This window comes from Saccopteryx leptura, chromosome 3, assembly GCF_036850995.1.
Source record: "Saccopteryx leptura isolate mSacLep1 chromosome 3, mSacLep1_pri_phased_curated, whole genome shotgun sequence".
NCBI lineage: Eukaryota > Metazoa > Chordata > Mammalia > Chiroptera > Emballonuridae > Saccopteryx > Saccopteryx leptura.
In genome coordinates, this window is record NC_089505.1 from 182935702 (window position 1) to 183057597 (window position 121896).

The window sequence follows — 121896 nt, forward strand, 5'->3', positions numbered from 1 at the left end:
GAAACGTCCACGAAACCGAGGTTGAGGCACCTGCTCTAGAACAACCAGAGGCATTAGAAGAAACTACTTCCTACCTGAGAGAAGGATGGAGGAAGAGAGCTAACAAAATGGGATGGCTTGTAGAGGAGCCTGAAAGAAAAAGGATGCCTTTAGCATACTATTTGGCATTTAACTTTATTACCTTTATTCTCTCTCACACACACATAGTGACCAGAGACCACATCTATTACATTTATTTATCCTTTTTTTTTACAGTAAAGATATTAAAATATAAAACTGGATCTGGTTAGGAGAGGAACATTTTGTTATAAACTATCAAGGCTTCTTTATTTAGACCAGCACTGTATTCGTCAGAACTTTTTTTTTATATCTTTCTCAACGTTCAGGAAGAATTTGTTCAAACATGAAATCCTTTAAACTTCACAGTGGATGACACTTGGGAAAGTGCTTTATGGGCAACAGATTAAAGTGGGAAAAGGTCAGAAAAGATGCACTAAAATTCCCGGGAGAATTATGACACTCAACCACAGCATCACGTGCTCCCGAAACCCGTTTACAACCAAGCCATCAGCAGAGCAGTTACAGAGGTTCTGTGTCTGCTTGTCTGGGCTCACTCCTGTCATCAGGAGACAAGCTGTGGCACCTGGGGCAAGCTCCTGAACTTGCTTTGTGCTGCTATTTTCTTATCCTAAAAATCACAGGGGTAACAGTAGAATGTATGTGATAGGGTGGTCAGGTGGATTAGCCAGGATAACTAATAAGGTAAAATAGTACAGTGCCAGGGGCATTGCAAGCCCTCTAGGAATGTTAGCTGTTACAGTGGGGATGAAAAAGTGGACCACCGGTATATATATAATATATATATAATATATATATATATAAATATATATATATATTATATATATAAAAGTAAAAGAACAGAATGTTTCCTTTGAAATATAATCAGCTTTTGATTTCTCTGTGACTCAAAATAATCTTTAGGTTGTTTTAAAATTGAACAAAAGGTACTTAATTTTCTTTTCCTCCAGTCCAGAAACCACAAGCCATAATTACAGTAGTACCAAAGAATGCTTACAAAATTAGCAAGGAGGGTTAGTGAAGAAAGAAAATTTGGATCCCTTACTGTGAAAGGAAATGTAAGACCAGGTTTCGTGTTTATGCAAATTTAGGTGTTCTGTAACTGTTTGTTGACAAATGAAACTACTTTCCAGTTGTTTTTTTGGGGGGGAAGACAAGAAGCCACACAATATTAAGAAAAGTTTGAGTAGAAAAGTGGCGGGAAGTCCCGGTAGAGCACGGCTCTGGAGTTGTAGGGCACTCCAGCAAGGGCACTCACAGTGATGTGTATCCAGGCTGCAAACTGGGGCATGTGTTTAGAACTCTAATTCCTAGCGCCACCCAGATTGATTCCATCAGGACCTTGGGGGCTGGAGCCCAGGCATCTGTATTTTTAGAATCCCCATAGGATTCCAACGTGCCAGTTTTGAGAAACAATATGCTGGACTGATGCTTCTCAAACTTGAACTTCATATGAATTGCCTGGGAATTTTATTAGAACTTGAATTCTGACTCAGTAGGTGTGCGTAGGGGGAGGAAGCCAGAGGCCAAAGATACTGCATTTCTAATACATTCCCAGAACATGTCAGTTCTGCAATTCGAGTGATCTCATTTGGAGCTGCAAGTCTCATATGCTTTGAAAATGACTCTGTATAAATAAACATATGATGTCCTTATAATGTGCTACTGCTATTCTTTGAGTGGAAATTCACTTGTTCGATAAACATATAACAACTTACTGTAGCCATATGCTTTTAAAGGAATACAAAGATACAAAGAATACAAAGATGAATAAGTAGACTTCTACCCTCAAGTTGTTTACATTCAATTCATAAGATGGCATTTAGGTTAGGCAGACAACAAAATTTCTTTCTGATGGCAGTGAAATGGGTACTGAAGGGGGACGGGGGGGGGGGGTGTTCCAGGTGGAGGATACTAAGAGAAAGTTTTGTTTCAGGAAAATACTGAACGAAGAATATATCTGTGTGGCCTAACCTATAGTGGCGCAGTGGATAAAGCATCAACCTGGAATGCTGAGGTCGCCGGTTCAAAACCACGGGCTTGCCTGGTCAAGGCACTTATGGGAGTTGATGCTTCCTGCTCCTTCCCCCTTCCTATTCTCTCTATCTCTCTCTTTAAAAAAAAGGTAAAAGAATATCTGTGTGAAGCAACAGAAATGGCTGGAAAATTCAGGAAAGAAATAGAAGAAATGAACAGGAAAAGGAGATTGAACATCAGGGTTTTAAAAAAGGAGTCTATAGATGATGGTGAAGATTTGGAGATTTCTGAGGAATGCGAATCTTTTGGCTGAAGTGAAGAGAACCTAACTCTTGGATTTGAAGGTTTACTGGGGAACCCCTACCGGTCCATCTTATGACTGGATTCGGTTTATGAAACCAAACACATGAGCTCAACACTAGAATTTCTCTCAAAGGTTCACTTATAGAACATTTGCATCTTCTGACTTTCAAACCACACATTATTCACATCTTATGTATAAATGTTGGGGCCAACTCTGTCAAGTGTCAGTATCGAGAGATGTTAGATCCTGAATCTTTCTAAGTATTTTGTCCTCACATCTCCATAAAGTTTGCATCGTCAATCAATGATGGCAATCAGTATAAAGGGTGTTTAATTCATTTTTATGTTGTCAGGGTTGGCAACAAATGGATAGACTTCCTGGTCTTTGGGAACTTCATCTTCCTCGGTCACCTGTCTGATACCAAGTCTACTGAGCCTGGTACCATATCACCATGATTGCAAAATCTCCAACTGCTTGTGAAAGCACAAACAGATCTGCTGAATGTTCAAACTGCAGGACAACCTGCTCCTCCTCGCTTACATGCCAACAGGTGTGGAAGTGCCTCTGACAATAATTCCCCAAACTTGAGCACTGTTAAATTTTTAAAAAGGGGTTCTTTTTATAAATTAAAAACTATTATCTAAATTTATTTTTAAAAATATAAAAAACATAAAACAAAAGAAAATAAAATGCACCATAATCTCACTATCTAAAGATTGACCCTGTTGAGAAAAAAACCCCCATCAATTTGTTGTTCCACTTATTTATGCATTCATTGGTTGACTCTTCTATGTGTCCTGACTGGGGATTGAACTCACAACTTTGGTGTATTGGAACAATACTCTAACCAACTGAGCTACCCAGCAAAGGTGGTTCTGTTAATATTTTGATAAATTTCTTCCTAGCCATATTTGTTATAATGTGGGATTAAGCAGCACAGACAGCTCTGCTATCTTATTTCTTAGCTTAGTATTTTTGTTAAATAATCTTAGGAGGAGAAATTATTTTTCTTTTTTAGTCTACTCAAATCCATTTAGGAATCTTGTATGGTAGGAACTCACATTATAACGTCCACTGTGTTCACCTACTGGGCATAGCATTTTTTTTTTTTTACAGGGACAGAGAGAGTCAGAGAGAGGGACAGATAGGGACAGACAGACAGGAACAAAGAGAGATGAGAAGCTTCAATCATTAGTTTTTCGTTGCAACACCTTAATTGTTCACTGATTGCTTTCTCATATGTGCCTTGACCGCAGGCCTTCAGCAGACCAAGTAACCCCTTACTCGAGGCAGTGGCCTTGGGTCCAAGCTGGTGAGCTTTTTCTTTTTCTGCTTAAGTTGGTGACCTTGGGGTCTCAAACCTGGGTCCTCCGCATCCCAATCCAACGCTCTATCCACTGTGCCACTGCCTGGTCAGGCCTGAGCATAGCATTTTGTAAGAGAATTCTCTTGCTCTCCAGAGGCATGTGCTGAGAATGCTATTACATTCAGTAGAGAGTGATTCTGTCTGTGGTAGGAATTAGTTATGGTAGGTGGAATTTGCTTATTCCTGCTTTTGAAATATCCTTGGGGACAAGGAAATCTCAGGCTTAGAATGGTAGCCTTTAGTACCTAAGAGAGCCACCTGTGCACTTGTAAAAGTATCTGCATACTGCTGTACTATTTGTTTAGCTGACACTATACTCGACCCTGAGGACATTTTCATATTAAATATTTATTATTTCTTACACTTGCCCTTTCCTTCTCACCTGTCCATTTACATAGATTCTCATTGGACAATTCTATCAACCAGCATTTGAACACTGGCAGCACTGGAATGTTAAGAATGGCAATGGTGATGGCCCTGAAAACCTTCCCTAGGAGATAGACAAGATTAGAGCCAGATTAGAGATGAGTGGTTCGGGAGTCCATTAGCAATGGTTCTCATTTTCTGGCCATGGTTGAGTCACCTGGGAAGCTTTTGTGCTGCTGAAGCTACAACCCAGATCAGGTGAATCAGTGTCTCCAAAGATGGAACGCAGGTAGGTAGCTTCTAAGGCTTTCCTCAGTGACTCTGATGTGTACTCAGGGTGGAGATCCTGTGCCACAAAGAAGTGATTTTCATCCACTGGCTGTGCATTAGCATCACCTGGGGAGATTTTTAACAAATCAAAATGCGTGGAATCCACTCCAGAACAAATGAGTCAGAATTTCTGAAAAAGGAGTCTGACAACTATATTTTTTCAAAGCTTCTCAGATGATCTGATAACACAGCAAGTGCTAAGAATCATTGCTGTAGGCAATCCAGTAAATAAAAAAATCTAGATTTAAACCCATTTCTGACAGTTTGGCTTTGCAAGCCATTCACGCCTGTAGAATGATGGGTTACTGCTGTGAGGCCATCTGGGGTAATGGAAATAGCAATGGGTTGAGAAGTTATGAAGGGACCTGAAGGCATGGCTCCAGTTTTGGTTTACTGTTATAATGTTTACTGTGCGATGTAATACAAGTCACGTACCCTCCCTGAGTAAGCAGCCCCTGTCCACCTCCTTACAATTTCTACCACACCTAGTATTTTCAGAATTTCTTTTTTCTTTTTCTTTCTTTCTTTCTTTTTTTTAGAAAGAGAGACAGGAAGGGAGAGAAATGAGAAGTATCAACTCGTAGTTGCATGACTAGTTTTTCATTGATTGCTTCTCAGACTTGCCTCGATTGAGGGGCTCCAACTGAGCCAGTGACCTTGGGCTTCAAGCCAGAGAGGCCTTTGGGCTCAAGCCAGCGACCCTGGGGTCATGTTTATGATCTCGCCCTCAAGCTGTTGACCCCACGCTCAAACTGGTGAGCCTGCACTTAAGCTGAATGAGCCTGTGCTCAAGTCAGTGACTTTGGAGTCAATGGGACCTCAGCGTCCCAGGTTGACAGGTTGACTCTCTATCCACTGCTCCACCACTGGTCAATCAGAGAATTTCTTTCTTTTTTAATTAATGTTTTACTGGTTTTTATTTGGTAATTAGTATGTAAACATGTTGATAAATTTGCATATAATTCTTTTTTTTTTTTTTTTTCATTTTTCTGAAGCTGGAAACAGGGAGAGACAGTTAGACAGACTCCTGCATGCGCCCGACCGGGATCCACCCGGCACGCCCACCAGGGGCGACGCTCTGCCCACCAGGGGGCGATGCTCTGCCCATCCTGGGCGTCACCATGTTGCGACCAGAGCCACTCTAGCGCCTGAGGCAGAGGCCACAGAGCCATGCCCAGCGCCCGGGCCATCTTTGCTCCAATGGAGCCTTGGCTACGGGAGGGGAAGAGAGAGATAGAGAGGAAGGAGAAGGGGAGGGATGGAGAAGCAGATGGGCGCTTCTCCTGTGTGCCCTGGCCAGGAATCGAACCCGGGTCCTCCGCACACTAGGCCGACGCTCTACCGCTGAGCCAACCTGCCAGGGCTGCATATAATTCTTAATGCAAATGCTGAAAATATAAAATGTTGTGTAATTATAACTCTTTTCCAAACAGTTATTCTATTGACTTTCCAGCTTAAAATTTGGAAACAAATTGTTCTTAAAGAGGCTGTCAAAGGACTTTGATGGCATTATGCTAAATGCAATAAGTCAGACAAGGAAAGACAAATATTGTATGCTCCCACTGATATGTGGAATCTGAAAAAGCTGGACTCAGAAACAGAGAGTAGAATAGTTGTGATCAGAGGCTGGGGGTTGGGAGATGTGGGGAGATGTTGTTCAAAGGGTACAAACTTCCAGTTGTAAGTTCTGGAGATCTAATGTACAGCATGGTGACTATGGTTAGCAATACTGTATTATACACTTGAAAGTTGCTAAGAGAGTAGATGTTAAATATTCTCAGCACACACACACACATAAGATAATTATGTGAGGGGGTTGGGAGTTAGTGAAAAAGATGAAAGGATTAAGAAGTACAAATTTGCAGTTACAAGATATAGTCATGGGGATGTAAAGTACAGCATAGAGAATATAGTCAATAATATTGTAATAACTATGTATGGTACCAGGTGGCTGCTAGAATTATTGGGGCAATCACTTTGTAAATTATATAAGTGTGTGACCACCATGTCAACTGTTAGTTGAAAAACGATAAAAGATAATTATGTGACTGATGGAGCTATTAACTAACCCTATGGGGTAATCATTTTGCAATATATATATATATATATATATATATATATATATATATATATATAAAATAACCTTGTTGTACACCTTAAACTTATACAATGTTATATGTCAAGCATATCTCACTAAACTGGGGGGGGGGGGTGAGGTGGTGGTGGTGAAGAAATAGAGGCTCTCAAATACCATTACCTTGTAACTTTGGAAATCTGTTAGGTCTAAAATCCCATACACTCATGATTTAATATCATATATATACACCAGTGGTTTTTTAACCATCACCAACCAGTCCACCAGAAAATTTGTGCCTGTTAGTGGGTTAACTCTCTCAGACCTGCATGAAATTTCTGACGGACCTGTACTGGTCAGCGGACTGTGGTTAAAAAACACTGATACATGCTCAACAATTTCCCTTCTTCACAACACATTAACAAAGTTATTAGGGAAAGTAGAGCTATTTCAAGATGGCACCCACCATGAGGAAAGCGGCTACAGAATATGTCAATGTTACTTTTGAAGATCAACAGCCTGACCTGTGGTGGCACAGTGGATAAAGCATTGACCTGGAGTGCTGAGATCACCAGTTCGAAATCCTGGGCTTGCATGGTCAAGACACATATATGAGTTGATGCTTCCTGCTCCTCCCCCCTTTCTCTCTCTCTTTCTGTCCCCTCCCTAAAAGGAATAAGTAAAAAAATAAAAATTAAAAAAGATCAACAAAAGATAAGCAAATTTGCATAGAATATAAATAGAATCACAAAGCTGAAGGAAGAAATAGATGTAAAAAAGAAACAACTCCAAAATTTAGAATATGCTTACAAGGACATCATGTTTGCAGATAACAACTGCTTAATGATACCTTATCAAATTGGTAATGATTTCACTAGCCATTCTCAAGAAGAAACACAAGAAATGTTAGAAGAAGCAATAAAAAATTTGCAAGAAGAAATGATGCCACAGAATCCAGAGTGGAATCAATTCAGTAAGCATTAGCAGATTTGAAAGTTTAGTTATATGCAAAATTTGAGAGCAACAAAGATTTTGAAGCTGATGAAAATTGAACATTTTATAATACTTGAAAATTTTTGTTTAATAAACTTAAATATTGTTTAAATGGAAATTGCTTTTATTTAATTATCTAGAAAGCAAATTTTATTTAAAATTTTATTTATTTAATGGAAATGCCTATTTTCACGTCTTGCTTATTTAATTTATATTTTTCAAAAAAGACAGTATTTATCTCTGTGTCTTACATAACAATTTTATCAAGTATAGGTGTTTTATGTCATGTTATTAAAATCAGTTAAGCAATCTTTTATCTTTCTATATTATCATTGAGAATATCTGTTGTAATTTTTATCAGAAAATGTAACAGTTGTGTCATGTTGTTTATATATGTCTATTTCAGTTGCTATTGAGGATGGTGAAAAGACTCCAGAAAGATCTAATCCTATATCTATCTATTTTACTCATTCATACCTAAAACTTTGTCATATACTAAAAAAAGTCTGTTTTATTTAAATACATGTATTATATATTGTATCTGTACATATATATATTTCATATATCTCTTACATATATATCAATATCATAGATCTTGAGTCAACAATCGGTTAATGCTGGGATTTGTTGGGCTTCATACAAACACAGAACAGAGCATTCTAGAAACCAAGAGGTGTTTCAAGGTGTTTAAAGGTTTTTTTGTGTGTGGTTTATTTTCTGAAGTTGGAAACGGAGAGGCAATCAGACAGACTCCCGCATGCGCCCGACCGGGATCCACCCGGCATGCCCACTGTTAGGTTCGGGGAGGTGGGCTGTGGCTGCCAGAGTCTAACTCTTGAAGGAGCAGGAATAGGGAAGTGCTGATAGGGTCCCTGTGAGGCTGAGAACAAAGAGATAGCATCCCTGTGAGGCGGAAAACAAAGAGATCAGCACAAAGCTGGGCAAACCCCTTGCATTCTATTGGTTAGAGACCCTTATCAGAAGTTTATGCTTGAAATTCGCCACTAAGCTAAACCCTTCCCCTGTTGCTATGTTGCGTGCGACCCCCCTAGCGAATAGCAAACTGCCACATCTGCTTCTGTATAATGCTTGCTCACTTAGGATATATAAGGACCTAGTTGTAAACGCCAGGAGCGACTCTCGTTTGTAGCCCCCTGTGGGTACGGTGTCTCTGAACACCTTGAGAGTTCGTCCCTGCGTAGGTTAAACTTGGCCAATAAAGTAAGATCTAACCCCTGAAAGTCTCTGACGTTTGTTCTCACTCTTGGTGGATGCAACATTTGGTGCATGGGCCAGGAACCCCCCCCACCCCCGTTCGGAGACCGGATAGGCAGCTCGAGCTGAGTAAGTATTTACTGAGCCGCTTTTGGTTCGGTATTTGGGCTCCAGAGCAAACAACCAGATGCCGCTCTCTGAAATTTGGTTTCGCTAACATTAGAAGTGACTGGTCACGTGAGGGTTTTTATTTGCTTGCGCCGCCTTGTACTGCATTAGTTTTAATTTACATGTTATTCTCGTATGTCCAAAAGTTAGATTGTCTCGTCTGTTTCTTGCTAGTTTGTATTGTTTGTTTTCCCCTTTTATTCCTCCCTGATTTTCTTAGGATGGGCCAGCAGGAATCTGTACTCGGCTCTCCACTTGATTGCCTGTTGAAGAACTTTTCTGATTTCCAGAGGAGGGCCCAGGAATACAGGCCTGACCCTGAATTTCTCTGAATCTTAAGTCAGCTAGAGTGGCCCACCTTTAATGTAGGATGGATCACAGAGGGTACCTTTGACCTTCCGACTTTATTTGCTGTTCGAGCCACCATCTATAGGGTTCCCCACCCGGACCAATATCTGTACATAGATGTCTGGGTAGATATAGCTACCGAACGGCCCGGATACATTAGGAAGTATTTGAAGGGAAACCAGCTAGGCAGACGGGCAGTTTGCCTTGCCGCAGGGGAGAAGAAGGTCAAAGAAAAGGAAAAGGGGGAAGCCCACGCCCAAAACAGCCTCATAGCCAGCCTAGGCTTTACCCTGTCTTGTCCGAAACACCAGAGGACCACCTAGACCCGGTGGCTGCGCCTCCACCTTACCCGCATTGAGAGGAACCAGATTCCTTGAGTCAGGATGCGGGCGGGCTCCCGAGCCCACCCCACACCCAGGGAGGGGTATTCTATGGGGAGGGAGTTTTGCCCACCACCGCTTTGCCTTCGGCGGGAGGCGCCGTCATTTTGCCTCCGGTGGGAGGAGCTGCCATTTTGCCTCTCCGAGAGGCACCCTTGGCACCAAATGCTCCACCACAGGCACCTCCCTGCCTTGTTTGTGTGCCCTTCTCCACCAGTGACTTATATAATTGGAAACATCAGAATCCTCCGTTCTCTGAGAAGCCCCAAGGGCTGATCTCCCTCCTTGATACCATATTCAGAACTCATCAGCCCACCTGGGATGACTGTCAACAGATTCTGCAAACTCTCTTCACTTCTGAAGAGAGAGACAGGATAATGCGGGAGGCCACAAAGGTGGTCCTGGGGGAGGAGTGAGAGACTATGGCCGGGAGAAGGGAAATAGAAGACATACTTCCTTCTCAGCCCCCGGCCTGGGACCCTAATACTACCAGGGGAAGGGACGTGCTCCTCCAGTATCGCTGGGCTCTGCTGAGGGGGCTCAAGGCAGCTGCGAGAAAACCTACAACTTCAGTAAGGTTAGTGAAGTCATCCAGGGAAGAGAGGAGTACCCAGCAACCTTCCTAGAAAGACTCGTGGAGGCTTATAGAGTATATACTCCTCTAGATCCTGAGGCATAAGAGAATAGGAGACTAGTAAATATAGCCTTTGTGACTCAGGCCACTCCAGATATTAGGAAAAAGCTTCAGAAGATAGAAGGATTTGAAAGAGAAAATATTCAATAGAAGCAAGCTATTAGAGATAGCCCAGAAGGTGTACGTCAATAGGGATGATCCGGAGGTTGGCAGGGAGAAAGAAGTTGCCAAAATCCTGATTGCTGCCCAGAAACTTCCTCCCAAGGGGGAAGGGGAACAGCAAAAGGGCCAGGGATGGCGAATAGCCAAAGATCAATGTGCCTATTGTAAGGAGAAAGGGCACTAGAAGAGAGAGTGTCCAAGGTTGAAGGCCGACAGCCAAGGGCCAAAACAGGGCCCAGAGGCCAAACCTTAGATTGACAGGGCCAGGGCTCCATTCCCGTCGGCTCCCAGGAGCCCATGGTCACCTTGACAGTCAAAGGAAAGCCAATAGACTTTCTTTTTTTTTTTTTTTTTAATAATTTTATTTTTTTAATGGGGTGACATCAATAAATCAGGATACATATATTCAAAGATAACAAGTCCAGGTTATCTTGTCGTTCAATTATGTTGCATACCCACCACCCAAAGTCAGATTGTCCTCTGTCACCTTCTATCTTGTTTTCTTTGTGCCCCTCCCCACCCCCTTTCCCTCTCCCATTCCCCCCTCCCCCTCCCCCCCCCCCCCCCGTAACCACCATACTCTTATCAATGTCTCTTAGTTTCACTATTATGTCCCACCTACGTATGGAATAATATAGTTCCTGGTTTTTTCTGATTTACTTATTTCGCTTCGTATCATGTTATCAAGATCCCACCATTTTGCTGTAAATTATCCGATGTCATCATTTCTTATGGCTGAGTAGTATTCCATAGTGTATATGTGCCACATCTTCTTTATCCAGTCATCTATTGATGGGCTTTTTGGTTGTTTCCATGTCCTGGCCACTGTGAACAATGCTGCAATAAACATGGGGCTGCATATGTCTTTACGTATCAATGTTTCTGAGTTTTTGGGATATATACCCAGTAGAGGGATTGCTGGGTCATAAGGTAGTTCTATTTTCAGTTTTTTGAGGAACCACCATATTTTCTTCCATAATGGTTGTACTACTTTACATTCCCACCAACAGTGTATGAGGGTTCCCTTTTCTCCACAGCCTCTCCAAAATTTGCTATTATCTGTCTTGCTAATAACAGCTAATCGAACAGGTGTGAGGTGGTATCTCATTGCAGTTTTGATTTGCATTTCTCTAATAGCTAAAGAAGATGAGCATCTTTTCATATATCTGTTGGCCATTTGTATTTCTTCCTGGGAGAAGTGTCTATTCATATCCTCTTCCCATTTTTTTTATTGGATTGTTTGTTTGTTTGTTGTTGAGTTTTATGAGTTCTTTGTATATTTTGGATATTAGGCCCTTATCTGAGCTGTTGTTTGAAAATATCATTTCCCATTTAGTTGGCTTTCTGTTTATTTTGTTATCAGTTTCTCTTGCTGAGCAAAAACTTCTTAGTCTGATGTAGTCCCATTCATTAATTTTTGCCTTCACTTCTCTTGCCAAGCCAATAGACTTTCTAGTCGACATGGGAACCACCTACTCAGTCCTAAAGCAACCACAAGGGCAAATTCAGAAGGCAACTACCAAAATAGTAGGGGCAATGGGCAAAGCAGAAGCCTATCCATGGGCTACCGCAAGAATTACTAACTTAGGCCGAGGCACCATTACCCACTCCTTCCTAGTCATTCCAGACTGCCCTTACCCACTACTTGGAAGCGACTTATTGCAGAAACTTCAGGCCACCATTACCTTCCGATGGGAGGAGAGCCCTACGAGGGACAAGGAGGTGGAGGTCAGCTTGGAGATAACTGTCCCACTGTCTGAAGAATACTTACTTGCCACTATCCAAGGAGGTAAGGAGGAAGGAGCAGGAGTTCGGGATGCCCTGCGTGCCAGGGTACCTGAAGTTTGGGCAGTGGGTTTGGCAACCCACCAACCGCCTGTCCTAATACAGCTGTTGAGCACTGCCACCCCTGTTAGGGTCAGACAATACCCGGTCCTGGCCCGAGCCAGACAGGGCATTGCACGGCACTTGCAGCACCTGCTGAAAGCAGGCATACTCTGAGAATGCCAATCAGCCTGGAACACCCCGTTACTCCCTGTCCAAAAGCGAGGACCCATGACTACCGCCCGGTGCAGGACCTGCAGGAGGTAAATGCATGGGTAGAGACTATCCATCCCACAGTGCCCAACCCGTATACCTTACTGAGTTCATTGCCCCCAACCCATACCTATTATTCGGTCCTAGATTTGAAGGATGCCTTCTTTTGTATTCCCCTGGCGCCTCAGAGCCAAGAGATCTTTGCCTTTGAATGGAATGACCCAGAAAATGGACTGGTGGGGCAGTTCACTTGGACCAGACTACCACAAGGGTTTAAGAATTCCCCCACCATTTTTAATGAGGCCCTCAGTAAAGCTCTGCAGGCTTTCTGCTCCTCTCATCCGTCGATTGTACTGCTCCAGTATGTGGATGACATCCTCATAGCTGCCAAGGATGAAGGAGAGTGTGAGGAAGCTACCTCAGACCTGGTACAAGATCTCAGGCAAATGGGGTATCGAGTCTCCGCCAAGAAGGCCCAGATTGTGACACAAACTGTAAGTTATTTGAGGTATAACTTGCAGGGAGGGCAAAGGACATTGTCCAGCCAGCAAATCCAGACAGTCTTGCAGATCCCCAAGCCTACCAGCAAGAGGCAGGTGCGAGAATTCCTGGGTGCAGTAGGATACTGCCAACTGTGGATATTGGGCTTTGCAGAACTAGCTAGACCCCTACATGAACTAACCAGGGGAAAGGAAGAGCAATTCATATGAACAGATAAGGAAAAGCAAGCGTTCCAAGCGTTTAAGGAGGCCCTAGTGACTGCCCCAGCTTTGGCCCTGCCGGATATGGCCAAACCCTTTCAGCTATTTATAGCAGAAAAGGGAGGGGTAGCTCTAGGGGTACTGAGTCAGGAGCTTGGGCCGTGGAAGAGGCCCATCATCTGTCTGTCCACTGCACACTCATGTGGATGGGTGATGAACTTAAAAAGATGAGTGCGCTCACAAAATTCTCCAAAGCGCGCTTTGAATGACTGCAGGAGATTAGATGTGAAGCCCTCTAGCTGCTGGAGATCAAGATGTTGAGCAGGGTCACCTGCTGTGCATGCATTTTTTTTTTTTTTTTTTGTATTTTTCTGAAGCTGGAAATGGGGAGAGACAGTCAGATAGACTCCCGCATGCACCCGACTGGGATCCACCCAGCACGCCCACCAGGGGGCGACACTCTGCCCACCAGGGGGCGATGCTCTGCCCCTCTGGAGCGTCGCTCTGTTGCGACCAGAGCCACTCCAGCGCGTGAGGCAGAGGCCAAGGAGCCATCCCCAGTGCCCGGGCCATCTTTGCTCCAATGGAGCCTCGCTGTGGGAGGGGAAGAGAGAGACAGAGAGGAAGGAGAGGGGGAGGGGTGGAGAAGCAGATGGGCGCTTCTTCTGTGTGCCCTGGCCGGGAATCGAACCCGGGACTTCTGCACGCCAGGCCGACGCTCTACCACTGAGCAAACCGGCCAGGGCCTGTGCATGCATCTTTAAACTCTCCCAGTTTTTCAAAGTATAGTAAACGATCTGTTTTAATGTCTGCGATGAAGAGTTCCAGCTTGTTTTCAAATGCAAACACTGCTAGTTGAAGGGATAAGACTGTATTTTTAACGCCTTGCATTTTCACATTGAGCTGGTTCAGATGTTCAGTCATGTCCACAAGATAGTAGAACTTCAGGAGTCACTCAGTGTTAGCTAACTCAGGATGCTCGACGTTTTTCATTTCAAAAAAAGTCCGGGATTTCGCTCAGACAAGCCATGAAATGGCTGAGCACCTTCTCTCTTGACAACCAACGCACATTGCTATGCAGAAGCAGACCAGGATAATTATTCCCAACTTTATTCAGCAGTGTTTTAAACTGGCGATCATTTAAAGCTCAGGCAACAATAAAGTTGACCAGCCAAATGACCAGCGATATCACCTCACCAAGCTGCTCGCCACACATCTGAGCACAAAGTGCCTCCTGATGTAGGATGCAGTGAAAACTTAGGATGGGTCTCTTTTCATGTTCATGAAGAAGCGCTACGAATCCTGTTTTTCCCCACCATGCACGGAGCACCATCAGTACACACTGAAATAAGTTTATCCATCAGTGGATTTTTTTCTTTAGCTAACTCAGTGAAAGACTTGAATAAATCCTCCCCTCTTGTTGTCTCTTTGAAACATCTAGACTTTCCTCACGTAGTGAGTCACCAACAGCATACCTTGCAATCACGCTGAACTGGAATAAATGATTTATGTCTATTGACTCATCCTAAGCAAGAGAAAAGAATGGTGTTGCATTTATGTTCTTCACTTGTGTTGCCTCAATTTGATTTGCCATCATGATGGTACGATCATGAACAGTCCTTGCTGACAGCGGCATGTCTTTTATTCATTTGATTATCTTGTCTTTATCTGAAAAGTCGTCAAAAAGTTCAATGACAACATCAAGAATGAATGTTTTGGTATACTCCCCATCTGTGAATGGCTTTCTGTTTCTCACAATTGCTAAAGCACCAGCAAAGCTAGCTGAATTTAGTCACCATGTTGGGTCCAAACATGGAGTTGCTGCTGACTAGCTTGCACTCTGAATAGTAGCGCTTGACATGCTTTCTTCCTGCTGTCCCCTGCTGGATATTTCGATGTAAATGTAGTATGGCGTGTGTCAAAGTGCCGCTTTATATTTGACTGTTTCATCATGCAATTTTATCATTGCATATTAGACATGTTAGATTCAGGGAGTACTGATATGCTGGGGCTGCCAAGAGTGTAACTATTGAAGGAACAGGGAGTGCTGTTATGGCCCCTGTGGGGCTGAGAACAAAGAAGGTCAGAGACCCTTATCAGAAGTTTATGTTTGAAATTCGCCACTAAGCTAAAACCGGCCCTTGTTGCTATGCTGCGTGCGACCTCCCTAGCCAATAGCTAAACTGCCACATCTGCTTCTGTATTATGCTTACTCACTTAGGTTATATAAGGACCTGACTGTAAGTGCCAGGCGCGGCTTCCGTTTGCAACTCCTTGTGAGCACGGTGTCTCCGGACATCTTGGGAGTTCGCCCCTGCGCAGGTTAAATTGGCCAATAAAGTAACATCTAAACTCCTGAAAGTCTCCAACGTTTGTTCTCGTACCCGGTGGATGCAACAAGACACACTGCAGAACCTGCTCTTTCCTCAAAGGCGAATTCCTCTATCCATTCCTGCTGAAAAGTATAATACTCCTCATCTTTTTTTTTTTAAGCTGTCTTCTTTGTCTAAAGGGTTTCTGCAATTAGCTAGCTGACTACTTGATTAAAAGGAGGGAAGTTTACTTCCTGAACTCACAATGACCCATATACATTACGCATTATCCAATAAAAATTTGGTGTTGTGTCAGAGGACAGCTGTATTTGGCTCCAGATACCTGCAACCATGAACATGAGTGGTAGGAAATGAATGGATTGTAATACATGGAAATGTTTTATATTTTTAACGTTATTATTTTTTTTTATTAAAGATTTGTCTGTAAGCCAGATGCAGCCATCAAAAGAGCCACATCTGGCTCATGAGCCATAGGTTCCTAACCCTTGTCCTACACTGTCCCAAGGAGTAGCACATGGCAATGGCAGTCAGCATTTCCATCTCTGCTCTGGAAAGCATGATGGCCCCACCCCTATGTCCCAAAATCACAGACCTACAAGCGGTGTAGTAGGTACTCTTTGCTGCTGGGCTGTCATCTTCTGGAGACTGTGGATTGCAACTCCAGCCTGATTCTCTTCATCCTCCAAAAAGGAACTGAAAACACTAGCTCCCACCGACAGGCTCGAGCCCCAGGCCGATGCCGCCTTCTGCTCTGCGGGCCTTGCAATTCCAGCTCCGGCCTCAGCCTTGGCCTCCCGCCGCTGCTGGCTCTCCACAATGTCCAGGGCAATCTGCAACTCACGAACCTGTGATTCCTTCTCCAGCGGCTGCTCCATTTTCAGGATCGGCATCTCTTTCTCCCACGTTTGCTCCAGCTCCTTCCACTGCTCGGTTTGCAGGTCCCAGGCAGCCTTTTCCACAGAGCTCTTGGTTTCCTCACGCATGGCTGTAAAAGTCAGTCAGCCTACAGCCCCCAAAAGAACAGCCATGGAGAATCATAACAGCAGCCAGTCCTCTACTCTACCGCTCAAAGGTAGTAGTGGCTCCATACCAATCTGTATCGAATCCTGCCACAGACTATGCCAAATGTAAAGCCAGTAGCCATGGCCACCATCACAGCCGCCTGGCCCATGCAGGTTCACATTTGATTTGGACAGATGGTAATGAAACAACGGAGCCAAGAACTGGTGGGCCATTAGCTTAATCCTAGCTTGCACCCAGCAGATGAGAAATACACACAGTGGGAAAACACTTCCCTTTCCATTCAAGGCTCCCAAAGCCACTGACTTATCTGAGTTTTTTATAATCAAAGTTTTCTACCTCACCAGCCTTATTCACCTCTGTTTCCCATCTCCTTCTTTCTGCACAAACTCCGCACAAACCAGCTTCTCCCTCAGCACTCCACCATCTTGGCTGCTTCTCCTCTCCTCCATGTGGCCCTTCTCCGCTCTTTTCCAGCATGGGCTCCTCTGCCCCATTTTATAGTATAGAAATCAAAACCTTTAATCCAATATACAAACAAGGAAGTCTCTGATACAAAGTCACTTAGAGTGGGAAAAGCTTAGTTTTAAAACTAAGCCTTAGGCTATAACGACCCTGCCTGCTTACAGCCTGTCCCCCACACCCAATGCAAACTATAAGCGAGCAAACCTATATATCATATTTACAAACTTATTTGAACAACACTAATTTACTTCTATATATCTTCCATGTTTCTATATTTCTATATATTTAGTTACTATAATATTATATTACTGTAACAACTTTATTATGCAATGCTACAAAGATTTTTACCTCTGAGTAGGAAAAATGATAAAAATCCGTATTCCTCCCACCCTCCTGAACAGGAATTACCTGTCACTTCTGCAAATTCTAGAGATGGAGAAAACATACCAAAGGGGTGGACACTACCAGTGAAGGCTTTAGGAGTGGATAGCCCTCAGAGATCTGCCTCTAAAATCAGGGGATGAGGGGTCCTGGGTGAAATGCTTTACGGAAAATGGCAGCAGTCAAGTATGAGGGCCTACTAGGTTCAAATGTGGAACCTCTGCATTTTTAGATTGTACAGGGGTCTTCGGGTTACAACACAGTTATGTTTCTATGAAAGAAACATAACCCAAATTTTGGTGTAAGTCAAAACACACCCTAGACTAACACAAATGGAACACCTGCACTTTTAATAGTCCAAAATGATGTAGGTAAGCGTATTGGGGAATGCCAACTACCTCACTCATCCTCCTCGTTTGCTGCATATCCTTCCACTGTGCACAACCAAACAAGTTCGCACACGTAGTCTATAGGTATGATGCTAATGGTGTAAGCCGAACCACTCACATCTCAATTTTTTAAAGTTTTTATGGAGTGAGTGTTATAAACTTGAAATGTAGTATGTTGAGACTGTCAAAACCTGAGGACCCTTTTATCTATCTGTTTCACACGTATGAAGTGGAGAGTGAGAGGTGCATTTCCTTCTGCAAGAAGATGTGGTTGTGATGCAGGTGTGATGATAGAGCTGATCATCTCTGATGATCAATTCAAGTATGAAATAAGAGGAATAGAAACTACTCACTGAGCTGTTCCTATTAGGTGACCCATGACCTTGATTAATGGCCACTAATCTGTAGTTATTGCTTACCAGAAGACTAGTAAGGCCTTTAATGATACCAGGGAAAAAACAATTAGGAAAGTACAGGCTGGATGACCACATGACTTGCAGAGGCCTAGACTTTTGTGTTGCTAATCAGATTGGACTCTATAGTAAGTGTAGTCCATATTGCCTTTATTACATGGGATTTGTTTCTCATTTCCTAGGGAAGCTCAAAACACTTGACACATGAATTATATCTCTTAATTGTTGGGATTCTATCCACCAGCCAGTACACATAGTTTTGAAATTGCTGATTCTTTTCTATAGATTCAATTGCCAGTAAAATATCTTTGCACTTTTTTTTCTTTTTTTTTTCCTCTGTATTCCTCTGAAGCCGGAAACAGGGAGAGACAGTCAGACAGACTCCCGCATGCGCCCGACCGGGATCCACCTGGCATGCCCACCAGGGGGCGACGCTCTGCCCCTCCGGGGTGTCGCTCTTTTGCGACCAGAGCCACTCTAGCGCCTGGGGCAGAGGCCGAGGAACCATCCCCAGCGCCCGGGCCATCTTTGCTCCAGTGGAGCCTTGGCTGCGGGAGGGGAAGAGAGACAGAGAGGAAGGAGAGGGGGAGGGGTGGAGAAGCAGATGGGTGCTTCTCCTGTGTGCCCTGGCCGGGAATCGAACCCGGGACTTCTGCACACCAGTCCGACGCTCTATTTTTTTTTCATTTTTCTGAAGCTGGAAATGGGGAGAGACAATCAGACAGACTCCCGCATGCGCCCAACCGGGATCCACCCGGCACGCCCACCATGGGGCGACGCTCTGCCCACCAGGGGGCGATGCTCTGCCCATCCTGGGCGTCGCCATATTGCGACCAGAGCCACTCTAGCGCCTGGGGCAGAGGCCACAGAGCCATCCCCAGCGCCCGGGCCATCTTTGCTCCAATGGAGCCTTGGCTGCGGGAGGGGAAGAGAGAGACAGAGAGGAAAGTGCGGCGGAGGGGTGGAGAAGCAAATGGGCGCTTCTCCTGTGTGCCCTGGCCGGGAATCGAACCCGGGTCCTCCGCACGCTAGGCCGACGCTCTACCGCTGAGCCAACCGGCCAGGGCCCTCTTTGCACTTTTTATATAGGCATTTTCAATAAACTTTTTGTTGAAAGATCATATACATACATAAATATATACAATGTATGTACTTATAAGAATAAAGTCAATGAATTTTCACCCACATGTATGCATTGTGTCTCCAGATCAAGGAATAGAATGTTACATCACGCTAGAAAGCCCCCTCTTTGATTCCACCAAGTCAGTCCCCACAAAGGTAACTACTACCCTAATTCTAACACCATACGCTAATATTGTCTAGTTTTAAACTTTTCCATTTTAACAGCTGACCAGGTTAAATCTATTCCAATGGACAGAGAGTTTCTTGTTAATATTTTCTACCTCCCGAAATCATAATTTGTGGGAGACAGGCTGCAAACAGTTTCTCACAGTCTAAGAGCTTAACCAAAGGCTAAGCTCTTCCCCACACCCTCTAATTGTTTCTGCTAATTGACTGAGTTGCTAAAGGCAATCTATATTCCCTTCTTCTTACCCTTTGTTTGTAGAGCTGCTGGTTGAGATGTTATGCATGCTGAGGGTTTTTTGTGCTCTTGGGAGAATTCCTGGTATATTTCAGAAATGTGACTTTGTATCAGAGACCTTTTTGTTTTGCAAATGGTTTGCTCTCTGCTCTATAAAATAAAGCTCACTAGGGGTGTAGGGGCCTTTTGGTAGGTTATCAGCCACCAGAATATCTCCATATCCCATTTTTTCTCTCTCTGTGTTTATTTCTTAATCCTGCAACGTTCTTACTCAGGACCTGCACAATTATAAGTCGCACTGGTTTGCGGCAATAATTGTAAAGAATACTATTTATTTTGCTTTTTCCCTATGCCTTGTGAGTTGGACCAGCCTGATATAAAACTGTAGTGGCTTAAAGGCTAAAATGTCTTTCCCACAGATGGGGTCAGTCTCTTTGTTTAATCATTTGGATGCTGAAGAAGGAAGATGTGCTGTGACAATCTCTTTAGTAGCTGGTGCTTTTCACTGTTTATTTGTGGATCAATCTCAAGCCATATTTGTTTGAATTTTTTTTTATGTACTCATAAGCTTGCATGCACATGCACATATACAGAGCTTCCTGTCTTTCCTGCTTCAACTTCTCTTTTTTTCTCTTTCTATCCTCAGTGGACATCCTTTTCTACCCTATGCTACTCTAGCATAAGAACCTTCCTCAACAAATCCTGCTCTCCGGAGCTCCTCAGCTCTGCACACACTACCTTGGACTGATTTTATCATTAATAACACAAAATGCCTGTACAACCTTGGAGGGTCTCTTTTTTTAACTTTGGTTTTGAATGTAAAGAAAGACTATAAGAAATTCAGAACTGGAAAGGGAAAATGAGTAGTGAAACCAACTGTTAGAATGTACTTTTTGATATTAGCCTGAAGTTCAAGCCTGAATTTTTATTGAATGAGGTGTCTGTGTTTCTTTTTCTTTAAAGCTTAGAATTTTTTTTTTTTTAGTTTTTAAGAGTTTATTTGAGCCAAGCTAACAACATATGCTGGGTAGTAAATCTCAAATGCTCCTCAGTGCCTGTGTTTATACAGTTGTTTGCAGAAGCCACAAGCATTTGATTCATTAACTCACTTATTAATTCATTTCTTGAGCCCTATTAGGTGGTAGGCATTGTGGTAGAGGCTGGACTTTCTAAGGGGGAGGTGGGGAAAAAGACTGGGAAGCTCAAATAGAGTATTTATAGATCTGACATTTAGAGTACCAGAAACAGCATGCACATAATAATAGCTCTAAAAGTGTTTTTGGAATGATGATAATAGTATTGTTCAGTTTCTCTATTATAAATCAGTACAAACTCTGAATTGGTTAGGTATAAATGAATCCAGATCATTACTATTCTTTTCTAAACAAACTCAGTGACTTTTATTTAAAATAATGTGATTAAAATCACTCCAGCTTCATTGCCATTAATTACTTCACAATTCAGTGGTACAATTCACAATTACATTTTACTCAATGCCAAACATTTTTCAAACTGGGCTTTCTCCTTTTAATTACAACTAAGCTGATACAAGTGGAATTCAGAGTCATGTAGAACCGCTTACACTTCTGTTAGTATAAACTCACTCAGAGATATAGTTAGATGTCCCATTTTCCCATGGAGGAAGAGTAGGTGACAACTCTTCCTCTATGTATGAATTCTGATGAACTCATTTAAACCCAACACTCAACATGCATAACTGCTAAACACAATGGAGCCCTAAATGGCACATTTGTGGCTTTAAAATGCATCATAACCTATTGTTAATAAGTTACTTCATTAATAATCAACGCTGATCTTAAAAATCTAGGAAGTAGCTTGACTGCTCAAGCTTGGTTAGTTTCTGATAGGTGTTAGCCTCATCAGTTGACAATTGGTACAGATATCTAAAGACTGATTTTTTTTTAACAGGAATCATACATCTGTCAGGTCAGGTCAGGTAAAGAAAGATGGAGATTAAATGGGAAAATATTTTATTAGGTCTTTTGTTTTCAGTGAAAACCAAATCAAGAGCTCATGTCCATGTTTTCATTCAAAATTAAAAGGGTGAATGTACTCAAGCTATTACTGATGAACAAGATTCACTTAATTTTCTTATGTTCATTTGGTAATGAATGTAAGATATCCTCTGTGATGAGGAAGGCTGACTGACACCTGAGGTTTTCATTCATTCAACAAGCATATATTTACTTATTAGATGCTGGCATATTGACATGACAATGACATGATTCTAAATATATGTTGCTCATGTTGGTTTAGCTTCCAATGTTTTACATTACTTGTGTGTTAAACTCTAAAAATTAGTAAACCCATAGTACTAATCAAGTATAAAATTAAAGCAGTGTGTTTACCCAGGACTTTTTTAAAAAAGATTTTATTTATTTATTTATTTATTTATTTATTTATTTATTTATAAAAAGGGGGTGGAGGAGTGGAGTGCATCAACTCCTAGTAGTTACTTCTCATATGTGCCTTGATCAGGCAAGCCCAGGGTTTCAAACCAGCAACCTCAGCATTCCAAGTTGATGTTCTTTCCACTGTGCCACCACAGGTCAGGCTAGTATAGGACTTTGTAATATAGACACTAGACTAGAATAGTGATTTCAGCAGACATGTCTTCCTCTAAATTTACTCATGACCTGTACTGGGTGGACATTTTTTTTCTCTGCTGAGCCTCACTTGAAAGCTGCACAAATTTCTTCTCTCTTTTAATCTGGGTTTTTGTTTGTTTGTTTTGTTGTTTGTTTGTTTTTCAGGAGCTTTCATTCTCCATTCCACAATTGGATGCAGGGGCCCAGGAGGACTCTGAATTCAGATGATTTGGTTGAGGCAATATAAGAAATTTTCACTGATTGCACTACAGCATTCATTAAAATTTTGGCTGCTTAGGTTAGGGACATGATGCCCTTTAAAGCTGACATAATGAGCTCTACCTGGAGGCTCTACCCCAGCTTTAACTTGGCTGCTGATTTTCAGCTGGTGAGAATAAAATGGAATCTGTTCTGGGTAACCCAGAAAGTCTTGTTTAAGTCATGGACCTACACACTGGTTGGCAATCTGCTGAGCAAGGATATCCCTCTTTGATCCTGATTCTGATATCACTTTAGCTGCATAGCTTACATCAGTTGTGTGCTTTAGTGGCCCTTGTCTCCCCCCCCCCCCCCACTCCATCCTCACCAGGATCAAAGATCAGGCACACTCCCCAGCTAGAGTTTTCTCTCCAGCTCATTACTTTTTAAATTAAACCAGTGGTAGCCCTGGCCAGTTGGCTTAGTGGTAGAGCGTCCACCTGGTGAGTGGATGTCCCAGGTTTGATTCCTGCTTAGGGCACACAGGAAAAGTGACCATCTGCTTCTCCACCCCTTCCCCTACCCCTTCTCTCTCTCTCTCTTCCCCTCCTGCAGCCATGGCTCCATTGGTTTGAGCACATTGGCTCTAGAAGCTGAGGCTAGCTCCATGAAGCCTCTGCCTCAGGTGCTAAAAATAACTCTGTTGTGAGCAATAGCCCAAGATGGGCAGATCATTGGCCCCAGATGGGAATTGCCAGGTGGATCCCAGTAGAGACACATGCGGGAGTCTGACTCTCTACTTCCCATCCTCTCATTTGGAAAATAAAAAATAAATTAAACCAGTGGTTTTCAGCCTTTTTATACTTGGGGACTTGTGAAAATAGGAGGATTATTTCAGGGACCACAAAGGCAGAAATAAAAACCGTTATTAGTATTTTAAGCAGTATTTTAAAATTTTATATACTATAAAATGAAAATTCTCTAAAACAACCAGATGAACAATAAAAACATTATTTTTAATAGACTACAACTGAAATTTTTGGAGAGCAATATTTAATTCAAGCAAGGCTAATGTGAATCTGCTGATGCTTCTTTGCAAGAACACTTGATACCCCAGGCTGCAGTTTTATTTCTGAGAGATGAAGTGCCACACTGACTTCCATTTGTTTTCTCAGTCTGGTTTCTATTAGTGATGGGGCCGAGAAAGTCTCCTCATATAAGTAGGTAGTAGAAAATGTGATTTAAAATTTAATAGCTTTGTAACTAAGAGATAGTCTTCTTCCAGTGATATTCAACATTGTAATAATGATTGCGTTTTATGTTTGGGTATCAGAGTGACATCAAAAGATAAATCAATTTTTCTTTTACACAATGAATAAGGGAGCAGGAGTTGATATCTTTCATGAGTGGGTTCTTGATCCAGAGGTTACTTTTATGAGTGTTCTCATTTTCAGGGTAATAGTGGTCAAAGTTTTGAACTAACACTCTTAAATGTTTACTTATCATATTAAATAGGAATTTCTGATTGATATCTGCAGCAATCAAAAAGTCTTGAAAAAGTGGAAACATTTCTACATCTTCTATGAAGCATTCTATGTAGCATCAAATACTATATAAATTTGTCTGAATGCTTTTTGTCTATAGTTAAGGTGACCAATCATCCCCCTTTAGGGAGGACAGTCCTTCTTTTGTAAGTTCCGTCCTCTCTCTAAAAGTGTCCTCCTACATGTCCTCCTTTCTGATATTGGAAGACTAATCTGTAAATGTCCATATTCGATCGATGCAGAGTCGATCCATTGTGTGTGATGTGACATATTTGTATTTGCCATGACGATTCGTCAAGGATCAGTACAGTGCTGAGAGACATGATTATGAGACACATGCGATCCGCACAGGAGACCTTGAGAGAGTGCACAATATACCAAGCATGCAAATTACTCTGTGTACATCTTACTGGAACACGACACAGCACATACAACATTGTAGACTCACGATTATTTCTTTCTCAGTGAATATTCAATCATAGACAGGTAAGCACAATTCACATTTTATTAATTCAATATCTATTTATTAATTTCCAAATATGTATAATTTTATTTACAAGTATTTTCCCGAAATTTGAGTTTTAAAGTGGAAATCTAATCTCAAACCATATCTATTAATAATGCATTTTTATTAAATAGTTGCATAAAACAGATATTTTTTAATTAGAAAATGATACATACACCGGAATAGCAATCCAAATTAGTGGTTTTGTTTGTTATTTAGTTTTGTTAATTTAGCTTCTGGAAAATTCATCTACCATGATGTGATGTTTTCAGTTCTTAATGTGCTTGCATTGTTCATATAACTCTATATTTTATTTTTAATTTAAAATTTCATTTAAGGGATGGAAAATCAAAAAAGAGAAAATGCCATTTCAATGATAAATTGAAAAAGGAATTTCCATTTCTCATATCAAAGAAAGATACCATTGTTTTCTAGAATATTTGCAGCGGAGAATTTTGTATTGCAGTTGGAGGCAGAGCAGAGATAATGAAACACTTGACCACCAACAAACATAAGCAATCATTAGATGCATCAGTTTCCAGTTGTAAAGTAACAGGTTTTTTTAAAAGTTCAAATTATTCTGAAGATGAAAAACAGTTGGCTGCAATGGAGGGAACATTTGCATTTCATACCATAATTTACAAAGTTTTCATAGTATGGATTGTACAATTAAATTATTGAAAAAGTTTCACAATGCAAAATTTTCATGTGCTAGGACAAAATGCGAGGCTATTTTGAAATCAGTATTTAAAAATTACTGTGACAAAACACAGAGGACTTGGAAACTGCAGCATTTGTAAGGATTTTATGTGATGCACCAAATCATAATGAAATTAAATTGTATCCAATAATAGTAAGATATTTTAATGTTACCAAGAGCATTGAAGTAAGAATTTTAAATTTAAATCCATTGAGGGCAAAACTTCTAAATTTTGTCAAACCATCTATACAGAGTAATAAATGAAAACAATCTGAAATCCAAAGTTGTTGCACTAATGGCTGATAATACAAATACAAATTTAGATGGGTGAAGATGCAAAGGGGTGAATAATATGTATATAAAATTACAAGTTACTCCAAAAGAAAATACTAGCAATAGGTTGTAATGTACATATTTTGTCAAATGCAATCAACACAGCATCATGTGCCCTGCCAATTGATGTAGAAGTAATAATAACTACAATTTATTTGCATTTTAGTTGTTTTATTGTTTATTTTGCTACTTTAAAACAATTTTGTGAAGAAGCAAATGTTGAATATAAAAACTTTTAGGATATTCAAAAGTTAGATGGCTTGCTCTAACACCTGCTATACAGTGTGTTCTACAATTATTTAAGCCTCTCCGTTCCATATTTTTTAAGTTTAGACAAATGTCCTAAAATCCTGGAATAGTTTTTCAATAATAAAATATCTGAGATATTAATGTATTTTGTACATAATCAAGCATCTATTTTTCACAAAATGATTCAAAAGATTGAAAGTGAATACAGTTCAGCTACGGAAGTTAGTCTTATTTTGAATGAGTTTATCCTTCAATATAAATCTTGTTTTGAAGAAAAATTTCTTCCTTTAATTATAAAAAAAATTGTCAGACTTAGAGGAGTCAAATCTGAGTATAACAGAAAAGTTTATCAAAGAAGTGCAGAATTTTTACCAAACATGTTTTCAATATATCGAAGGATGGTTTGAAACAAACATCATGGGAAATAACAGTTTTCAATGGTGTTTTTTACTTTATTGCAAGTATATTGGACAGATATTGAACCTTGTCTTGAGTTTTTATCTAAAGAAATGCCAGACATCAAAATAGACAACTGTCTCTTTTAAGAAATTAAAAAGACTGGATGTATATTTAAACTCTAAAAAATTAATGCAATGGGAAAATGAACATATCAAAATTGGTAAAAGATGGGTGGAAATATTCAGCCCTTTCAAAAATGAACATATTCCATGTGAAAATTTATTTATTGTTGTTTAATTTACATTGTGCTGCCCTGGAACTGATACAGCAGGTGAAAGAGTTTTTTCGATTGCTAATGATTTTTGGACAAGTGAGAAATCGAGATTGACTGTTGATACTCTAGCTGCAGCACTTGCCATAAAATTCAATATGAAGAATATTTCTTGTTCAGATATTTCCAATATATTGTTACAAGATGATACATTGACAAAAAATATTCATTCAATGGAAAAGTACTATACTCATTTAGATAATATTATGTAAATGAGTACTTTTTTCTTACAGTTATTATTAAAAATTAATAGGCATGTAAGCATAATTACAATATAAAATATTACAAATGTTTTTATTATGCATTTATTATATTATAGTGTATTATTGTTGCAATGAATAAAATGTTTCTTTTATTTACAATATTGTTTTCTTCAATTTATTTTTGTCTTCTTTTTCATTATAAAAATGTTGGTCATCTTACTATAGTGCATAATTTGTAAATGCTCTGAGTGCTGCAAAATTGTTGTTCAAACGAGCGTACACATTCCAAAGGTATCTAAGGCAACCTCAATAGTATTTTCATCAATGATACAAGCTCACAGTCACTCTGGGCATAAGTGAATCTGACTAAGATCATTGGGTCTATAATCTTCATACAACATCAGGTTGGTTAACTCTTTCGCGGACCAGCACAAAATTTCTGGCGGACCTGCACTGGAGGTTGGACTGGCAGTTGAAAAACACTGAATTAAATCTCTTTGCCAGTTAAGTAAAAACATTTCCTCCTGGGGGCAAGCTTGCTGATAGTTAGGCTGCCCCCTTTCCTTTGAGCTCGTCTACTACCGTGAGAATCAGTCTACATTTGTGTATTGCTTATAGCAGGGGTCCCCAAACTACGGGCTGGGCCGCAGGGCACATGCGGCCCCCTGAGGCCATTTATCCGGCCCCGCTGCACTTCCGGAAGGGGCACCTCTTTCATTGGTGGTCAGTGAGAGGAGCATAGTTCCCATTGAAATACTGGTCAGTTGGTTGATTTAAATTTACTTGTTCTTTATTTTAAATATTGTATTTGTTCCCGTTTTGTTTTTTTTTTACTTTAAAATAAGATCTGTGCAGTGTGCATAGGGATTTGTTCATAGTTTTTTTTATAGTCTGGCCCTCCAGCGGTCTGAGGGACAGTGAACTGGCCCCCTGTGTAAAAAGTTTGGGGACCCCTGGCTTATAGTTTAAAGTCTCATGTCAGAAAGATCTTCAGGGCCTCTTTAAGGAAGCATTTGGTAGATGGAGGAATAGGCATTGAATAACCTTTTCATGTTATGCAATTCCATATTTTGTGCTTCAGGTGATTTCTTATAGGTTCATTCGAAGACACACTAACCAGATAATATAGCCTTGCCTTAGATAAAATACAAAGAAGACTTAAAATAAAAAGTTAAATAGAGGGCATGGTGTGGGGGGGGGAGGGGGAGGTGAAGAATAAGAATCTTTTTTTTTACTGTGGCAAACACTTTATCAGTTGACAGTTTGCACATTTCCAGCTTTGAGTGGACTCAAATCTGCTAACTCAGGCTTCTCTGAGATCTGGGCTATGGAGAGGTAAGAGGCAGGTAAGATGACTTCACTAAATTGTATTTAAATTTGTCCCACCACATCCACTCCTGTAATCCCATTGACACCTGTTGTAATTATGTTGCACAATCAGTGAACTGAGAACCATGCTCACTTTTGTATTCTTGTTGAACTCAGAAGACAGATAAATGTCAGAGCTCTGCCTTAAATTAAGATTCCTCCCCATAAAGGAATTCTGTACTCAGAAGGAAAGAGTTCCCCTTTAGAAGGTGACATTCTGTCCATGCTCGGCTCAGGGTCAACAAACTCATAGGTCAGTGGTTTCTAGTCTATAGAATGTGGAGGCCTGATGAGATGAATTTCTGTAGTGGGTTTGCAAGCATTATCTATAACAGTATAAAAAATGTTTCATCGCCCTGGCCGGTTGGCACAGTGGTAGAGCGTCAGCCTGGCATGTGGATGTCCCAGGTTCAATTCCAGCCAGGGCAAACAGGAGAAGCGTCCATCTGTTTCTCCACCCTTCCCCCTCTCCTTTTTCTCTATTTCTCTCTTCCCCTACCGCAGCCAAGGCTCCATTGGAGCAAAGTTGGCCTGGGTGCTGAAGATGGCTCCTTGACCTCCACACAGGCACTAGAATGATTCCATTTGCAACGGAGCAATGCCCCAGATGGGTAGAGCAACGCCCCCTGGAGACTTGCCAAGTGGATCCCAGTCAGTCACATGCAGGAGTCTCTCTGCCTCCCTGCTTCTCACTTCAGAAAACTACAAAAACAAACAAACAAAAGAATGTTTCAGGCTCTGGCTGGTTGGCTCAGCGGTGGAGCATTGGCCTGGCATGTGAAAGTGCCGGGTTCGATTGCCAGCCAAGGCACACAGAAGAAGCGCCCACCTGCTTCTCCACCTTCTCCACTCTTCCCCCTCTCCTTTCTCTCTATCTCTCTCTTCCCCTCGCAGCCAAGGCTCCACTGGAGCAAAGTTGGCCTGGGCTCTGAGGATGGATCCATGGCCTCCGTCTGCCTCATGTGCTAGAATGGCTCTGGTTACAACGGAGGAACTCCCTAGAGGGGCTAAGCATCGCTCCCTAGTGGATATGCCAGGTGGATCCCAGTCGGGCACATGTGGGGGTCTGTCTGCTCCCACCCCCTCCACTTCTCACTTCGGAAAAATACAAAAAAAGAGAGAATGTTTCACATCTATATGTATGATTTTTCAAAAGTATGATGTGCAATTGTGATTAATAAAACACACATTTGTTTAAAAGCGTTGTTAAATGCATGAAAGTTTGTTATTGTGTATTTCCTCATTTGGTTGCTCTCAGAATCATAACTTTGCTCATGTGCAGATTTGCAATTTTTAGTAAGAAAATGGCCCTTATAATTTAAAAGTTAGAGAGGGTCATTGTTTGAGAGTGTTATAACCTTTGTTTAACTCATGAATGCTCTCTCCCTACCTCCAGAAAATATTGAGCTGTTGAACAATTCAGTACTATCATAACCAGAGCAAATATTCTGTAAAAGTCACATATTCTTTGTGTGTGTGTGTGAGAGAGAGAGAGACAGACAGACAGACAGACAGAGAGAGAGGGACAGATAGAGACAGACAAATAAGAAGGGAGAAGAATGAGAAGCATAAAGTCTTCATTGCAGCTCCTTAGTTGTTCATTGATTGCTTTCTCATATATGCCTTGATGGGGGGGCTACAGCAGAGTGAGTGACCCCCTTGCTCAAGCCAGTGACCTTGGGCTCAAGCCAGTGACCTTGGTCTTCAAGCCAGCAACCTTTGGGCTTAAGCCAGCGACGATGGGGTCATGTTTATGATCCCATGCTCAAGCCAGTGACCCCGCACTCAAGCTGGAGGAGTCCACACTCAAGCCAGCGACCTCAGGGTTTTGAAACTGGGTCCTCTGGGTCCTCTGCATCCCAGTCTGATGCTCTAGCCACTGTGCCTTCACCTGGTCAGGCAGTCACAATATTCTTGACTGCATCCTTTTCAATCTCCTTCTGTCTCTTGTCTTTTACAAATCTTTTTGGGGAAATATGATATAATCAAACAAAAAGTTAAATAATAAGTTAAAAAGTTGCAAAGAGAAAACATATAATACATGACTAATTGCCAAATACTTTGAGCTGAAAGGAAGAGTGGGGGAAGCGAGGGGAAGGGAGAGAGAAGGAGGTGGGCAGTGTGGAAAGAGAGCATGTGCCATCTAGGAGTCTGGACATCAGGGCAGGTTTTATAGATTCTCATTCCTGGCTCTGCAGATTGTCATCTGAGTGACTATGGACAGATAACCTGACATTGCTTAGCCTCTGTTTCATTGTTAATAAAATCAGATTAGAATATCTCCCTGACAGCATTATTGTTAAGATAATTTATAACAAAGTGTTTTGAATGATCTGTATTACACCTGGTATATGGTATGTGCAAACTAAATGGTAGCTATCATTTCTTCCATTAGATTGTCAATCCCGCCAGTTTTGAAAAGGCGACTTATTTATTTTTGTTTTCTCAGAATCTAGCACAATGGATGGCTCATAATAGGTTCTCAAAAAAAAAGTTTGCTGAATGAAAGGATGGAAGGTATAATGAATTGATAGTAGAATGAATAAACGAATGAACCATGGGCTTTGGTGACTTGGGAGGTTGTCACGGAGAAGCCAGACTTGAGGTGAATTCAGTAGAATATGTGGAGAAGGGGGGAGGGCGTGGCAGCGGGGTGAGCATGAATTAAGCACAGAGGCAGGAAAGCACAATATGCGTAGGGAGTAAATTGGGGTACAATTGTGGAGGGCTTTGCACACAAGGCTGTGAAGTGTGTGTCTTCTCTGCTGACAGTGGGTAGTCAGTGCAGATTTTCAGAAGGAGAATGACATGAGGAGAGAACTTCTCAGGTTAGTCTCATGATGGTGTGTAGCATGGAATGGAAAAAGGAATGGTGAAATCCATTCCAAGAAGGACACCGTCAAGTCCCTGAACAGCACTACAACTATGGAAACAAAGAGAGACAAAGAAAAGATGAAGGAAAGGGTAGCAGTTTCTGTATCTTCTCTATTTGCTATAAATTCTTTTTTTAAATTTTTAAATTTTTTATTGACTTAAAGGAGAGAGAGATAGATAGATAGATAGATAGAGAGAGAGAGAGAGAGAGAGAGAGAGAAGAACATCAGCTGTTCCCGTATGTGCTCTGACTGGGGATGGAACCAGCAATCTCTGCACTTTTGGATGATGCTCTAACCAGCTGAGCTATCTGGCTAGGGCACTATGAATTCTTTTCTTTTTTATTTTAGGGAGAGGACGGGAGGCAGAGAGTCAGACTCCAGCATGCTCCTCAACTAGGATCCACCTGGCAAGACCACTAGGGGGTGATGCTCTACCCATCTGGGGCCATTATTCCATTGCTCAGGAACAGAGCCATTTTTTAGCACTTGAGGCAGAGGCCATGGAGCCATTTTCAGTGCTCAAGGCCAACTTTGCTTGAACCAATGAAGCCATGGCTTCAGAAGGGGAAGAGAGAGAGAGAGAAAGAGAGAAAAGGGAGGTGTGGAGAAGCAGATTGTCGCTCTTCCTGTGTGCCTCGATCAGGAATTGAACCCAGGACATCCATATGTCAGGTGGACACTCCACCACTGAGCCAACCTTCCAGGCCATGAATTCTTAATGTAGCCATTTAGACCATTTATCAACATGCATGTGGATGTTTTTGAAATATACACGATGACATTTTTAAAAATCTTTGTAGGTGAATGTTTAGCTAGAAAGAAGTCAAGCTTACACTGGAAGCTTAGATTGATGAGGAGTGTGGAGCATGTGGCATATATTGAATCAAGAAGGAAAGGTGTTTTGAAGACTGGGCCTTTTCTCCCCTTGGAGACTTGGGAACATAAACAGTGGTTAGAGTTAGGATGGGCCATGGAAATGGATTAATCGGTGAAATTGAAAAGTGAAGTAGGGGCCTGACCTGTGGTGGCGCAGTGGATAAAGCGTCGACCTGGAAATGCTGAGGTCGCCTGTTCAAAACCCTGGGCTTGCCTGGTCAAGGCACATATGGGAGTTGATGCTTCCTGCTCCTCCCCCTTCTCTTTCTCTGTCTCTCTCTTCTCTCCCTCTCTCTCTCCTTTCTAAATGAATAAATAAAAAAAAAAGAAAAGTGAAGTAGGGCAGCTAAATTTGCAGCAAGAGACTCACTTGCATGGAGAAAGGTGAATTGGATGTGATAGAATGGGAGTCCCATGGTGTGGGGAGGGATACAGAGATGGACTCTGTATGACTGAGAGGACAGGGAGAGAAGGTGCTGGATGGTTCCCCCAGTGGTGAAGAGCACAGGCAAAACCAGGTGGGCTGAGAGCCAGACTTGGCCAGGCCCACTTCTGTCATCTGAGCTGGCTTTGTGGACTGCCCTTTGCCTCTCCACTCTCACTTGGCTAGGAGGAAGCAGCTGGTGCCTGGGAAGTGCAGCTGGAGCAGGTTGCCTTCTATTGTTGCAGTTCTAGGAAAAAAGTCTGTCTTCCTACGGAGGAGGCTTTATTCTTCCCAAATAAAGGAATCATGTTCTGAAAGAAGTACAGATGAAAAAGAGAGAGGAAGAAAGAAAGAAAGAAAGAAAGAAAGAAAGAAAGAAAGAAAGAGAGAGAGAGAGAGAGAGAGAGAGAAAGGAAGGAAGGAAGGAAGGAAGGAAGGAAGGAAGGAAGGAAGGAAGGAAGGAAGAAAGAAAGAAAGAAAGAAAGAAAGAAAGAAAGAAAGAAAGAAAGAAAGAAAGAAAGAAAGAAAGAAAGATTGATTGGAGGGAAGGAGGGAGGGAAAGAAGGAAAGAAGGAAAGAAGGAAGGAAGGAAAGGAGGTAGGAAGGAAGAAAGGAAAGAAGGAAACAGGGAAGGAAGAAAAGAGGGAAGGAAAGAAAGAGCCCTTTTCTCTCCTGTTCTTAAGGGGAATTCATTCATTCATTTACTATATTTATTAAATTTAAAAATATCTGCTTTCTTCTTCCAACAACTGCCATGTTTACTGACTGCTGACATTTTTGCTGCAGCAACTCTCTGTGATCCATAATATACTATTTTTCTTCTGCATTGGGGACCAAGCAAGAAGGGCATTTAGGTTGCCTCCCCCTCCCACTTTATGTTCTAAAAATGATTAGAGCATACTGATTGCTGAAGGTTTCACAAAAATATACAAAGAAGCAGAGTGGCTTTGGACCTCTCAATAGCACCTCTGTAAAGAGAAGACAATGGAGTAATACTTCCAACAATCTGAGGGAAAATTATTTCCAATATAGTATTCTATACCCAGCCAAATTATCAATCAAGTGTGTGGTGCAATAGGACACTTTCAGGCACACAAATTCTCAAAAGTTTTTCTCCCATGTACTTTTCTCAGTAAAGCTGATGGTAGATGTGTGCCATCAAAATGAGGGAGTAAACCAAGAGAGTGAAAGGCATGGAATCCAGAAAACAGAGGGCCCACCAATCACAGCAGGTAAAGGGAACCCTTAAGGTTGACACAATAAAATATTTTCAGATATTCTAAACTTAATTACAGCAGGCTAGAGGGTGGGAGGAAGAGACTAGGGTGAGTTAAGCAGCCACCTGAGCTGAAACCAAGAGAAGACTGCTCACATTCCTGAATATGTATGTTTAAACTCAGAATCAACTTCCTGGCAGCTATGTTAGCAATTATCTAGAAAAACTAGCCAACCACCAAGTGATACTAATTCCTGCTTATGCATGAACATTTCAGACTGTTGCCCACAACCAATCCAGATGCATCAAGGATTCCTTCCTGACAGACTATTCGTCTATCCAGAACTTTCCCTGCTTCACCATTTCCTGGCCCCCTCATCTATAGACAATGTAAATTCTTTTAAAACAATTTACATCTTCTCCAAACTCATTGTATAAAAGAATCCCTTAAACACCAGAGATGATGTCTTTTCCAGCTACCCCTGCTACTGGTAGTTTACTGTAAGCCTCAGGACTCAGTCCTTTTTCTGGCTAGCATAAGGCTCAATAAACCCTTTCTTTCAGGATAACTTTTGACCTTGCAGGTTTTTGTTTAGCAGGGTGAAGGGAGCTCACAGGTAAACAAAGGAGAAGCAGGTATGGAGAGCAATGACCTCAGATTAGAGCAAGTTAGAATATTACAGGAAGGCTTCCTCTCTCTCCCTCCCTCCCTTTATCTCTCTCTCTTTCTCTCTCTCTCTCCTTTCTTCTCTCTTTCTTTCTCAAATCAATGGGTGTGGAGAAGAACCCTGTAATGTGCTGTACAAATGAATAGAATAATGACTCTTATTCTCATATTGATAAATATCAGATTTTTAAGACTCAAGTGCTATGAATATATATCCCTTTCATTTTCAAAGTCAGGTATGAAAGTCACCTTTTTAGGCCCTGGCCTGTTGGCTCAGCGGTAGAGCGTCGGCCTGGCGTGCGGGGGACCAGGGTTCGATTCCCGGCCAGGGCACATAGGAGAAGCGCCCATTTGCTTCTCCACCCCCTCCCCCTCCTTCCTCTCTGTCTCTCTCTTCCCCTCCCGCAGCCGAGGCTCCATTGGAGCAAAGATGGCCCGGGCGCTGGGGATGGCTCCTTGGCCTCTGCCCCAGGCGCTAGAGTGGCTCTGGTTGCGGCAGAGCGACCCCCCGGAGGGGCAGAGCATCGCCCCTGGTGGGCAGAGCATCGCCCCTGGTGGGCGTGCCGGGTGGATCCCGGTCGGGGCGCATGCGGGAGTCTGTCTGACTGTCTCTCCCCGTTTCCAGCTTCAGGAAAAAAAAAAAAAAGTCACCTTTTTGTTGAAAAATTGCATTCTTTTACCTGAAAGACATATTATTAAAAATGTATGCTGTAACAAATAAATATTTGATACACCCATCTTCCAGCAATGGCCCCTGTGCCTTAAGATCACTTTTAAAACACATGAAAGTATCTTTTTCAACACAAAGTTTTTAATGTAAAAAATCTGACCACATTACATATATGGCTTAATAATTGCTTTAAAAAATAACTTTACAATACATTTTGCCTTCTTTCTCCACCTGTGTATATAAACACAGCCATTTTCTTAATATTTATTTTTAATAACTCTGGGATCAAGATGAATTTCATGTTCATATAGCTCTCTTACAATGACAATTCCCTCTGTAGTTACAAATGAGGTTTAAAAACCTTCCTTTTGTATATTACATTTTTTCTCATGGATACACTAAATAGGAACATTAATTTTGGCTTTAAGAGTATAGTAATTCCAGTTTTGAACCATAAGATTATTTTTTTCTTTATTCAGTAAAGCAAAATAAAAGCTTGTTCAGAGATGATGATAGATAGCATTTCTTCTGAGTACCTTGATGGGAAACAACTCCGAATGCTTTGCTTGATTCCACACTAAACCAGACTACTAAGTAGTTAAAACTAAAGTGATCAGGGAGCAGTCAGACAGGTTTAACGAAAATGAATGTAGCTCTCCACACCCCCCTGTGCAAGGCAGAACTTCTTCAAGGGTTTGTTGAAACTGCTGTGGAACTGTGCTATCACTTTTCCCTAAATCTGAAATGTTTTTGTCTGATGTTCAGTATGGTTTAAATGTTTCAAGTTAAAATTCTGCAAATCAGTATAAAATGCACAAATCAAATCAAATTAGCTTGGTTACAATCAGTTTGACACCATTATCTGTTTCAGCCACTGGCTGTCCTCACCAGGTTGCATTTGTAGATAGTTCTGAGGTTATAAGAATTTTGAAAACAGCTGGTATAAAAGTTTTCTTTTAAAGAGAGAGAAGTATCAAATTATTGTTTCACTTATTTAGTTGTGTACTTATTGATTGCTTCTTATAGTGTCTTGACCACCCCACAACCTCAAGTGTGCCGGGTTGATGCTTTATCCACTAAGCCACCCAGCCAGGGCCTGGTATAAAAGTTCTTCAAACCAGTTTGCAGTTCTGAAATTCTCTTTGAAATATAGATTTTGAAGTCCTTCAATAAAGGCTGAGTAGCTATTCATAATTTTCTTCACATAGATTAATACATTATATATCCATGCAGTGTTTGTTCATAACTGGGTTTACCAGAAATAATTTACATCTTGACTTCAAATTTATAGAAGTTTGAGATTCCCAGTGCCAGTATAACAGTCTGTCACAATCACGATAAGCTTAAAAAACTACTTGGAGACTACATAAAAATGCTAACTTATGTGGCTTCTGTATTATATTTATTGACCATGTGGCTTGCCCACCAAAATTAATGTGTATTGTTTACCTTGGTGTTAAGGGAAGGTCCTTGACCTTGTGTGGCCCCTGTGTGGTCCATAGTTGCACTCACCATCATCTATAACCTTAAGCTCCAACCTCTCCCATCTTGTAAACCTGGGCTCTTAATGAAAAAGAGGATTAGGAAGAAATGTATTGATAAATCCACCATATCCATGCTATCCAATTAAAGGCAGCCAAAGAACAACCCCCCCTCCCACTTTTTTTAAGTGAGAGGAGTGGAGACAGAGAGACAGAATCCTTCATGAGCCCTGAAGAGGATCCACCCAGCAATCCCTGTCTAAGTTTAATGCTCTGCCCATTTGGGGCCAAGAACAAACTCTTAAACCACAAAAATTAGACCATTCTGTTAGCTATTACCTGTGCAGGAACTAAAACAAGAGGCAACAACATAAAAATCTCATCACTGTAGTGACAGGAAATATATTTTAAATGCTTCTCTGTGCTATTTTATTTCTTAAAAGTGAACCATCTTTCCCTGGTAAACATGAAAAACAACTACAAACAGAAAACTTATCCTGTTCCTGGAGGACACCTGAACAAAGGAAAATGAAGATAGTTTCTTTTTCTGAAATGGAATTTATGCGGTTTATCAAGCTGCTCCCTTCAATGAAAACTTTGACTAATTTCACCCTTAACCAGAAGAGAGATCAACTTGATTTTTATGATGGTGAGAACTCAGGTATTATTGGTTCTGGAGCATTCTAGTTTATTCATACAAAAGATAGAGTAAAAAAGAGTAAAAATACATAATTATTAAAAATTAAACTGTTTGCTATTTTAAGTGTTAACCATGTCAACCATTAGGCATTTTCTTTATCTGACATTATGGTTCTAATCCTAGCATCTGTAGTTTTGATCTGTGAAAATTCTACTCCCCTGGGCAGGCAAAACAGCTCTTTTAACTGACAGGCTGTGATGCTTTCTTGCTGCAAAAGGATAGCATTTACCAACAAAGATAGGAGAGCATTCTCATGGGATTTTGAGCAAGTAAATGATTCCTCTTCAGTTCACTGAAGTAAAGGTGCTCTATTTAGTTTTAAAAAAAGACATACCCAGGATATCATTGATGCCTCTTTCCCAACTGCAAGGTCATTTCTAAGGTCAGACGGAAAGAAAGTTACATGTCAGTAATGTGTCTCTGACAGTACAAGGGGAGGTATCTATAAGTGGCAGGGAAAAAATAGCTGACCTTCGTCAGGCCAGCTAGTGACGGCTGTGCCAGACTTTATAGATTATGAACTTTTAAAGTCTAGTTTAAGAAATGGCTACTTTTAAACCTTTCTACTGTGTTCCTGCAATTCTATAACTATGCCTTTCTGATGGCATACCTACCATTATATTGTCATGATTTGTATTCCTGTTGTAGACCAGATATCCCATGGATCAGGAGTCATGCCTTATTCTATCTGTGTGACCAGCATTGAGCCTAATGTATGGCACATCGTAGATGTTTGATAACTGCTTTTGAAATGAATAAATGTTAAACATCTATAAGGGGGAGTCTTACTGATTCACATGTACGATAAGCTGGAAACACTAAAGGTTAAAATTTCACATCTAGAAAAGAGCTTTTTGTTTAATGGGTGGTACCTTGGCTATATATAATGTTTTACAGTTTTCAAGACTGTTGCCATATTTTATCGCATTGATCCTCATTGTAGATCTGGAAAATTGAGCAGTGTAAGTATTATTATTTCCACTTTGTACATGAGGACATCTTGCCCAAGCAAATGGTAGCACTCAGATCAGAACTCTGGCTTTTTTGATTCCCAGCCTTCACTGTGTGCCCTTTCATGAGAGGAGCCTGCTTAGAAGAATGTGTGTGTGTCTGGATTCCATCTGTCATGTCAATTTATTTATTTCATCCTCTCATCTTCCTTTATTATCCTTACACAGAGATAGTTAATGAAAGTCATTTTCTCCCCAGACCTGGACTGTTTGGGTAGCTGGAAATACCTGAAGGAGTGGTGAGGTAGGCTAGGAAGCAATGGCAGCATAGTTGTGTCATTGGTAGGCTGTGCTTTTCATCTCTTCCTGTTTCTGTAAACAGATTAAATAGCTCTTAGTCTGGGTGGTATTTGTGTCTGTGGCTACCCAAGGTGAGCTCTCAAGGGGACCCCTGTGTTGAGTGGAACTTTCCTCATTCCTGGGAGACTCATAGATGTGTGTTGTTTTAAAGGAAAATTCTATTGTGCAATTGCATGATCTTCTTGTTATATATTACTAGAATAAAAGAATCCCTGAATTTTTAAAATTTAAGTTTTAGTATAACATTTTTAAGACAGTGTCTGTGCCTTACTCATTGTCCTATTTTCCAAATTTTAATACTGGCTGTTCCATATAGTAAGTTCTAATTATTTGCTCAACAAAAGAGGTGCATAGAGGGTAAACATCCTAAATCAAATTTTGCATATCATGTATGACACCTCCAATTGGTTTTTCTCTCTTTCAACCAATGAGTATCCTGGGCCATTTGTTCTGGGTTGATTTAGAACCATTGATTCAATTTCAGAAGAACCACTGTTTGTGTCATGATTTGAACACTTCATTTATTACATTTAACTTTATTATAAATGACAGAAAATTGAGACGATGGGAATTACTGGGTGTGCTAACAGTGGTCAACTTTTATTGTATATTTGACTTCTTGGTTTTAAACTGTCAACTCTGTGGTCAATTGTAAAGAAAGAGAATAGGACGCTTTGCCTAAGATTTTTGCCTAAAAAGCAGTGTAATTAGTGGTACTATAATATGGGAATGTTTAGGAAACTCGCCCTACATCCTTTTTTTTTTTTTTTTTTTTTTTTCACTTTTCTGAAGCTGGAAACAGGGAGAGACAGTCAGACAGACTCCCGCATGTGCCCGACCGGGATCCACCCGGCACGCCCACCAGGGGCGACGCTCTGCCCACCAGGGGGCGATGCTCTGCCCATCCTGGGCGTCGCCATGTTGCGACCAGAGCCACTCTAGCGCCTGAGGCAGAGGCCACAGAGCCATGCCCAGCGCCCGGGCCATCTTTGCTCCAATGGAGCCTTGGCTGCAGGAGGGGAAGAGAGAGACAGAGAGGAAAGCGCGGCGGAGGGGTGGAGAAGCAAATGGGCACTTCTCCTGTGTGCCCTGGCCAGGAATCGAACCCGGGCCCTCCGCACGCTAGGCCGACGCTCTACCACTGAGCCAACCGGCCAGGGCGCCCTACATCCTTTATAACTTGTAAATGTAGTTCCATTTTTGTTTTGTTTTTTTAGTTCATAAACACTTCAGAAATATACTGTTTAAGAAGGTAAGCCTGACCAGTGGTGGCGCAGTGGATAGAGTGTTGACCTGGGATGCTGAGGTCCCAGGTTCAAAATCCTGAGATTGTTGGCTTTAGAGTGGGCTCATCCCGCTTGAGCACAGGCTCACCAGCTTAGGGGTGGGGTAACCAGTTTGAGCATGGGACTATCAGCATGATCCCATGGTTTCTGCCTTGAGCCCAAGATCGCCAGATTTAGCAAGGGGTCACTGGCTTGTCTTGAGCCCACTGGTCAAAGCACATATGAGAAGCAATCAATGAACAACTGAAATAATGCAACTATGAGTTGATACTTCTTATTTCTCTCCCTTTTTCCTTTCTTCTCTCTCTCATTAAAAAAAAGTTATGGAGGGGGGGCAAAGGGGGGAAATGGGGGTGTAAAGAGACTTTGCATGGGGCATGGGGGCACTATGCAGTGTATAGAAAGTGTTATATTGAGTGGGACACTTGAAGACATGTCAACACAATAAATTAAAAATAAAAAAGGTTAACGTGGCATTATTAGGGAAGATGACAAATATTCATTATAAAGTTCTTTAAATGTTTATTTAAAGAATAATTTCAGTTTTCCAAATTATATATAAAAACAACTTTTTATGGATGCTGTGACTAGGTCTGTAGCCAGGTCATAGACCCTGTGGTGTCATTCACACTCAGACACTAACTGAGAGGGCCTTGGAGCAAGTCACTGGAATGTTCTGGCTCAGAATTAGTCATCAGTACTAAGTGGATGATCTCTGTCCAGGGTTCTTTGCTTTTCTCTGAGACTGAAGTCCCAGGAAGGCTGAGTTTCTCAAGGGCTAGGTCTGGGGAAGGTGCTCAGGGACATGAGAGACAAGCTTTCTCAAGGTTCTTTTACAAAATATGAAAACTGGGTCTGAGAGTGGACGTCTTTGCAATTTCTAGTTTTAAATGACCACGAACAGACAAGTGCCCTATGATTTCACTTAAATGTGGAATCTAATGAACAAAATAAACTAAGAAACGAAATAGAAACAGAATCATAGATACAGATACCAGAGTGACAGCTGTCAGAGGAAAGGGGGTCAGGGCTGGGTGAAAATGGTGAAGGGATTAAGCAAAGAAAAAACAAACAAACAGACGAAACAACTCCCAGACACAGACAACAGTAAGGTGATCACGGGAGGGTAAGAGGTGTGGGAAAGTATCAATAGAAGGTAAAGGGAGGATAAATGGTGATGAAAGGAGGCTCGACTTGGGGTGGTGAACGCAAAGTGTGACGTTGTAGAGGTAGATGTTCACCAGAAACCTGTGTAGTTTTATTGACCAATGTCACCCTAATAAATTCAATTAAAAAATAAATGATCACGAACAGGCAAAAGAATTGCAATTTATATTTTCATGTTACCCCATAAAAATAGGGTGTAAAATTTTTATCTTCATGCCAAACAAATTATTCATTTATGGTGCATACTTCTCCGGAAAGTAGTTTTCTGCATTACTGAAATAAAATTCTAAAAGCCCCCAAACAAAGCCTCAGCATCTAAGCATTCTCTCCTCAATTAAGTTTCTAGTCAAAGCTTGGTTGGCACTGTTTCCAGCGATGAGCAAAAAGTCAATGTTTAATAGGTACGTGTCCAATTGAATGGTCCTTACTTTTCAGCTCATTTCTGCCTTGGGGACTGTAGAATCGACCAAAGCGGAGCACTGAGTACAGCAGACCCGGTAATCGCACGGCCTTACTTGGGTGGCCGCGCAGGGGGTGTCCGGGTCTCGGGGACCCCGCCCCTCTAGTATTACTCAGGCCTCGCTGGAGCTGGGCGGAGCCTCGGGCGGGCAGGTGGGGAGGGGCGGCCCGAGCGCGGCGGTGACACCCATGGGGGGCGGGGGAGGAGCGGCAGCCGCACCCGTCCGGGAAAGAAACGGCCCAGGTGTGGCTCAGCGCCGGGCGCCAGCGGGGAGGAGACTCGCGCCCCACGACCAACACCGACACCCAGCTGCGGGCCAGCTCCTGTGCGCCCTTGCCGCCCACCGAGCCACAGCTCTTCCTCCTGCTCCAGCTCCCCGCTTGTCGCCGTCGCCAGCCCAACCTCCGACCACCCCGCCGCGCCCGCAGAGGCCGGGACGGCCCAGGGTAAGAGAGGCGTCCTCGCGACATTTCTGCCTCGCTACTCCAGTCTCCGGTTTTTGGAGTTTCCTTTGAAGCCCTCCGCCCTCTCTGAACCCGCAGTCCTTGCTTATGACTTGGCGTCGAGTAGCTCTCTGAGCGCGCGCCAACATGAGCTGCAACGGAGGGTCCCACCCGCGGATCAACACGCTGGGCCGCATGACCCGCGCAGAGTCCGGCCCCGACCTGCGCTACGAGGCTAACGGCGGCGGCGGCGGCAGGATGTATTATTGCCGGCGCTACACGGTCAACGACCAGAACTCTGACGGCTACTGGTGGGTACCGCGCCGGTACCGGAGCGCACGCTGTGCTTGGGGTTCCGGGGTCGGGCTGCGTGGTTTCCACACTCTCCTACCAGAATCGGTCCCAGCTCGTTGGGAAAGAGAGGGACAGCTAGCCCCTGATGCACAAGGCACGCAGGTCAAGAAAGAGGCAAGTCTGTTTGCCCGAGGTCATGAAAGCATTTCCTGTTGGCGCTGGGGCAGGACCCAGGTGGCCTGACGCCGGTTGCGCTCTGCAGTCCGGTGTCGGTGTGTGCGAACAGGACTCCGTTTCGCCTTTGTCTCTTACCGCGAGCGAGGGCGAGAGGCCAAACAGCGAGGGGTCTGGGCAAGGTGTGGCGGGTGGGCAGGCCGGGCCATGGGGATCTCGGCTGCTTCCAGGACTGTACCTTGCACGGCCAGCGCGGGTTGGCATTCCCTTTGTCCCTGCCGGCAGGTGGAGAGGTCAGGCAGGTCAGGCTGCGACAACAAAACTCAACCTTTCTAACTAACCAAAAGTAAAACAACAAAGGAGCGGGGCCAGGGTCGGACTCGGCGCCCCGCGGTGTCTAAAGTCACTCCAAATTCCTGGTCACTACGAGACCACATCGGTAGCCTAAGGGCTTTTGTGTAGAAGTTGCGCTTCTGAGAGACGTGGAGTCCGGTTTCTAGAAGTTACCGCCTCGGCCTCTTCTGCTACTCAAACGAAGCTTCCCGGCAGAGGCGGCCATTTGGCCCTAGGTCGCAGCTCCGGGGAGAGATGCCTGTCTCCCTCGGTCTGCCGCGCAGTAGCCCCTGCCGGCGAGCGCACCTTTGGCCCCGCGCTCGCGTCCTTTATTTGTCTTTTTATAAAGCACCCGAGAAACAATCTCATTGTTTTTGTGGAGGAGCGCGGCGCAGGGTCTTGCACCTTAAGCAGCCGAATGTGGGCAAGGGGTTATGGAGGGGAGGTCGCAGTGTCCCTCCCGTGCCCCGCGGTGATGTTGGAGGCTGGCCTAACCCAGAGAAGCCCATTGGGAAGACAGAGTCTATTTCTAAGGATCATCGAGGAAACAGACTGAGAGAGTCATTTAAATGGGTGTAGGAAGATAATAAACCAGCATTTACCGAGACCCGGGTGCTGGGGTCCGGATACCCGCGTGAGCTGTTAGAATTTGCATTCAGCACCTTCTACAGCTGACCCTGCAAATTCTTGGCCTGAAGCCCTTCCCATAGAAGGCTTTTGGGAAAGACGCCTGCTGTCCAGAACAAATTTTACCCTGCTTTATGGCCCCAGGCTGGGGAGGAGCAACCTGAATACTCTTCAGGGGGTTTTTGTTTGGCCAGCAGTCTCGAAAGCCGGACTCTTCCAGTTGCAGCTTGTTTCCCGCTTAGATTTATATGCTTGTGCGCGCGTGTGTATTTACATATTAATATTTATTTTATAAATATATATTTATTTTCCCAGAGCATCTTGGGAATTTATTTTGCTGACTGTGAGTTATCAAAGAATTATTTCAGTCTTGGGCTCTTTTTTTTCTGAAGAGAATGCACCTGGGATTTCTAGGAAAAAAAGTGCCAAGCGATAGGAAGAATGGGAGAAACTTTCTTTCAGTTTTTACTTTGGTTTTTATGTTTGTTTTAAAATTCGGTCACCGTTGAAATCTGAAACTATTTTTTTCCTCGTAGTCTTCCGGTATTTGGAAAACACATTTTTTAATACTCACAGATTTAAGTCCAAGTCATAATTTGCATAGATTCTGGAGTAGCTCTGTTTTGTATGTGTGTGGCATTTTAGGAACCAAGTTTTTTTTTTTCATTATGTTTCTCTTATCCTAGAGTCCCTGTTTTAAAAATTGGCAATAAACATTACTTAATTGAAATTAAACTCTCTTAGCTTTTTGTTGAAGAAATTTGTAATTAGTATGTTAGTTAATGGACTGCCTGAAGACATGTGTTTTATAAGAATTTTTTGCTGAAACATTAAATTTTTGGGGGGGTCTCTAGTCCTCGTGGTATAGCATCATTTCTTGTGTTTGGTTTTTCCAACCTAAAGGTTGTTTATAAACCTGTCAGGTTTTACATCTCTGAGCAGGGCAAACAGGCTCCATTGAAAAAATGAGCCTCACTTTGAGAAGGGTATTTTTCTGCGTGTTGATCTTGATGGGCCAGAGCCAGGCAGAGTCGGGCTGAGGGCCTGGAGTCAGCATGCGGTTATTCTTCCCGGATCAGGTCATGGAGTTTCCCCAGCTTGAGGGCCTGCCCCGCTGCAGCCGACCCTTGTTGGACTGAGGAATTAACAAAATACAGAATTGCCCGCAAATATTGATTTCTGCGTTGAAACATAACGACTGACTGAAGAGAGACAACGAATGCATTCTGCACGGGTTTTCCTGTAGGCTTTATGGCTTTGAGCCGAGGGATTTGTGCATGCCTGCAGTTGTGGAAGTGGCATGCCAGCTGTGACGAGACTGCCCTCTTGCCAAATCAGTGATGATTATGATGCTGCACTAAGCCAACTAATTGTTGATCTTCTAAATATTTTTTTTTTGTTTTTAAAGCACAAAATGATCACGAAAAACTACCGGTTGATTTAACTAATTTATTTAAAAGAAGAAATTGCTACTCTAATGGCTGAATTAAATTGGTGATTTTTGAAATATTCAGTGTTTGTATTTAGCCCTTCCCTAATAAATAAATTTGAAGGTGTAGAGAGCTCAGTTCTTGTTTTGTTTTGTCTTTTAAAATGTCCTTAAAACATCTTTACATTTATAGCACTTTGCAATTTTTAAGACAGTATGATATCTTACTTATAATTCTCTGTTCTTCCCTAATCTGTCTTTTGCTCTTCTTTATCTTAGGTTGGATGGAATTTGCATCTACTTTATTTAATTTTCTCTGCTCTACTTAGTATTTTAAAGTTTGGTAAATATTATATGCTTGATAACAAAATAGGTATATTTTCAAAAATATGGGCTAGGGATTTTTCTTGTATAGGATATATATATATATATATATATATATATGGGATATATATATATATATTATTATTTTTTGTATTTTTCTGAAGCTGGAAACGGGGAGAGACAGTCAGACAGACTTCCTCATGCACCCGACCCGGATCCACCCGACTCGCCCACCAGGGGGCGACGCTCTGCCCCTCCGGGGCATCGCTCTGCCGCGACCAGAGCCACTCTAGCGCCTGGGGCAGAGGCCAAGAAGCCATCCCCAGCGCCCGGGCCATCTTTGCTCCAATGGAGCCTTGGCTGCGGGAGGGGAAGAGAGAGACAGAGAGGAAGGAGAGGGGGAGGGGTGGAGAAGCAGATGGGCGCTTCTCCTGTATGCCCTGGCCGGGAATCGAACCCGGGACTTCTGCACGCCAGGCCGACGCTCTACCACTGAGCCAACTGGCCAGGGTGTATAGGATATTTTTAATTAAGGCAGAGTTACTTTAGTTTTATTCCTATGGTTCAAAAATATTTACAAATCTGTAGTGAAATCTGGTGGCCAGGTGACAGAGTCCCACAGTTAAATCTTTCACTGATCAAAGAGTGTTTTTTTTTTATAGCATTAAAAGCTGAATCTAGTAATAAGCTTCAGAAATATGTGGTTGTAATGCTATTTTCTCCAGAACTCCTGATTTCAAAGCCAAAATGCATGTGATCACTATTTGATGTATAATTTTAAGTTTACATTAAACTACCTTTTAAAAGAAGCCTGTATCTTTGCATGAAATAGACAGGTCCATTTGTACTGAGTTAGAGTCAAAGGGAATGCTCACTTTTCCACTTTAGAGACAAGGAGGTTAAGACTTGTCCCAAATCCCAGTCCACTCATGACAGAGCTGACACGAGAACCCAACCTCCCAACCCTGCCCCACTGTCATCCTGTATCTTTATAGGGTTACGAGTATATTATACTGGACAGTCATGTACTTAGATGATGAAAGTATCAATTCTATTTCTTCATTCCTTCAACAAATATTTGCTGAACATTTGCTGTGTCTTAGGTGTCAGGGAGTTTAAAGGTGAAAATACAAATGGCTTCTTAAAAGGAGCACATGCTCTTTAAAGGAAAAGAAGTACACAGTGCTATAATAAAAAAGGATAATGGACAAGAAGGGTAGAGATGTCGCAGAGACTTCCTAAGGAGACAAGATAACATTTGTGGCAGGACTTGGACTGGTAAAACTGTAAAGGAGGAGGTGTTGGATTAGATTTTGGCTTATTTATTTCAGCTGGTGAAGGTGGGTGGGCAGAAAGCATTCCAGGGGAGAGAAGAGCATGGGAACAGTTGAAGAGGTGGAAGGTGGAACACCAGGAGCAGATTAAAGGCCTACAAAGTGATTTTTTTTTCCCTGAGAACTCATTGTATGTGGGGAAACAGTAAGACCTAAGGAGGAAGGATTGGTTGGGGCCAGAGCCTGAGAGACCTTGACTTCATGGTGAGGAATTTGACTAGGCAGAGAGGAGCCACTGACGATTTTTATCGAAGTCAGGAAAGGTCTCCTGCATTGGGAGAAATAAGATGGTTATAAGTAAGCTTTTGGACTATTTCTGTGGTTGTAGTGTGCAGGGTGGTATGAAGTGGGAGTTAGCTAAAGGAAGCAATTACTATATGTAAGTGAAGAAGGGAGGTGATAAAAGTCTGTTGAGTTGGCGTTATAGGGTCAGGAAAGCAGATATTGCCCAATCAAGTGGCAGCTTCAGCTAAGAATTGGATGTGAGAGGCAAAGGAACATCTGAGAGTCTGGCTGAGAGGTGGGTGACACATTGAATGGATCTTCTAAATATTTTTTCTGGGAAACTATTGCAAATTAAGATTCATTTTAGCTTCATATGTAGCAGATAACATTTATGTGGTTATTAAGTTTGAGTTAGTTATATATATTTTAAAAATATCAGATCAGTGGTTAGTAATAGTTACCATCTCTTGGCAAACACTTCTATGATGTGCCAGGTATATTGTCATTATCTCAAGCCTAACAACAATATTCCCATTTTACAGGTAGAAAACTGAGGCTAAAGTCATTAAATGACTTGACCTTGGTCATACAGTGATTGAGCTACACTTGAATCCAGTATACCATAATGACTTAAGAAAAAAAATATCAAATTATCAAGCCGTAGTGATTAGAATTTATCTTTTCTACTTGTAAACTCTTCTATCTATGATGAGTTTTTAATTCTCTTTCATTTGTAGCATTCCTGTGAAATATTTATTTCATAACCAGTCTCTTCTTTCACTAATACTCCTGTGGAGTTCCAGTCTCCTTAGAAAAACACATTATGATGCTGCACTAAGCCAACTAATTGTTGGTCAGATCTACAAAACAGCTTTCAACAGCAGTTAATTTTCTTCTCTGAATATGGGCATAATTCATTGTTGTTCAGGTGACTGAAATGTCTTGAGAAAGAAGAAAAACTGCTGATGCCCCTGATGCCTCAATGCTGACTTCTCAGGGTGGAGCAAAGGAGGGTTTGGGTGTGACTTGGAGAGTCTGACTCAGTTCTCTGCTAACCAGTCTTTCCAGAAGAGGAGGTTCTAGAAGAGGGTTTCTTCAGTCTGGAGGCATCAGTGCTTGGAGCACTGCCACACCCTTTGTCTTTCTCTTCCTCCCTTTTACACGCATGGGAAAATAGTCAAGTGTGGTTCTGATGTTGAAGCCACTGGCCCACAGTCCCCAAGACTCAGTGAGCCACTCATTGGAAGCAATATCCTGTAAAATGCTAGTGCAGCCCAGTAATTTACACCTTGGGTTGGAAGGGTCCAGGACCTTCAAAGACCTCATGAATGTGAAATCTACATTTCATGAAAATGGCAACAGGTTAGTGAGAGGTCTAAGATTTTGCCTGGAATTAAACATTTTGATGCACAAACATAATGCCCCTTGCTTCATCTGGAACCTGCAAAAATTAAAAAAAGAAGTGGACTTCTTGATGGATAATCAGATAACTTGTGTATGATTTATTTAGGCTTTAGAATGAATGTTTTCACATAGAGAAGTATTTCAAAATAGAAATCCCTATTTTGACATTGACTTTGTAAGTACCAAATAATCATATATCATCCCTGCTTAATAAAGGTACACATCTTTTTCTGAATTTCTTTATCCCTTCAATAAGTTTCTGTCATGCTCTGAATTGTCTTTATTATTTTCAGGTCTTGTAGGTAATTTTAGGAACATATGCAATGCCTCATGCTTAATATTTAATCCATTTCTTTTTTTCTCCTCTCTTTTTTTTTTTTTCCTTCTCATCCTACCCCCAATTTGCTGCAGTACACCCTTATAATTATGAACTGGAGCAAAAATTACAAAGTGAAAAATCAAAATGTAATCTGAGAACCATGCCCTAAAAGCAGCATCCGCCACCACCAAGAGCTAGCTTGCAGTGAGGATTCAGTTTTTGCTTGAACTTTGCAGACATTTGTGGCTCAAGCATCATGGCAACCACAGGAGGTGGGTGTGCCTCCATGTTGCAGATGCAGAAACTCCAGGCACAGTGAGTCTGACTTGCTCAGTGTCACAGACCGTACAACCGAAGTGGCTGAACAGGGAGTGGATTCCTAGTTTAACCAACTTCAAAGTCTTTTTGAAGTTAATGATATGTGATCAGTCTCTTCACGCCCCCTCCCCCCAATCCACCAAAAATGGTGTGAAAATAATAAACATGGAAAAGAAATAGAGCTTTTATTAGAGTACTGATTCCAAAGCTCCTGGGTCAAGACAAAATGAAGATCAGAAGAGGCTCTCTTTTAAAAATTTATAAGGAAAGTAACACCCCCTTTTTTTTTGTTCACTGTTAGCATGGAAATGGGTGGGAACATGTGCTACTAGATTGAGCTTTGGGAGTTGGGGTAATGAGATGGGTGATAACATCCTCATATCGGTCTTTTATTTGACTTTGTTTTTCTTCTACTTTACTAAACTAAACAAACATGCGTTAAGCACCTTCTGTGTGCTGACTCTGTGTTGTTAGGTGCATTCAGGAGTCGAAGGTGTGGGACTAAAGGAGTAGGGAAGACAGGTGTGTAAATAACCAGCAGAATGAGGGCAGAGGTGTGCGTGTGAAAACTCAACAGAGGAGGCAGCATTTGCTCTGTGACTTCTTGAGGATGGTAGTGTTTAGTGAGTCTTGGAACTAGGGAATTGTCCTTAAATGAAGAAGTGAAAACATGTTTTTACAAACATATTTTTTATTATATTTCAGATTCTTTAAAGAAACTCAGTTCTGTATGTGAAAATGCTTTGAAAATTATAAAGAGCAAAGCAAATTGGCTTTAAGATCAATATTAATACATTACATAAATATTTCCAACAAATATGTATTGAGTTTTTCCAAGGCCATTATTTCATGAACCTGAATACAAAAAGACATAAGACAGAGTTTCTGGCACACGTACAGGACCCATGTTGATGAATGAACAAAAGGAAGACTAGAGATAGAGATAGAGGGAGAGAGAGGGGGACAGACAGAGATATGGAGGAATGGAAGGAAGGAAGGAAAGAAGGAATCTGATGGGAGAGAGAGTATAAAGTACAGACTTAGGTTGTATGGGCCGAAGGTCTAATTAACACAATAGGTTAAATAAAATTACTTTTATAAAACAAGGAGAGTAACTTACTCAAAAATATTTTTACCTTATAATGTTGCATACTTCTCTTCAAAATAATTGTCTTTTTTTCTTTATAATATCCTTGGTAACAAGGGTTCAACTAATGCCTGAAGAGAGCTAATTTTGTAGTCATTCTTTAAGAAAAGAGTGTTACTTAGAGGTGGTAAAATAAAACATCCAGAGCTCTCTAATGTTCACACATATCCATGGGCTCCATCCTTGGATGAAAATCCAGAACGTGTTTTCCTTTTAGCCACTGATGAAGGGATCTTTAGGCAAACTGTTGGAACCATTACTTGTTGAAACAAGTTTTACAAGGAACTTAAAAAAAGTTTGTGCAGATTGGTTCTTTGTAGTATGAATCATTTGTCTTCGTGAGCTTGAAGATAAAACAATTTCAGAAAAGTTAAACCCTTTTAAGAATAAATGTTATATTTTTAAAGGACATCTATTAATTTTAGTTTAGAAGTAAATATTTTTTTATTGCTTTGGCTCAAATAAGTTTTTCTTCCTTTTTTTATTTTTCACATGACATCTTTCATACAACTGAAATGGGATTTAAAAATTGAACTTTGAGCTTATTAATTCAGTTCTAACATGGTTTAAAATCTCTGCACTCCTAACACCTGTATGTAGCAGTATCAAAAATTTCTTTGAGGCTAGGGATTTAAAAAAATCTTTATATATGTGTTAAATAAATAAATTTATTTAAAAGTTATTTTTTCATACATGATAGATTTTTGCATTTTTCCAAAGTGCACTCATTATGTGAATTGAAATGGAAACTTATTACCATTAGACAGAACATAGACTTTTGTATCACTTTCAGAGGAGGAATGAGTTTGGTGGTTTTTATAAAATAGAGTTACAGGAAGCATGAGCTAGAAAAATGTTAGTTACCATTTAGCCTAACAAATGGGAAACTGAGGTCTAGAAAATTTCTGAGATTAAAAAGATAATCTAAAATTGTTATGTGGTCTGTAAAAAAAATAGGATTTGACTTTAAACACTTTTGAATGATACACAAGTTTTATTTATTTTATTTTATTTTTTTAATTTAATTTTATTTTTATTCATTTTTTAGAAAGGAGAGAGAGAGAGAGGAGAGAGAGACAGAGAGAAAGAAGGGGGGGGGGAGGAGCAGGAAGCATCAACTCCCATATGTGCCTTGACCAGGCAAGCCCAGGGTTTCGAACCGGCGACTTCAGCATTTCCAGGTTGACGTTTTATCCACTGCGCCACCACAGGTCAGGCCTGATACACAAGTTTTAAAAATTGCACGTGTTCCTGATGCCAGCTCCTCTGGCTGTCATGCTGAAGGACCTAGCACTGCCCTGTTGAATTGTCTTGACATTCGATGGACTTGATGGGTCAAAATCCTTTCTGCCTGCATGTCTGCCTTGATTTGAGGGCAGCCAGTTCTGTGTGGATTCTTCACTGGGCTAAGACAGCAGACTGAAATTTGAGAGGGAATTCTCTTTCTCCAAGTCATAAAACCTCAGGGGCCTAAGTCTCTCTTCCTCCTCTCATTTTTGGTGGACTGAGCTCTTCAAAAGATTCCCTGTCTCACCTATGTCTGCTTCCTAGGGCTGTCCTTAACCACACTCAGACTGAAGTGAGATTTCTACAAATGAAAGACAGGGGAGGTATAGCTTGCTTTAAGGACTAGAAGAAGTCTTAAAAAGTAATGTACAAGATGACATTCGATTAATCAGATCATACTTTCCTACACACAAATAGCAATTCCAAAGATTCTTCATTACATTGTTCTAGCACTTGAGCTTTTGTTTGTTGACCCTTAAAGGGATTCGATTTTTGTGCCTTCCTCTTTCCTACAAAGTTGTTAATCTATTAACTAAAATGTCAAGCAAACCCACAGGGCTTTAGTGGATATCAAGGGCATGTGTGATAAACATAGGCAAGTCCTTTAGGAAAGCATGAAGATTTCTTTTTGGTATTATTAACAGCATATGAAGTTCCCTTTTATTTAAAGTTAGATGTATGAAGGTGAAGGGAAGCAGATAAGATGATTTATCTTAATATAGAGATGTCAACTCCTCCCTCTAAAAGTAGGAATACCTTCCCAAAAAGTAAGAGGGAACAACAACAACAAAAGAAAACTGTGAAAAGTCCATTATTTTAAGTCAACATTTAATTGCCTCACATTTCTTTTTCCTGGATACAGTTCATTTCTAAGTGTCCTGTAACTAACTGCTCTAGAAGCTGAGTAAAAAGAAGCTTCATATTATGTTGTCAAGTTAATTTAGTCATAAACTGACTTTAAAAAGACTTATATGTACACTTTTGTATAATTCATTCACAGCTGAGTTTCGTCTCCTATTTTGTTTTAAAATACATTTTTATTTTGGAATTATTTTAGGTTTATAGAAAAGCTGTGAAGATACTGGAGAGTTCTCATATAATCCTCACCGTTTCCCCCAATCTACCTCTGCCTAATAGCTCAGTTTCTGGTAGTTTTTACAGTAGCACATATTATTAAATCATTTAAGAAACTCTTGACTTTCCATCGTGCTAAGAGATAGACCTCTCATTTATGTCCTAGGGACTAACATTCTTTGTGGGAATTACTCTCTGAACCAAATAGCTGAAGAGAGTCACTAAATGTATCAGAAGAATGGTGCTCTCATCTCCCTGCAATAAAAGAAAACAAATATAATTACTTCTCCATCTCAGGATTCTAAATGAGGTCTCTGTATTTCTGGATTTTTTTCTCTTGTCTCTTGAATTTCTTTGCTCCATTTTATAATAAGTACATTTTGGGAAGTGTTCCATTCAGTTGGAATTTTGTGCAAGTTTAGACAACTGGTGTAGACCTGTTTATAGCTCAGCAGGAAATAAGTGTGCCAGATTTCCTGTGTGATTCTGAACGAAAGAAAGACAGGCTGTGTTCGAGGGGGGTGTGGTGACCTGGTTTTGACAGGTGGGCAGTGCAGGCGGCACCTCGCCTGGACTTGCCTGTGGGAGCCATGCCTCACCTGGGAGTGGTTCCCAGGGAAAGCTTGGTTCTTCACCCACACAGAGACAGCTAGTGCTGGCTTGTTGGGGAGCCTTGCTTGCAGGGAGGGAACGCAAATAGGTGGCAGAGAGAGAAAGTCAGGGAGCGCTCCCCAATGTGAAATGACACAGAATCAGGCCTGGCGGGAAAAGTTCCCCACGTTCTTGTGATTTTTATCCTGTCTATACATAGTACAGCTGTCTTTCTCAAAACAATTTTTTTTAAACATTGAAATTCTTTCACTAAAACATTTACAGACACACCCACCCACCCCCCACCCCAGACGCAGAGGCATCGCACATAAGAGAAAGTCCAGTACATTAAAGAGGAATCAGTCAGTTTTATCTGCAGGTGGCCCGGGCTGTAAAGTCCCTAAAAGGACTCAGGCTTCTTGTCCCACTCATGAGGACCTTTCCCGATCATTAAACAATAATTTAATATGCTTTAAATCTCTCTTAAACTAAACTATAGTAGGCTGTGCTGTGCCATAATGTATCCTGGAAAAGTAAAAAGTAAGGCTGTACTATTATACCTTGTACTTTTTACTTACATCTACAGCAAGTTAAATTCTTGTAATTTCGTTCTTTGAACTATGGAACATCCACGACATTCTTCTTAACCACTGTTGTCAGGCATCTTCCAGAAAAGTGCTTCATTTGAAATGTAAATAATCTAGGATCATCTAGAAAGGAAAAGTGGCCTGTTTATTTATTTGCAGTAAAGATGTCTAAATTCCCATCACTTTTCTTTACAGTTGTTTTCCTTAACTCTGATTTCAGACAGTATTTCTGTCAAATAAGCCTTTCTCTTGTGTCCTACTGTTTTCCTTAGCTAGACTTGCTAGTAACACCTTTACTTCCGCCAGAGACTTGACATTGAGGACTGATGCAGAGTGAAGGAGGAGGTGGGAGAGCTAACCGGCTAGAAATGTGTTTTTACAACTCAGAGGAGTATTTCCAGATTGAATCTTGGACTTGGAAAGCAAAACTTGTTCTGAAGGTCATTTTGGGCTAAGTAGTAAAATTTGAAAAAGTTCTGTAGAGTAGAAACTAGTATTCAGTCCATTTTAAATGTTCTGTCTTGAGAATTGTACTGTGGTTTTATAATTGTTTTTTATTCTTAGATACATGGTGAAATTTTGGGGGTTAGAGGGACATGTTTATTCTCAAATGGTTCAGGAAAATGTTTAAACGTGTTTACACACAGAGAGGGGGTAAAGGCACCTTGGCAAATGTTAATAATTGGGGAATTTGGGCTAAGGCACTACAGGAGTGTTTTGTCTCGTTTTTGCAACTTTTCTGAAAGTGTAAAATTGTTTCAGAATTGGAAAAAAAAATTCATGCCTGCTTCTTTGTGTTTGTCTCACCAGTCAAACTGGAACGATGTCCAGGCACCAGAACCAGAACACCATCCAGGAACTTCTGCAGAACTGCGCGGATTGCTTGATGCGGGCCGAGCTGATTGTGCAGCCGGTGAGCTTTCCGGTTGTGTTCCCAGGGACTGCACATGCCCAGTTTTGTTCCAGGGTCCCTTAGACTCCCATGGCCCTCACCTGTGTGTCCTGATTTACTGCCCTTCTTCACTCAGTGTTTGGAGATGATCATTTCAAAACAGACTACACAGGAATGTATCTTCTTAACCTACTTATGTTGGTTTAACCGTAGGAACCAGTTTTCACATAGCGTTTTTTTCTTTCCCAACAAATGTTTACACTGCAGATTGCAATAGCCTGTTGAAACTGCAACAACAACCCTTTGCAACCTATTTTGTCGTTACTTTCTTTTCCTAGAAATGCTTTATGTCACTGGATTGTGATGTACACCATCAATTTAATAAGTTCTTTTTCAGGAAAAAAATCACCATGTTGTAAGAACAATTCTACTTGAGAAACAACAACAACAAAAAAACCACAGAAAAATAAGCAATTAAAAATTGAGAGAAATTGGTAACATTGATGAAAGACTCATGATATTTCTTTTTTTTTTTTTTTTTTTTATAATTTTATTTTTTTAATGGGGTGACATCAATAAATCAGGATACATATATTCAAAGATAACAAGTCCAGGTTATCTTGTCGTTCAATTATGTTGCATACCCACCACCCAAAGTCAGATTGTCCTCTGTCACCTTCTATCTTGTTTTCTTTGTGCCCCTCCCCACCCCCTATCCCTCTCCCATTCCCCCCTCCCCCCCGTAACCACCACACTCTTATCAATGTCTCTTAGTTTCACTATTATGTCCCACCTACGTATGGAATAATACAGTTCCTGTTTTTTTCTGATTTACTTATTTCGCTTCGTATCATGTTATCAAGATCCCACCATTTGGCTGTAAATGTTCCGATGTCATCATTTCTTATGGCTGAATAGTATTCCATAGTGTATATGTACCACATCTTCTTTAGACTCATGATATTTCTTGATATTACTGAGAGTGCTTAGGATCTTATTGACACAGGCTTAGAAATGACAGGTTCTGTGATATTTCTTTCTCTGTTTAAGGTTTTTATTTTAAAAGACTGTAGCATTCACATTTGCTTTGATTTTGCTACAGACTGAAAATTGGTGGGACCATAGCCACGTTTTCTGTTCCTCCTGTGATGTATTGTAGCTCTTCAGTTTCCTTGATGCTGATGTTAATGTACAGGTTAAATCCGGAATTGGGCTCATCGCAGAGTACTTTTTTTCAATAAAAAGAGGGATTTTAATCAAATGAATTTATGTGTTCTGTCTGGAGACTATCTAAATGTTCTGATTTCTTAATTTTAAGTATTGTGTAGGTTCTTGTTCTGGCTTATTTTGTCCAGTTTAAAAAAAAACACATCACTTTCATCCATGTGCAAAGATATTTGGGGCTCAGCAAAACCAACTTTATTCTAGTTCTGATTATTTTAAGTCTTGGATCTGAAACACACTACTGTGAGTGTTCACGTGATTTCTTTCTGTAAAGCTAAACAGGAGAGGCATCATGACTTCTCATTGAACACATCCATACTCAGTCTTGGACATTTGCAGTGGCCGTGGATATACTTTACATGTAGTTCCAAAATTTACATGGCACCGTGTTCTCAGTTTATTTTTACTTAGATGCACTGAGGTGCAAAGATGTCAGGGAAATATACCCTGTTTACTGACATTTTTCTTTGGAGAAATAAGGTTCCTTTGGCTGAAGATAAATAAAAGCAGCAATTCTAAAATTCTGGAGAAAGCTCATATACGGCACTGAAGCTTCAGCCTTTTCATGCAAACAGAGGAAGCTTTCTTTTCTTAAAAAAAAAATTTTAGCCCTGGCTGGTTGGCTCAGCGGTAGAGCGTCGGCCTAGCGTGCGGAGGACCCGGGTTCGATTCCCGGCCAGGGCACACAGGAGAAGCGCCCATTTGTTTCTCCACCCCTCTGCCGCGCTTTCCTCTCTGTCTCTCTCTTCCCCTCCCGCAGCCAAGGCTCCATTGGAGCAAAGATGGCCCCGGCGCTGGGCATGGCTCTGTGGCCTCTGCCTCAGGCGCTAGAGTGGCTCTGGTCGCAACATGGCGATGCCCAGGATAGGCAGAGCATCGCCCCCTGGTGGGCAGAGCGTTGCCCCTGGTGGGCGTGCCGGGTGGATCCCGGTCGGGCGCATGCGGGAGTCTGTCTGACTGTCTCTCCCTATTTCCAGCTTCAGAAAAATGAAAAAAAAAAAAATTATATTGAAATAATTATAGATTCACAAGAAGTTGTTAAAATATTACAGAGCAGTCATATAGCTCACCAAGCTTCCTCCTAAGGTGCTGTCTCACATAATGGAGGCATCATCAATCTCAGAAAATCAGTTGTCCCAATATAGTGAATTAGACAGCTTTCTTTTTAAGAACTGAAAAATTATTTTCTCATATGATCCAGGAAAAGTTCAGCTTGTGTGTGAAAGACCTTAGCTAGTATAATGATACAGTGTTCTTACCAAAGTAATATTCCCATTAGAGGAGAGTTCTCAAATGCCAAGATAGGCATTTGAGATGAAGGAGAAAGGGAAAGATCAGCATTCTGTGAATATACTTTTTTTTAAAGTGAAAGAGAGAGAGAAAGAGAGAGGGGGAAGGAGAGGGGAAGGGAAAGGGAGAAGAAAAGGAAGAAGAAGAGGGAGAGAGGGAGAGGGAGAGGGAGGAGGACAAGAGAGGGTGAGACAGGAAGGAAGAGAGAAGCATCATCTTATAGTTGCAGCACTTTAGCTGTTCATTGATTGCTTTCTCATTTGTGCCTTGACTGGAAGGCTCCAGCTGAGCCAATGACCCCTTGCTCAAGCCAGCGACCTTGGGCTTCAAGCCAGTGACCTTTGTGCTCAAGCCAGCAACCATGGGCCTTGTCTATGATCCATGCTTAAGCCAGCGACCCTGTGCTTAAGCCGGGTGAGTTCATGCTCAAGCCAGATGAGTCCACACTCAAGCCGGCGAACTCAGCATCCCAGACTGATGCACCACCACCTGGTCAGGCTGTAAATATACTTTTAAAAACATAGTGAAAATTTAAAATACAGTCTATAAATTTTGGCTAACGAACCTCCCATATTCTTTCTTTTAGGAACTGAAATATGGGGATGGAATACAGCTGGCTCGGAGCAGAGAGCTGGATGAATGTTTTGCTCAGGCCAATGATCAGATGGAAATCACTGATGGCTTGATCAGGGAGATGCGGCAGATGGGCCAGCCTTGTGACGCTTACCAGAAAAGGTATTCCCCAGAGAGCACGGATACAGGAGCATGGCATGCACCCAGTTAAACCCAGTCCCACAGCACAGATACTCATAAGGATAGACTTGCCGGCTTGGTGCAGCTTTATGTCTCTCTAATACAGATGGACTAAAACTAGTATCTTCATCTTTCATGGAATCACAAAGCTGCCATAAGAATTGAACCAACCTTCCCACAAAAGAGTGTGCTTATTTTAAAGAGTTGAGTTTGTTATGAGATGTTAACTGTACTTCCCTTGAGGGGACAACAAAGGCCTTTGGCATAGCATTTGTCTTTTTAGGAGTCTAATATCAAGTCAAGCTCGGTTTAATGAAAACAAAATTGAAAGTCTTAGAGTTGGAAATGCAGTTTAAAGCAGAGAGACAATGCAGTCTGATTTTGCTCTCATGGTACCTGGAATTTTGCTGTCAAAATTCCCAGGGTGAAACTCATGAGAAAGCGAAAGGTATGGTGGCCAGGTTAGGCATGTTCTATGATGTGTCAGGCTTTAAGCATCATAATATCAAGTTTCTATATGGGATCAATATTCACATCATATGCTAAAGGAGAGTATTCTTCAAATAAAACACTTCAGACCTCTGCTGACACAAAGGAGACTCAGGAAAGGGGAAGTGTGCCAGCACGTATTTTCATGGGCTAGTTTCCTGTGCTGGTATCATTGTTTGTTTTATTTTCTTTTCCCTTTCAGACTGCTTCAACTCCAGGAGCAAATGCGAGCCCTGTATAAAGCAATCAGTGTTCCTCGAGTCCGAAGGGCCAGCTCCAAGGGCGGTGGAGGGTACACCTGTCAGAGTAGCTCCGGGTGGGATGAATTCACCAAGCGCATCACCAGTGAATGTCTGGGGTGGATGCGGCAGCAGAGGGTAAGTAAGCAGCTTCTGGAAGGACGGGGGCTGGTTCTCAGATGTTTCAAATCTGTGTAGGCGCAGGGTCTGGAACCTGGCAGGGTAGCCCCAGCGGTTAGGCCACAGAGAGTGTTCTGGACCTCAGCTGGCAGCAACAACTTGCTCTTTTTGGCATTTTCCTCATACACAGTTTGAAAGTAGGCTTCTATTTTGAAATGAATGTCAGTGTTTTTCTCCCTTGCGTGGCCTCATTGCTTTATAGTCATACTTTATCTCACAGGTAATAATATTTAGCAAGGAAATTATAATTGGTAGATTTTGACTAGCTCTGACTGCACAACTGGAAAATGTGTTGTGGGACTTCATGTGCTAAGGAACTTTACTGTTCTACTTGAGTGGTAACTGATCTCATCTGTGTTACTGATAGGGACTTAAAAAAAAGGAATGTTATGGAGGTTCATTTAAAACGTTAACAAATTTGCAGAAGCTGGAAACGTGCTTAAAACTGGCTATTCTGGTTTGGGCTCATTGGTTGCTTACCTTGTATTTTTGAAATGTCAGCTCTTGTGCAATCATTATGTCACTGGAGTAGGAGTGGAGTTAAGTAATGGCAACCGAAATATGTGCTGAGCCTTTCCCTAGAACTGGAGTTCCTACAAAATATTTTTCTATGTTAATTACTGTTTTATTGTTTTATGTAGTAATTATGTGCTATAATGAACAGGTGGTGGTAGAAATATGCCATAATCATGTAGTTGGGAATTTAATAATGAAAACCTGACACTAATGAACCATCCTTCTCTTGAGAAGGTGGATACGTCAGGATGACAAGTGGTGGGGTTATGCACTAGGGGTTGTGGTTGTAAGTAATATTGGTTTTATTTCTTGTTCTTGGGCCAATTTAGCAGTGGTTCTAAAATTTCTTGACAACTTAAACATTTTTATATGTGTACATTTCTAAGTGATGCGGGCTTATGGGACTATTCATTCATTCAGTTAACTTTTTCTCCCACCTATTAGAAGGACTATACATCTTACAGAAGGTAAGGTAAAGGAAGTTATTGATCCCAGATACCTAAATATAAACCTATTTGTATGTTTTCAGATTTCCTTTTAATTTTTTTTCAGTTGAGGGATACTTGACATACAATATTATATGAGTTTCAGATGTACGGCATAGTGATTCAACATTTGTGTACATTATGAAATTACCTTTTTATCTCTGAACATACATTTCTTTAGCATTTTATAGGTATTGGTGCCATGCCAGAAACTGAGGGTTCAAAAATTATGTTCCATGGCCTTGAAAATGAATATTATTGAAGAAAACAAGATGCAAACATCTAAATGCCATATTTCTATGCAGAGTGGAGTGAGATTAAGCACTGTGTTTGAACTATAATTCAATCCTGCTCAGACAGGACTGGGGGAGGGGTGGTGCAGCAGTCCTGAGGAGTGGAGCGGTCAAAGGAAGGCTTCATAGGGCTCCAACTACATCTTAAGAGTCAGTGATGTTAGGTTAAACAACCTTTGAACCAAAGTAGGAAACATCAAATTTTCTAATTTCTTTTTAGTGTGACAGTTATGTAAAAAACAGGATTTGTCATTTTCTGTATTCATATTGGGTGCAGCTTTGTAAGAATTTCTTGGTAGCAAAGACTCAACGTTGAAACATTTTGGAAAATGACATTCTGTGGACATGGCTTTCCGTTTCCATGTTAGGAGCCTTTACTAACAGTTGATGAAACATGCTTTTCAACTCAGGTGGCCCCTGTGGTTTCAAAAGAACTGTGCAGTTCTGTCGCTTACTGCTAGTTTTCTCTGGGATTCTCTTGGGCCCCTTTTCCTCCTAGCCCTTCTTCCCTAAGGCATAGCTTGCATTCTTCCTCTCACTCCCAGGGGACTGTGCAGCAGGGCCCAGCTGATAAGGGAGCTATGTCCCAGCAGCACAATCAGGAAGCAGTCACACATCTCCTGCGCCTGGTTTTTTGTTTTGTTCCCCTGAAATTTGTTCCTGCTGATGGACCAGTCAGATACTATACACCCGAATGGTAATGAGGTGCTTGAGCAGGAGTCTGGTCACCGTGTTAACTTCCCAGTTCACTGACCTGTTTATGTTAGAGCCAAAATGAGCTGTGGGGGAGAAGGGTCCAAGTCCCGGGTACATTTCAGTTGTCTGATTGTGAAATGGCTCCCCTTTCTGGAACTTTGCCAGGTATATGAAAACATAGATGTGGCTTGGAACAATATGTGTTATGTGCTTGCTGTAATACAAGACTGAATGAAATGTTTGCCCTTGGTGTGTCTTGGAGATGACAGAGGTGATTTGGAAATTTACATGACCTCATTCAAAATAAAAGATGAGATAATAGATTTGCCACAGTATGACATTTATGGAAAAATGTATTTGATTCTTATCATGGGGCATTCTTAAATATGAAGTAATGGAGACAAAATAGAAAGTTAGGTTTAGTTTTTAAAAAGCTAAGATGCATTCACAGCCTCAGTGTTGCTGACATGAATTGAAGCTCAGTTCAGGCGTTGTGTATATGTTGTAACTTCTCTTTGAAATGGGCTGTTGTGAGTTTTGCTTCCTGAAAGGTAATAGTGAATGCTGGGTTTAAAGAGTCAACAATTATATTAATCAAAACAATTTAAAGAAAAACAACAAAAAAATACTTTCAGGTTAGCTGTTTAGCTTGGGAAGTAGTATATAATTGCTTTTGATGCCCATTTTAAAGTGACTGACTGTAGGAACTTAGTATTTTATAACATCCTCTATGTTAGGCATAGTACATATATAGGTATGCACAGATACTATACACACACATACATATGCCACTTTCATGTGCACATGTAGATGTTTTTCTTCAGAGGACATGATCGAGGCATCAAGGATGTCATTTCTGAGTCACCTCTTGCCACCTTGAGCTGGGTATCAGACAAGTTGAGGGAAGTATTTGGCAACCCCCCATTAGCTGTTTGGAAATTGCAAGCCTTAAAAAATTCTTTTGTTTTGGTTTTGGTATTGACTGTTTACATGTCCCTTGGTGCTCTGACGCCTGCCTCTGTAGGTAAGGTGTGCCAGGCACACGGGCTCAGAAACAAAGCGCAGTGTTTTCCTTGGCAGACGGAGATGGACACAGTGTCCTGGGGCGTGGACCCGGGTTCCGTGGAGCAGCAGATCGGCAGCCACAGGAGCCTCCACAACGCCATTGGAGACTACCGCTGGCAGCTGGACAAGATTAAAGCTGACCTGGTACTTGCAAATGTTTCGCTTCAGAGTCTCCAAAAAGCATACTGAAGGATTATGTTGTTAGTTGTCCCAGGCAGTTTGGTCTGCAACATTAGTGTATTATTCCTTTCCCAAATGACTGAGAAATTTTTAAAAAGTCCCACTTCATAAATGAGGAAGTGGGACCCAATAGATGTACCTCTATGGCATACCCATTCCAAACAGGCTTTCAAGACGCAACTTCTCCTATTATAGAAGAATTATTACATTTCCACGATCATACTTTAATAATTGTATTCCTTATTAGCTCACTAGTCCTCTATATCATCTCAATCATGTTAACCACTAAACTAACCCACACGAGTACTATAGATGCCCAAGAGGTAGAGACTATCTGAACAATCCTGCCAGCCATTATCCTTATTATAATTGCTCTCCCATCCCTCCGAATTCTTTATATAATAGATGAGATTAATAACCCCTCCATTACCGTTAAAACTATGGGCCATCAATGATATTGAAGCTATGAATACACAGACTATGAAGATTTAAACTTTGATTCCTATATAATCCCCACATCCGACCTCGCACCAGGCCAAATCCGTTTACTAGAAGTAGATAACCGAGTGGTTCTACCCATAGAACTTACCGTCCGTATGTTAATTTCATCAGAAGATGTATTACACTCTTGAGCCGTCCCCTCCTTAGGCTTAAAAACAGACGCTATTCCAGGACGCCTAAATCAAACAACCCTACTATCTACACGACCTGGCCTATATTACGGACAATGTTCCGAAATCTGCGGATCTAACCACAGTTTTATACCCATTGTACTTGAAATAGTCCCACTAAAACATTTTGAAAAATGATCATCATCCATACTGTAAATTCATCAAGAAGCTACTGCAGCGTTAACCTTTTAAGTTGAAGATCGAAAGCCCCACCCTTTCCTTGATGATATGCCTCAGTTAGATACTTCTACATGATTTATCACAATTTTATCAATAATTATCACACTATTTATCTTCATGCAGTTAAAAATCTCCAAACACACATATTATACAAACCCTGAACCTTCTTTAACTAAATCACTAAAACATTCAGCCCCTTGAGAAACAAAATGAACGAAAATCTATTCGCCTCTTTCATTACCCCTACAATAATAGGACTACCTATTGTTGTTCTAATTATTATATTTCCCACTATACTAGAGATTGTGTTAACACTGGGTGGGGAGGCAGTTAACACAAGGTGAAAGACACACAAACACCCATGTTTTGTAAATGAGTGTTTGGGTGGGGGAGTGAGCAGTTCTCTGCAGAATGCAGAGCAGCTCTTCAAATACAGAGGATATGGCCATCATAACATTTCACGTCCTTGGTGAATCCTTTTCTATGTGATAATTAGAATATTCCTCTACTGAAGGAAATTATGTCTCATCCTGATACCTTCCCTTTGCTGAAAGGACTGGCTTGCAGCTGGGTGGAGAATTACAACATAAATTTATTCATCTTTTTTTTTTTTTTTTTTTTTTTTAAAGTGGTTGGGCTTGCTCAACTTTTTTTTTTTTTTTTTTTTTTTTTTTATTTATTTTATTTATTCATTTTAGAGAGGAGAAGGAGAGACAGAGAGAGAGAGAGGAGAGACAGAGAGAGAGAAGTGGGGGAGGAGCTGGAAGCATCAACTCCCATATGTGCCTTGACCAGGCAAGCCCAGGGTTTCGAACCGGCGACCTCAGAAATTTATTCATCTTTTTAAGTGCTTGTTTTCCCCCAGGTTTCTATACTTTTGTTGTTGTTATTATGGCTTTCTTGTTTTGCCTTACTTTTGACCACTCGAATATCTGACCAATTTTCCCTAAGACCCAGGGAATCCTAAATCATATTTTCAGACTTTGACAATTTCCTAAGAAGTGAGTCTTTGAGTGACAGCGATGAGGCCTTTACCCGGGAAGATGGCACCACCAGGCCAGTGAGGGTTTACTGTCAAACCACCCGGGAAAAGGTCTCTGTGGGCGAGAGGTTTCCTAGAGAAAAATTGTCTTTCTGTTGAAGGATGTAAAGTCAGTCTCTGATGAAAAGGAGGTTTAGAGGGGCTGCTCTTTCTCTACAGACCCACAGGGGGAAAATGAGATCATGACTTGCTATATGTTGCCTTCTAGCGCGAGAAATCTGCCATCTACCAGCTGGAGGAAGAGTATGAAAACCTGCTGGTAAGACCGCTTATTTCTGATGTCTCTGTGTTCAGTCCAGCTCCATTAATATGGAGCGCTGCTTTGAGGTAAGGCACCTGCTGGGTGTTAGAGCTAATGGCTAGAGGTGCCTGGAAGTCCACTTGGAGACATGATTTTCATTTCCACTGCTGTCTTTCTTTTAGAACTGAAGTTTAAAAAAATTTTTTTTTCTGAAGACAGTACTGAGTGCTATTCTATTTGCAAGTTAAGTGTCACATCAGTAGCTCTTGTTGAATACGCGCAGGTAAAGCACTAAAGCTTTTCCACTTGTGAACTGCAGTCTTTTTACAAGATGTAAGCAGGAATAAGCTTTGTTTCCTTAGATTGAGGTTTACGAGACCATCATCACTATTTTATGGTAAATGTTGAATCAGTTGCCTGACTCATAGGAAAAAGTATTTCCATTCTTCTGCCTATTTGTGTCAGCTTGTCTTCACTTTTTATTTCCTTATTGGCAGTGTTCCTTTTAAAATAACGTAGCTAATAGTGACGCAACAATTTCCTATCAGGTCTGGGGAGTGATTGATGGCACCTTGAAGTTTGGGGTGTGGGAGAGGACAGAAAAATTTTTATTTTTCTTTTTAAGAATTTAATTTTCCCTTTATAGTCTAAAACTAATTATTGAATCCAAATATCAGTATCTGAATCAAGACCCATCTAAATTAGGCTGTTTCACCAAATCTAAAATTGCTCCTTTGCTGCTCACAAATTCGGATGGGTCACATACCAGGTGGTTGGTGAGTGCAAAAGATTAACATATTACTGATTCTTGTGTATGTGTTTTTTTGTTTGTTTTGTGTTTTGTAAAAGGGACTCTATGGGTATAGCTGTGAAATTTGCAGAGAAAATCATTAGTTTGCATATCGTTATCCTAATGGTGCTTTTTTGTTTTCTTTGTGACAGACAGAGAGAGAGAGTCAGAGAGAGGGACAGACAGACAGGAAGGGAGAGAGATCAGAAGCATCAATTCTTTGTTGCCGCACCTTAGGTGTCATTGATTGCTTTCTCATATGTGCCTTGACCGGGGGGCTACAACAGACCAAGTGACCCCTTGCTCAAGCCAGTGACCTTGGGTTCAAGCTGGTGAGCCTTGCTCAAACCACATGAGCCCGTGCTCAAGCCGGCAACCTCGGGGTTTTGAACCTGGGTCCTTCGCATCCCAGATGCTCTATCCACTGCACCACCACCTGGTCAGGCCCTAATGCTGCTTTTCAATGTCCTATGCAGAAAGCGTCCTTTGAGAGAATGGATCACCTGCGACAGCTGCAGAACATCATCCAGGCCACTTCCAGAGAGATCATGTGGATCAATGACTGTGAGGAAGAGGAGCTACTCTACGACTGGAGTGACAGGAACACCAACATTGCTCAGAAGCAAGAGGCCTTCTCGGTAAGATTGCCCCTGAGGAGCTGTAGATGCTTGCCTTGGGGCTGTCGCCTTAGAGGCCTAGAAGATGGGGGTGAACAGACTCGTATCTTTTAATCCACCAGTTATAAATCGGCCTAGATTAGAATGGTCTTAAAAAACCATTCCTTTCAGTGACTTAAGAGGGACAATGCATGAACATCCCAAAAGATAGTGGGTAATGTAAGAATTAGTTCTTTCTCAAACCCCAGAGTGCATAGTAGCATGGTGGATTAGAACCTAGAATTAGGTTTATTGTAGCTCTGTCACTTTACTTGTGTGAATTTGCACAAGACATGTCACTAGTCTGGCCTCAGCCACATACTGGATGATCTCAAACATCCTTTCCAGTCTTAAAGTGCTAGGAGTCTTGAGGAAAACATAACAGGATTCTCTGACATTGTCCATTTCCCAAAGGCAGTTTTGTATATAGCGTCCTGTGGTGGAAATGCCAGAAGGTCAATCAATGGTGACTTGCCCTGAAGAATTTGTTTTTCATTCACAGATACGCATGAGTCAACTGGAAGTTAAGGAAAGAGAACTCAATAAACTTAAACAAGAAAGTGACCAACTTGTTCTCAATCAACATCCAGCTTCAGACAAAATTGAGGTAGGCGTCATGAGATTTACATTTTTATTAGGAAAAAAGGGAAAACTTTGTAAAGTAAGACTATACGATTGAATGATTCTTACCCCTCGTAAATCCATAGGAAGTTTATTTTATATTTTGGGATCAATTCCCTAGGCCAGGGCTTGACAATCTTATACTAGAAAGGACCAAATGATATTTTAGTTTTGCATGTCATTTGGTCTTTGTTGAAATTATTTAACTCTGCTGTTGTGGTATGAAAACAACAATAGCAATATGTAAGTGAATGAACATGACCCTATTCCAATAAAATTTAATGTATAAAGGCATGCAGGTGGGCCAGGTGGGCCTCTTGGGGCTGTAGGCTGCTGACCTCTAGACTGCTATTTGTCGTCTGTGCTCAAGGCTGACATTAGCTGGCAGCACCAGTATGGTCATATTGGTTGTTAAAAAAATTTAAAATATTTCCATATCTATTAAGAGTCATTGCCTCAGAGCCCCTCAAGCCCTCCACATGGGTGCCTTGATCCTGCCTGTGATCTCGGTGGAGGAGAGGAACCCTGCTCTAGGGCTGTCCCCAGTGTCTGTTCTGACTGGCCAGTGGCTATGCCATTTGGGTGAATATTTTGACTAATTCTCCTAATGCTACTCTTTGTTAAAACTTGGGCTGTAAAATTTAATTTCTACTGTACCTGGAGTTCCCTGCTGGGAAATTCTGTTTTTAATATTTGGAAAAAGTTTGCTTGACTTGGAATGAGGTAGAAAAGATTTCATAGCTTTCATTCAGGGTCATGTATTGATCAAAGAGTAGAACCCTCTGTATGGCTGGGTGGTGGTGAGACTACTGATGTTTCCTTGTTTCAGGCATATATGGACACTCTTCAGACACAGTGGAGCTGGATTCTTCAGATCACCAAATGCATTGATGTTCATCTCAAAGAAAATGCTGCTTACTTTCAGGTTTTAATACATAGTAGTAATTTAATTATCTTTTAGGTCTTAATACCTTATCTTCTGAATGTTTTAAAAGAACTGAAAACAGTCTTCAAAGTATAAATACTACTGATTGGTTTTCAGGTTAGAGGAACATAGATTGGTAAGCTGGTCATCCAATCAGTCAAGTCAGTCTTGCTGTCACACATGAGTTAATATACTTTCTGCTCTAATCTTTTCTTTAGCCCCCACCTCTCAAATGGACTCTTAGGAAAAATAGTGCTTGAAAGAGAAATAGTAGATGAGGTTGCTTATTGAGTTGCTTTTCAGTGACATGGGATCATTCTCATCCTTAATAGTTTTTTGAGGAGGCCCAGTCGACAGAAGCCTACCTGAAGGGCCTTCAGGACTCCATCAGGAAGAAGTACCCCTGTGACAAGAACATGCCTCTGCAGCGCCTGCTGGACCAGATCAAGGAGCTGGAGGTACTTGTCTCAGGTCCAGACCCTCAGCAGCCTTCCACAGGGGAGATAAAATGTCCCTACTTGACGCAGTTCAAGGATTTGCATTATTGTATGGAATGACTTGTGCTGAAAACTCGCACAAGTGTTTTCTTCATCTCTCAAAATAAACTTCTTTACCTGCTCCATTACTGTTGAAAATTACTTTTTCTAAAGTAATCACTATTGCTCAAAATGACAATGGAGAGAATAACATGAAAATTCCTTTGGAAAAGCATACTTCAAGCTTTATCAACATCAGTGCCCTTTTACACAATACTATTCTTTCCTACCAACTTAATTCATGGCTATGCAGCTTCTGAAGTCGCTTATTATGAAAGGTTCTCACTGTCCCTGAAGAGAACAATATCTCATTTGTAATGTCATAGTAGCTGTATTAATGCCATTTGAAGATCTTATCTAAAATTCAGAGTCTGTGTTAAGGTATGATTTTATTTGCAATTGCAGAAAGAACGAGAGAAAATCCTTGAATACAAGCGTCAGGTGCAGAACTTGGTGAACAAATCCAAGAAGATTGTGCAGCTGAAACCACGTAACCCAGACTACAGAAGCAGCAAGCCCATCATTCTCAGGGCTCTGTGTGACTACAAACAAGACCAGGTGTGTCTTCACGCAGAGCCATACAAAAGCTTTCCCTTCTCTTCTATGTAGATTTTCATCAATCAGAAGAGCAGAATTTAATCGAGGTTTCTGTGAGTGCCACAGTAAATGTCTTTTTTTTGTACACAAAGCAGCAAATGCAGCGGCTTTGTTCTGAATCACACACTGGCTGTCAATGATTAGGACAGGGCTTATTTTAAACTATTCTAAATCTTCATACTCTTTTTCTTCTACTATACAGACTTGTTTATCAGTGATCACTCCCATCTTTAAACTTCTGACATAAAAGAAATGAGCCGTGACCATTGTGTTACATAGAAAGTGAATGTCATTGCAGATATTCAGTAATTGAGCATACCAATTTTGCAGTCTCTGTGGTAAATAAAAGTATTGTATGGAAAGAAGACTTGTTTTCATTAATTATTTATGTAATTCCCACAGCTCTATTTTTTTACAAAAGTTATGGAGGACTTAAGAAATATACAGTGTCTTTAGTTAGTTCTATAAATGTTATAAGACGATAGAGTTATTTTACTACAAATGTTTTAAGAACTTAACTGGAGAGGAAAAGTTGAAATGGAGATTGAAGTACAGAAATATCAAGTTTGTTACATTTCAGTAGTTAAGATAGTTGCATATTTTAAGTTATGTTATGAAGCTATATAGAGTTTACTTAGGAAAGAAGCTATTTAGATGCTAGAGTTAATTTAGAAACTTATTTTTCTGAGGACCTGATACCAGAGTTTTTTACTTAAAAATTATAAGAGCAAATGAATGAGACAAGTGACTTCCACAGACTAAAATCTAATAAATAAAACACGAAGTCACAAAGAAAAGCCATGTGGTGAGTTTTTGCTTTACAAAAATGATTTCTCACTGTGTTAATGGGTTCCTCAGGCTGGCTTCAGAAAGTTACTTCACCTAATTTATTTGATACACACCTTTCAGACTCATATATGTTGTGTAAGGCATCAGTATAGTTGGGCTGTATAAAGACTATCTTCATTTGAGGAAAAATTAGTAAAGTGAAAAGCTCAAATAGTTGGCATGTTTTCATTTCTGTTTTTATCTGTGAGAAAAAGATACAAATGTGTACTCAGGAATAAAGCCACAACGTGGGTTGCTTGCCTTACAGAAAATTGTGCACAAAGGGGATGAATGCATCTTGAAGGACAACAATGAACGCAGCAAGTGGTATGTGACGGGCCCAGGAGGGGTAGACATGCTGGTTCCATCCGTTGGTCTGATTATTCCTCCTCCAAATCCTCTGGCCGTGGACCTGGCTGGCAAGTAAGTTGCTGAAGTTCCTTGTAGTCATGGCATGAATGGAAGTCAGGAGGAATGGGGCAAATGCTTACCACACAAGGAACTTAGACACACTGTTTCTTACTATAACTGCCCCTTCCCAAAAGGAACCTTGTGAAGGTCCACTTACATTACCTTATAATTTTGTGTTGGAAGATACTTTATTATGGGAGGATAAAAAAGAAGGTCTGGCTATAAGAAGACTAGAGTATGTAACTGTCATATAATACTACTCACAAAAATTAGGGGATATTTTGGCCCTGGCCGGTTGGCTCAGCGGTAGAGCGTCGGCCTGGCGTGCGGGGGACCCGAGTTCGATTCCCGGCCAGGGCACATAGGAGAAGCGCCCATTTGCTTCTCCACCTCCCCCCCCCCCTCCTTCCTCTCTGTCTCTCTCTTCCCCTCCCTCAGCCAAGGCTCCATTGGAGCAAAGATGGCCCGGGCACTGGGGATGGCTCCTTGGCCTCTGCCCCAGGCGCTAGAGTGGCTCTGGTCGCGGCAGAGTGAGGCCCCGGAGGGGCAGAGCATCGCCCCCTGGTGGGCGTGCCGGGTGGATCCTGGTCGGGCGCATTCGGGAGTCTGACTGTCTCTCCCCGTTTCCAGCTTCAGAAAAATACAAAAAAAAAAAAAAATTAGGGGATATTTCAAAATGACTATGAAGTGATAGAATACCCCCTAATTTTTGTGAGTAGTATACTTACAAGGCGTTGTTTCAAAGTTCTTCCTTTCTTAGACAACCAGTAATTTCTATGGAGCTACAAATATAAAGTGCCCTTAATATCAATATGCACTCATTAATAGGCAGGACATTCATTTTACGGATTGTCCATGCAGAGCCTTCTCTAAGCTGTCAGTTGTGGAAGTCTTCAGCACCCTTAGAATAGGGATGTAGCGTAATGAGCCCCATGTGCTCACTTCCAAGCTCCGGCCATCAGCATTGCATGACTGCATTCTTCCTGTAGTCCTGCCCAGTGCTAGTCTGTGCTCTACAAACAACGTACAACAAAAATATCATACTGTGTATTTTGATTAAAACAATGCAAACTATACTAATGTAGATCATTGAGAATGTACTTTAGGGGAGTAAATTAGTCCAAATGCATCGCAACGTTGAATATTTAAAGAATTATACATGTTATGGAGTGCCAGCCCATGCTAGGGAAGACTCCTGACCCAATTTAGCTTATAGCTACAGCTAAAGTAGAAAATTATCACGAGCCTCAGCAAATCTAATCTTGCTAGCAGAGGCAGGATGCGTTCCTTGTGCGTCAGCCCTGCAGATATTGCAGGAAGGCAGTTTATTATCTTAGAACAGTGTGTGCTTTTGCAACCCAACAATACATTCAGCCGTTACTCTGTTAGTTCTGTAGTTTTTTGCACGGTCAGGTAGACACGGCCAGTGTTCCCATGTGGGGTAAAGTTTGAAAGCCAGGCTCAGTGTGTTTCCTTCTCATGTTTCCTAGGATTGAGCAATACTATGAAGCCATCCTAGCTCTGTGGAACCAACTGTATATCAACATGAAGAGCCTTGTGTCCTGGCATTATTGTATGATTGACATTGAGAAAATCAGGGCCATGACTATTGCCAAGGTATGTGTGCAGCACCACCCTGACTGCCCAGAAGGGTCATCATGCTTCTGCCCACTGTGTTTCTGCCAGTCAGACCTTCTTTTTTTTTTTTACAGAGACAGAGCAAGAGTCAGAGGGGTAGGCAGACAAGAACAGAGAGAGATGAGAAGCGTCAATCATTAGATTTTTGTTGCAACACCTTAGTTGTTCATTGATTGCTTTCTCATATGTGCCTTGACTGTGGGCCTTCAGCAGACCGAAGTAACCCCTTGCTCAAGCCAGCAACCTTGGGTCCAAGCTGGTGAGCTTTTTGCTCAAGCCAGATGAGCCCACGCTCAAGCTGGTGACTTCGGGGTCTCTAACCTGGGTCCCCACATCCCAGTCTGACGCTCTATTCACTGTGCCACCACCTGGTCAGGCTCAGACCTTCTTATAGCGCAGCTACTGCTGAAAGTGTCAGCTTAGCCTGCCATAGATGTTCTGGTCTGTCCACTATAGGATGGAGGAATTCACGTGTGGCTGGTTATGAGATGAATTCAAGTAGCCTGACTGGCCCATAGTACCCATGGAAAGCACACATGGTCCTATAATATTCTGGATACTATTCTTGGATGCAATGGAAAGTTAGGTGATAAATTATTGACTGGGTATCATAGAAGTAAATGGTGAAATAGAATTCTTGGAATAACCTCAAAGCATTAGTTACTCAAAGTTAGTGGTTTTCAAATTGGGGTCTAAGAATTCTAGGTGAGGGGGTCCTCTCGGATGGCAGTGAGGAGAGAGGCACAGAATGTGTCATTTTTGGCTCCCCTTAAACTTTTCCCTTTTTAGTTGTAACAGCTTTGCTGTGACCTGCTTTATACTTGGGGCTTGCCTCAAGCCCCACCTGGCACAGGGCATCTTCCAGCAGAATTTCTCTTGGTTGTACTATGGGAACAACCATAAATCACTTCTGCCTGGTTTACTTTCAGCTGAAAACAATGAGGCAGGAAGATTACATGAAGACAATAAAAGACCTTGAGTTACATTACCAAGAGTTCATCAGAAACAGCCAAGGCTCGGAGATGTTTGGAGATGACGACAAACGGAAAATGCAGTCTCAGTTCACGGACGCCCAGAAACATTACCAGACGCTGGTCATCCAGCTCCCCGGCCACCCCCAGCACCAGACAGGTCAGTGTGGTGCACCTCTCTCTCTCTCTCTCTGGGTCAGCCATACATGCAGTTTTAAAGAGAAAGTGATTGGGATATAACTAGTTTCCGAATCATGTTTTTGAAAAATAATATATCAAAATTTGTTTATACACTTGCCATATTTTTCGCTCCATAAGACGCACCTGACCATAAGATACACCCAGGCTTTTAAGGAAGAAAATAAGAAAAAAAATATTATGAACCAAATGGTGCATTAAAATACGTAATAAAGTACCGTATTTTTCGCCCCATAAGATGCATGGGCATTTCCCCCTCCACTTTTAGGGGAAAAAAGTGCGTCTTATGGAGTGAAAAATACGGTAATTTTCATAATCAAATCAAAGGAAGTAACTACACTTTTATGCAGCATGGGCTTTTCTTTTCTTTTCTTTTTCTTTCTTTCTTTCTTTTTTTTTTTTTTTTTGAGGCCTGGTACCCTTCAAATGAAGAATTCTCTGACTTTGTTGTCCTAACATATTTTTACAGTAACCACAACTGAAATCACTCATCTTGGTTCCTGCCAAGATGTCAACCATAATAAAGTAATTGAAACTAACAGAGAAAATGACAAGCAGGAGACGTGGATGCTGATGGAGCTCCAGAAGATTCGCCGGCAGATAGAGCACTGTGAGGGCAGGATGGCTCTGAAGAACAACCTTCTGGCAGACCAAGCGTCCTCCCACCACATCACAGTGAAGATAAATGACCTAAAGGTATGTATCCATGAATACTCTGCCTCATTCCAGGTATATTTATATGTATCTACAAACTAAAAAAGAAAAAGCAAACAAAAAAAGCCTCCTGGTTTACCCTGGCCGGCATTGTCCCAGAGGGCAGAGATGGCCACTCTGACCCCTGGTCAGGGCACATACAGGGACAGATATTCCTGTCTCCCTTTTTCTCCCTCCCTTCCTCTTGCTCAAATCAATTAAAAACAAACAAACAAAAACCCTGGTTTAAATAATTATAAGCAAGAAACATTAATTTTTGAGGAAATAGTTTTCTGGCATGATTTCTTGTTTTTCTGCAAATTTGTAGACATTTCTGAGGCTGGGAATTCAGCCTCCTCCGCTATTAATTGTGGGTTGCTGAAGCAGGCTACAGTGGTTTTGCTTTAGGTATATATTGCAATAGTATTTGGTTCATTTCAAAAGTTTTCACAAATCACACAGCTAGATCAAAAGAGCTTTTTTTCTTTTTTTTTTTTGACAGAGTGTACAGAATGATTCTCAAGCAATTGCCGAAGTTCTCAACCAGCTTAAAGATATGCTAGCTAACTTCAGAGGTTCAGAAAAATATTGCTACTTACAGAATGAGGTATTTGGGCTGTTTCAGAAACTGGAAAATATCAATGGCGTTACAGATGGCTACTTAAACAGGTAATCACAACTAACACTATCTCAGACATTTTGCCAGACTTTAGTTGCTCTGTACACTTGGCTTGTTGCATCCTTTACCTTATAGTTTCTGTTCTCACCAGAGCCTTAGTTAGCATTCTTTGCTTTTGAGAGAGGCTTCTCTAGACAATGGTGTTGATTCCACTCTTCTGAGAGCTAACATATCTTGTAGTTAAGTTATACTCTAAGAGCTAGAACTTAAGAGTTTTCCAGTTAATGCAAAATGGGGTGGAGGTGAGAAATGTATTGTTCCTGAAGTTTATACACTAGGCAAAATAAATTATCTGCCTTCACATTGTTCTCTTCTATTAATAGTGGCAGAAACCAGGTGTTCAAAGCTTAGTGAAGTAACTGGCAATACTGTTTGCCTGTTTTGGTCTTTACAGTTTATGCGCTGTGCGAGCACTCCTCCAGGCCATCCTCCAAACGGAAGACATGCTAAAAGTTTACGAAGCCAGACTCACTGAGGAGGAAACTGTTTACCTGGATCTGGACAAAGTGGAAGCTTACCGCTGTGGACTGAAGGTAATATGAGAGGATGTTCACAGTGGCCCAGTTTACAGAGAATAATACAGGACTCATCCCCCGATTGTAAAGTTTCACTGAGTTTTCATAAATTTTGAGGATTGCCAGATTATGTTGATATTCATTGTTATCTCTAGAACATTGTTTCCTAGAGTGTGTTAGTAGGAACTATGTGAGAATGTAATTTGTGGTGAGATTAGTCTGGGGAATGCTTAGTTAAATATAGTTAAACTGGTTTCTTTGCTATAGGACTTAACAGAAACAATAATACATTAATATATATTATATTAATAAGTGTAACATTTAGGTTTTCTAAAACTAATTTACACATTTAATCCTTTTGCAATGAGGTAGCATAAGCAACTAAATCACTGGCAGAAATATTGGGAAATAAGTCAGCAAACAATATTTTTATGAATTGATTATCACTCAAAAATACGAATATTCTGAAGAGTTTTATAAACTTGTTTTTATTTTTCATTTGGTGATTTGCAACGAGGCATGAAGTAAACGATGAGATGAATTTGTGCTCTTTTTTTTTTATCTCTGATGACAGAAAATTAAAAATGACTTGAACTTGAAGAAGTCATTGTTGGCCACCATGACGACAGAACTGCAGAAAGCCCAGCAGATCCACTCCCAGACGTCACAGCAGTATCCACTTTATGATCTAGACCTGAGCAAGTTCAGTGAGAAAGTCACACAGCTGACAGATCGCTGGCAAAGGATAGACAAACAGATAGATTACAGGTACGCTAGCCTCCTTCTGTACTTTCTTTCCATTTGTCCCCAAGATGTCCTTTGAAATAATCACTATAAAAAAAGGTTTTGTTTTGTCTATAAGTTAGTCAACACAGGTGTTCTATGTAGCTGCCTGCAGGCAACTTTGTTGAAATGGAAAAACAGTACATTATAATAGCCAAGCTTGAACCAACCCATGCCAGGTGCCATCCAGGTTCTTAGGGAAATAGTAGAAGATATTGATCAAACTCCTTTGTGCCTTATAAACAAATTCTTGTGATGACTGTTGGAGACAGTAGATGCTTTTTCACTATAAGTTTATGAAAATTGTCTTTTAAATTTTAAAAAATTTTTAATATTTATTGATTGATTTTAGAGAGAGAAGAAGGAAGATAGTGAAAGTGGGAGAAAGCAAGAGTGAGAGAGTGTGTGTGAAGCATCGATTTGTTGTTCCACTTAGTTGTGCTTTTATTGTGACTGGGAATTGAACCTGCAATCTTGGTATATGGGGACAATGCTCTAACCAACTGAGCTACCTGACAGGACCGAAAATTAAATCTTTTTTTTTTTTTACTTTAAATAAATTTTTATTACACAAAGGTTACATAATTGGACATTTCTCTACTTTGTACACAATTATTCTTACTCTCCACAGAAAGGCTGCTTCTTAACTTCTCATCGGGTAAAGGCAAGCACTAAAATCCTCATTTTGACAGAACAGTAGTAAAAATCCCTCAGTGATTTAAGTTGAAAACAGTATATTGGTACATGGCTCTTGCACTTGGTGAAAAAATATGCGAATGTATTTTTATTCAAAAATACAAAATAAATTGTCTGCATAAACAATGACAGCAATAAACCACTATATGTTATTAACTGAAACCAGAAACTGATGGTTATAGTGATTTTCTTAAATATTGGCCAGACTTTCTTCATTTTTAGCAACTGACTTCTCTGAAGTTATAGGTGAGGAGCACTGCCTTGACCTTCCTCTCACAGTTCCCATTGATAATGATAAAACACTGTTCTAGGATTAGAACATGCTACATCCCATTCCACTTCCCATTCTACCTCCCATTCCACCCATCCCGCTCATTCCAGGGTCTTTCTCACTTTAGGAATTGCTGTGACTACTCATTCTGCTGGTGTTCCAGCAGCAGCCAAAAAAATAGTTCTTACAACCTTGGTTAGATCAATGATTCCTTTTTCTACCATATTGACAATATCTCCAAGCGTAGTGTTGGTTCAGTAACCAGTGTTCTTCTGTTTGGCTCCATAGAAATGGCTACTGCATCGGCTAAAAGGTCTACACCTTGAAGCATTAAGCCTCAGGCATGTGCACTAAATTTTACATCTTTGGCATAAGCCTGAGTGAGATGAGGAGCCAGTGAACTGGACACTGGCTCAATATAGCTAAGGACTTTGTGTAATCGAAGCATTTCTATGGGGCAGTGGCAGGTGTGCCAGCTGTGAGGCAGACTGTCAGTGGCGAGTGAGGGCCGAAAATTAAATCTTAACAAAAGAAATGCATTATTGCACATGGGGGTTTAAAAATATATTCTCAATTTTGCTTGTGGGTCATTTTACTAGTAGTGCTTTTTAAAAACATCTTTATTGATATGTAATTCACATGTCAATCCACTTAATGTGTACAACTCAGTGGCTGTGTTAGCTATCAGCACAATTGAAATTTAGAACATTCTCATCTCCCCCACCCCTAAAGAAACCCTTGTACCCACTAGCTGTCGCTGCCTCCCAACTTTCTGTCTGTATAGATTTGCCTGTTCTGGACATTCCATATTAATGGAGTGATACAATGTATGGTCATTTGTGACTGGCTTTTTTTGCTTAACATAGTATTTTCAAGGTTCAAAAATGGTATAGCATGTGTGAGTACTCCCATTTTTTTAATGGCTCAATAATATTCATGTATGGATAGACTACATTTTGTTTATCCTTTCACCAGTTGATGGATACTTGGGTTGTTTCCAATTTTTGACTATCATGAAAAATGCTGCTATGAACATTCATTTATAACTTTTTGTATGGATATATGTTTTCATTTTTCTTGGACATAGACCAAGTGGAATTGCTAGGTCATATGATAACTCCATATTAAATACTTTGAGGAACAATAGTAGTGCTTTAACAATTTTAATAATTTGACCTGTGTTTTCCCTAGATTATGGGACCTGGAGAAGCAAATCAAACAACTGAGAAATTATCGTGATAACTATCAGGCTTTCTGCAAATGGCTCTATGATGCCAAACGCCGCCAGGATTCCTTAGAATGCATGAAGTTTGGAGATTCCAGCACAGTCATGCGATTTTTAAATGATCAGAAGGTAGAAGTCAAGTTGTCATTCCATAGCTGTTTTGAAATTTTTTGGGTGTAAGCTGTATATTCCTCTGGTTTTCTTAGCAGTGCCTAGATTTGAAATGATTAATGTTACTAGCCTATTTTGTGAATGCTTCAAGACTGCCCACATATTTACAAAGAAATGCAATTATGAATACAGAAATAATATAATGGTGTACTAAAGAATTTGTGTAAATTAAAGTGAAAGGAGCAGAAAAGAATGCTGACTAGAAAGTAACATTTTAGGTAGATAAGAAGTTAAAGAGCTTTGTTTTCTCTTCTGAATAGAACATATGCTTGTCTCCTAAAGTTTTAACTGTGAGGGTATGAGATCAGTATATGTAGTAATAAACTGAGACAAACAAGCAAATAAAAGTGGTTAAAGAGTGAAATAACATTTTATTTAAAAATGTTGATATACTTTAATATTTGTAAATATTTTATTTTTTATGTAGAACTTGCATAATGAAATTTCTGGCAAACGAGACAAATCAGAAGAAGTACAAAAAATTGCTGAACTTTGTGCAAATTCAATTAAGGTATGCTGGTTTTTACAAAGAATGTTGGTATTTCATCAAGAATATTATAATTATTTTTAAAGATTTTATTTATTGATTTTACAGAGAGAGGTGAAGGGGTGGGGAATGAAAAGCATCAACTCATAGTTGCTTTACTTTGTTCATTGATTGCTTGTTGTATGCGCTTTGACTGGGCAAGTGCAGGGTTTCGAACCCACTATCTTAGCGTTTCAGGTTGATGCTCTATCCACGGCACCACTGCAGGCCAGGCTCATCAAGAATATTATTAACTGCATAATTTTCTGATTCGATTTCAAGATGATAAATTTCTTGAGCACAGCAATTATTGATTTTATATATTCTCTCCTGAACAAACCATAAAAGTTTGTTATCCATTAACTTGCATTCATTGCACATTGGCAATACTTGAAGGAATGAGCTAGTCTTCATTCTTTAGACTGGTGGCATGTGCAGAATTCTCAAATTTGCATATAAAGGTGTACTACTTGGTTTAATCATGTATGTTAGCTGCTCGGGCACTAGCTGCACATGATAGACTTTGGGGTGGGTCAACAGAAATACAGTTTGATGATTTGAAACTGTGAAATTGTAGCTGTCAGTGATTCCTTTTAAGTTCACTAAGTATGTATTTCTTAAACTCTGTTATTCTGCAGGATTATGAACTCCAGCTGGCATCCTACACCTCAGGACTGGAAACTCTACTGAACATACCTATTAAAAGGACCATGGTTCAGTCTCCTTCTGGGGTGATTCTGCAGGAGGTATGTATGTCATTCCACATCTCTTATGACCTGCCCTTCCTTTGACCTCTTCCCTTTTCTTTGTCCCCTTTCTGTCTTCCCTGCAGTCCCTAAATTCATCCCTTGTTATAGGGTATCCAATCTAAAAGAGTAGGTTATGCTCCTTGTAGTGTAAGTTATCTGTATGTGATGCATTTTAGGAAATGATCAGTAGAAGTCTGAGTCTGTTGTCTATATAATAGTCTTTGCAGAAATTAAGCTTGAATTCTGGATTTGATGAGGGAGATGTCTAAAAGTGGAACATATCTTGTTGATTTATAAAAGATAACTTTTCCCCAAAGATGTCAGAGAACATCACCTGTCAGACAGTTTAGGGAAACACCCTGGAGTGATGAGGATGGATTACAGTGCTTTTAGCCCTTTATTTTGATGTACTGCTAGAACTTGGCATTAGTATGCATGAGAATTTACTCTTTAAATTATAACTTTACTATTATGTTATTTTAGAAAACAAAATTGATCAGCTTGTATAGGACTTTTGTGGAATGTAATACCTCTTTTTCTTTTTCCTCTTCTTTCCTCCAAGGCTGCAGATATGCACGCTCAGTACATAGAACTACTTACAAGGTCTGGAGACTATTATAGATTCTTGAGTGAGATGCTAAAAAGTTTGGAAGATCTGAAGGTAAATTACTTATTCTATTTCCTTGAAGTCTCAAAAAATAAAATAGAGAACTTTATTCCTACCTATTATAATATGGATTTGGGCATAATTACTGGTAATTGTGTATTTTCTATACATAATTAGTAAAGTGCAGCTTGCTCATGAGCCTGGGGTTAGTCCCATGCCCTAGTACACTGCTCAAAATGCCTTCAGAAATATTTGCAAAATTATAGTTATTTTAACTTTCCCAAACCACTAATGTCATTTGTAGTTTTGTTGAGGAATTTGCTTAATTTCTTTGTGTTCAATTAAGACTTGAGACTATCTCGGACGAGCTGCATTGAATTTTTCACATTGAGTAATTGTTTCATTTACTACTCAGTTCTAAGACTTGAATTGAGTTTAGGTGGGAACTTACTTTATGCCTTGAATCAATAAAGAAACATAATTTATGAAATCATAAGCTTTTGATTTTGGAAGGAATTACATCATTTATAGATGAGGAGGCTGAAACTCAAAGCTATATATACATCATTTTTAAAAATTTACATATACTCAATTCAAGATCATATAAGCAATTGATGGAATTAGGAAAAGACAGATTTTTTCAATTTTTGTCAAGAAGTTTTTGACTTATATCACTATGTATGTGCTTGTGTGTGTATGTTTGTATGTATGCTTGTATGTATGCTGTATGTGGGTGTATAAAGAAAAATGAAAATGTAACACTGGTCTGGGAAGGAAAAAGCACTGCTTTCTTGTGATATGAGATGGTTTTCTTTAACATATTTCTGATTTTACTTTTATAGCTTAAAAATACCAAGATTGAAGTTTTGGAAGAGGAGCTCAGACTGGCCCGGGATGCCAACTCTGAAAACTGCAATAAGAACAAATTCCTGGATCAGAACCTGCAGAAATACCAGACAGAGTGTTCCCAGTTCAAAGCCAAGCTTGTGAGCCTGGAGGAGCTAAAGAGACAGGCTGAGCTGGATGGAAAGGCAGCTAAGCAAAATCTAGACAAGTGCTACAGCCAAATAAAAGAACTCAACGAGAAGATCACCAGACTGACTTACGAGATCGAAGATGAAAAGAGAAGAAGAAAGGCCATGGAAGACAGATTTGACCAACAGAAGAGTGACTATGACCAACTGCAGAAAGCAAGACAATGTGAAAAGGAGAGCCTTGGCTGGCAAAAAATAGAGTCTGAAAAAGCCATCAAAGAGAAGGAGTTCGAGATAGAAAGGTTGAGGATTCTTCTGCAGGAGGAGGGGTCCCGGAAGAGAGAATATGAAAATGAGCTGGCAAAGGTAAGAAACCACTATAATGAGGAGATGAGTAATTTAAGGAACAAGTTTGAAACAGAGATTAACATTACGAAGACCACCATCAAGGAGATCTCCATGCAAAAAGAGGATGATGCCAAAAGTCTCAGAAACCAGCTTGATAGACTCTCCAGGGAAAATCGAGATCTGAAGGATGAAATTGTCAGGCTGAATGACAGCATCCTGCAGACCACAGAGCAGCGAAGGCGGGCTGAAGAAGCTACCCTTCAGCAGAAAGCCTGTGGCTCTGAGATGATGCAAAAGAAGCAGCATCTGGAGCTAGAGCTCAAGCAGGTCATCCAGCAGCGCTCTGAGGACAATGCAAGACACAAGCAGTCCTTGGAAGAGGCTGCAAAGACCATTCAGGACAAAAATAAGGAGATTGAGAGACTAAAAGCTGACTTTCAGGAGGAGGCCAAGCGCCGCTGGGAATATGAAAATGAACTGGCTAAGGTAAGAAACAGTTACGATGAGGAAATCATTAGCTTAAAAAACCAGTTTGAGACAGAGATCAACATCACCAAGACGACCATCCACCAGCTCACTATGCAGAGGCAAGACGACACCAGTGGCTACCGAGCCCAGATAGACGACCTCACCAGAGAGAACAGGAGCCTTTCCGAAGAAGTAAAGAGGCTGAAGAACATGTTAGCCCAGACCACGGAGAATCTCAGGAGAATGGAAGAAAATGTCCAGCAACAAAAGGCCACTGGCTCGGAGGTGACTCAGAGAAAGCAGCAGCTGGAGGTCGAACTGAGGCAGGTCACGCAGATGAGAACAGAAGAGAGTCTGAGATACAAGCAGTCCCTTGATGACGCAGCCAAGACGATCCAGGATAAAAATAAGGAGATAGAAAGGTTAAAACAACTTATACAAACAGAAACAAATGAACGTAAATGCCTGGAAGATGAAAATGCTAAGCTACAAAGGGCCCAGCATGAGTTGCAGAGAGCAAATAATAGTGCAACAGAGACGATAAGCAAGTTAAAGATTCAGGAGAAAGAACTGACACGCCTGAGAATCGACTATGAAAGGATTTCCCAGGAGAGGTCTGTGAAGGACCAGGATATCACCAGATTCCAGAACTCTCTGAAGGACTTACAGTTGCAGAAGCAGAAAGTGGAAGAGGAGCTGAACCGGCTGAAGAGAACAGCCTCAGAAGATTCCTCCAAGAGGAAGCAGCTAGAAGAAGAGTTGGAAGACATGAGGAGGTCTTTGAAGGAGCAAGTGATAAAAATCACCAGCCTGACCCAGCAGCTGGAGCAGGCATCCATTGTTAAGAAAAGGAGTGAGGATGACCTCCGGCAGCAGAGGGATGTACTGGATGGCCATCTGAGGGAGAAGCAGAGGACCCAGGAAGAGCTGCGGAGGCTCTCCTTGGATGTAGAGGCCCTGAGGCGGCAGTTGCTCCAGGAACAGGACAATGTCAAACAGGCTCACTTGAGGAATGAGCATTTTCAGAAGGCCATAGAAGATAAAAGCAGAAGCTTAAATGAAAGCAAAATAGAAATCGAGAGGCTGCAGTCTCTGACAGAGAACTTGACCAAGGAGCACCTGATGTTGGAGGAAGAACTACGGAACCTGAAGCTGGAATATGATGACCTCAGGAGGGGCCGGAGTGAAGCAAATAGTGATAAAAACGCAACCATCTCTGAACTAAGAAGCCAACTGCAGATCAGCAACAACCGAACCCTGGAACTGCAGGGACTGATTAATGATTTACAGAGAGAGAGGGAAAATTTGAGACAGGAAATTGAGAAATTCCAAAAGCAAGCTTTAGAGGTATTCACAAATATTTGATCACAGCTCCACTGTCTCTCAAACAATTCACTCTATTATTGTCTTATCTAATTTTTCTTTTTATCACTATCACTACTATCTGTCATCATCCAGACAGCTGCTTTAAAGTAACTTGAATGCTCTTTGCCCTTCTATTCTGTCACTGCCGCAATGCCAGTTTGTGTGTAACCTGTGTTTGGCCCTGCTTTTAGAACTTCAGCATTGGTATAACATCTGAGATCGCTTTATCTGAGTGTTTTGCTCTATTTTTTAGAAGATAGCTCTTACTTAGCTGCGACCTAAATTTTTAATTTAAATTTTCTTAAATAAAAGCCATGTTCTATGTGTGTCTATTTCATTTTAAAAGCACCTTTTCTCTCTTGCTTACATGATTTTTCTGCATACATTATTTTACTCTCTTGATCATGGCCCTGTTTGGCTTTTATTATTTTTTTTAACCCCAATTTAAAAAAGATTTCTTTAACTTCTAATATGTTTGACTTCTATAGACAATATTTGTGTGGGACTGGGTGTGGGTCTTTTATATATGGAAAGATTTGTATTGCTTTTAAAAAAACACATTAGTGTAGGTGTAACAGGTGAGCTGTAGGTATAGCAGGTGTAATTACTGGAACACAACTCCTTGTATCTTTTTGAAACCCTAATTACTGTTAAGAATAGGCCTGGCTGGATGGCTCAGTGGATAAAGTATGGATCCAGCAAGCCGGAGGTTGTGGGTTCAACCCTCGGTCAGGGCATGTATGAGAAGCACCCAGTGAGTACACAACTAAATGGAAAAACTGAGAGAAACAATGAGTTGATGCTTCTTTCTCTCTCTCTCTCTCTCTCTTGATTCCCCTTCCTCCCTCCCCCTTTCTCATTCTCTCAAGTCAATGGAAAAATTAAAAAAAGAAAAGCATAAGAAAGGTCCACAACTTTTCTTAGTTCTTTTTATGGAAAAAATAGTAAATATGAAGCCATATCTCATAGTGGCAACATATAGCTACAGATCTTTTCCCATGAATTTGTAAGATAAAATAACAGTAAAGCCAGGGAAAACAAAGAGAAAATAAGTAAACAGGTTTCTTTTATTTAATGTAGGAAAAGAGGTTAAATTATGGTAGTCATATGATATAATCCAATTGTTTCCCCCTTTTTCTTTTTAAATTCTAGGCATCTAATAGGATTCAGGAATCAAAGAGTCAATGCACTCAGGTGGTGCAAGAAAGAGAGAGCCTTCTGGTGAAAATCAAAGTTCTGGAGCAAGACAAGATGAGGCTGCAGAGGCTGGAGGATGAGCTGAACCGCGCGAAAGCAGCTCTAGAGGCAGAATGTAGGATGAAACAGCGCCTCGAGTGTGAGAAACAGCAAATCCAGAATGATCTGAATCAGTGGAAAACCCAATATTCCCGCAAAGAAGAGGCCATTAGAAAGATAGAGTCAGAAAGAGAAAAGAGCGAGAGAGAGAAGAATAGCCTTAGGAGTGAGATAGAAAGACTCCAGGCAGAGATCAAGAGGATCGAGGAGAGGTGCAGGCGCAAGTTGGAGGATTCTACCAGGGAGACACAGTCACAGTTGGAAACAGAACGTTCCCGACTTCAGAGGGAAATTGACAAACTGAAACAGCGCCCATATGGATCCCATCGGGAGACCCAGACTGAGTATGAATGGACTGTGGACTCCTCCAAGCTGGTGTTTGATGGACTGAGGAAGAAGGTGACGGCGATGCAGCTCTATGAGTGCCAGCTGATTGACAAAACAACCTTGGACAAGCTGCTGAAGGGGAAGAAGTCAGTGGAGGAAGTTGCTTCTGAAATCCAGCCTTATCTTCGGGGTGCAGGAGCTATCGCTGGAGCTTCTGTCTCTCCTAAGGAAAAGTACTCTTTGGTAGAGGCCAAGAGAAAGAAACTGATCACCCCAGAATCCACAGTCATGCTTCTGGAGGCCCAGGCAGCTACAGGTGGTATAATTGATCCCCACAGAAATGAGAAGCTGACTGTTGACAGTGCAATAGCTCGGGACCTCATTGACTTTGATGACCGTCAACAAATATATACAGCAGAAAAAGCTATCACTGGATTTGATGACCCATTTTCGGGCAAGACAGTATCTCTTTCAGAAGCCATCAAGAAAAATTTGATTGATAGAGAAACCGGAATGCGTCTGCTGGAAGCCCAGATTGCTTCAGGAGGTATTGTGGACCCTGTGAACAGTGTCTTTTTGCCAAAAGATGTAGCCTTGGCCCGTGGGCTGATTGACAGAGATTTATATCGGTCCCTGAATGATCCTCGTGATAGTCAGAAAAACTTTGTGGATCCAGTCACCCAAAAGAAGGTCAGTTATATGCAGCTGAAGGAACGGTGCAGAATCGAACCTCACACTGGTTTGCTCTTGCTGTCGGTACAGAAGAGAAGTATGTCCTTCCAAGGAATCAGACAGCCTGTGCCTGTTTCTGAGCTAGTAGATTCTGGTATATTGGGACTCTCCACTGTAAATGAACTGGAGTCAGGTCGAATCTCTTATGATGAGGTTGGTGAGAGAATTAAGGACTTTCTTCAGGGTTCAAGTTGCATAGCAGGCATTTACAATGAGACCACAAAACAGAAGCTTGGCATTTATGAAGCCATGAAAATTGGCTTGGTCCGACCTGGTACTGCTCTGGAGTTGCTGGAAGCCCAAGCAGCTACTGGCTTTATAGTGGATCCTGTGAGTAACTTGAGGTTACCAGTAGAGGAAGCCTATAAAAGAGGTCTGGTTGGTATTGAGTTCAAAGAGAAGCTCCTGTCTGCAGAACGAGCTGTCACTGGGTACAATGATCCTGAAACGGGAAACATAATTTCTTTGTTCCAAGCCATGAACAAGGAGCTCATTGAGAAGGGCCATGGCATTCGATTATTAGAAGCACAGATTGCAACCGGTGGGATCATCGACCCGAAGGAGAGCCACCGATTACCAGTTGACATAGCATACAAGAGGGGCTACTTTAATGAGGAGCTCAGTGAGATTCTCTCAGATCCCAGTGATGATACAAAAGGGTTTTTTGACCCAAACACTGAAGAGAATCTTACTTACCTACAACTGAAAGAAAGATGCATCAAGGATGAGGAAACAGGGCTATGTCTATTGCCTCTGAAAGAAAGGAAGAAACAGGTGCAGACATCACAGAAGAATACCCTGAGGAAGCGTAGAGTGGTCATTGTGGACCCAGAAACCAACAAGGAGATGTCTGTTCAGGAGGCTTACAAGAAGGGCCTTATTGATTATGACACCTTTAAAGAACTGTGTGAGCAGGAGTGTGAGTGGGAAGAAATAACTATCACTGGGTCTGATGGCTCCACCCGGGTGGTCCTGGTAGATAGAAAGACAGGCAGTCAGTATGATATTCAAGATGCTATTGACAAGGGCCTCATTGATAGAAAGTTCTTCGATCAGTACCGATCTGGCAGCCTTAGCCTCACTCAATTTGCTGATATGATCTCCTTGAAAAATGGTGTCGGCAACAGCAGTGGCGGGAGTGGTAGTCTCAGTGATGACGTTTTCAGCAGCTCTAGACATGAGTCAGTGAGTAAGATTTCTACCATATCCAGTGTCAGGAATTTAACCATTAAGAGAAGCTCTCTCTCTGACCCCCTGGAAGAATCGAGCCCTATTGCAGCCATCTTTGACACGGAAAACCTGGAGAAGATCTCCATTGCTGAGGGGATAGAACGGGGCATCGTGGATAGCATCACTGGTCAGAGGCTGCTGGAGGCTCAGGCCTGTACGGGTGGCATTATCCACCCTACCACCGGTCAGAAGCTGTCACTTCAGGATGCTGTCTCCCAGGGCCTGATCGACCAAGATATGACCACCAGGCTGAAGCCTGCTCAGAAAGCCTTCATTGGCTTTGAAGGTGTGAAGGGAAAGAAGATGTCTGCAGCAGAGGCAGTGAAAGAAAAATGGCTTCCCTATGAGGCTGGTCAGCGCTTCCTAGAGTTCCAGTACCTCACTGGGGGCCTCATTGACCCCGAAGTGCATGGGAGGATAAGCACGGAAGAGGCCATCAGAAAAGGCTTCATCGACGGCCGAGCAGCTCAGAGGCTGCAAGACACCAGCAGCTATGCCAAAATCCTGACCTGCCCCAAAACCAAGTTAAAAATATCCTACAAGGATGCTATGAATCGTTCCATGGTGGAAGATGTCACTGGCTTACGCCTTCTGGAGGCCGCCTCTGTCTCATCCAAGGGCTTGCCTAGCCCTTACAACATGTCTTCTGCCCCAGGCTCCCGCTCTGGCTCTCGCTCTGGGTCTCGCTCTGGCTCCCGCTCTGGCTCCCTCAGTGGGTCCCGGAGAGGAAGCTTTGATGCAACAGGGAATTCTTCCTACTCTTACTCCTACTCCTTTAGCAGTAGCTCTATTGGGCACTAGGAGGCAGTTGGAAATGGTTGCTATACCTTAACTTCATTTATATGAATTTTCACTTTATTAAATAATAAAGACTCTCTAGTGCTTGCAGTTTAGTGATAGAATTTTCTGTGCTTAAGGATTAAAATCAAATAGTAATGGCTGTTCTGGATTTTTTATTTTCTTAGCTCACCTTAACTAATGCAATACACTGGATATAGTATATCTGAAGTAATCAGTTGTAAGGATAGCACAAATTGAATTTAGAATTTGTTTCTTCTCCTATGTTTAGATTTTGATTCATTCTTGAACTTCTTTTGGCCTATAATACAGATTTCTGTTCCTGAAGATAAAAATTAAATGGATAATTAATATTTTAGTCATTTTGTTTCTCATAAATGTTTCCATTTCCTGTATTAAGAGAAAATTGCCCCCACATCTCCTGACCCTTGCCAAGGAAATAAAAACTCCACCCAAACCTAAGCATTTTGGAATGAGCCTCCTTTAGTTTTAGACTGGATGGTATGACCCATATACTCGTATGTATCTATCTGGTTTGGTATTAGTTTGACTAGATGGTAGCAGCAATCTTGTCTTTTCTTTGGTTAAAGTATTCTTAGTTTATTTTGCTTGTCATTTTCAGTGTACTTTAAAAAGGTGTCTATGAAGTTTGCTATTCTGGCAATAAACTTTTGAACTTTTGAATTTTTTGTGTTTTGATTTAATAACATGTTTATATACACAAAGACATTTAGCAGCAGGTTTTTGATGATTGTAAAATATGTCAAAATGATCTGTTTGTAAAATACATATTAAGAAAGACCACTTATAAACTATTTTAGTTGTCAATTCTTAAAATTTGGCTTTTGAAGGTAGTTTTCCCAATACTTTTTGAATGCCTGCTGTGTACCAGGTAGAGTCCTTGGGAATAAGCCTGCATAGGGGTGAGACCAGAGGTCAATACCCAGTTTATTCTGGACAATGAGTATTAAATAGTGTGGGCAAAAATAATTATAACATTTAAAAAACATGAGGTGGCCAAGCTTCTGTTTTGGAAATGCTCAAAATACATGGTATTTCATTTGTCCCCAAAAGCATTGTCCTTAAATTTATGAAGATAGTTTCTGAAGCGTTCTTGGCTGTCTGTTGAAGGAAATGAGATAGAAGCCTCTTCTTTTGATCAAAGAGAAACTTGGAAGTCAGACATTTGTCATTAAATTAACACTGCTGAATCTCTATTTTGTGTCTACTATTGGGCTAGGTACTATAAGGATTCAACAGAATTTAAAAGTGACTTCAAGCCTTTGCAGTCTGCATTAGGACAAAAGACAAAGTCATCAGTGGGACAACTTGCATATATCAGTAGTATAAATACAATCAAACATTTTATAGTGTATTAAAATCATTCTTAAGATAATACTTATTGGGGCTTTTGGGACTTAGAGTGAAAACAGTATTCGTGTCTTCTTTTCTTGCCTTTGCCCCCCTCCCAATCTGGAAGACTTATAATTAGTTTCATGCACTAAATATTGAGTTCTGTGTGCCATGCATTGTGCCAGAAATTGTAGATCCCATGGTGGGTGGACATTTTAGACCTGTACTAAGTTTTGATTTGGTTCACATTCAGTGCATCTACTGAAAAGGGAAATATATATTTTTTCATAGAAGATCATCCAAATAGTCTTAACATTTTCCAGGCTGCTGGGCTAATTGTAAGTGTAAATAAGAAGTAAAGATGTTAGAACTCATCCCTGACCCCACATCTGCTTGCAGCTACTGGCTGGTTTCTGTATTTTCTGGCACTCGGCCTTTTTACACTTATCCCCATTTTTTTGTAGGTGAGAGAATTGTGGTATTTGCCTTTGGAAACAGCTGTTCACAAAAATTTCCTTCATGTTTGTTTCTATATCTGGTGGATGCAAGTGCAAAGGGAAGCAGAGATTTGACAGTAGGCTTGAATAAAATAGAAATAATATAAGAGGGATTTGATTTGGAGAGTTATAATCATCTGGGGAAACAAAAGGGCTGATTCCAGATTGGAGGGTAGGAAATGTACACAGTAAGCTTGGGCTAATCAATACAAGGAAGTACTTAAGGACTAATGGGAATGTGTCAGAGAGACATGGGGTGGTTTAAAGTGGTTCCCACAGGTCAAATTTGGGACAATTGAGCCTGAACAAGAATTATGGTGGTAATAGAGTAATAATAATAAACTACAAATAATTTATTAATAAATTAATGATTTTTAAAAAAAACGTCTTACAGTGAAACAATGAAATGTAATATAGTAAGAATGCTAGCTAGTAAACAAGCCATGATAGTATTAAAGAATCATTTATAATTCCTAACATAATCACAGACTCAGTGAAGGACTGTAAATTTGTTGGAGAACAGGACATGTATATGGCCTCGAGGTATCCTATAGATTATCCTACTGATTACCAAGAGGAAGTGTAGCCTGACCAGGTGGTGGCACAGTGGATAGAGTGTTGGACTGGGATGTGGAGGACCCAGGTTCAAAACTTCGAGATTGCTGGCTTGAGCATGGGTCACTGGCTTTGAGCGTGGGGTCATAGACATGAGCCCAAAGTCGCTGGCTTGAGCAAGGGGTCACTTGCTGTGCTGTAGCCACCCCCCCCCCCCCATCAAGGTGCTTATGAGAAAGCAATCAGTGAACAACTAAGGTGCTACAACGAAGACCGGATGCTTCTCATCTCTCTCCCTCTCTGTCTATACCTGTTCCTCTCTCTGTCTCTTGCAAAAATGCTTAAACTGAATCTAACCATAAGGGGAAAAAATCTGATAAATGCATAAAGAAGGACATTCTATGTGACAAGTGGCTGAGGTTCCTACAAGATTCAATGACTTAATTAAAAAAAAAAAACAGTAGGGGGGCCCTGGCCAGTTGGCTCAGCAGTAGAGTGTTGGCCCGGCCTGTGGAAGTCCCAGGTTCGATTCCTGGCCAGGGCACACAGTAGAAGCGCCCAGCTGCTTCTCCACCCCTCCCTGTCTCCTTTCTCTCTGTCTCTTTCCTTCCTGCAGCCAAGGCAACATTAGAGCAAAAGTTGACCTGGTCACAGGATGGCTCCATGGCCTCCACCTCAGGCGCTAGAATGGCTCCTGTTGCTATGGAGCAACGCCTCAGATGGGCAGAGCATCGCCCCTTGGTGGGCATGCCAGGTGGATCCCAGTCGAGCGCATGGGGGAGTCTGACTGCCTTCCGGCTTCTCACTTCAGAAAAAAAAAAAAAAAAAAAAAGGGTAGGAGAGACTCTTCCAGACTAAAAGAGAGACAACCAATGATAGGTCATGAGTTGAAAAAATAAAACGGCTAGAAGAAATGTTGGGGAATTTGAATATGAACTGTATATTAGATGATATTTTGAAATATTTAATTTTCTTAGGTTTGGTCATTTTGTGGTTGTGTTAGAAAAGATTCCCATTTGTAAAAGATTCATATGGATGTTTGGGGGTGAAGCATCTACAACTTACTTTAAAATAATTCAGCAAAAATAGCATGTGGGGTTGCGTAGGTAGGTAGAGGGGAAGAAAGCAAGGGGGCCAACAATTTCATGGGTTGGAGGACAGCTATGCGAAAGCTCACTGTACTATTTATTAAACTTTCTTTAGATATAAGCTATTTGGAAAAAAAAAAGGTACGTGGGGGTGATAAAACCATTCAGGAAAGGCTAGGAGCAAACGCATCCAGGTGCAGTTAACTAAAGGAGCACTATTTGAAAGAGAGAAAAACATCCCTCACAAGGACAGGTCCGGCCCATCTCAAGGCGTGTCCTTATAGGCGGTTCTAGTCATGTGGCGGAGCGACCCCGCCCCTAGCTCCCAGAAGCCCGCGCGTGCTGCAGACAGATTCGCCGGCTTTTCTTGCCGGACCGTGTGTGGCCATGGATGCTGAGCCTCCTCCGGTGGAGGAACGGCGGCGGCTGCAGGAGGAGCTGACCGAGTTCGTGGAGAGCTGCTGTCGGACTCTGGAGGAGGTGACGGCGTCCCTGGGCTGGAGCCTGGATCGGCTGGACCCCGGGAAGGAGGCGGCGGCGGCAGAGGTGAGGGGCGAGGGTGCCCTCGGGGCCCTCAGCCTGCGGGTTCCCTGGCGGCGGCGGCAGCGGCGGCGGAGGAGGAGAGAGCGGCGTGGGAGCCGGGATTCCCGTGCAGAGCCTTGCGAGGCTCCCAGACCCGGCTCGGAGCGCTCCCGACGCTCCCGGCCTTGGGCGGGGCACACCCATCCCCTAGGGCGGCGGCCCACCTCCGGGAACCTCGGGGTTAAAGAAATCGTGAAAATGCCTTGGGCGAGGCGGGAACGCAACTCTGTTGTTTACTGGGAAAGAAATGAGCGGGTGTCAGACGGCTGCTTGCGAGCAGAGGTGCTGGCAGTTTGCTTTGTCATCTGTCACGTGGGCCTTGTAATGGCCCCAGGTTCCGTGTCGGAGAGCGTGGGGGTTCAGTTCGCCTTTCTCTGCCGCAAAACTGGGCCCTTCTGTATGAGACAGTACCGATTCTAGACTTACCAAAGGAAATCACCAAGAGATGGTGACTAGCAGTTCTCCTGCACATTAGAATTGTTTATTTGGGGGGGGGCAGTAGGCAAGTGTATTAGAGTGACCAATTATGATTTTTTTTTAAGGGGTGGGAGGAAGGAAAGTGTTGCAGTATGGGATTATTCATGATCTCCAAATTCTTTCTGGGTTTACTATGCTGTAATAATTCTCTCGGGTTTAAATCACATAGATTCAGGCGTCCCCAAACTACGGCCAGCATGAGGCCATTTATCTGGCCCCCGCCGCACTTCCGGAAGGGGCACCTCTTTCATTGGTCAGTTGGAGGAGCACTGTATGTGGCGGCCCTCCAACGGTCTGAGGGACAGTGAACTGGCCCCCTGTGTAAAAGTTTGGGGACCCCCTGAGTCACATTGTGATTTCCGGAAGCATTTAAAGTATATTTGATTTCTGTGCATACTGTTCATGTTTATTGTATGAACAGCATAACATAATTAAAAAACGAACTACTTTATTGTTCGTTGAAAGGTATATTTGAAGCTCTGAATTTCACTGAATGAGGTTGCCAAGCCTTTCCATACCATTGTTTACTCATCGTTGTAGTAAATTTGGATTTCTTGTATTGACACTTAAATAGCACTTTGTATATGCTACTTACTCTACAGTAACTTGTTTAATACTCATCATTACTCTATGAAGTAAGTACCGTTAAGCCTCATTTTACAGGTGAGGGAACAAATCCCGAGAAATGGTTTTTGTCCAAGGACACACTGCTAAGACATGGCTAGGATTTGACCCCAGGCATTCTCGCTCCTGAGAATGTGTGTTCTTCATTGCTGTGCTGCCTCTCTAAAACTATTTTGTAAAATGACAGAAATCTGACAAGCAGATGTAGGTGTATGTCTAACTTCTGCAAAACCAGTATCTGATATTCAGGAGAGTGACAAACTTAAACTCCTGATAAATGAAGTCTAGAATTCCAGAATCAGTGCAGTCCAGATAATCAGTCTGTACTTTTCTGCTAGAGTGTTTTATTATGGAAGTTAAATGTACAGCAGCCACAGTTTATGTCTTCAGGAGCTTACTGCCTGGTAGTAGTGATGAGGGAATACAGAAAAATCAACTGTTACATTATACAAAGTGTATGAAGGGTGAGTTGGAATTGCTGCAGGAAAGGTTACTGTAGGCTGTTGTGGGACAGCAAAACTTCTTGGAGAAAGTGAATTCTAAGCTGATAAATAGAAGTGAGCTGACTTAGCTAGGTGAAGCACAGAGGAAGAAGCATCAACAGCATATGTAAAAGTTCAGAGATAGGGGCATGACCAGACCAGGAAAACTCCCATAGTTAAGGGTATCTAGAGCATAGTATGTGAAGAAGGAGGGGAATGATAGTGTGTAGGGGGGGGAGATCTTGTAGGTCTTGCGTTGGCCATTTTAAAGAATCTATATACATATTTTTTAATGAGGGCAGTGGGGAAATCATGGAAGCATTTTAAGTTAGGGCACAACATAATTATATCTATCATTTAATAACATAATTATTGCTTCCATTTAATGAACACTTGAGATGTACCAGGCTCTATTCAAATTGCTGTATGGATATAAACTTATGTATAACATTTAATTTTCACAATAGCTTTGTGAGAGAGGTCCTGCTATTATACCCATTTAATAGATGAGGAAACTGAGGCAAAGGGAGGTTAAGTATCTTGACTAAGTTAATACACTCAGTAACTGGCAGACCGAGGATTCAAACTAGCTACTGTGTGGAGAATGGAATGGACTCTATAAGACTGGAAGTGAAAGGGGATATGTGGGGAGGTAGAAGAAGGTTTAGAGGGGGGTAAATGGTGATGGAAGGAGACTTGACTTGTGGTGATGAACACATAATACAATATACAGAATACTTATTATAGAATTGTACACCTAAAACCTTTGTAATTCTATTAACCAATGTCACCCAATAAAGTCAATAAAAAAGTAATGAAAAATATGAAGACTGGAAGCAGAGCTAGTAGTTAGGCAATGGCTATTGTATTCCATGATATCTTGAAGTGGGGAAATGGTAGTGGGATGGATTGTGTGGAGGGGTTCAGAGCTATTTAGGATTAAAAAGGATAGGTAGGTGATCGATTACATGTGGATGATGTGGGAGAAGAGGCAGTTCTTTGCTTGAGCAAATAAGACCTTTTGCTGAAATAGGAAAACACAAGATGAACAGATTGGAGGTCAGGAGAACATGAATATAATGAATTTATTTTTGGTCATATTCAAATATTAGTGTCTTTAGTTTAATGCCCTCAAGAGAAATAAGATCTGAAGATACAGATTTTGGGAGTCATCACCATATAGTGAAAATGGAAGCTGTGAGTTCTTCTAGTAAGTATATATCAAATGGCAAAAGGCCACTGGTTAGACCTGTATGAAACAGCAATGTATAAGGGGAGACAGATAGTGTATATATACACAATGAAATATTAGCAATAAAAATAAGGAAATCCTGCCATTTGTGATGACGTGGATGGACCTTGAGGGAATTATGCTAAGTGAAATAAGTCAGACAGAAAAAGACAAATACTGTATGATTTTATTTATATTTGGAATCTAAAAAAAAGCAAAAGCAAATGAATAAACAAAATAAAACAGAAACAGACTCATAGATATAGAGAACAAGCTGATGGTTACCAAAAGGGCAAGTTTTGGTGTTGGGAATTAAAGTAAATCAAAAAATAATATATGTGTAATCCAGGTGTATAACATCCCTCTGGGGAAAAAAGGGAGGTGGTGTATAGCTAAAATGAAGAAAGACATCTTTAGAGGAGACCAGGTAGAAGGAACATGGAAAGTGTATCAGAATAACAGAAATAGACAATTGGATTGCAACCTTCCAAGCAGTAAGACATTTTAAGAACTATGACATGTGCTTTGGCTATAGCAGCAAGAAGCTTGTTAGTGACCTGTTGACTGATAGGTGAAATTGTTGAGGCAGTGAATGAGAACAAATCTTTCAGAGTTGGGTTTTCATGTGATCAAAGAGGGGGCATAATTTTTGATATGCACATACATTCAAACAGGGTTTGGGAGAGTCCTGTAGAAGAGGACATAACTGAATAGTACCACTTAATAAAGTGGTATTTAATAAACATTTAATGGTATAGTTATTTAAATCTTTAAACATGTACCGTTTTTTTATTCTGTGTGGTTTTTATAGGATGAAGTTGTGATATGCCCTTATGATTCCAATCATCACATGCCTAAATCGTCTTTAGCAAAGCACATGGTATCGTGTAGATTGAGGAAACAGGGCTACACCAAAGAAGAAGAGGTACCATATGTTTATGATGTATATGTCATATAATTCATGCATTAATAAGTTAAAAATACAATATATAGAAGGTGTAGGGTGAGGTTTTCTGACGTAAAATGAGAGGTATTCCTCTTTCATCAGGTAGAATGATACTAGCCTACTTGCAAATTACTGCAAGATATATTTAAATGATATTAATTTATTGTCAAATCTTAAAATAGTTAATCATCTGATTCTCAAGAACACTGAGGTTTTTTTTTCTTTTTACTGTTTAGGATAAAATGTATAATTCTGAATTTTTCTATGAGAATGTGAAGATACCTTCAATCACTTTGAGTAAGTATTAACTTGACTGTAATTTAAAAATAATCTTAATATATATAGGTGTTGCTAGTTTATTTTTATTTTTTATTTATTTTTAAAGATTTTGTTTATTGATTTACAGGGGGTGGGGAACAAGAAGTATCAACTCATAGTTGCTTCATTTTAGTTGTTCATTGCTTGCCCGTTGGTTGTCATATGTGCCTTGACTGGGCAAGCCCAGGGTTTTGAACTGGCGACCTCAGTGTTCCAGGTCAGTGCTCTATCCACTGTGCCACCACAGGCCAGGCAATAGTTCGTTTTTAAAAAATATTTTTATTGATTATAAAGAGAGAGGGAGGGTGAGAGAGAGAGAGAGAGAAATAATGGATTTGTTGTTTCATCTATTGGTTGATTCTTGTATGTGCTCTGACCGGGGGTCTAACCTGCAACTTTGCTGTATCAGGGTGACATTCTAACCAACCGAGCTACCTGGCTAGGGCCTTGATAATTCATTTCTGAATTATCAACAGAATAGACTTTATAAGAGTGCTTATTATTAAGAATACTTTGTGCTTTAAGAGAATGTAGGATTAATTACTGTATAGTGAAACTAGACTGCTCACAAAAATTAGGGGATATTTAAAAAATGAATATGAAGCGATAAAATATCCCCTAATTTTTGTGAGCAGTATAGTTTTTGTAATCTGAAAGTTAGAGGTTAGACTTATATTAATAGTCAGTGAAAACCCTGCAGAGCTCTGTACAATAGGACACATACCTTTCTTCTTGATTATAATAGCAATCTGGCCATATAGCACAATTTGAAAATAGGACTGAAGATGAAAATGTTTTTGTTTTTTTTCTGAAGTGAGAGAAGTGGGGAGGTGGAGAGGCAGAGAGGCAGACTCCCGCATGCGTCCACGTGGCATGCCCACTAGGGGGCGATGCTCTGCCTGTCTGGGGTGTTGCTCCACTGCATCCCAAGCCATTCTAGGGCCATGGAGCCATCCTCAGTGCCAGGGCCAATTTTGCTCCAGTGGAGCCTTGGCTGCGGGAGGCAAAGAGAGAGAGAGGAAGGAGAGGGGGAGGGGTGGAGAAGCAGATGGGCATTTCTCCTGTGTGCCCTGACCGGGAGTCAAATCCAGGACTTCCACACTCGGGGCTGACGCTCTACCACTTACCCAGCCAGCCAGGGCTGGAAATACTTTTTTAAGAGGTTGAAATCTAGGGCTGTAAAATCGGAAGGCCCTGATTCAACTCCTGTTTTGTCACTAACTGATGTGTGACTCAGCAAAGTAATTAACCTGTTTTTGTTGCCTAAATTTCTTTATAAAATGGGGATGAATGTAATAGAACTTTTGTGAGGATTAAATGATATGATATATGTAATATTCTTAGTATAGTGCCTGACACTTAGCTGGGATTCAAGAAGTGTTAGATATTATTGGTTACTAAAGTTTGTAGCAACTACTGCTGTGTGCCTGATTATAATGTTTTCTGAACCACTTAAACTCTTGTTTACTTACTTGGATTGAACTGGATCTGAAAGAATTCTTCATTCAGATTACCTAGACAGCAATGTGGGTTTTTCCTTTCTTAAAAGTCTTAAAAGTTTATGTGTTTAAAGAACTTGGATTGAAAACCAGTTAATAATCTAAATGTGGACACTGATGATTAATATTGTTTATGGATTTTTTGACAGATAAGGACTCACAATTCCAGATAATTAAACAGACTAGAACTGCAGTTGGAAAAGATGGTGATTGTTATAATCAAAGTAAGTGGCATCATAATTTGAGCTAAGTAATGAGTCAAACTATTTTTCTCTTACAGTGCTTATTACTGACTTTTAAAGAAAATCTTGTGAAAACAGTTATACGGTAGTAAAGTTTTACATTTAACATTAGACTACTGTGCTTGGTGTCAGCTTCATTTGTTAGATATTTTCTGCTCTGATAAATGAGTGTCACTAGGACAATATCTTAGCTGGAGCTTCATACTTTGGAATTAATTGCCTAACAGGTGAGATTACTTTGTTGGTAATTTTTAAAATTATGATTATTTAGTAAATGAATCCCATTTGGTGAGACTGTTTTACCCTGAGATTTCCTCTGCTTGAGGGATTAGCCCATTGTTAAATGTAAAAATACTGAAATGCTGTATAAAAGGAAAGGCTTAGGCTAAAGGAGATTAGTCTTCACAGCTTCCCCTCAGAATGAAGCACAAACACAAAGTGTTCCATACAATTTCAGACGGTTTGTGGGTTCCTTGGTGTCCAGCTTTGGAGCTGGATTGGAAGTTTCTGTCTAGGATTCACTTCAGCAGAGATCAGGTTCGAGCTTTTAAGTGTGAGCTTTTAGGAAATTGAAAGAAAACTTCATCAAAAACAGAAGTAAATGAGTAAATAGAGTCAGTAGATTCTTGAATCTAGATACAACATCTAAACTAAGCATGACTGGCTTCTTTTATTAGGATTTGAGTTGTCTTTTGAACTTTCTGAGGGTTCCCGGACATCTTACCTTTTTTCCCCTCACTTTTCTTTCTAGCTGAATTATGTTCATTTGTCCTTTGTTAAGGTTTGTTCTCTCCCTTGTTGAAGGTTAGGGTCTTAAACCCATTATTCTAAGCCACTTTCTGGGCTTGATTTCTCCTTAAGTTGTTTTGGGAGGAGGAAGTCCTTTACCTTTAGTTGACATTACATTAGTTCTATACAGTAGCCAGAAGCACAATTCCTTCTCTGAAGCCCCTATTTTTACATACTTTTTGTGCTAAATTCCAGATTTTTCTGTTTGAGGGAGACATTTGACTTTTGTCTTATTTGAAAAGATTACTGAGCTGTGATCAGTCAAGCCTTTTTTTAGCTCCTATTAATTGGTTCTTCTCATTGCCTCTCTTTAATCAAACCGTTTAAAAGTATTTTGTTTTCGTGTTTTTGGAAGGGGTTAATTTTTAAAGGACTATTTGAACTTACCTACTTAGGTAGGTTTACTGAATCTCTATTTAGAGGTTAGAGAGAACTCAGATCATCTAATCTAGTGTCTGCTTTTCACAGATAAAGGAAACAAACCGACTGATAGAGATGATAAGGGTCTAGTGCAGGGGTCCCCAAACTAGGGCCCGCGGGCCACATGCGGCCCTCTGAGGCCATTTATCTGGCCCCCACCGCACTTCCGTAAGGAGCACCTCTTTCATTGGTGGTCAGTGAGAGGAGCACATTGACCATCTCATTAGCCAAAAGCAGGCCCATAGTTCCCATTGAAATACTGTTCAGTTTGTTGATTTAAATTTACTTTTCTTTATTGTAAATATTGTATTTGTTCCCGTTTTGTTTTTTTACTTTAAAATAAGATATGTGCAGTGTGCATAGGGATTTGTTCATAGTTTTTTTTATAGTCTGGCCCTCCAGCGGTCTGAGGGACAGTGAACTGGCCCCCTGTGTAAAAAGTTTGGGGACCCCTGGTCTAGTGTGTTTGGTCTAAAGATCCTCAATACTTTTGTATTTTAAAAGAATTTTTTTTCAAAGCTCTGTTATATGCTTTATTGCTCCTTCACAACAAACTTGTAATAGATTGGGCGAGTGTTTGTAGTTGGTGAAGTAGAGGTACACATAAGTGGATTGACACTCCTTTGCTAGATAATAGCAAAGCTGGATTGAGAGCCAGGGTACGAATTTTGGCACAGTTCCTATGCTGAGTTATTCTGCATTCTGTTAGAAACTGTACATTTAGTGATATTTGTGCATTCTAAATAATTGCTCAAATGTATTTGTTTTATATTATGTCTAGCATGATTATCACAAACTTCAAATCTCTACATAATATTACTGTTAGTACTGTTCATTGTTGATTCTACTTTGGGTAAGCCTGTTTTAAAGAAACAAACTAGCTGCTCTCCTTGGCCTTGTACAGATGACAACTTTTCTGGGTTTTTGCTTCGTTATCTGTAATATAAAACTACCTTCTGGTGTGTGTTTAGAGCAGTAGAGATAAGGAATGCTAAACTAGCCTTAAATGATCATTGGTAGCTGTTGTTATCTAAGCAATTTAATTTCTTAGCAAATTAATGTATAGAAACCAATAGTAAGATAGTGAAATGGGTGAGACTTTTTTATGTATATGAGTAACTTTCTAGAACATTTTCTAATATTCTGAGATTTTATTTATGTAACTGAGTAATAAGGCAGATTTAAACAATTTAGTTCGTTACAAAAGCAGAGTTACTTTGAACGAATACTTTTTTCAATATATAATTAAGAGGAACTTTTGATTTTTGCAGTACCTTAAATTAAGATTTAATTGTTAAGAATAACTGTTTTTACATGCTCTGTAACACTCTTTTTAGAACTCTTTTTCATCTATTGTAGAGTTCTGTGATTTCTCACGAGAGATTAATTTTTTGTAACTTACTTATGCTTTCTTAGACATTTTATGCCAGGACAGAAACCTCTTTAATATCTTGGTTTTGGTTTATTTACTTTGAAGGAAGATGACTAACATGAAAAATTTTACATTTTCTCATATAATTAATATTTTTGTTATTCACTAAATTGTAAGTTTTTTGGTGAGGTTATATTTATGTTTTTATTTCATCAGTCTTATGGTTGACCTATTTAGGTTTTGATTCATTATTCTTTGTGAAAGCTTAAATAACCATTAGATCTACTTACTTATTTTCAGGTATAGTTACTTTGGTTAATTTTATAACCAAGATATTAGTTTCATTCATTAACAATCATTTTAGATGTGTGCAGGGTTTATCATTTTCCCTCAGCATTAAAGATTCAGGTTGCTGTACTTCAGTTTCATGACATATACAGTTGACCTTTGAACAACATGGATTCGAACAGCTATGGTCCACTTACATGTGGGTTTTTTTCAATAAATACAGTTGGCCCTCTGCAGGCTGTGCATCTGAGGAGAATACTGAAACTATTTTCGAGCCATGGTTGGTCATCCAGGGATCTGGAGGGCCGACGGTATGCATTTGTTCTCCCCATTTTATAGAAGAGATTTGAGCATCCACAAATTTTGGTATCAGCTTAGTTTCTTGGAATCAAACCCCCATGGATACCAAGGGCCAACTGTAGTCATGGTTTTTAGGGAGTTAAATTACATGAGGGTTTTTGACTTCTTGGGGAAGTGGGGGGTTGTGCCTCAGACCCTGTTGTTCATGGGTCAGTTGTATTTGAGTCATGGCCATGATTTGAAGATCAGTGTACTATGGCTAAAGAACCTTAATGAGAGAATGATAGTGTTTCTACCACATTTAGGATGCCTTATGCTGGCAAAGTGATTAACAAGGGAGACTTGAGAATTAGTGTTAGTAAAAAGTAAATTAGAGTTTTAGTTTGGGGTGAAAAGTTCTAGAAATAGAAGTGATGGTTCCACAACAATGTGAGTATCTTGATGCCATTAAAAAATGGTTAAAATGGTAAATTATATGTTATGTACATTTTACTGCAGTTTAAAAAACTGCTATACAAAAAAGTAGAGGTCATGGAATTGGTATGATTACAACACATTGATATATACCTCTAAATAAGAAACGTGTTTGAAAATTTACATTTTATAGAAATGTAAGCTTATTTAAATGCGTTTACCCATTTTTGTGAGAAATATCTATGTTCTGAATGATTTGAATGCAGTTTGTTGTTTAACTTTTCCTGTACTTTTTCTTTTTCAGTAATTGGGGTGAGTATAAAGAGGAATTAGGAACCTGAATGTACTCCTTATTTAAAGATATGCAGTATCCTTTTTGCAAATGATATCCTTTTAAAAGTATCATTCAAATTTCTAAACTTTATCATAGTCACTGTCACAGTATTAGTCTTGATTTGAAATTTTAGTTGAATTTCAAAGAATTTTAGTATCAATTTTCACCATTTGGAAACTTAAGATGAATAAAGAAAACTCCAATATATTTAAATGAAGGAATTAATATTTCTTTGTTTGAAAATAACAGGCAAAGGTTTATGTGGAGCTTGTTTATAATACAGGCTTGCACTGCAGAATGGTGTTTTGGTATACAATGAACACATATACAATGGTGGTCTATAAAATTGTAATGGATTATAATCAGAAGTTTGCAATGTTGAAAGAAAAGACTGGACCCGACCAGGATGTTAAATTCACTGCTAGCTCTGGGGTGGTTTTAAAAGACAAGGTGCCTGGAGCCTGGAGTTGGTGAAGGAATGAGAGGAGCAGGCTGGGGCAGAGGGGAGCCCAGGAGCTCTTGCACCCGAACTCTACCCCTGCACACACTCCAGCACACAATCTCACTTCCCTTTTTTCTGTTTCTCTTTATCTCTTTCCTCCCAGTCCCATTTCTAGTCCTATTGTCTGTCTCGCTCACTGTCTGTCCCTCCCTCTCTTTTCCCCTCTCTCCTGCTGTTAGTCTCATCTCAAGCTTTATCTGTATCTCTTTTGATCTCTGCTCCTCTTCTCCCTTTGTCTCTGATCTTTCTTCTGTTTCTCCCTTCTTTCCTTCCTCCTCCTGTCTACTTTTTCCCACAGTGCCTCACCCACAGCCCTTCCCCTGTCCCTGCCAAGGCCACACACCCTTACATGCACTTTATGTTTTATACAGTAGTTTTACTCTACCTTTTTAAGGGTTAGCTATGTTTAGACACATAAATACTTACTGTTGAGTTACAATGGGCTGCAGTATTCAGTACAATAATAACATGCTGTACAGGCCTATAGCTTAGGATCGATAGGCTATACCACATAGACTAGCTCTGTAGTAGGCTATACCATCTGGGTTTGGGAGGTGTACACTATGATGTCCCACAATAAAGAAATCGCCTAATGACACATTCAGAACTTATCCCCGTCATTAAGTGGTGCATAATTGTACATCAGTGTTTTCTAATTTTTTTCTCCCAGACTTTTAATAACCTATATTCAAAGGAATTAGGTTTATCAAAGCTAACTCATTTTTATATTATAAAATGAAATGTTTTAACATCTGGCTGCACAAAAGGACGTTTTCCTAGTGTCTATCAGAAGTAGATTAAAATTGATTTACTTGAAAGGGAACCCTTCCCCACTAATTCAGAGTCCTTTGACTAGTACAAGTGGCCATGTATTGTTTTCTAAATCTCTTAAACCACAGACTCATATTCAGTGTAGCTGTCCTCTTAATTTGTAGACAGATGTAATCTTGTGTGTGTGTGTGTGTTGTAATGCTTAGTTGATAGAATGACTTTATTTTTAATATTTTTGCATCTTAGGAAGTCAGCGAGTTAAATTTTATCAAATACAAGTTTCTGGGAAGAGCTACTGCTTTTACATTGTCCTGTGAACCAGAGTTATTAGTCAAGGGTAGTTAATCTTTTTATACCTACCGCCCACTTTTGTATCTCTGTTAGTAGTAAAATTTTCTAACCGCCCACTGATTCCACAGTAATGGTGATTTATAAAGTAGGGAAGTAACTTTATAAAATTTATAAAGCAGAGTTACAGCAAGTTAAAGCATATAATAATAATTACTTACCAAGTACTTTATGTCGGATTTTTGCTAAGTTTGGCAGAATAAATCTTTATAAAACAACTTACTATAGTTAAATCTATCTTTTTATTTATATTTTGGTTGCTCTGCTACCGTCCACCATGAAAGCTGGAACGCCCACTAGTGGGTGGTAGGGACCAGGTTGACTACCACTGGTCTAGAGCAACCGAGCAAACGTTAAAAGGATTTATGTAGTAATAGCACATGTTCTTTGCATTAGTGAATAATGAGGTCTGGGACTATTGTTTTAAATTGCTTTATTTACAGTTACAATAATTTTTGTATTTCTTTGAGAAAATTTGAATCTCAAAACAAATATTTTCTTCAATATTTAATACATCATATCAGGTATTGTATTTACTTTTTTTTATTAATAAGCAGATTTTAGAAAGTTCTGTAACTGTTGTGGGGGCACTGCTGTTAACCTTTTTCAGTTAACTTAGTTAAGCCAATATGCTGCTTCTTCAGAAAATTAAAACAAATTTAGTCTCAATTTAATCTCTTTCTCTGGTGAAGAAGTGTGGGATTTCTGCTACTTGATGTTTTTTGGTCCCTAACTCTGAGTCATTCATTGCACAAATGGGATATATTTTGAATGAGGAACAGCTTGATATCTCATATAAAAATGACATTTTTACACATTTTTTATATCTCCATAATTATTTTTAAAGGAACTACAATGTATATTACCTATTAAAAGTTTTTCCCTCCAGCTTTTATGGGAGAAAGCATATAAACAGAAAGAAAATTATTATCTACTTTTATAATATGGGTAGCCTTTTAAAAATTGTTGCCCAAAAGGTTTTCTTTTGAGGAAATTGTCTTATGGTTATTCCTGCCTGCCTTCATGGGATCTGTCTTACCATTGTTGGGGAGAATAGCAAATATCCTTTATGTGGAAGAGCATTCAGGATAGAGTCATTATTTATCATTTATCACATAGATTGATGTGTTTAGTTTAGGGATTACTATGAAAAAATTTGTGTTAATACTGCATTATTATAGCACATGTTTAAAGATAAGTAGTAGATTTTAAGTTCACAATGCTTCATGTATTGTTTATTCTTGTGGTTTTATTTTTACTTTAGGGGTTTATTCTTCACTACCTGTTGAAGTTCCTCTGAGTCACAAACGGTTCGTTTGTGATCTGACCCAAGCCGATCGTCTTGCCCTCTATGACTTTGTAGTTGAGGAGACAAAGAGAAAGCGCTCTGATTCTCAGATAGAAAATGACAGTGATCTCTTTGTAGACTTGGCTGCAAAAGTCAATCAAGGTTTGAGATTAATATCATACTTTTATATTTCTTAACTGTCATTCTTTTAGTGTTATTAAGATGATTTGTCAGGGTACTTTGAGTAGGAAGAGTATCAGATATTCACTTATTCAGTGTGTGGAATTTTGCTCTCTTTTACATTTAGCATAGATTCCTTCTGTAAGAATGTTACTTACAGCTGTTCTGTTGCTTTAATGTATATACCTGAACACGCTTATGTTCAATGATGGCTAGAGAAAAGGAATGGTATAAAGCTTAGCCCATTTATAATATATAATGTATGTAAATATAGACTATTTTTGTGTGCTACATTGAACATGTTAAAATATGATTGTGTTGTTCCTTACTGCTAGTTGTAACAGTTTACAAGTTTCTAAGGATATAGTAATTTTACTTTATTCTTTTATTAGATAATAGTCGAAAAAGTCCAAAATCTTACCTTGAAATTCTGGCAGAAGTGAGGGATTATAAAAGAAGACGCCAGTCCTATAGAGCTAAGAATGTTCACATAACCAAGAAATCATATACTGAGGTAAGTTTTATAATCCTGTAGAGCTTTTTTGAGAACAGACATTTCCCTTAGGTAATTTCTTTTCTTTCTTTTTTTTTTTTTGTATTTTTCCGAAGCTGGAAACGGGGAGAGACAGTCAGACTAGACTCCCGCATGCGCCCGACCGGGATCCACCGGCACGCCCACCAGGGGGCGACGCTCTGCCCCTCCGGGGTGTCACCTGGGGCAGAGGCCAAGGAGCCATCCCAGCGCCCGGGCCATCTCTGCTCCAATGGAGCCTCGGCCGCGGGAGGGGAAGAGAGAGACAGAGAGGAAGGAGGGGGGGGGGTAGAGAAGCAAATGGGCGCTTCTCCTATGTGCCCTGGCCGGGAATTGAACCCGGGTCCCCCGCATGCCAGGCCGACGCTCTACCGCTGAGCAAACCGGCCAGGGCCTGCCTTAGGTAATTTCTAAGTCTGTTCTATGGATTTCCACAGTTCTTAGATGTTCTGAAAAAAACTATCTTCAGGCTGGCTGCACCTGATTTTTATTTGCTCCATCACTCTCAGACAAAGGGTTTTTAGGGTACAAAAACATTATGTAAAGAGGTTATATAATCTTTGAGAAAGTGGTAAGAGGAATTTGACTTTAAACAAACCTAGGCTTAAGTTTTGATTCTGCTGCATATCATTGGGCTGTTTGACTTGGGCAAGTTATATAAACTGTTTAAGAATTATTACTTTTTTTTCCATTTTATCACAGTACAGACTTTGCAGGATTGTTATAAGAGTTAAAATTATACATGTGGATATGAATTGCTCAATAAATAGCTATGTTTTTTTGGCAGAACTTTTAGTGTGTTTATATGTATTCTGCTATTTGGGTTTAAGAAATGTCTTGGTATAAATTATAATTTGTATAATTATGTATATAATACAATTATATAAGTTATTACATTAATCTCTTGATGTATAATTAAATTTATTTTCAGATATCATTTGGTAGATAGAGTTGATGAATTTTTTGGTACATGAGTACCTTGCCCAGATTCTAAATAATTTCCTCATTGAATCCCTAATTATTCCTACATTATTTATTACTTCTCTCTATGATTTCAAAGACCGTCCCCTCTGGCCTCATTCTACATAGCATTTTTGGTTACTTTAGTCAAGTGTTTTTCTTAAACTATATCTGATTGCACAACTTTATTTTTACCTCCAACTCCTAATTAATTAATGTTGTTTTCTCATCTGAAATGCTCTTTGTTTTGCTGTTTTAAATCTTTATTTTTAAGATTAAAAAAAAAGTTAGATTTTAGAGAGGGGGAAGGTAGAGAGAAGAAAGGGACAGAAACATTTATCTGTTTCTCTATATGCCCTAACCGGGCATCTAACTGGTCAGCTCTACATATCAGGATGGTACTTGAATAAGCTGAGCCATCTGGTTCACCTTACAGAGCAGAAATTATTTCAGTGGGGTTTTGGTCCTCACTGGGTTTGCTCCTTGAGTGTGTTGCTTATGGAGGTGGTTGGGTGGTGGTTCTTTGATGTGGTCTGAAGCTGTCCACTCTGTGCACTGGCTCTGGGCTATCCTAGGAGGATGCCAGGGTCAGCCGCCACCTGTGTTCTGCCTGGGGACCACCCGGCATGGGCTACAAAGCGAACTATAGATGGCTGCTACTTGTGCTGGCCTTGGATGTGTCAAGGTGAGGCCAAGCTGTGAACCAAGCCTGGTTGTTGCTAGTGCGGGCCTGGGGCCACTTAGCAAGAGTCACAGGGCTCACTGATGGCAAATGTGCTTGAGAGATTTTAGGAAAATTTGGAGCTTGATTCGAGACAGGACATTTATATGGAAAAGCTACTGGAAATAAGTTATGGTGGGCCTGAAAGTTGGATGGGATGGTTCTCAGGGAATCACCAGTGTGGGGCCAACAGTATTAGTCAGATAGATGGTGACTCAGATATGATGCCTGCTAGCCAGTTCTGTGGAAGGAGGGCTCAGAAGAAGAGCAATGGCCTTTACCAGCACTTCTATCTGGGAGAAAGCTGCCATCTCTTGTTCTGATGCTGGCAATCAGTTCCTCTCTGTACATCCCTGGAGCTTTTCAAGCTAATGCTCTAGCACTGGAGCTCAGGGAGTTAGAGTAAGTCTGTGTGTGAGCCCTTTAAGAGAAACTCCCTGGGACCTGCAGCCTTCTGTCTTCTTTAGCCTCAAGCCCTGTGGTGGGTGTTTTGTGTTTTTTTTTTGTGACACAGAGAGGGACTGACAGACAGGAAGGGAGAGAGATGATAGATGAGAAGCATTAATTCTTTGTTGTTCATTGATTACTTGGGCTTCAAGCCAGCAACCATGAGGTCATGTCTGTGATCTCACGCTCAAGCCAGAGACCCTGCACTCAAGCTGGTGAGCCCACGCTCAAGCCGGTGACCTTGGGGTCTCAAACCTGGGTCCTCTGCATCCCAGTCCGACACTCTTATCAACTGTGCCACCGCCTGGTCAGGCAACCCTCTTGTTTATTATCTACCACACATGGGTGTGAAACCAGCCCTTTCCTCATCTCAGCTCCTACTAGTCTCGATGTGGCTTCTTCAATTCCATAATTGTAGGATTTTCATTCAGCCAGATTTTAGACTGTTCTGATCGATGATTCTTTAGTTTCATTGTAATTTTGATGTGGTTGTGGGTTTACCTACACTGCCACCTTGACTGGAAGTAGCTCCCTGGCTGTGCGGTTCCTGGTGCTGGTCGTTCTGTGCAGCACTGGGAATGTGTTTCAGAGAGGTGCCAGCTGTATTGTCGTTGGTCCTCTGCCCTCATGCTGTCTGAACTCCGCTCTTTCCTCTCTGCTGCTGCTGCCCTTCCCAGCCCCCCCGTTAAGAGCCAGGCCAGCCCTCTGAAGGCATGGGCACTCTAAAAAATGAGAGACTCCCAAAGACCCAGGTGGATCTCCAGTGAACTTCTGTGAACCTGAGCTCTTCCCTTTCTAGTTCTCTATGGGTATGCTGCCTCCCTGGGACAGATGGCTCTGCATCCCGCTGCAGGGAGTGGGCAGGGACGTCCGCCACGCTGGAAGCCTTTCTTCTGCTGTGGAACTCTTGACCCTGCTGGAGGGGCAGCCACAACTCAGCTTCTTCTACCACCTAGCCCTTGGGCTGCATGTCACCACTAGCCCTGCACTCAGAATATCTGTCTGCATGAAGGTTGACAGTGAGACTCAGGGAGACTGGTGGTACATGATCACTGCCAGGTTGCCATGTACTCCAGTGGTCATTGACCTCTGGACCAAAAAGTACTGTTTACAATTTGAGGACCCACACCTGTGGGAAAAACATAAAGAAATATGTACACCAGTTACTTATCTCAGAATGTCAGGGGTACCAGAGGGGTCCCCCACCTAGATAAAAAAAAATTAGCTTAGAAAAGTTCCTTTAATATTTCTTGTAAAGCTGATTTGTGGGGATGAATTCTTAAGCTTTTGCTTATCCGGAAAACTCTTGATTTCTCCTTCAAATGTTAATTTTAACCTTGCTGGGCAGAGAATTCTTGGTTGGAAATATTTTTCTTTCAGCACTTTGACTATGTCTTGATACTTCCTTTTGGCCTATATAAAGTCCCTGCTGAAGAAACCTGCTGAGAGCCTTACGGGACTTGCCTTATATGTAGTAAGTTTTCTTCTGATGCTCTTAAGATTCTCCCGTTAGCCTTAACTTTACCATTTTAATTGTAATGTGTTTTTGTGTGGTTCTCCTTGGGTTCATCTTTTTGGAACTCTCTGGGCTTCCTGGACTTGGGTGTCTGTTTCTTTTCTCAGTTTAGGGAGGTTAGTTGCCATTTTTCTTTAAATAAGTTTTCTGGCCCTTTCTCTCTTCTCCTTTTGGGACTCCTATAAATGTGAATGTTATCCCACTTGATATTATCTCAGGTCTCTTAAGGTGTCTTCCACTTTTTAAAATTCTTTTTCCATTTTGCTGTTCTGTCTGGGTGTGTTTTATTGCTTTGTCTTCCAACTTATTGATTTTTTCTTTGACTTCATCTAGTTTGCTGTTCATTTATAACTTCTCTTTGCACTTTCTTTTATTTTCTCTCTCTTAAAGTTCTCATTATGTTCATCCACAGTTCATGAGCAGTTTCATAACTATCACTTTGAACTCGTTATCAGGTAGGTTACTTATCTCTGTTATTTTTCTGGATTTGTTTTGTTCTTTGGTTTGAAACATATTTGTTTTCTTATTTTGCCTGACTCTGGTGCTTGTCTGTATGTATTAGACAAACCCAACCCAGTCCTGAAGGAGTAGCCTTGTGTAGGAGATGATCTGTGGGCCCAGAGGCACAATCTCCCCTTACCACCAGAGCCAGGCACTCAGGGTGCAGCCCTTGTGTGGGCTGTGCTTAGCCATGGCATATGACAGGGACATCTGTGTGCAGCGTGCCCATCTGGCCTGGCTGTGGTGCAGCTCCTGTATGGGGACGGTGGGATGTGGTGTGCTTGCCTGACTGGCTGTAGTGTGGCTGCTGCTTGGGATGGGCAAGGCAGGCGTGCTTGTCTGGGTGGTCGTAGGACGGGCTGGGAATATCACTCTACCTGTACTGGTAGGCTAGAAGAAGGACACCAAAAATGGCGCACACCAGTTTTGTCACCAGCAAGTTAGAATGAGATTGCAGAAATGGTGCCAGCCAGTGCTCCTGTCCCTAGGGAAAATCTTAGTGGCTGCCTCTCTGGCAGCTGATTCAAGTTTAGTAAGTGGGCCTCCCTCACTTATGTTCTAGGCTTTCTTTTTATTTTTTATTAAGTGAAAGGTGGGGAGGCAGAGACAGATTCCTGCATGCTCCTTGATCAGGATCTACCCGGCAAGCCCCTTACCAGGTGATGCTCTGCCCTTCGGGGGCCGCTGCTCCATTGCTTTGGAACTGAGCTATTTTAGCACCTGAGGAGAGGCCAGGGAACCATCCTCAGTTTCTGAGGCCATCTTGCTCAAATCATTTGACCCATGGCTGTGGGAGGAGAAGAGAGAGAGAGAAAGAGAGAGAGAGAGACCTTTTCAAACTGTTGTTTTGGGCTGGATTGCAGGGTTAAAGAATGTGCCTGTGAACCCTTTAAGAGCAGATTATCCATTCCTTTCAGTTCTGTGTTTTTCCTGGACTTAATCCCCATTGATTTTCAAAACCAGACATTTTGGGGGCTTTTCTGGTGCCAGATCCAATGGTTAGGGGGCCTAATGTGGGGCTTGACACTCTCTTCAAAGGAGAGTTCTGTATTTTTTAAAATTTCTTCTGGTTGCAGGTAGGTCACCACTCCTGGGGTGGGGACTCAGGTGAGACCCTGCCTCCGCCTCTCCTGCCGTCTTCTTGCATCTTTTATCTTTTACTGTGGAGGTGCTGTTCCATTAGCTCTTCAGGGGACAGTTATTCCACATGTAACTATAAATGTTGTTTCCATGGGAGGAAGTGAGTTCAGGGTCTTTCTATGCCTCCATCCTGAACCATAATCTTCACTGTTTTAAATCTTGATTTTTACTGTTTCCATGAGGTGCGAATTAATTTTGGGTCACCCACTGGCTTTTACTGCACTTACACTCTGCGCCATGTGGCTTAGTACTTAATTTTATGCCATTATTTTTGCAATTAAACTATGTTTTAGACTTAGCTCTCTGAGTAGAGGTCTGGGACCATGCTATTCTGCCTTAGTGATTTTTTTTTTTTTTTTTTTTTTGAGAGAGAGAGCAGCAAGGTAGAGTGGATGAGAAGCATCAGAGAGAAAGAGAGCGAGAATTAGCTGTTTTCACTTGTGCATTGATTGCTTCTAATATGTGCCTTGACTGGGACTGTGCCAGTGTCTCTTGCTCAAGCCAGTAACCTTGGGCTTTTCATCCCAGTGATCTTTGGGCTCAGATCCAGGGAGCTTTGGGATCGTGTGGACGATTCCCTGCTCAAGTCAGTTACCCCACACTGATGAGCAAGCACTCAGAGCCGGCCACCTCAGGGCTATCACATTGATGACTTCAGTGTTTTGGGCCAAGGCTTTATGCGTTGAGCCACTACTGGTCAGGTATACCTTAGTGATTCTTACAGTTCCTTAAATGCTTGGTTGTGCATCATTTGTTTCTTTTCTAGTCTGATAACATTGTAATCAAGTTTGTGTTGCTGCTAGTATTCTTTACAATTTTATGGTTAAATTTTTATTATGGAAATACTCAAACATATACTAACGTGGATAGAATAGGTTAATGAACCCTGTGTACCATCACCCAGCTTCAACAATTATCAACATATGAACTCCTTGTAGTATTTATATCCCCATTTACTTCCTATCTTCTGTGCCCTGTTGCTTAGTAATTTTGGAAACATCCTAAATATCTTTCATCTGTAAGTACTTCAGTGTTTATAGCTCTTTTACTGATTTATCTCTGGTCTGGGTGTTTTCAACAGTTTATCCATTCCTAGTTTCTTTTATATCATATAATTTTTGTTTGCCTGAGCTAGAATCTTAACTTTGAAAAATGTCAGTAAAAATTCATTACATATTGTAGTTTCTGTGCATATTATACTTCCTTGGAGTATGTGAGTATCAGTGCACACAGACCCCGCCATTAAGGAAAAACTTATTACAGTTTAACAGGTAAAAAAGACCTTTCACAATACAGATTACACTAAGTGCAAAAGTGAGGTGAGATGAAATTTTTTAGAAGGAAAGATTGGTATAGGCTTCGTGGAGAAGATAGTATTTTGAGAGCAGGGGAGAAGCAGAGAGTAGGGTGAGGAATGTTTGCCCATTGCTGTTTTCTTTGACGTGGATCTGGAAACCGTGTCCAATAACGTTTGCACTTCACAGAGCTCACATAGCACTCTACTAGTCAGGGAGTCGTACAGGGGAGAGCTAGAGCTGGAGCTGGAGTGGGAGTTCAGTTGTGTGACTCCTTTCGTTTCCTGAATTAGACCTTGACCTGCCTTAGAGTTTCCATGAGAGAATACAGTGAAGGAGGGGAAATGGTGGGTAAGCATTTTCCAGGTGAAGTACTAGTGTTCCTAAAAATAAATAAAAGTATAGGAGTTTTCTAGAGACCCATTAGTAATCAGGGTGGCTAGAACTTAGGGATTTTGAAGAAGTATCCAGTGAAAGATAAGGCTGACTTCTGTCTACTCTGTGGTGTAAAATCATAGGAAGCTTTGAAGGCTCTATTAAGGACCGTGGATGTTTCATTTTACTTCAGGGGCTGTTGAAAATTTCTTTGAGGTGGGGAGACATGTAGTCAGATCTGAACTATAGTGTGTGTCTCCGAGACTGCCACTTGTTTCCCGTACCTTTCTTCTGAAAACTCTCCTGATTAGGAATCAGGGAAACAACTGTAACCTTCCATTAAGTTTCATCTAACTAGTGACCTTTATATCTGTGCTTGATGACTCCATAGGATAAATAGGAAAGAGAGAAACTTTAAATGGTTCTTAGGTAGCCTGACCAGGCGGTGGTGCAGTGGATAGAGCGTTGGACTGAGATGTGGAGGACCCTGAGGTCAACAGCTTGAGTGTGGGCTCATCTGGCTTGAGCAAAAAAAGAAAAAGCTCACCAGCTTGGACCCAAAGGCGCTGGCTTGAGCAAGGGGTCACTCGGTCTGCTGTAGCCCCCCCAGTCAAGGCACATATGAGAAATCAATCAATGAACAACTAAGGAGCCGCAACGAAGAATTGGTGTTTCTCATCTCTCTCCCTTTCTGTCTGTCTGTCCTTATCTGTCCCTCTCTCTGACTCTCTCTGTCTCTGCCACAATAAATAAATAAATAAATGAATGAATGAATGGTTCTTAGGTAAGTGATTTAAGTCTCATTGGGAAAGTTCTGAAGTGAGTGACTGTTTCATGTTTTGTCTGTTACCTTGACTCAATTATAAGATTTTTTTTTTTTGTTTTTTTTTTTTTTGTATTTTTCTGAAGTGAGAAGGTGGGAAGCAGAGAGACAGACTCCCACATGCACCCGACCAGAATCCACCCAGCATGCCCACCAAGGGGAGATTGCTCTGCCCATCTGGGGCATTGCTCCGTTGCAACTGGAGTCATTCTAGTGCAGTGGTTCTCAACCTTTCTAATGCCGTGACCCCGCAATACAGTTCCTCATGTTGGCGGTGACCCCAAACCAAAAAATAATTTTGGTGGCTACTTCATAACTGTAATTTTGCTACAGTTATGATTTGGAATGTAAATACCTGATATGCATTATGTATTTTCCGATGGCTTTAGGCGACCTCGCTGGGGTCGCGACCCACAGGTTGAGAACCACTGTTCTAGTGCCTGAGGTGGAGGCCATGGAGCCATCCTCAATGCCCGGGCCAACTTTGCTCCAGTGGAGCCGTGGCTGCAGGAAGGGAAGAGATAGAAAGGAGAGGGGGAAGGGTGGAGAAGCAGATGGGCGCTTCCCTTGTGTGCCCTGGTCAGGAATCGAACCCAGGACTTCCACATGCTGGGCCGACACTCTACCACTGAGCCAACCAGCCAGGGCCAATTACAAGATTTTTAAAAACTTTTTATTTGTAAATAATCTCAAGCATACAAATACATTATAAAACTAAAAATAATACAAAGAACTCCTGTGTGTCCATATTCATATCACCTGTTGTTAATGTTTTGCTCCATATGCTTGTCATTTGTACTCTTTATCGTCACATATTTTGCTCCCTGTATCTGTACACTAATTTTTTTCTGAACTTTTTTAAGGTTACATACATCATGATCCTTTATCTCAATGCTTAGTATGTGTTTCCTAAGAATAGAGATGTTTTCTTACATAATTATGGTGTAGTTATCAACTTTAGCAAATTTGGCATTGATGTAATTTCATCTACCATTCATATTCCAGTTGTCTTTTTTATGTTTTCTAAACTGCACACATCCCACAGTCCATTGTATTAGAACTTTTAATAAATATTTGTCAGCAGTGATTCTTTTGTAGCATGATCATCTTAATTTTTTGAACAATCTTATCTGAAATTCTGTGTTGAACTCTTGTCAGGTGATTCGGGATGTGATAAATGTGCACATGGAAGAGCTCAGTAATCACTGGCAGGAGGAGCAGGGAGAAGCAGTGGATGATGCTGAGAAGTATGTCATTATGTTTATCAGTGAAAGTACTCTGTTAAACTGTTAGCTAGAGTTGTTTAATTGGATTTTAGCATTTCCAAGGCCATTAGTAAGGCACTATAATTCATCAGAATAGTTACTGTTTCCTGTCATTGCTCAGGGTTATTATACTGAGTTGTACATGTTATAAAACTGTTTCTTTGATTGCCCTCTTAAAAAGAGTGTAAGATTATACATATTTTTTATAATGTCTGTCATTGGTCTGATACAGAATATTGGACTTTAGGCTGGTCCATAGTAAAGACAATGGTTAAAACTAACTGAATAGCGTTCCTTTGTATGTTCAGGAATGAAGAAAGGCGATCAGCTTCAGTTGATTCTCGGCAGTCTGGTGGAAGCTATTTGGATGCTGAGTGTTCACGATACAGAAGGGATCGGAGTAGGAGCCCCCATAAACGAAAAAGAAATAAAGATAAAAACTGCGACTCAAGAAGAAGGAAAGATAGGTAAGCTTAACAGTGTATCATCCAACATTGAGTTGTTTACTTTTGAAAATTAGTTTCTTCTGATATAGTCCATGTTGAAAAAAATAGAAAAAATAGATTGTAAGAGTAAATTATAGTAAAGAGAAGAAATAACTGATGAAAATTCTTAACATCAGTCCTGTTTCAATTAAGATATCCACAGCTGTGGTGACATAGTTCTCTATATGCCTGATTGGATGTACGTTTCCTTTTCTATTCCCGATTTTCTAACTAGGGTGCATGAAAGTAATGTCTGGGCAGGAAGTCGACTGTTTAAAAAGCTGTTTGCTGTTTTTCTTTTGTTTTTTGTTTTTTGCTCCTTCCTTTCCTTTTTACTCTCCCTCTCCTTTTTCCTTTCTTTCTCAGGTAAAGGGTGTGTAATGTTGAGAGAAGATTCAAACTTTAGTATTGGCCAGTTTTTCCCTTGTTAATATCCCTCACAAAATTTTGATAGCAGAGAAATATGAACTAATACTAACATGATAAATTTAGAGCAATTAGGGTCTGTTCCCATATTTCAGCTGCTTACTGGGCATCTGCCTAGATCTCAAGTTCAGCAGGGTTATAAATGACATTCTCTTTTTCTCAGTCTGCTCTTCTTTCCCCAGCATTTTTATCCTGGTTAATGCATCACCATCATGGAGTCATGTTAGATACTCCTTTTTTATTTCTTACCATCTAGTCTTAATTGTTCTCAGTAGTTCTACCTGAAGATATCTCATACACACCTTCTCCTCCTCTTTCATTATTGCTGTCCATCTGGAAAATGATGGCAGTTTTCCTAATTGTTCTACCTGTCTCAAAGTTTGTGCCTTATAAATTCATCCCTGCCTTACTGCTAGAGTGAACTTTCACCTCTGAAAACCCTTCAGTGGCAGAATTCACATTCCTTAGAATGGTTCTCAAGACCTCCAGGATTAGGGCATCTGCCTACCCATCCTTGTGCTTTGCCACTACACATGGAATGCCTATGCTTTAGCTAGCCTGAACTGTATAGTTCCTCACCCACACTGGGCTACATCTGTGCCTTGTTACATTGTGTTCTGCTTCCTAATGTTTTCAAAGCCTGCTTGCTAAACTCCTTATCTTTTAAGACCTAGCTTAGTCATTCCCATGAAACCTTCTTTTACTTACTCAGATAGGACTGATATTTTCCATTTTGTTACCTGTCTACCAGGCACATACTTTTTGTTCAACTTAATTATGGCTCTCCTTACAAGGCTGAGGGCAGGCCCATGTCTTATCTAGTATTATGTGCACAGTGCTTGTCCAATAATGGGCTCTCAAATGATGTCTTGTCTCTTTAGGGCCACTGGTGATCACGAATTATAAGGCTTTTTGGTTTAATGTTACTCATCTTACTATCATTCAGTTAATAGGTGTAAAGCTAGCTATGATTTAGACTTCTTATAAAAATGAAATTTTTGCTTAGCAAGTCCTTTGATTCATGCAATGAATGACACTATAATTTATACAAATTAATTCTTGATTAGCTATCAGAAATCATGCTCTTTAACTTCTTTCTGGTTTGTTAGTGCTTGTTCCACTTTAGATTTTGACATATTTGATCAATCCCTATTGACTTTAGTACATTAGACAGACAGCCTTAAAATCCACACGTGAATAATTTTTTTTTTTTTTTCTTTTTCATTTTTCTGAAGCTGGAAACAGGGAGTGACAGTCAGACAGACTCCCGCATGCGCCCGACCAGGATCCACCCGGCACGCCCACCAGGGGCGGTGCTCTGCCCCCCAGGGGGCGATGCTCTGCCCATCCTGGGCGTCGCCATATTGCGACCAGAGCCACTCTAGCGCCTGAGGCAGAGGCCACAGAGCCATGCCCAGCGCCCGGGCCATCTTTGCTCCAATGGAGCCTTGGCTGCGGGAGGGGAAGAGAGAGACAGAGAGGAAAGCGCGGCGGAGGGGTGGAGAAGCAAATGGGCGCTTCTCCTATGTGCCCTGGCCGGGAATCGAACCCGGGTCCTCCGCACGCTAGGCCGACGCTCTACCGCTGAGCCAACCGGCCAGGGCCGTGAATAATTTTTTTTTTTTAAGAGAGGATCACCAGAGCATTAGCAGGAAATACTTCTTAATAGGCTAACCTTTGAGTTCTGTTCCCCTGAGATAGGATGAATTGTGGGGAGTTGGGCTAGGAGCCAGAATAAGGATGTCAAATTTCTTCTATGACTTTAGGATTCCATTTAAAATTAATTTTCTGGTCATCAACCATGTACAGATACTCAAAGTTAATTTGAAAGTGGAGCTCCAAAGTATAGTTTTAAGTAAAAAATCCATTTTGTTTAACTCAATCTCAGTTTTGTCCCTTTTTTTTAATGATGCATTTTCTTAAAACATCACTGTTCAGTTCTAAATGCATGCTTCAATTTGTTCTGGTTTATATCTGATGTCCATATATTACTTATGAATTATTATTCTAAAGCTCTTCTATTAAAATAGCCATAATTTATAATAGTTTTTTTTAACTCCTTTCATTTCAGGGATGAAGAAAGACATCATAGTCATAAAAGAAGAAAGCAAAAAGTATAAATGAAGCATTTGTGCATGTATTAATTGCTGAAGCCATGATAACCAATATGCTGATATTTTCATAATTGCTTTGATAAGGAGAATGTTTATTATTTTTTCATTATTTTTCAGTAAGTGCTTATATCTCAAATCATGAATATACTGTTATGCCCAATAACTTTATTTTTCTTATATTTTAATAGATGATTGCTTTCTATTACTGTTTTGGGTTTTTTTTTTTATGATTAATGTGTCAGAAAAATTTTTAAAGTCAGTACTTGAATTAGATACATAGGACATGAATCCATTCTCATTGTATAGGACTGAGGTCCCCTTAGAACACCATCTGTGATCCCCTGGCCACCCTGGGGATAGCTGCTGTTTATCCCCTGCACTGGGGAGCTGTGACGGGGAAAGCAGCCTGGTGTAGGTTAGGAAGGGGAGACCCCTGGCCAAATAAAATACATGATAGTTATATCATAGATTTCTATGTCGTATTTAAAAGAAATAAACTTTATCTATATTAACATGGATAGACCTCAGAAACATAATGTTAAGTGAAAATAGCAAGTTGCAGAAAGATGTACAAGTTGTATCTTTGTACAAAACAATAGTATATGTTTTTAGTGGCAGTTCACGTATGTAAATATATTTTTCAAGGTTCAGAAGAACCCATACCAAACTCACAACAGTGATTTGGGGGTGACAGTATAAATGGAAGAGCTAAGGGGTGGTAGTGAAGATTGGGAGGGTGGTCAGAGGAGACTTTCGCTTTATCCATAATATATTAATTTTTTATAAAATTTAATGTTTTGTTAATTAAAAATTATTTTCTTTTTATAAATGAGCTTTAGTGAAATTTATTGAAGTTTTGTTTACATAAAATACAATGCATCCATTTTAAGTGTACATTTCATTGAGTTTTGACCAACTTATACCCCCTATGTAACTATCACCTCCATCAAGATAGGGAACAGCCCTGGCTGAGTTGGCTCAGCGGTAGAGTGTCAGCCCGGTGTGTGGAAGTCCCGCCACCCTTCCCCCCTCTTCTTTCTCTCTATCTCTCTCTCTTCCCCTCCCACAGGCAAGGCTCCATTGGAGCAAAGTTGGCCCGGTGCTGAGGGATCCATGGCCTCCACCTGAGGCACTAGAATGGCTCTGGTTGCAGCAGAGCAACACCCCAAATGGGCAGAGCATCGCCCCGTGGTGGGCATGCCAGGTGGATCCTGGTTGGGCGCATGCGGGAGTCTCTCTGTCTGCCTCCACCACTTCTCTCCACTTTGGAAAAATACAAAAAAAAAAAAAAAAAAAAGAAAGAAAACATTTCTATCACTGTGAAAAGTTTCCTATATCCCTTTTCACAATCAATTTATCTATCCCCAGCTGTAGGCAACTAGAGAGATCTGCATTTTGTTAGGAGCTATATTTTTTTCTAGGACCCTATAAATGGAACACTGCAGTATGTACTCTGCCTTCTCCCACTCCACATCCATTGGAGATTGACCCATGTTGTGTCAGATCCTTTCTGTTACTAGCACTGTGTTCTGTTACGTGGTAGACCATTCAGTGAAACTTTGGTATTAAATGTTAAGCATCTCATATCTGAATAGCAATATCTTGAGTATTGGAAATCGAGCTTAAAGATTTGAAAGTAGGTTCCAAATAGAAATGAAACCTTAATTATTTCAGTATGTAACTGAAAAAGACAGAAAGATTGGCCCTGGCCGGTTGGCTCAGTGGTAGAGCATCGGCCTGGAGTGCAGGAGTCCCTGGTTCGATTCCCAGCCAGGGCACACAGGAGAAGTACCCATCTGCTTCTCCACCCCTCCCCCTCTCCTTCCTCTCTGTCTCTCTCTTCCCCTCCCGCAGCCAAGGCTCCATTGGAGCAAAGTTGGCCGGGGCGCTGAGGGTGGCTCCATGGCCTCTGCCTCAGGCGCTAGATTGGCCCTGGTTGCAACAGAGCAACGCCCAGATGGGCAGTGCATCGCCCCCTGGTGGGCGTGCCGGGTGGATCCCGGTCGGGCGCATGCGGGAGTCTGTCTGACTGTCTCTCCCCGTTTCTAACTTTAGAAAAAAAAAAAAAAAGACAGAAAGGTTGACTTGATTTAGGTCAGATTGGCTGTTACGCCTCAGGTGTAGAAAACAGCTCTCAGATTCGTAGGTTGGAAACAGGTCACTTGCCAATATGAAGCCCTGCTACTTCCGTCGTACTTCATTTCTTTTTTTTTTTTTAATTTTTATTTATTTATTCATTTTAGGGGGGGAGAGAGAGAGAAAGAGAGAGAGAAGGGGGAGGAGCAGGAAGCATCAACTCCCATATGTGCCTTGACCAGGCAAGCCAGGGTTTTGAACTGGCAACCTCAGTGTTTCCAGGTTGACGCTTTATCCACTGCGCCACCACAGGTCAGGCTGTACTTCATTTCTAAATATCTAAAATTTAGATTTAAAAATTTTAAGTGCTTAGTAAATTCTTGAATGGTGGCAGTAGTAAATGTTTGTGGATGAGGAAATTTAGGCATAGAGGTGCTTAGTTATGGTATTTCCCCCAACATACAAACAACATAACAAAGATTGGAACTAGGATCCCTGCTCCTTTTTTTTTTTGTATTTTTCTGCAGCTAGAAACGGGGAGAGACAGACAGACTCCCGCATGCGCCCGACCGGGATCCACCCGGCACGCCCACCAGGGGCACGCCCGCCAGGGGCACGCCCACCAGGGGCACGCCCACCAGGGGCTACGCTCTGCCCCTCCGGGGCTTCGCTCTGCTGCGACCACAGCCACTCTAGCGCCTGGGGCAGAGGCCAAGGAGCCATCCCCAGCGCCCGGGCCATCTTTGCTCCAATGGAGCCTTGGCTGCGAGAGGGGAAGAGAGAGACAGAGAGGAAGGAGGGGGGGAGGGTGGAGAAGCAAATGGGCGCTTCTCCTATGTGCCCTGGCTGGGAATCGAACCCCGGTCCCCCGCATGCCAAGCCGACGCTCTACCGCTGAGCCAACCGGCCAGGGCCAGGATCCCTGCTCTTAACTACTGTACAAACCACTTTTTTAACTGTGAACTGTTTTTAATGGGTTCTAATATGATAGTATCTGTCATTTTATAGTGGTCTCTTCATATCCACCAGAGTTCTCTGAACTCTTATAAAATCCACAAAAATTGAACATCTTATCACCTCCCATTTTGTTAAACTGATACATAAATAAACTTGAATTGGATCTTGCCACCATTTAATTATGCACCAAATTTCATCACATTGATCAACTTCATATAGCAAGATGTTACATGAACACATGAAAATATGTCACAGCAACTTCTAAATTTAAGAGTGCCAGACAATTATATGCCAGATTCCTGGAGGAATCTCAGTCAACAGAAGGAATTTGGAATCAGCTGAGGGAAAACTCAGGCTTGCTTTATCTTCCTGTCCAGGGCATTCATCTCCTCATCCCGAGGAAGAGGATGTGGGCATGGTTTCAATCTGACAACTGGAAAACAAGGCTTATCAAATTATCAAAGTTCAAGAGAGGAACCATTATGAGCAAAAGAAATTAAGAAACTTCTCAGATATTTGAACTGTGATTGGCCCCTTAAATTTACGTATTAAGATAGCTGCTGCACAGAGCCCAGGGCCCTGACTATATTCAATAAGAAACTGAACTTTTCACTGTTTTAAATTAATGATCTCCAAGTATTCACCACTTTTGAGTAAGGCTGATTGGATAATCTCAAACCTTCTAGTGAAAATTAGTTATCAAATGGTAAACTTGAGATAAAATGCTTTAAATTGGCATTAAAAAATGTTTTCTCTTTTAAAGCTAAATCATCGATGTATTCTATAGTACAGAAATATTAATACTATAAAACAGTACATAGGGTCTACTGAAGATAATTTTTTTAATGTTTAGTAAGTTTATAAAGGTCCAAGAGTTCTCATGTAAAGCTTTGTTAAAGTCCAAGAATAGAAAACTAAAGTCCATGGTTGAATATGAGGCAGTTTCTTCTTGTGTATCTTGCTTTTGAGCTGCTACACTTAAGCCAGCAGGCATGTTCATTATTAAACAAAAGCTCTTTGAAACCACACTAGTTTTATCACATTAGTGAATGTACTTCCTACTCTGGTCACAGATTTGGTCTAATATAAAGTCTTTTGGATATTTTGATTAGGACCAGCAATTTTTGGTGCTTCTTTTCAAAAAAGAAAAAATATAATTTGTCAAGACTTAAAAACTGCAGACTGTACATCTTTACTGAGCAAGCTGAGCTGCTTTCCCATTCAAAAAAACAACGAAGGCTGCTTAAGAGTAAAACTGCTGCCTGCAAAAGACAATAGAAACTCGTCTTATTTGTAACCCTTTGCTTTAGTAATGTAAGGCAGGAGCCACTTCCAGTGTAAACAGTTGCTACACCCACCTGGATAATATTGAATTAGGGAAGGCTGCAGGCTCTGGGAGTCCTTCCTTATGAGGATCACACCTTGTAGCTCCAATGAAGGGATGTGGGGTTGAGTGGCTTAAGTATTTATGTGTTTATGAGGCTGATTTCCCACAATCATGGGTTTTGGTAACCCACATTGTTCCTCCAGCTTCAAGCTATGATTCCTCTTCCAGACTGAAAGGTAATCAGTGGAGTTTTCAGGAATAGGGAGAGAGATGAGTCACAAACCTGGGCTCTATTTGGTATCACTGACACTAATACAAATGACACTTAAATGATAAATTCTTCACATAGTAGAGGGAAAAGCTTGGATCAAAGGGGGCAGTAGGAGTCATAAGTACAATACAGTTGTGCCTCTTCTTTGCCCTGGAACCCTGGGCAAATTCTTGATCTTGCCATACTTCCTAATCCTCATTTGAAGATTGAGAAAAACAGTGCACTCTGAAAGGGTTGAGGGATGAAGTTTAGAGATAAGGAATGTGAATTGCTACCTCTGGCGTCTGATAGAAGGCAAGTATTATGATTTGTAATATACTTATAAGTTCTCTTTCTGCTTTGCCTCCTGTGTTTGGCTTTGCTGATGTATCAACCAAGATACTTGTTTGGGCCCCAGAGAATTCTCGCACACTTTATTAGCAAACGTCATGCATTATCGAAATATGTATAGGAGGTACTTTACATTATCTATCTCTAGGGCATATACACAGCTGGTATCCACCTGAATAACCAACTAGTGTTTGGATGCTGAAATACTTCTAAAATGCTTAGTAAATAACTACTGTCCAGAAGCTCACCTCCCGTCTCCCTGTCTTTCTCCTAGATACTACCATGATTCAGCAAATAAAAGGCCAATGCTTGGTGCAACTTGGGGTCTTGGGGCACCCTGCTCTAGGACTAGGTTGGTGGCTGTTCTGATTAATTGGTGACTATACAGTTAGTCTCTCCCTAAATAATATTAACATGGGACATACTATTTCATTTATCTCTCTGGCCTGTTAGGCTCTGTGGGATGTATTGTGGGAATACCGATCATGGACATGGTTACACACACTTGAATCAGCCAAAGCTATTTGTAGACAATGGTAGCAAAAGTGTGGAAGAAGAATTAGAAGTGTACTGTTGTAAGATTTCTTAGACTATACAGAGTGGTGTATTATTTGATGACAGACTATGATAGTTAACAGTGTATATTATAAACCCTAGAAAGCCACTAAAATAAAAAGAGATACCTAATAAGCCGTAGTGGAGAGGAAATAGAATCAGTAGAAACAGTATAAAAGATAAGAAAGGAAGGAAAAGGGAACAAAAGAATAGATAGGACTTAAAGTAGAAAACAAATAGCAAAAAGATAGATTAAAACCCAATATATTGACCACATTAAACAATGTAAATGTTCTAAACACGAATTAAAAGGCAGAGATTGTCAACTTGAATAAAAAGCAAGACCTAGCTATATATTTTCTATATGAAACCCACTTTAAGTATAAGGATGAAAATAGGTTAAAAAGAAAAAGATGGCAAAAAATGTATCATGTTAACACTAATCAAAAGAAAGTTATTGTCAGAAAAAGTAGACTTCAGAACAATGAATATTAGCAGGGATAAAGAAGAATATTTCAAAATATTGAAGGTTCAATTTATCAACTGGACACAACAATCCTAAGTTTGTATGCACCTAATAAGAGAGTTTCAAATATACGAAACAGATTGTTTCATGACTGAAAAGAGAAATAGGCAAATTCATAATTTATAGGTGGAGATT

The 121896-nt window shown here is 40.8% G+C and overlaps 2 protein-coding genes and 1 pseudogene across 4 annotated transcripts; all 3 read left to right on the plus strand.

Moving 5' to 3' along the window:
• Positions 1-6950: 6950 nt before the first annotated feature.
• LOC136397758 (prefoldin subunit 4-like) lies at positions 6951-7547 on the plus strand (annotated as a pseudogene).
• A 33911-nt stretch (positions 7548-41458) lies between these two features.
• DSP (desmoplakin) lies at positions 41459-86903 on the plus strand. 3 transcript variants are annotated; one of them, XM_066376994.1, is made up of 24 exons: positions 41459-42003; positions 53970-54072; positions 57152-57300; positions 58010-58184; positions 61297-61425; positions 63563-63613; positions 64862-65023; positions 65544-65648; positions 66492-66587; positions 66920-67045; positions 67529-67681; positions 68817-68971; positions 70450-70576; positions 71527-71728; positions 72236-72462; positions 72962-73128; positions 73533-73671; positions 74228-74421; positions 76595-76757; positions 77227-77310; positions 77964-78071; positions 78637-78735; positions 79524-81818; positions 82989-86903. In XM_066376994.1, exons 1-24 carry the CDS (start codon positions 41840-41842, stop codon positions 86220-86222), a joined length of 8607 nt encoding a protein of 2868 aa, XP_066233091.1. In that variant the 5' UTR covers positions 41459-41839; the 3' UTR covers positions 86223-86903. The 3 variants fall into 3 exon arrangements, with proteins under 3 accessions (XP_066233091.1, XP_066233092.1, XP_066233093.1); XM_066376995.1 differs by having other exon boundaries at positions 41460-42003; positions 79524-80489; XM_066376996.1 differs by having other exon boundaries at positions 41461-42003; positions 79524-80021.
• A 3034-nt stretch (positions 86904-89937) lies between these two features.
• SNRNP48 (small nuclear ribonucleoprotein U11/U12 subunit 48) lies at positions 89938-116548 on the plus strand. Its single transcript, XM_066376997.1, has 9 exons — positions 89938-90258; positions 93920-94033; positions 94291-94351; positions 96021-96095; positions 102916-103101; positions 103512-103633; positions 112588-112676; positions 113003-113161; positions 115677-116548. Exons 1-9 carry the CDS (start codon positions 90100-90102, stop codon positions 115723-115725), a joined length of 1014 nt encoding a protein of 337 aa, XP_066233094.1. The 5' UTR covers positions 89938-90099; the 3' UTR covers positions 115726-116548.
• The last annotated feature ends 5348 nt before the right edge of the window (positions 116549-121896 follow it).

What these genes read in the sequence shown, in the direction of transcription:
- DSP (XM_066376994.1), top strand. Translation starts at nt 41,840, where the DNA reads ATGAGCTGCAACGGAGGGTCCCACCCGCGGATCAACACGCTGGGCCGC. An exon ending in GACAAACAGATAGATTACAG is followed by an intron (nt 74,422 to 76,594) that starts GTACGCTAGCCT and finishes TGTTTTCCCTAG; the next exon opens with ATTATGGGACCTGGAGAAGC. An exon ending in TCCAAAAGCAAGCTTTAGAG is followed by an intron (nt 81,819 to 82,988) that starts GTATTCACAAAT and finishes TTTAAATTCTAG; the next exon opens with GCATCTAATAGGATTCAGGA.
- SNRNP48 (XM_066376997.1), top strand. Translation starts at nt 90,100, where the DNA reads ATGGATGCTGAGCCTCCTCCGGTGGAGGAACGGCGGCGGCTGCAGGAG. An exon ending in GCTACACCAAAGAAGAAGAG is followed by an intron (nt 94,034 to 94,290) that starts GTACCATATGTT and finishes TTTACTGTTTAG; the next exon opens with GATAAAATGTATAATTCTGA. An exon ending in GCAGTGGATGATGCTGAGAA is followed by an intron (nt 112,677 to 113,002) that starts GTATGTCATTAT and finishes TTGTATGTTCAG; the next exon opens with GAATGAAGAAAGGCGATCAG.